The sequence below is a fragment of the Dipodomys merriami genome, unplaced genomic scaffold (assembly GCF_024711535.1).
Source record: "Dipodomys merriami isolate MVZ:Mamm:240054 unplaced genomic scaffold, mDipMer1.0.p SCAF_7, whole genome shotgun sequence".
Taxonomy (NCBI): Eukaryota; Metazoa; Chordata; class Mammalia; order Rodentia; family Heteromyidae; genus Dipodomys; species Dipodomys merriami.
Window position 1 is genome coordinate 55628747 of NW_027206290.1, and position 141442 is coordinate 55770188.

A 141442-nucleotide genomic window follows, 5' to 3' on the forward strand; every position below is an offset into this window, starting at 1 on the left:
TCCCAGGTTACAGGCAAGCGAGGCAGCCGGTTTTGTGAGCTGCGGACGCTGGGACACCCCTGGCCAGGCGCGCCCCGGAGCGCCCCGCAGCTGGCACACTTCTGACCACCCCTGGAGGGACGCACGCTCTGGGCGATGGGGCTGTGCGGATTGCTGGGGGCGCACTGCAGCGGGGCAGCGAGAGGGGCTGCGAGGCCCCCAACCCGAGTACAGGCCCCCTTAGAAATTTAGCTTTCTTTCTTTCTTTCTTTCTTTCTTTCTTTCTTTCTTTCTTTCTTTCTTTCTTTCTTTCTTTCTTTCTTTCTTTCTTTCTCTTTCTTTCTTTTTCTTTCTTCCTTCCTTTCTTCTTTTCTTCCTTTCTCTTTCCTTCCTTCTTTTTTTTGTTTTTTTTTTAAACCAACTTTCTCCCTCTTGGTCTCTCTCCTCCTTCCAGAATAAAGATAAAGGGAAAACAAACAAACAAAAAAAACAACAACAAAATAAAGGTTTCCATTCATCTCCCCGGTTGAGCTGATGAGAGCGCGTACCCACCTTCAATTATTGGCTTCCAGGAAAGAAAGGTGTTTCCCAGCCCCCAAATTTGAGGCTGGGGTGAATAGAGTCGGCGATAACGGGAAAGGGCGAGAAGCTGGGGGCTTGCTTTGAAGCTACGTTTGCGTAACCTACACCTGGCTTTTTTTTCCATTGTGTGTTTGCGGGGGGGGGGGGTGAAGGGACCCTTGGCGTGGAAGGTCTTGGAGTGGAAGCTGCTTGGGAAGAGCAAGCCTGTGTGGCACAAATCCGTGACAAGGTGTTAGGGAGACGCTGACTTCTCAAATGTATCAGTGTATTTATGCAGGGCTTTGTTGTAGATGGTGGACAATTTAAACACCGCATTTCCCCTTAACGGGTAAGCGTCTCCCTCCGCCTCCCACTTCCGACCACCGAGATTGCACGAAGCCCTGGAGACGATCCACAAAGTCCAGAAAGCGAGCCCCCCCCCAAAATGGGCTTTATCAGAGACAAATCCACTGGTGTGCATTGGGTGGGCTGGGGGGGGGTAGAGAGACACCTCGTGGGAGGCCCCAATTCACGGGAGGGGTCCCGGGAAAGCGGATCTGGATTTTTTTTTTTTTGAACTTTCAAAGAGTTCGTTTTGAGGTGCAGGTTTTGGGGAACGGAGGAGGCAGGGGTTTTGATTGTTTTTTTAAAGTTCTCCCCCCTCACTTTTTTTTTTTTTTTTGAAGAAGAGGAGTGGGGACGAATCAGACGTTAAATTCTTTTGCAAACATTCATGCCTAAGGAAGGGCTGGAACAAGCAACCCCGGCCGCCGGAACCGGTCGGACAGGTAGCGAGCTTGTTGACACCGTTATGTTGCAGGGCGCATGCTCGCTCCCAAGTTTCCTGGTGCCTTTTCTATTTCACCTTATGAAACTTTTTCCCCGGCGTGGTATCAACCGCGATTTAAGGCATAGGTGTCGCCGAGCCTGGAGGCTGGGAGTCGCCGAGAGTGCGGGGGAGAGGCCCGGGCCACACACCGCGGCCAGCGCGGGGCGGGAGGGGGTGCTAGTGGTGGTGGAGGAAAAGGGCACGGCGAGGCGGGAAGGTGGGCTCCGGACGCCGGGAGCCCGGGGACCCAGCCGCCACCGCCGCCCCTAGCGGAGAAGCAGCCTGAGCCGCGGGAGAGGGCAGGGCGGAGGGGACCCATCGTCCAGAGAGGGGGATCCTCATCATGCCCAAAGTCTTCTTGGTGAAGAGGAGGAGCCCCGGAGTCTCGGTCCGCAGTTGGGATGAGCTCCCGGATGAGGAAAGGGCAGACACCTACATCCCAGGTGAGAGCCGCGCGGGGGCCGGGCCTGGAAGCGGGGTGCTCTGGGTGGGGGAAGGGGTGGCCGGGTTCGCTCTGCCTTTGGGCCAGAGTTGGGCTCCTCTCCTTCTTTCTGTTGCGGACCTTGGGTGGAGGGGGGTGGTGGGGAGGGGGGGGGGGTCTTCCTGACGGAGGAAAGATGATGCAAATGAGCCTGAGAAACCTGGGCAACGCCGAGATCCCTTTCCCCCTAGTTAGAGCCTCTAATTGCCCGGCGGCGGGACCGTTGGCTGCTGCGCGGGCCGGGGGTGTCCCCAGGAAGGGGGTTGAAGGCCAGAAAGGGTTCACCCCAATCCCCCATCTTCCAGGGAGTGCAGAAAGGGTCCGCCATGCACCCACCCCTGCCCCTCGCCCCGCGGGCTGGGGGGGGGGGGCAGGTCAGATCCGCCGCCTCTGCTCCAGGGGCGCAGAAGGAAACTTGGCACTCGGGGGAGCCTCCACCGCGCGTGGCCCTCGGGCTCGTGGGCACCGGTGTTGGGGAAGTAGGGGGGTGGTGACGATCGGCTCCCTAGCCCCCCAGCTAGTTCTCGGGACCGATCTGGAGATTGACTCGCCTGCTCCTTCTCCACCGCCCCCCCCCGCCCCGGCCCTACGACGTTGCCCACTTGGCGAGGTGCCCAGGTCCGGGGCGGGGCGGCGGTGGCACCGCCCGCAGGTCAACACTGCCTCGGGCTCCCGGACCTGACACCGCTGGTGTGGGTGTCGGGGGTGCGACCTCTTCCCTTCTCCCTCCCCCTCTCCCCACAGTGGCCTTGGGCTGCCTGCTCCAGGACCCCCCCGAGGACTGCCGCAGCGACGGCGGCAGCAGCAGCGGCGGCGGCAGCAGCAGCGGCAGCTCCGCGGAGCCGGGGAGCGCCGAGAGCAGCTCGTCGCCGCGCGCGCCGGAGTGTGAAACCCCCGAACCCCACCACGCCGAGAGCCCAGATGGACCTCTGGCGGCGAAGCAGCGCCCGGTGGCCAGGTCAAAAATCAAGGTAGGGTGTCGACTCTGCCCTCGCCGCCGCCGTCACCTGCGCCACGCCCTGGCGTCGGGCTCCCCGGGGCTGGCGCCCCTCCCTGCCGCGCCCGCCCGCCCGCCCGCCCGCGCACCCGGCCACCCGCGCCCCGAGCCGGCGGGTCGTGGCGCTCCGGACCCTGCTCCTGTCCTTGCCCCTAGACCGCAGCCAGGGTTCTTGGGCGCGTCCTATCAACGGTGCCGCTGCTCCCCGAGGCGAACGCCTAGGTGTCCCCCGCTTGGCGCTGGGAACTGCCGAGGATCTAGCAGTTACTTCCCTTGTGCGTAAAATCGGATTCGTGGCCAAAGCAGTCCAGGTCTAGGGAGAGAAAGGACACCCTCCGGAATGCAGCCCTCTAGCGCCATGGGGGTCTTCCAGTGGGCATCTTGGCACACAGTGGGCCTCATGCGACTGCAGCTATTTCCAGTGCCAACACGGAGCGCCTGTTAGACGCGAGGCGTGTGTGTGTGTGGGGGGGCACTGACAATTCTTTAGTGAATGAAATTGATGGGTTACAATGGTTGGTTCACCTGCACATTTAGCACTCCTGACCCTGCTAGTTAGTGTCCAGGGTCGCGCCTCAGCTCTCCATCAAGAGTACTAAAATTGTAGGTAACACCTTATCTGGATGCCCATCTGTGCTTTCTTAGGTAGAACTTCCTTGATCACCTGCCCGGATTATCTGCTAAACAACCCCCCCCCCCCCCACCATTAAGAAATCTCGTTCCGTCGACTCCCGCAGTTAGAGGTAGCGCTGGCGTTTTATTAGGCACATAATCTCAGTTCCTAGCCTCTTAACTGAGTTAGAGCCACCTCGTATCAAGCGCTCCAGGCTACTAGGGAGCTCGGGAACATCCTATCACCTCGGCTGAGAAGGTGCTAGGGTAGGAGAATGTAGGCCTTGGCTTAACCTGGCGAAAGTCCCCGCCGTTACTTTCCGGAAGGGAGGCTATTCCTCCCTAAAGCACTTAGCTACCAGGGGGGGAGAGGAAGACGGTGGGGCGGGAAGGAGGGAAGGGCTTGGCTCCAGGGGCGGGCTGGGTTGTATTTGGTTATGAATTGAGATTTAAGACTGGAGCTGGATTCCGCTGGGGAGACTTCTTTAAAGGCTTTGCTAAATAGTGCTAAATTCAAAGCCAGGTGGCGCCAGGCAATTCTGGGCTAGGTGGAGTTAAGTGGGAGGGTACAGTTTGCCCCAGGCTGGTAGATGGCCCTTGGGAAAATTCTGGGGTAGTGTCCCACTTGCATATTTATCACCAGATTAGAAAGACAATTGTGATGTTGTTTGGGGAGCTGCAGAAGCCCGTTACTCCGTCTGGCTCCTCTTCCTCCCCCCAACCTCTCCCCTAGTCCACAACCCCCCCCCCCATCCCTCTAGAGAGAGATTGGAACAATCCCTTCACCAACAATTTGGGAGATCTCTTTCCTGTCCCAGGAAACAGCGAGCACCACTGGAACCTTGGATTAAAAGGAATAAATAAACCTGTGTGCTGGGGTGGGGGTGGGGAAGGGAGGGGATTTGGTACTGCTTGCTTTTGGACCGTTAGCAAGCAGCCTTCATTCCCTTCTTTCCCAGGAAGCTTTTATTTACTGACCCCATTCAGATTCCCATGTCCCCCAAATGGAGACATCTTAGTACCAATATTCTCCAAACCTTAGCTGTGGTGTTGGCGGGTTTTCAAACGGCCATTTTCAAATAATTAATCTTAGCACATGGCGTAACCCTGAACTTCTTTACAAGGCGTGTTGAACTCACAGATTTTCTCCAAGAAAAGTTAGTTGTTTTTGTTGGTTGGTTGGTTGGTTTTGATGCTAGTTCTTTTTTGGTGGTTAATTGAAGATAAGCATTTTCCTGATTTGTGTGTTCTAGATGGCTTTAAACCACTATCCTTGGATCTCAGCCTCCTGAGTAGGTAATATTACAGGCATGAGACATTGGTGCCCAGCAAGAATTAGTTTCTTAACATTATATTAGAAAAACCACCAACTCCGAGTTGTGAGCCTTCTAACTATCCTTCTAGCCTTATTCTTTGTTTTAATAACTCAAAGACTGGGCAGTGGGCTCTTAGGACCAGAGAGGAAAGACAGATTTGAGACGTGTGTGTCCTGCAGAGACAGAGAAACCATCTATGTACGGGGTGCCTACTGTGTGCAAGGCAGCAGCGTGATTAAAAAAAAAGAGCCTCCTATTCTGGTGTTTCTTCCAGAGTCCTCTAACCAGTAGTAGTTAAGCATCTAAACTCTGGGTTTCTCAGTTTGAGCTATGACCTTGAGCAAATCATTCACTCTCTGGGCCTCTTATCTGTAAAATGGAGATAATAATGGTTTTACTTTGTAGATAAGTAGAGGATAAATGAGTTGGGGGAATTTTTTTTTTTTTTTTTTTGGTCCAGTCGTGGGGCCTGAACTCTGGGCCTGGGCACTGTCCCTCAGCTCTCCAGCTCAAGGCTAGCACTCTACCACCTGAGCCACAGCACCAGTTCTGGCTTTTTTCTTTTTGCTTATGTGGTGCTGAGGAATCAAACCCAGGGCCTCATGCATGCAAGGTAAACACTTTACCACTGAGTCACCTTCCCAGCCCTGGAAATTTTTTTTTAATTGAAAAAATGAGTTAATGGGGGGCTGGGAAGGTGGCTCAGTGGTAGAGCACTTGCCTGAGGCCCTGGGTTAGATTACTCAGCACCACATAAGAAAAAAGCCGGAAGTGGCGCTGTGGCTCAAGTGGTAGAGTGCTAGTCTTGAGCTGAAGAGCTGAGGGACAGCGCCCAGGCCCAGAGTTCAGGCCCCACAACCGGACCTAAAAAAAAAAAAAGCACTCAAAGAAAAAATGAGTTAATGGTAGAACATGGTATGTGCCCCTTAACTAGATATTATTTAAGTTAATGAGGAGATGCAAATAATGCTAATACTATTATAGGAGAAAGAGTACCAAACTAGAATTTTTTTTTTTTTTTTTGCCAGACCTGGGGCTTGAACTCAGGGTCTGGGCACTGTCCCTGAGCTTCTTTTGCTCAAGGCTAGCACTCTACAACTTAAGCCACAGTGCCACTTCCGTCCTTTTCTGTTTATGTGGTACTGAGGAATCAAACTCAGGGCCTCATACATGGTAGACAAGCACTTTACGTCTGGGCTATACTCCCAGCATGCAGAAAATTTCTTGATATGAATTTGCAAGCTGTGGAAGTGGGGTGAGTATGGGCAGGCTTTTGAGTGGTGTGAGCTGAGTCCTACAGTTAGAGGAAGAATTGGAGCCAGAGGCTTTTTTTTTTAATTTTTGGTCAGTCATGGGGCTTGGACTCTGGGCCTGGGCACTGTCCCTCAGCTCTTCGGCTCAAAGCTAGCACTCTACCACTTGAGCCACAGCACCACTTCCAGTTTTCTGGAGATTTCTTGGAGATAAGAGTGTCATGACTTTTCTTGTCTGGGCTGGCTTTGAACCTGGATCCTCAGATCTCAGCCTCCTGAGTAGCTAGGATTACAGGCGTGAGCCACTGGTGCTCGGCAGGGCCAGAGTTGGAGGACAAGGTGACGTGGTCAAGGGGCCAAGCCGAGAAATGCAAGTGCTCTTACATAGGCAGAAGAACAGCTCTGGAAGGTTTTTGAGATGAAGACCATCTTACTGGTTATGATCATAGATAAGTTATCTCCTCAAAGCCTCAGTTCACTGACCTATAAAATGGGGCCATAATAGAATCAGTCTCAGGGGAGTAGTGTAGCTTAAGTAAGATAATGGATGCAAAATGTGCCTTCAGAGGTTGTCAGGCAGGAAGTCAGCTGACAGTTACTTACAGCGTTTTTGTAAAGTCCAACATTGTGCTGCCTACAGTAGGGACCTGGGATTGGCCCAGCTGATTGTGTTGATGTGGGGACTGGATCTGGAAAGAATCCCAGCCTAGCTGCCTTTTGATTGTGGGCCTGGGGGCAGGTTGTGAAATTCTCTTTACCTCATAGTTACCTATGAGATACCTACAAGGGTTCTATAATTTTCAAAACAGGTAGTGGTAGGGTGACAACCCCACACATACATCTCAGATACAGGTGGGTCCTGGGATATACCCATCACCTTTATCCTTCAAAGTCTTATCAAAACAAAGTTTGGAGTTAACCTGACTGATACCATTCATTCCTGAGTCAGTGTGGCCGGTAGGACCCTGGTACTAGTAGGGACTGCAAGTGAATATATCCTCTTTCCTCATCCTGTTCTGCCTTTCTTTGCTTCTCCCATGGTTTGTTCTCAGCCTTTATCCTTCAGTGAAGACAGATGTGTGGACTTTTCTCACCCAACAGCCCCCCTCCTTTTTTTTTTTTTTTTTTTCCTGGTACTGGGGCTTAAATTCAGGGCTTTATGCTATTGCTTAGATTTGTTTTTGTTTTTTGTCGGTCATGGGGCTTGGGTGCTATCCCTCAGCTCTTCAGCTCAAGGTAACCAATCTACCACCTGAGCCACAGCACCATTTCTGGTTTTCTAGTGGTTTATTGGAGTTAAGAGTCTCACGGACTTTCCTGCCAGGGCTGGCTTTGAACCATGATTCTCAGGTCTCAGCCTCCTGAGTAGCTAGAATTACAAGTGTAAATCTTTGGCACCCCTGGCTTCCCTATCACTTTTAACTATGGAGAATTTCAAAGGCAAGAGTAATATGCTGGATGTCTGTCACCCATAGCTAGGCCTGCCCACACCTTTTTCACCCTCTCCCTATGTGACTTTGAGACCCATCTTAGATAGACCTCATACTGCAGTTATGTATCTCATAACCACAGACCACTATACATCTGTGGTCCCAGAAGATTACAGTGCTTGTTGACTTCTTAAATCTATGATGTTTGCACAACTGCCTAATGGGGCATTTCTCAGAATGCATTTGTCATTAGGCAATGGCTAACTGTATGTCAATTACAAGTAGATCAGAATGTGCCTCTGAAGACTGTAAGATCCAGTCACACCTGTACAAACTACAGCTATTACGTTGTCCTTGTTAAATGTTTTGTGAATTCCTACTCCTTCCTCCTCTCCAGTTTGCTTAATTAAGTTTGCATATCAGTCTCTCTCTCTCTCTCTCTCTCTCTCTCTCTCTCTCTCTCTCTCTCTCTCTTTCTCTGTCTCTCTCTCTCTTTGGTGGAACTGAGGATCAGACTTTGGGTCTCCTTGCTACCCAAGCACTTTAGCTACCCCCCCCCAATAAAGTATCTGTCCTAAGTCTGAAAGAAACATTTATTTATTATTTTTGCCAGTCCTGGGCCTTGAACTTAGGGCCTGGGCATTGCCCCTGCTTAAGGCTAGCACTCTTAACTCTTGAGCCACAGCACCACTTCCGGCCTTTCCTGTTTATGTGGTACTGAGGACTCCAACTAAGGGCTTCATGCATGCTAGGCAAGCACTCTTCCACTAAGCCAAATTCCCAGCCTGCCACTTGGTATTTTTACTCTACCACTTGAGCCACACCATCACTTCTGGCTCTTTGCTGGTTAACTGGAACTAGCAACTTACAGACTCTTCTGCCCAAGCTAGCTTCAAACTTCATTCCTCAGATCTGAGCTTTCTGAGCAGTTAGTGAAAGGATCAATGAAAGGATCTGTCACATCCATGCCAGGGGACCAAGCAGAGGCAAGCAGGCAGAGGAGAAAGATTATTACAAGGTTTGTTAGAGGAGCCATATTTGCCCCGAGAGAGTGCATGGCGGCCTCCACTATCTAGGTAACAGCAGGGGCTGGGGTATAGGAAGTGAGGTGGATGGGAGTTCAGGTGGGTCTGGCTGGAGAGAGGGAGGGGCCAGCAGGTCTGGGTGGAGCTGAGGACATAATGCTTAACAGGATTGTGGGAGGGAGCCACCAGCATCTAAATGCCTTCCTCCTCCTCCTCCTCCTCCTCCTCCTCCTCCTCCTCCTCCTCCTCCTCCTCCTCCTCCTCCTCCTCCTCCTCCTCCTCCTCCTCCTCCTCCTCCTCCTCCTCCTCCTCCTCCTCTTTCTTCTCCTTCTTCTCCTCCTCTTCCTCCTTTTTTTTAATTTTTTATTTTTTATTTTGCCAGTCCTGGGGCTTGAATTCAGGGCCTGGGAATTGTCCCTGGGCTTCTTTTGCTCAAAACTAGCAATCTACCACTTGAGCCACAGAGCCACTTCAGGCTCTTTCTGTTTATGTGGTGCTAAGGAATTGAACCCAGGGCTTCATGTAAGTGAGGCAAGTACTCTACCACTCTACCACTAAGCCACCTTCCCAGCCTCTGCCTTTATTTTAGAAGTTTGACAGGTGATGGGGCTGGGAAGGTGGCTCAGTGGTAGAGCGCTTGCCTTGCATGCATGAGGCCCTGGGTTCGATTCCTCAGCACCACATAAGCAAAAAGAAAAAAGCCGGAAGTGGCACTGTGGCTCAAGTGGTAGAGCGCTAGCCTTGAGCTGAAGAGCTAAGGGACAGCGCCCAGGCCCAGAGTTCAGGCCCCACGACCAGACCCCCCCCAAAAAAAAAAAGAAGTTTGACAGGTGAACTTGGAAGTTGGTCACAGAGCAGCTGAGATCCTTGCTGGTCTAGATGCTCCTGACAGTTTCAGCTGCCTAGATACCATGATTCTTTTATTTTGGTTTGTCTTTGTGTTTACTGCAGAAGCCTGTGTTTCAGAGAACTTTGGGGGGAACTTTGCTTGTTTTTAAAAATGAAAGCTGAGATTCTACAGAGATCAAGACAGCAGAAAAATGCCAAGCCTGGGCCTTGAGGAGTTACACATCACTCTTCATCTTTCCTGCCCTGAACTAATTTCCCAACAGATGTCCTCTACCACCCTTGTGGTGGTTACACCATTTCATTAATAAGCCTTTAGCAAAGTGTTAATTTTGAACTAAGGGTGAGCCTATTAAACTTTTTCAGAAGGTACTATGGTATAAATACTGCCTCTGGCATGTCTGGAGCAGTACCTATAATTAAATGCATTAATAATTCCTGCATCAAAACACACGAACATTGGCACCACATGGAATAAAGCCTGCATGCTGTTACATCAGTGTGGATCAGATTTCACTGTTCAGGGAAATGGGCAGATGCTTGTTGCCAGAAGTTATGAATTTTCAGAGTTACAGGTGAAGAACGGGACCTAGTGACTCACATAAAAGGTTCATTCCCTTTTACTTCCATCAGAGAGAGAAAGGTCCAAAAAGCAAATCGAGAAACAATGAGGTCTTTGCTAATTACCTTGTATTTAGGATCACAGAATTTTGGAGCCGACTTGACTGTAATAGTATTTCTTGAGTGCCAGGTTTTCTTCTTTAACTCTTTAATTTATATCCAAGAAGCAAATATCATTATCTATATTTTGGAGGTGATGAAATTCAGGCTTAGAGATGGCAAATAACTTGTTGACATCCTCAGATCCTAAGTGGTAGAGCAGGATGTACTGAATTGAAGAAGATGGAAAATAGGTTTTGCTCCTAGTTCCTTATACTGCAGGAGAGATCATATAGCACTATTAAATATTTTTATATGAGGGAAAATTGTCACATGGGATATATGTTAAATACAATTTCATATCACACAAATCACCAGGATTAGGTTATTATTCAGTCTTCCCACAATCTATATGTGTGTGTGTGTGTGTGTGTGTGTGTGTGTGGTACTGGGTTTAAACTCAAGTTTTGTACTTGCTAGGCTGATACTCTATTACTTAAACCACAACTCTATCCCTTTTTGCTCTGGTTATTATTATTATTATTTTGTCAGTTGTGGGTCTTGAACTCTGGACCTGGGCACTATCCTTCAGCTCTTCAGCTCAAGGCAAGCACTCTACCCTTGAACCACAGCACCAATTCCAGTTTTCTGGTGGTTAATTGGAGATAAGAGTCTCATGAACGTTCCTGCCTGGACCTTGAACTGTGATACTCAGATCTCAACCTCCTGAGTAGCTAGGATTATAGGTGTGAACCACTGGTGCCCGGCTTCTGTTTTTTTTTTTTTTTTGGGTCCGGTCATGGGCCTGAACTCTGGGCCTGGGTGTGTCCCTGAGCTCTTCAGTTCAACGCTAGCACTCTACCACTTGAGCCACAGTGCCACTTCTGGCTTTTTTTTTTTTTTTTTCTGCTTGTGTGGTGCTGAGGAATCGAACCTAGTTAGTGCCTCATGCATTCAAGGCAAGCGCTCTACCACTGAGCCACCTTTCCAGCCCCTGGTTATTTTTTATCTTACTTTTTGCCTAGGCTTACCTAGACCATGATTCTCCTATTTGTATTTTCTACAGTAAATGTAAATTTACTGACATGGACATACCAACATGCCAAGCTAGCTTGTCTTCCCTCCCTCCTTTCCTCCCTTCCTCTCTGCCTGCCTGCCTGCCTGCCTTCCTGCCTGCCTTCCTTCCTTCCTTCCTTCCTTCCTTCCTTCCTTCCTTCCTTCTTCCTGTCGTAGGACTTGAACTCAGGTCCTAGATGCTATCCCTGAGCATTTTTTTTTTTTTTTGCTCAAGGCTAACACTCTACCACTTTGAGCCACAGTGCCACTTCTGATTTTCTGGTGGTTAACTAGAGATCTGAGTCTCACAATCTTTTCTTGCCTGGGCTGGCTTTGAACTGCAATCCTCAGATCTTAGTCTCCTGAGTAGCTGGATTACAGGTATGAGCTGCTAGCGGCCATCTCAAAGCTAGCCTTTTCTGTTGAGATGGACTTGCCTCCTGCTTATATGGGATGACAGGCGTGTGCTACTTTGCTATTGGTTGAGATGGTCTGGTGAACTTTTTGTCCATGCCAGCCTCAAACTGCAACCTTCCCTCTCTCCTCAGACCAAGTAGCTAGGATTATAGGTTTGAACTACCAGCACCTGGCTCCATGTTCATTTTATAACGAACATGACTAAGATACAACTTTGATCTGAGTTTTGGTTTAAGATGTGGTTTTGATCTATTATTGTTGAGCTGAGTAAAAAAAAAAAAAGTTATTGGTTAACTGGCTTGTAGAAGTTAAACATCATAAACCTAATAAAGATGTGTTATATGTGACCTGGAAAGGAAGAACAGGTCCTCTGGTTCGTAAGCCATCCTTATAGGAATCAGATGTGTATTTCCTGTGTCATGCAGGCTATACTGGGAAAGAAAGCCTAGAAATATTGCAGAAGTGGCCTCTCTTCTTTTTTTTTTTTTTTTTTTTTTGGTCCGGTCGTGGGGCCTGAACTCTGGGCCTGGGCGCTGTCCCTCAGTTCTTCAGCTCAAGGCTAGCGCTCTACCACTTGAGCCACAGCGCCACTTCTGGCTTTTTTTTTCTTTTTGCTTATGTGGTGCTGAGGAATCGAACCCAGGGCCTCAGGCATGCAAGGCAAGCACTCTACCACTGAGCTACCTTCCCAGCCCCTGGTCTCTCTTCTTCCTTCCCCGTTTCTTCTGTCTCCTGGGAGTCAACTCTGTTACTCTCACTGAGCCCACCCCAGGCCTACCTTCATTTCTCAAGTACAAGAGAGCATAGATCTGCTTAAAAGTCTGTACTGAGACCTTCTGATCAAGGCTAGCATCTTAACAACCCCTGGGGGGGGGGGAATGGGGACACTATAGTCTGATGGAAGAGGTGTGGTTTGTGTGTGAACAGTTACAGGTGGCTTTTTGTTGTTTTTTGTCAGTTGTAGGGTCTGAACTCTGGGCCCAGGCGCTGTCCCTCAGCTCTTCAGCTCCAGGCTAGCGCTCTACCACTTGAGCCATAGGCCACTTCTGGCTTTTTCTGCTTATGTGATGCTGAGGAATGGAACCCAGGGCCTCATGCACGCAAGGCAAGCACTCTACCACTGAGCCACCTTCCCAGCCCCTACAGGTGGCTTTATTTGGAGAAAACTTGGGCCTTAGGGGAAGCAATGGCCTGGGTAGGTGGATGGAGGAGGGTATTTGAGGCTAGGAGAGTGTGGAGCTTGGAAAGTATTGGCTTCTTATGCTAATGATATTTATTTGGAAAGTAAATTTTTAGCTTCCAGCCTTTTTTTTCCCTTTAGTTAATTGGAGATAAGAATCTCCCTTTGGGGCTGGGAACATGGCTTAATGGCTAACTAACATGCATGAAGCCCTGGCTGCTGGCTTTGAACCTCCATCCTCACATCACCTCAGCCTCCTAAATAGCAAGGCTTAGAGGCACAAACCACAGGCACCCGGCTAAGATGGGGTCTGGATAACTTGGGTTGGCCTCAAACTGTAGATCGTCCTTTTTTTTCCCCTCTTCAATAGGTGGAATTATAAGTGTGAGCCACTGTTTGGGAATTTGTTTTGTTTTGTTTGTTTAATGTTTTCGTTGTTTCTGTGTTCTGTGGTGGTAGGGATGGAGCCCGGAGCCTTGAGCATGCTAAACAAGCATTGTACCCCTGAACTACATCCCCAGCCACAGAAAGAATTTTGGCAGAGCAGTTGGTCTAGTCATTTTAGATCTTTGAAATAGTCTCACTATATAGCCTAGGATCTTCCTGCCTCAGGCTCCTAAATTCTGAGATTATAGGCATGTACCCCTACACCTGGTTCGGATCCATCTTCCAAAGAATCTGATTTGATATTTAAAATATTAGATTGCTGTGCACCCGTGGCTCACACCTGGAATCCTAGCTACTCAGGAGGCTGAGATCTGAGGAATCCTAGCTACTCAGGAGGCTGAGATCTGAGGATCGCGGTTCAAAGTCAGCCTGGGCAGGAACGTCTGTGAAATTCTTATCTCCAATTAACTACCAGAAAACTGGAAGTGGTGCTGTGGCTCAAGTGGTAGAGGGCTAGCTTTGAACTGAAGAGCTGAGAGAGAGTGCTCAGGGCCAGAGTTCAAGCCCCACGACTGACAAAAAAAGAAAGAAGGAAAGGAAGGAAGGAAGGAAGGAAGGAAGGAAGGAAGGAAGAGTCATATGGCTCTGTCTTCTTACACCTTGTGTGAGCAGCTAGAAATCAGAGCAGGCCATAAATAGTAGAAACACCTGCTCTGGTGTTTCCTAACCTTTTCCCAATGCCAATAGGGAGGGCCCAGAAGTCATAACCAGGGGGCTGGGAAGGTGGCTCAGTGGTAGAGCGCTTGCCTTGCATGCCTGAGGCCCTGGGTTCGATTCCTCAGCACCACATAAGCAAAAAGAAAAAAGCTGGAAGTGGCATCGTGGCTCAAGTGGTAGAGTGCTAGCCTTGAGCTGAAGAGCTGAGGGACAGTGCCCAGGACCAGAGTTCAGGCCCCACAACCAGACCCCCCCCCCCAAAACAAAACAAAAAACTGAAGTCATAACCAGGCCAAACCTAGAGACATAGGAAAGCGGTTCTCCAAGTCAATCTCCTGGAACCTCACTGTTCTTTTCTGCTCCCAGTTCACTACAGGCACTTGTGGGGACTCGGTGATTCACAGCTGTGAGCTGTGTGGCAAGAACTTCCGCTTACAGCGCATGCTCAACCGGCACCTCAAATGCCACAACCAGGTGAAGAGGCACTTGTGCACCTTCTGCGGCAAGGGCTTCAATGACACCTTTGACCTGAAGAGGCATGTCCGCACCCACACAGGTGAGCCCGAGCTGTGTGCTTTGCTCTTGGGATTGTGTTTCCTGGTCAAGAGCTCCTTGCTTCCTTTCCTCCTTGGTGGGGTTTCTTTCCTTGCTTGGAGCAAGATCACATTTCTGGAGGGTTAAAAAATAAAAAATAAATCACGGAACTGGGTACCTGGGGCCAGCTCATCTGCATCCATGTTCTTCTGGGCCAGCAAGCTACCTGTCATAGCCTGTGTTAGTCTCTTGAAAATAAGGATAAAGAGAAGAAGTTCCTCTTTCTTCTCCTTCTCCCCCTCCACTTTCTCTTCCTCCTCCTCTTTCTCCTCCTCTTCCTTCTTCTCTTTCTCTTCCTCCTCCTCTTTCTCCTCCTCCTCCTGCTCCTCCTCTTCCTCCTTCTCCTTTTCTTCTTCTTCCTCCTCCTCCTCCTCCTCCTCCTCCTCCTCCTCCTCCTCCTCCTCCTCCTCCTCCTCCTCCTCCTCCTCCTCCTCCTCCTCCTCCTTTGCCTTCTTCTTTCTTCTGCTATCCCTTACTACTTGAGCCACAGATCCACTTACCTCTTTTTGCTGGTTAATTGGAGTTAAGAGTCTCATGACTTTCCTGCCCAAGATCCTCAGATCTCAGTCTCCATAGTAGCTAAGATTATATAGACATGAACCATTAGCTCCCAGCTGATGAGAGGTTTCAAAGCTCAACTCAAATCACCAGCAAGCCGGCAACATTGGGAGAATTCTACCATAAAGCAGTACCCTAGGCCCAGCTGTCCAATGTGCTCTGCGGTACATTTTATGCTTCTTATGAAGTCAGCTTATTTCAGTACAAATAGGCTCAGAATATTCCTCACCTGACCCTCCTGCTGGAGCATGTTTCGTCCTTTGTGCCTTACTCAGTTTCCCAACTTTGTCCCCTGTCCCATTCTCCCACACCCCGTGTCCCCCTCCCTCTCACATCCTGAGATACAACCCAGGGCCTCAAGTATGAGGCACCCTTAGCCCGCCCCTTCCTTCCTTCCTTCCTTCCTTCCTTCCTTCCTTCCTTCCTTCCTTCCTTCCTTCCTTCCTTCCTTCCTTCCTTCCTTCCTTCTTTCCTCCCTCCCTCCCTCCCTTCCTTCCTCCCTCCCTCCCTCCCTCCCTCCCTTCCTTCCTCCCTCCCTCCCTTCCTTCCTTCTTTCCCTCCTTTCTTTTCTTTTCTTTTTTCTTTTTTTAATTTTGTTTTTGGTTGTGGGTTTGAACTCTGGGCCTGGGCACTGTTCCTCAGCTCTTCAGCTCAAGGCTAGCATTCTACCACTTGAACCACAGCACCACTTCCCATTTTCTGGTGGTTAATTGGAGATAAGGGTCTCACGGACTTTCCTGCCTGGGCTGGCTTTGAATTATGATCCTCAGATCTCAGCCTCCTGAGTAGCTAGGATTACAGGCGTGACCCATCGTCACCCAGCTCTTTCTTTTTTCTTTCTCCTTCCTTCCTTCCTTCCTTCCTTCCTTCCTTCCTTCCTTTCTTCCCTCCTTCCTTTCTTCCCTCCTTCCCTCCTTCCTTTCCTGGGGCTTGAACTCAGGGCCTGGGTACTGTTCCTAGCTGCTTTTGCTCAATACTAGCACTCTACCACTTGAGCCACAGCACCACTTCCAGCTTTTTCTATTTATGTTGTACTGAGGAATTGAATCCAGGGCTTCATGCATGCTAGGCAAGCACTGTGCCATTAAGCCACATTCCCAGTCTCAGCCTGTTTCTTTGTTTGTTTGTTTGTTTGTTTTGGTCGGTCATGGGGCTTGAACTCTGGGCCTGGGTGCTGTCTCTCAGCTCTTCAGCTCAAGGCAAGCGCTCTACCACTTGAGCTACAGCGCCACTTCCGGTTTTCTGGTGTTTATTGGAGATAGGAGTCTCACGGTCTTTCCTGCCAGGGCTGGCTTTGAACCGAGATCCTCAGATCTCAGCCTCCTGAGTAGCTAGGATTACAGGCGTGAGCCACCAGCGCCCGGCTTTCAGCCTGTTTCTTAACTTGCATGCAGTGTGGATTTCAACTCTCCCCCCAGAGTCTAGGGGATGTCCTTTGGCCTCACTCCCAGCCCTGCTGATGGGTCACAAGCCTCATTAGTCTTTTCTTAGGAACTTTTGGCCTCCAGGCATCCTTGAATGAGGCCCTGTGGCCCCATACCTGGGCTCCTGGGAGCCCTGGAGAATTCTAACGATGCTACTTCTCTATTAAAAACAAAAATCTCTCACTTTTGGGCAGAATGAAACCCACACTTCCCTACGTGAGGATTGTAGCTCAGTCCCCATTCTATTCCCACCCCCCATTCTATTCCCACCCGCTGAGTCTCATTTGAGCTCCCCTTGAGCTCCCTCTGTTCCATGTCATTTATTTATTTATTTATTTATTTATTTTTAATTTTAATTTTTTATTTTTTTGGGGTCCGGTCGTGGGGCCTGAACTCTGGGCCTGAGCGCTGTCCCTCAGCTCTTCAGCTCAAGGCTAGCGCTCTACCACTTGAGCCACAATGCCACTTCCGGCTTTTTATTTCTGCTTATGTGGTGCTGAGGAATCGAACCCAGGGCCTCATGCATGCAAGGCAAGCGCTCTACCACTGAGCCACCTTCCCAGCCCCTATTTTTTATTTTTTAATTTAATTTATTTATTTTTGTTGGTTGTGGGGCTTGAACTCTGGGCCTGGGCACTGTCCCTCAGCTCTTCAGCTCAAGGTGAGTGCTCTACCACTTGAGCCACAGCACCACTTCTGGTTTTCTAGTGCTTTATTGGAGATAAGAGTCTCATGGACTTTCCTGCCCGGGCTGGCTTTGAACTATGATCCTCAGATCTCAGCCTCCTGAGTAGCTATTCTATTTTATCTTTATTTTATTTTATTTTCCAGTACTAGGGCTTGAACTCTGGGCCTGGGCACTGTCTTTTGTTCAAGGCTAGCATTTCACTCTTTGAGCCACAGGGCCACTTCTGGCTTTTCCGTGTATGTGGTACTGAGGAATCGATCCCAGGGCTTTATGCATGGGATGCAAGCACTCTACTACCACTAAGCCATATTCCCAGCCCTCCCATGTCATTTAAATATAACTCCTGACCTACTCAGTCCCAATTAGGACTAGGCTGCCATTCACCTTCCTGCCAGCCTCAGAAGATTTACTGTGTGTGAGAGACCCTGATCCCTCATGACCTTTCAGAGTTTAGTTCCCCTCACATTTTGGTGGGATTGGGAAAATGCTTATTCCTCTTTCAAGGTAGGGTTCCCAACTCCTCACCTCCACACATTGACTTTTTTAGGTCCTCTGTACTCTGTTTTTTTTTGACAATCCTGGGGCTTGAACTCAGGGCTTGGCCACTGTCAGGGCTTCATGCATGCTAGGCAAGCACTCTAACACAAAACCACATTCTCAGCCCATTTTTTTTTCCCAGTTCTTATCATGCTTGGTTGTTCTTAGGGTACTGGGTGTGACTTGACTCCTGGGCTTGGGAAAAGTGTTCCTACTTTGGAAAGTGGGATAGGATGTTGAGGATCTCTCCCTATTCCTCTCTCACTCCCTCTCTCTTTCTTTCTCTTTATCTCTTCCTCTTTCCCTTTCTGTCTCCTCTCCTTCTCTTGCTGGTACTGGGGCTTCTTGGGCTTGCCCAGCTTGCTTCCTTGGCTGGTGTTTTATCACTTGAGCCATACTTCCAGTGGAGATGGAGTCTCAAGGACTTTGGTGGCTGATGCTGGCTTTAAACTTTGATCCTCCGTATTTCAACCTCCCTGAGTAGCTAGGATGCCAGGCATCAGCCACCAGTGAGTGCCTGGCTTCTTTTTTAAGTATTTTTCAAAAATGAACTTTTAGCTAGGTGCTGGTGGCTCACGCCTGTAATCCTAGCTACTCAGGAAGCTGAGATCTGAGGCTCATAGTTCAAAGCCAGCCCGTGCACGAATGTTCGTGAGACTTATCTCCAGAAAACCAGAAGTGACGCTGTGGCTCAAGAGATAGAGCACTAGCCTTGAGCTGAAGAGGTCAGGGACAGAGCCCAGGTTCACAGTTCGAGTGAATTTTTCATTGAAAGGTAACTTAGATCCAGACAGGGACACAAAGTCACAAGAGTCTAGATATGAATTTAATGATTTTATTTTATTTTATTTTGCCAGTTGTGGGGCCTGAACTCTGGGCCTGGGCGCCGTCCCTCAGCTCTTCAGCTCATGGCTAGTGCTCTACCACTTGAGCCACAGCACCACTTCTGGCTTTTTCTGCTTATATGGTGCTGAGGAATCGAACATAGGGCCTTGTGCATGCAAGGCAAGCACTATACCACTGAGCCACCTTCCCAGCCTCCTTCCCCCCTCCTTTTTTTTTTTTTTTTTTTTAAACAAAGTGGACACATCCACACAACTAGCACTCAGGACAAGAATTGGGATGGTAGCAGCTCAGAAGTCACTACCCCTTTCGCTCTAAGAAAAGCCACCATCATGACTTCTAACAGCATAAGTTATTGTCTGTTTTTTTTTTTTATCAAGCCTGAAATAAATGGAATATAAATAGTATTTACCCCTTGGGGTTTGGTTATAAACTTCTTCTTTTTTGTTTAAATCACTTGGAAAAAAAATTCAGTCAATCAGTAGAAGTTTGACCTCTGCAAAGCCAATGTGGCCATTATGGTGGAGAGAATGTTAAGGTGCTGATTAGGGTGTTGTAGGGGCAGTGGAGTGTGTTCTGTAGAGGGTTACAGAATGCTTGCAAGCTGAGCTTGTAGGCCACTGGCCCCAGGGACAGGAGGACAGCAGGGACCACTCAGTGAGTTGTTTGTCAGTAGCTGCCTGGAGAGTTCTCAGATCTTTACCTCTGTCTGAAAATACCCCTGGGGCCACGATCTGGGCCTTTAGAGCCTTGTTCATTAGATTGTGCGGTCAGCAAACCTTGGCCTCTAGGACAAAGTGTATTCTGGGCTCTTGATACCTTCAGCTGGAGTGAGTGCTGAGTTGATGGAGTTGCCATCAAGAACCCACATCTCCCCACTCTGTATATCACCTTTTTAACAATAAAAAAAAAAAAAATAAGTAACAGAAAAAAAAAATCCAAAACAAAAGCCGGGTGCTGGTGGCTCACACCTGTAATCCTAGCTACTCAAGAGGCTGAGATCTGAGGATCGCGGTTCAAAGCCAGCCCGGGCAGGAGAGACCGTGAGACTCATATCTCCAATAAACCACCAGAAAACCGGAAGTGGCACTGTAGCTCAAGTGGTAGAGCGCTCGCCTTGAGCTGAAGAGCTGAGGGACCGCGCCCAGGCCCAGAGTTCAAGTCCCACAACTGACAAAAAAAAAAAAAAAAAAAAATCCAAAACAAAAAACCCTCGTAATTAGCCAGACACTGGTGCCTGTGATACTAGCTACTCAGAAGCCATCAGCTTCTTATTTGCAATTAACCAGCAAAAATGCCAGAGGTATAGCTCAAGTGGTAGAGAAGCCAGCCTTGAGCATAAAAGCTAAGGAACAGCACCCAGGCCCTGAGTTCAAGCCTTAGTACTAGCACAAAACAACAACAACAAGAACTCACATCTAGACCAGGAATGATGTCTTGTGACTGTAATGTTAACTATGCAGGTCTTCTGTGAGCACATTACCTCCGGGCTCAGGGAGGTCTCAGCTGACAGAGGGAATGTGACTCAGACATCTGCCTGTCACCAGGGGAAACAGTAGAAGTGCCAGACTAGAAAAAAATGTGGCAGACACCAGTGGGTGTCCTGGAGATGGCCTTGCAGCTGGGCCTTGACAGATGAACACTATTTGCAGGCGGGTAGAAGGGGGACTGCACTGCAGACCAGGTCTGAGGCAGGCCCCGCACGCAGCTGGCCAGTTGATGGGGGAGGTGATCCCAGGAAGCAGGAATGGAATGAATTGGGTGGGGACAAGAGGTGGGAAAGAAGGCTAGGAGGAGCACGGTGACATGGAACAGGTCATCACTGTGGGTATCAGCTTGCTCCTGCTGGGGACCCTTCGGGGTAGTATGTAGAATATGCCCCAGGTTGCTTCAGGAGCAAACAAGTTGGGCTACTGACTCACAAACTTATATCTCCCTTTGTTTGGGGGTTCATCCTGGGACCTTGAACTCCTAGGCAGTCCTGCCCCTCCCCCTTTGTAGGTCTATTTTGTTTCCCAGGGAGCACCATCAGAGGGTGCTAGAACTTTCTGTGATGCCCAGTGGTAGGTGGAGGGGAGATGGCACAGTGTTAGCAGGGTTTGGCCAGGGAAGGGGGGGGTGCAGGGGGGGAGGGGATTTAACCAGTGAGACTCTGAGACCTCTCGGAGGGTGTCATAGCACCTGCAGATGGCAGCAGCCATCTGCCATCACTGTCCTGCATACCAGGCCCTCAGCTTTGATCCTGTCATCACAAACAACTCCCAGGACGCATGGCTATTATTCCTCCCATTTGACAGATGAGGAACACAGCTGAGGCAGGTTAGTCCTGAAGTTCAAGGTCTCTTATGTTCTACAGGGTTCCATTCTCTGCCTTCTTTACCATCTCGAGCCTCTGGCATTCTCTCTCTAAAGCAGAGGCCTCATCAGCTAGCCCCATGAGAAGTTTGTAGACTCCTGCTTGCTTCTGGAGGAAGATAAATAAGCAGAAATTCAGGTCTAGCCCAAACCACACACACCAGTATGGGTTTTAACAAATTACAGAAGAGCCTGTGAGTGGTGCCAGGATGTTTTCTGCTCATGAAATTAGCAAGCCCCCAGCCCCTGGTGTTGAGATGCTCAGGTCTTCCCTATCTCTTATTCCCCAAAGGTGGACTTTTTGTGTGTGTGTTTGCTAGTATGTTCCTAAGCTTTTTTGCTCAAGGCTGGTACTCTGCCACTTGAACTATACTTGCACTTACGGGGTTTTGTTTTTGTATTTTTTGTTTTTGTTTTGGTACTGGTCCTGGAGTTTAAACTCAGTGCCTGGGCACTGTCCCTGAGATTCTTTTCCTCAAAGCTAGTGCTCTACCACTTGTGTCACACCTCCCTCCACTTCTGGCTTTTTGTGATTTATTAGCGATAAGAGTCTCTGGGGCTTTTCCTGCCGAGGCTGGTTTTGAACCTCAATCCCTAGCTTTCAGCCTCCTGATTACAGGATTACAGGTGTGAACCACTAGCCCCTGACTCCATATAGTTTTTTTCTGGTTAATGGGAGATAGAATCCCAAGGAATTTCTTGCACTGGCTGGCTTTGAACTGCAATACTCATATATTAGTTCAAGGAAGATTAGAGTAATAAACCACTGGCACCTGACTAAACGTAACACTTGTAAGGAGTCTCTGGGGGTGGTACTGGTTTAAGCTGGTGAATAAAAATGCAGCCTGGATGTTGCTTCCCCTACTGCCTCAAACTTAGTGCCTGGTGCTTGCTAGGTAGGCACAGTACAACTGAGCTATGTCTCCAGCCCTGTTTTTCATGGGTTACTATTAGGATTGGGTCTCACCTTCCCAGCTGGGCACAGGCTTGACTCTCCATTCCCCTACTTGTTGGCTTCCCATTGCTGCTTGGATGACATGGACGTGCCATCATGTCCAGCTTCCCTCTGTGGAGATGGAGTCTTATGGACTTTTCTGCCCAGGCTGGACTATAGTTTAGGATGACAAGCATGAACTACTGCACCCTGCTATGGGTTGAGAGGGGGTCTTGAGAACTTTTTGCCCAGGCTAGCCTGGAACTGTGTTCCTCCTGTTCTCATCCACCTTTATACTTTTGTGAAGGGTCTCCCGTAGCTTATTGCACTGGGGGAGAAGCCAACATGGAGGCTTCTAAAAGTGGAAAACCCAGAGTTACACCAGTCAGGACAGCAGTTACTGGCTATGTGTAGCTACTGAGCACCAGAAAGGGGGCTGGCTAGAATTGAGGCACAGCTTAAGATAGTAGTGTTTAAAGACTTAATGACAAAAAAGGGAAAAAGCTGTGTGTGTAATCCTTATTTTTAATGTAGACATCACATGGAAAATGGAATGTGTTAGATATATTAAGTTAAAAGATATCATTAGGGGCTGGGAATGTGGCTTAGTGGTAGAGTGCTTGCCTAGCGTGCATCAAGTCCTGGGTTTGATGGCTCAAGTGGTAGAGTGCTAGCTTTGAGCAAAAGAAGCTCAGGGACAGTGCCCAGGCCCAGAGTTCAAGCCCCAGGACTGACAAAAAAAAAAAAATGTGTGTGTATATATATATATATATTTTTTGGGGGGGGGGTCCGGTTGTGGGGCCTGAACTCTGGACCTGGGCGCTGTCCCTCAGCTCTTCAGCTCAAGACTAGCACTCTACCACTTGAGCCACAGCGCCACTTCCGGCTCTTTTTCTTTTTGCTTATGTTGTGCTGAGGAATCGAACCTAGGGCATCAGGCATGCAAGGCAAGTGCTCTAACACTGAGCCACCTCCCCAGCCCGTGTGTATATATATATATATATATATATATATATATATATATATATATATATATATATATATATATAAAATTAGTTTTACCTATATCTTTCTATGGAATTTAGTGAGACTACTAGAAAAGTTTTTGCTTCTTTTTTTTTTTTTTTTTTTTTTTAAAGACTGTAGGCCAGGCTGGCTTTGAACTATTGATTGTCTTGTCCTTTTTTGCCAGTCCTGGGGCTTGAACTCTGGGCCTGGGTACTGTCCCTCAGCTTTTCTTTTTTTTGGGGGGGGGGTCTGGTCGTGGGGCCTGAACTCTGGGCCTGGGCACTGTCCCTCAGCTCTTCAGCTCAAGGCTAGTGCTCTACCACTTGAGCCACAGCGCCACTTCTGGCTTTTTTTCTCTTTGCTTATGTGGTGCTGAGGAATCGAACCCAGGGCCTCAGGCATGCAAGGTAAGTGCTCTACCACTGAGCCACCTTCCCAGCCCCTGTCCCTCAGCTTTTCAGCTCAAGGCAAGCACTCTCTACTTGCACCACAGTGCCACTTCTGGTTTTCTGGTGGTTTATTGGAGATAAGAGACTCACGGACTTTCCTGCCTGGGTTGGCTTTGAACCGTGATCCTCAGATCTCAGCCTCCTTAGTAACTAAAATTACAAGTATGAACTACTGCTGCCTGGTGATTGCCTTGTCTTACCCTCCCATGTACTAGGATTAGAGTGGTGTACCACTGCACTGGCTGGTACTAGGAAATTTTTTAAAAATTAAATTGTATGTCGCCAGGCGCCAGTGGCTCACACCTGTAATCCTAACTACTCAGGAGGCTGAGATCTGAGAATCCTGGTTCAAAGCCATCCCAGGCAGGAAACTCCGTGAGACTCTTATCTCCAATAAACCACCAGAAAACTGGAAGTGGTGCTGTAGTTTAAGTGGTAGAACGCTAGCCTTGAGCTAAAGACTGAGGAACAGCGCTCAGGTCCAGAGTTCAAGCCCCACAACCAGCCCCCCCCCCCCCAAAAAAATTATCATAACTTTTTTTCTTTTTGCCAGTGCTAGGGCTTGAACTCAGGGCCTGGGCTCTGTCCCTGAGCTTCTTTAGCTCAAGGCTAGTGCTCTACCCCTGGAACCACAGTGCCACATCTGACTTCTTCTGTTTATGTGTTACTGAGGAATCAAACCCAGGGCTTCATGCATGCTAGGCAAGCACTCTAGTACTAAGCCATATTCCCAGCCCTATCATAGCTTTTGGTGTGATTAGCAAGTTACATCATGGAAATCACTTGGGCTTATTTTCCTTGCTTTAATTGACTTTCTGGTGGAGACATAGTTGCAATAATGCTGGTGTTTCCATACAGGTTAGCAGGTAGCAACCAGGAAGAGTCTGGTTCTGAGCATGCCGTGCTAAGAGGCCGGAGGAAGAGGTCATCCCCGAAGCTCAGGACAGAGAGCAAACATTTGAGGTTCAGCCTCACTGATTCTAAAAGACCTCACCAAATTAAATGGGAATTCACTTTGGCCTTTGAGGAGAATGTTACAGTTTTCCTATTGGCGATCCTTAGTGTTGTATTTAGGCCAGAAACAAAGATAGAGATGCTTAACACAAATGCAGCAGACAGGCAGCATATGTTTGCTTGCAGCCCAAATAAGTCAGGCTACAACAGGACTCTCCATTGGAGAATGGTGGCAACAGTGTTGATGAGGTAGGCAAAGATGGGGTTGAAGAATCAGAGTTAACCCATCTCCCCCCACCCCTTCCCTATCCCCCACCTATATATTCTTCCTATGTGCTGGAATCCCCAGGGAACAGGGCATCTAAGGAAATACTTCAAATACAAAGAAAACTGCTTGAAAAAAAAGCCAAGGAAACCAGAGCCTGAAAAGGTCTTACATCAATATCCAAACAGATGAAAGAGGTTAGGACTCCTTTTGGGGATATGACTTTACCAGGCAGGAGAAGAGTAAACCAGAGGGGTGTGTGTGGGAGAGGTATGAATCTAATGATCTGATTGAAGAGATTGGAAGAGAAAATCTAACTAGTGCAGAAAAAGCTCTATAACATTTTTGTGACAATATTTGAGAAGCTTGGCATGCTTCTCAACAGGTGTAGTTCTTTAATCCTAGCAGGAGGATCGTGAGCTGTGAGTGCCAGGCCAGCCTGGCATACATACATAATGAAACAACAGGTCTCCTGTTGTTTTTCCCAGGCTGGGCATTGGTGGCTCAGGCCTGTAAACCGAGCTACTCAGGAAGCTGAGGTCTGAGTATCACAGTTCAAGGGCAGTCCTGGCAGGAAACTCTAACAGACTCTTATCTCCAATTACTAGCAAAAGGCTGAAAGTAGAGTTGTGATTCAAGTGATAGAGTACCAGCCATGAGCAAAAAACCTAAGGGAATACAGAAGGTTCAGCACCAATAGCATATGTATATGCACGTGTGCATGCACACGCATCCACACATGCACATTAACACATTCATTTAAATGGATGTTTTCAATCCAGATCATCCCTGGAATCAGTTTCTTATCCAAGGGTTTGTGGAGGGAGGCTCTTCAGAGGAGTCTGGAAAGAAGTGAGAAAAATGAGTTGGTATAGAGAAGGGGCTGGGCAGGAGTGTGGTCTCAGCTGCATTTCTGGGGGACTCTTATGAGTGACATTTGGAGAGCAGAGAGAGTTGGCCTGACTATAGGCCAGTGGGAGAACTTTCTAGGTTCATTTCAGTTAGGAATGACTGAGGATTGCATGTTCCCTGGGTATCTGGGTGGTCAGCTGCCAGTGCCCAGTCCTTGGAGATCAGGATAGACAGGACTATTAGCTGCCAACACACACAGTTGAGGATGACTGGTCCAGGAACAGGGTCTCAACATGCAGTACACACATTGCAGATGGAATTGCTCTGGTCCAGTGGAGTGGAAGAGATCGTGGAGACCAGAAATTATGCCTATTGGCCCACCTCAGAAACAAGAAAGGATATGAGCTTAAAAAAAAAATGTGTATACAACTCAAGCCTGTGAAAAGCATCAGAGGCCTGTTGGTTTGCTTTATATGGAATATTCTTTTGAATTTATTTAATTATTGGGGGTTGAACTAGCTTGGATTCTTCTAAAGAATTACTGTCCTGGGGCTGGGAAGGTGGCTCAAAGGTAGAGTACTTGCCTCTCACCACATAAACAGATAAGGCCGTAAGTGGTGCTGTGGCTCAAGTGGCATAGTGCTAGTATTGAGCTGAAGAGCTCAAGGACAGTGCCCAGGCCTAGAGTTTAAGCTCCACGAGAGCAAGAAGAAAGAAAGGGAGGGAAAGGAGGGAAGGGGTGAGGGAGGGAGGCAGGCTGTTGATACAAGTGATTTTCTTTTGGTAAATGGGAGATTTGCATTTCAGATCTTTGTGGCAAACATACACAGCAATCTTGGGCCACTGGAAGTATAGATCATTAAGAGTGCCCTGGGTGTTAGCTAAATTGAAATTTCCTTTTTCTCATTTGTAAAATGTGATAAAAGCCTTCAAATAGTAGAACAAGCTATGGAGAAAGTATAATCCATAATCAGGGTTGGAAAGGCCATACAGGTTGATGGGGAGTGGGGATCCAGGCTCAGTCTTGGGGGAGAGGAGAGGCTCAGGGAGATAATAGACTCACAACTAGAAGAAAGGAGTCCATGGAAGGCACCTGCCATTCCTGTGTAAGCCACTGAATTCCATGGGGCAGCTGAGGAGTTCAGATTGGAGGTCAGAGGTGAAGAGAAGAGGGGGCACTGGGCAAAACTGTAGTGTGGGCCCCGGCCACAGGACAGGACCCTTCTTGCCTTATCTGCCATCAGGGGCTACATTGAGAGGAATCAGAAGGCTAACAAATCCCATCTTGATTAAAGTAGAGGAAGAAGACAATGGGGTCTTTGTTTGAGGCCTAAAGAGAAGGTTTGACTGGATTGGGAAAAAAATGCAGATCTGGAGACTTGGAAGCTGGGTCAGGGCCCATGCAGGAAAAAGGATCAAGCCCTCCCTGCCCCCAGCACTATCTCCTGGAGTTGCTTTGTCCAGTGATGATGTTATCCTAGCTGGTTAGCTTTTTCTTTTTCTTTTAACTTGCTTTTTTTTTTTTTTTTGTCAGTCATGGGGCTTGAACTCTGGGCCTTGGTGCTATCCCTCAGCTCTTCAGCTCTAGGTGAGCGCTCTACCACTTGAGCCACAGCACCACTTCCAGTTTTCTGGTGATTTATTGGAGATAAGAATTTCTTGGGCTGGGTGCCGGTGGCTCACACCTGTAATCGTAGCTACTCAGGAGGCTGAGATCTGAGGATCCAGGTTCAAAGCCAGCCCGGGCAGAAAAGTCCATGAGACTATCTCCAATAAACCACTCCAAAACCGGAAGTGGCACTGTGGCTCAAGTGGTAGAGCGCTCATCTTAAGCTGAAGAGTGCAGGGACAGCACTCAAGACCAGAGTTCAAGCCCTATAACTGACAAAAACAAAAAACAAAAAAACAAAAAAAAACCCAACAATTTCTCGGACTTTCCTGACCCGGTTGGCTTTGAACCGTGATCCTCAGATCTCAGCTCCTGAGTAGCTAGGATGACAGGCCTGAACCACCAGCGCCCGCCTTTTTTTGTTTTGTTTTGTTTTTGCTTTTCTAAAAGTACTATATTTATATGGAGAGCAGTGAAAAAGAAAAAAATCCTTCAAAACCAATCTGCATCCACTCTGCTGAGCCCCCATTCCTTTTCAGAAAGGACACTTCCATTTCTGTTTTCTCAGCTCTTAATGGTTTCTTTATGTAATGCATATTTTATCATGGTCCTTGTTTTATGTCTGCATGGAAGACACACCTAATTCTTGGAGAATTGTTACAGCAGAAGTTTGTTTGTTTTTTTTCCTTTTGTACCCGTATCAGGGATTGAACTCAGGGCCTTTGACTCTTGGTTAACTTTTTCACTCACCACTTGAGCCATACTTACACTTCGAGACTTTTGCTGGTTAATTGGAGATGAGAGTCTTCCTGATTTGTCTTCTTCACCTGACTGTCAACCTAGATCCTTTGATCTCAATTATCTGAGTGGCTAGGATTACAGATGTGAGCCAGTGGCACCTGGCTAATAGCAGTTCTTAATACCAAATTTTGTCAAAATTTCCAGTATCACAAATTGCAACATGGAGGGAGATCTTTTTCCAGTTCCCCAGTGAATGATAATTTTATTTTCCTTTCTGTTGTCATTTTTAAAATTTTCGGGTGAGGGCTTGGAATGTGGCTTAGTGGTAGCATGCCTAAAGCCCTGGGTTTGATTCCTCAGTACCATATGCACTGAAAAGGCCAGAAGTAACACTGTGACTCAAGTGGTAGAGTGCTAGCCTTGAACAAAAAAAAAAATCTCAGAGACAGTGGCCAGGTCCTGAGTTCAAGCCCAGGACTGGCAAAAAGAAGAAAAAAAATTCAGGTGATGTTACTATGAATTTTCCTTTTTCTTTTGGTGCTTACCTGGTTTGAACTCAGGGTTCCAGATGCTCACTCACAGTTGTTGCTCTACTCCTTAAGCTATGCCTCCAATCTGTCATTTTACTGTTAATTGGAGGTAGAGTGTCTGCGAAGTTGACTTCAAACCAGAATTCTTCAGGTCTTAGTGTCCTGAATAGGTAGGATTATAGGTGTGACCCACATGTGCCCAGCTGAATTTTCTTTTCTTTTCCTTTCTTTTTTTGTTGTTGTTGGTTGTGAGGACTGAACTCTGGGCCTAGGCACTGTCCCTCAGCTCTTCAGCTCAAGGCTAGCACTCTACCATTGGAGCCACAACGCCACTTCCGGCTATTTCTGCTTATGTGGTGCTGAGGAATCAGACCCAGGGCCTCATGCATGCAAGGCAAGCACTCTACCACTGAGCCACCTTCCCAACCCCAAATACTAAATTCTTTTTTTTTTTTTTTTTTGTCGGTCGTGGGGCTTGAACTCTGGGCCTGGGCGCTGTCCCTCAGCTCTTCAGCTCAAGGCAAGCGCTCTACCACTTGAGCTACAGCACCACTTCCGGTTTTCTGGTGATTTACTGGAGATAGGAGTCTCACGGTCTTTCTTGCCCGGGCTGGCTTTGAACCGCGATCCTCAGATCTCAGCCTCCTGAGTAGCTAGGATTACAGGCGTGAGCCACCAGCGCCCGGCCCCAAATACTAAATTCTTATGAGTTCTCTGGCCAGTTTATCAGTGGGCATGTTTCTATTATGTTGAACTGCATTGTAAGTTAGGTCCTAATGAATATTTAGTATTTGTTGTGTTCTGTGCATTTGATGTATCAGTTAATTCTCAGAGCAGCCAAGTTGCAAACAAGGAAGCTGAGCTGGGGAGGGTTTCACTGGGCTGTCTGTGGGCTCAGTTAATGAGTGGCAGATGTGCGACGCCTGGCTTTTCAATGGCCTTGGACTTTGGTCCTGACATAGGTGTGTGAGGTTAATGATGTCTGGCTTACAGATGGTGCGTTTCAGTTTCCAAACCCTGACTTCGATAAGGACAAGAAGGGTCTTTGCTCAAGATCCCTAGAATAGGTGAGGGCTCCGTCCTTGAGGTCCTTGGCATTATTTCTTCTTTCCCCAAAGTTTCTGTTTGTCCACCTGCATCTCCCTGAGTGCCTAGAGGATGGCAGTACTCCAGGAGGGAGGGGCGTGTTCCTAGGTCCAGACAGGGATACCCTGAAGCTTTGGTGTGGCAGTGTTGGCCTGTACTAATGAGTTTACAGAGGCAAGGGGTGGGGGAGCACTGGGGCAGGGAGCAAGTATGAAAGGCAGAAATGCTAGAGCTTTCAAGGTGTATGTTTCTTTCCTTTGCTGTGTCTGTGTCACCTAGCCTCCAAAACAGATTGAACTCTCTTCCTCCCTAGAAAAGTCCACATAGCAGTCATCCCTACTCCCAGCCATCAGAGTGATGCAAGGCTCCTGAACCTCCCAGCCTTTACTGTCCTTGCCTCAAATGCTCTGCCTGAGGATAAAGAAAATCCTCAGAGCATGTGTTGAATAAAGAGGTGGAGGAGACCCAACGCTGTGTACTCTCAGCCTAGTGTGGTGCACTAGCCTTTCCCTTGAAATAGAACCCTGTATGACTAGACCTCCAGGACCCAGTCCTTTTTAGCGTTAGTTGCTTTTCAGATAGCATCTTGTGTTGTTGCCTCTTGCTAACCTCAGACTATTATCTTCCTATTTATGATCTCCTAGATAGTGGGTCTTGCTAATTTTTACCCCCAGTCTGGCCTAGTACCATGATCCTCCTGATCTCTTACTCCTCCAGTAGCTGGAATTGTAGGTATGAGACACTATGTCTTGCTAATAAACTGTTCTTGCTGGGCACTGTGGCACACATGTATAATTCTAGTGCTTGGGAGATTGAGACAGGAGAATCACAAGTTCAAGACCAGCACGAGCTACACAGTATTTGAAGCTGACCTGTACTACATGGAAAGACCTTATCTCACCAAAATAAATATCAACATCATCAAAAAACAAAAACAAAAAACCCAACCTACTCTCAAGACAACAAATTCACTACTTGGAAAGTTGTATCAATCCTTTCCAGGGGATGGAGCCCATAACATGACTACCCTCCACCAAGCCTAACCTCTAGAGTTTTCTACCACCTCAATACTGCCATCATGGGACCAGCTTCTAGCACAGGCACTACCATAGGCCCTGGGTTTTGCATCCTATATGCTCCCGGGTGGTATGGCCACTGTTAGCTCATGAGTCACACAAAGCACCAGGTGTAAGCAGTCTAGTGTGAGATGAGCTTGTGGACTGGAGTAGTGGTTGCTCCAAAGAAGGGATTTGGGTATAACCAACCACATCAGAAAATGCCATGGCACTGAAGCTACATGTAAGCACGAAGGTGGGAAAATCTCTAGGAATATTGTTAAGGGATGAAAGTCAGGATACTAAAATCATAATAAATCCTATGTTGCATGTAAGTAAAATAGAAAAATCTATGAATATGTAAAAAGGTAAGGCTAATATTCCTGTGTGTGTGTGTGTGTGTGGTTTGAGGGGATGGAACCCAGGGCCTCACTAATGCTAATATGCCTCCAACTTCTAATATGCCCATTTTAACTTATACTTAAGAATGCAGACTTTGTATGTAACTATGGCCTAGCATATAATATCTTGCTATATGCATTCCATCATGGGCTTTTGGGAGTATTAATTTCAATATTTACAACATTCCATATCTCAATTTTTGTTGTGCCCTGAGTATCTCACTCATTTCAGCCTGACCCCAACCCTAGGAGGGTCTGAAGAGAAAGGATAGGTTTGTAATCCCACTTTCCAAAGAGCTGTACTTCTCATAGAAAACAGTTCATACTGGAAGGGGCTTGCGATGGCAAATAATACAGATGGCTGCAATGGCAGCATAGCCTCCCACATACTCCAGACCTGCTTCAAAACCTTGTGTTTAGGCTGGGAAGGTGGCTCAGTGGTAGAGCGCTTGCCTTGCATGCCTGAGGCCCAGGGTTCGATTCCTCAGCACCACATAAGCAAAAAGAAAAAAGCCGGAAGTGGCGCTGTGGCTCAAGTGGGAGAGTGCTAACCTTGAGCTGAAGAGCTGAGGGACAGCGCCCAGGCCCAGAGTTCAGGCCCCACGACTGGACCCAAAAAATAAATAAATAAATAAATAAAATAAAATGCAGCTTCATGGCCCCAGATCTTTTGTCCCTAGGATCTGGTGCAAGCCCAGAAATCTGCTCAGAGAATTTGAGGAGTCCAGTAGGGACCTGCCCTTTTCTCTCATCTCCTTGGCTCTGGGATAGTTGTTTTTTTTTGGGGGGGGTGCTTCTTGATCAATGAACCCCCTAGTAGCATAGTTACCTCTTCAGGCTGCCATGCTTTATGACATGTCCCTCCTTTCAGCCTAAATCAGACTTGACTGGTTTTGTTGTTGGCAGTGCTGGAATGGATCCCAGGCCTTCTATATGCCAGGCAAGCTCTCTACTACTGAGCCACCCCACCACCCCACTCTAGTTGTTATTGTTGTTATTATTATTATTATCACTATTATTATTATTGCTGGTCCTGGACTTGAACTCTGGGTCTAGGCACTGTCCCTGCACCTTTGTGCTGAGACCTAGCACTCTACCATTTGAGCTACAGCTCTACTTTTGGCATTTTGTGGTTCATTTGAAGATAATGAGTCTCTTAAGACTTTTCTTGCCTGGGCTGACTTTGAACTGTGATCCTCAGATCTCAGCCTCCTGAGTAATTAGGATTACAGATATAAGCCACAGGTGCTTGGTCTTTTTTGATTTTTTTTTTGAGGGTGGGGACTTTTGCTCTTTGTGTGGCAATGTGTAGTAAGCTTGCTGTGTGAATATTGAGTCTCTGTGGTCAGTCTCCTGCCCTGCTTTGATTACTTCCCTCAGGTTGTTACATATCTTGGTGGTGGCAATCTTTAGTGGTTTTCTAGGTGGGAGTCTGTGGCTTGGCCAGAACCAACTGGTGATGTTTCTTGCAGGCATTCGCCCCTACAAATGTGATGTCTGCAACAAGGCCTTCACTCAGCGCTGCTCGCTGGAGTCCCACCTGAAGAAGATCCATGGGGTGCAGCAGCAGTATGCCTACAAGCAACGCCGAGACAAGCTCTATGTCTGTGAGGATTGTGGCTACACAGGCCCCACCCAGGAAGACCTGTACCTGCATGTGAACAGTGCCCATCCGGGCAGCACGTTTCTCAAAAAGACATCCAAAAAATTGGCGGCCCTGTTGCAGAGCAAGCTGCCATCCACACACCAGGAGAGAATCAATCTGAGCGAGGAGGAGGAAAGGAAGTGAGGACGTGTAGGGGATGAGAGATACCAGCCTCGCCACCTTTACCTGGATTTTGGTTGTGAGGGTGTTCCTCCCACCCAACCTTTATCCCACGGGCTGTTTTTTAATGACAAGTGTTCAGTTCCCCTGTGTCCTTTCTGGATGGAGCAGTAGGATCTCTTCGCAGGTCTTTAGTTATCCTGCCACATCTGGCCCTGAACTGCGTGTCGTGTTGAACTTGGTTGCGTCAACCAAGGTCTGTTTTCTACACTCCGTTTTGTGGTTGTTGTTGTTGTTGTTGTTTTGTTTTTAAACAGAATTTTCATACATGGACAGAGGGGTACTCTTGAAGAGACTATCATTTTATGGTGCCTTGAAATGCTACTCAAGCCAGGAAAATGAATATGTTGACAGAGTTTACAGAATTATTTTAATAAATGAAACATTCAAGTGAGTGAAACTTGCCTTTACAAACCCTGTTTAGGGTTTTTTGTGTGATTTTTGGACTCCAAGTAACTTGGGGGAAGTTTGAGTTGTATTGGTGAGGAAGCAAATCAATCTTTCTTCCTCCCTCCCTCCCTTCCTTTTTCTTTTTTGCCAGTCCTGGGGCTTGAACTCAGCTTCTTTTGCTCAAGGCTAGCACTCTACCACTTGAGCCACAGCGCCACTATGAACTATGAGCTATGAGTCCAGCCACAATATCTGCTTTGGGTTGGCATTAGGTCATTACAGTGCAGAATTGCCAATGCTGAGCTGGGCAGCTCACATTTAAAATCCCAGCTACTTAGAAGGCTGAGATCTTAGGCTTGAAGTTCAAAGTCAGCCCAGATAGAAAAGTCCATAAGACTCTTACCTCCAATTAACCAGTAAAAAAGGTAGGAGTAGGACTGGGAAGGTGGCTCAGTGGTAGAGTGCTTGCCTTGCATGCATGAGGCCCTGGGTTCAATTCCTCAGCACCACATAAACAGAAGAGGCCAGAAGTGGTGCTATGGCTCAAGTGGTAGAGTGCTAGCCTTGAGCTGAATAGCTGAGGGACAGCCCACAAGCCAGAGTTCAAGTCCCATGATCAACAAAAAAAAGCTAGAAGTTGGGGCTGGGAAGGTGGCTCAGTGGTAGAATGCTTGCCTTGCATGCCTGAGGCCCTGGGTTTGATTCCTCAGCACCACATAAGCAAAAAGAAAAAAAGCCGGAAGTGGTGCTGAGGCTCAAGTGGTAGAGCACTAGCCTTGAGCTGAAGAGCCTAGGGATAGTGCCTAGGCCCAGAGTTCAAGCGCCACGACCGGACCCCCCTACCCACACCCCCCAAAAAAAAGCTAGATGTGCCGGGCGCTGGTGGCTCACGCCTGTAATCCTAGCTACTCAGGAGGCTGAGATCTGAGGATCACGGTTCAAAGCCACAAAGTCTTACAAAGTCTGTGAGACTCTTATCTCCAATAAACCACTCCAAAACCAGAAGTGGCACTGTGGCTCAAGTGGTAGAGCGCTCACCTTGAGCTGAAGAGCTCAGGGACAGTGCCCAAGCCCAGAGTTCAAGCCCCATGACCGACAAAAAAAAGCTAGAAGTATGACTCAAGTGGTAGAGCACCAAGCTTGAGTGAAAAAGTGAGAATGTGAGGTTCTGAGTGTGGTCAAGCCTCAGTACCAGCACCAACAGACACACAGACACACACAGACACACACAGATGTTCATGTTAGTGCTTGAAAGAAGGGTCTATTGGGTGTTTATTTTTAGAAAAGGATTTATTTTGTGACTGTCTTAGCTTGTGTACAAGAAGTAAAGGAGGGGCTGGGAAGGTGGCTCAGTGGTAGAGTGCTTGCCTTGCATGCATGAGGCCCTGGGTTCGATTCCTCAGCACTACATAAGCAGAAAAAGCTGGAAGTGGTGCTGTGGCTCAAGTGGTAGAGCACTAGCCTTGAGCTGAAGAGCTGAGGGACAGTGCCCAGGCCCAGAGTTCAGGCACCATGACTGGCCAAAAAAAAAAAAAGAAGTAAAGGATGAGAAGGATTCTGGGAAAAGTTTTATTGAGGGAGAGTCTCAGGAAAAAAAAGGGGGGGGGGAGCTGAAGAAAGCAAAGCCTGCTAAAATCTAGGCATAGCAAGGTTCTGGGGTTACTGAGGAGTATAAAGTATAAAGGTTACCACAAAAACCTGATCATGACTGACACCTTAGTGTGTGTGTGTGTGTTGTGTGTGTGTGTGTGTGAGAGAGAGAGACACACACACACACAGAGACAGAGACAGAGAGAAAGAGAGAGGAAGAGGAAGAGAGAATGGCCAGTAGGAATTTTCAGTTATGCCTATGAGCCCTTTAGTAAGAACCCAATATTCAAGTAGCTAGCTCACTTGGAGGTCTCTGGGGCGAGGAAAGAAAAATTACAGGAGTGGACTTTTTGCCCCAGTCCTGGGGCTTGAACTCAGGGCCCGGGCACTGTCCCCGAGCTTATTTTGCTCAAGCCTAGCACTCTATCAGCTTTTTCTGTTTATGTGGTACTGAAGACTCAAACCCAGGGCTTTATGCATGCTAAGCAAGCACTCTACCGCTGAGCCACATTCCCAACCCAGGAATGGATTCTTAGAGGCAAATAAAAATAGAGGTCCACAGGCCCCACACAGGTTCTGTCTCCTCCTTGGAATATTGGTGTTTTGATAAAGGACCTGCTTTTGGAACTAAAGGAGTAAACTGGTTATTGCGAATTATGGGGTATCTTTAGAAGAAATTTTTCAAATGCTTATATAATAATGTATGCAGAGAAATGTCATCCCTCCACATTGGTCCATTATCTGCCAAGTTTCTCCTCTGCCAACGCAATTAGCCACTGTTATTAGCTTTTTGTGTAACTTTCCTGAGCTTCTTTGCCCATATATAAGCAAATATGAATAGGCGTATTCTTGCTTTCCACTGTCTTTCCTTTGATGTTTTAATTAGCAGACAGTATACTATGCACACTATTTGGTAACGGGAATTTTTCTTTTAATAATACACCCAGGGCTGAGGTTATAGCTTAAATGATAAAGCACTTGCCTAACACACAAAAGGCCCAATGTAGTCCTTTCCAGAATAGTGTTCTTCTTGACAGCTGTCTAGTGTTGTGTCATATGGATATACCATAATTTAGCTCACCAGTCTTCTATTGATAGACATTTATGTGGTTTCTAATGTCATGTTGCTATAGCTAACTACTACAATGAGTAACTATGTCATTTCACATACATACAATCATATCTGTGGGAGAAAGTCCCAGAAATGCAATTGTCAGTACTTAGAATGTCATATGATTATGGGTCACTTGTAATTTTCAGTTCCTTTTCTTGTGAATTGCATGAATGACTATATTTCTACTGAATTGTTAGTCTGTTTTATTCCTACACATTTTTAAAAAAATTTTCAGTGCTGGGGTTGGAACTCAGGGCCTTATACATTCTATGCAAGTGCTGTACTACTTCCCATTCCCTCTGTCTAACTTGGAGGAGTGGTGAATTAAAAAAAACAAAACAGGAAATATAGCATATATATATTTCTGGTACTGGGGCTTGAACTCAGGGCCTGGGCACTGGGCCTGAGCTTCTTTAGCTCAAGGCTAACACTCTTCCACTTGAGCCATAGTGCCACTTCCAGCTTTTTCTGTTTATGTGGTACTGAGGAATCAAACCCAGGGCTTTGTGCATGCTAGACAACACTCTACAAGTAAGCTACATTCCCAGCCCTGTGATATATATGGTTTTCTTCTTTTCTTTTCCTTTTTTTTTCTCTTCAGAGCTGAAGACCAAACACTGAATTCAAAGCCTTCCACCGAGCTAAATCCCTAACCCCCCCTTTCTTTCTTTCTTTCTTTCTTTCTTTCTTTCTTTCTTTCTTTCTTTCTTTCTTTCTTTCTTTCTCTCTCTCTTTCTCTCTCTCTCTTTCTCTCTCTTTCTTCCTTCCTTCCTTCCTTTCTTTCCTTCCTTCCTTCCTTCCTTTTCTTTCTTTCTTTCTTTCTTTCTTTCTTTCTTTCTTTCTTTCTTTCTTTCTTTCTTTCTTTCTTTCTTTCTTTCTTTCTTTCTTTCTTTTTCTTTCGTCGTGGGGCCTGAACTCTGGGCCTGGGCACTGTCCCTCAGCTCTTCAGCTCAAGGCTAGTGCTCTACCACTTGAACCACAGCACCATTTCTGGCTTTTTCTGCTTATGTGGTGCTGAGGAATCAAACCCAGGGCCTCATGCATGCAAGGCAAACACTCTTCCACCGAGCCACCTTCCCAGCCCCTTCCTTCCTTCCTTCCTTCCTTCCTTCCTTCCTTCCTTTCCTTCCTTCCTTCCTTCCTTCCTTCCTTCCTTCCTTCCTTTCTTTCTTTCTTTCTTTCTTTCTTTCTTTCTTTCTTTCTTTCTTTCTTTCTTTCTTTCTTTCTTTCTTTCTTTCTTTCTTTCCTTCTTCCTTCCTTCTTTCCTCTTTCTTTCTCCCTTTCTCCCTTTCTCTTTCTCTTTCTCTCTCTTTTTCTCTCTTTCTCTCTCTCTCTTTCTTTCTCCCTCCCTCCCTCACTTCCTTCCTTCCTTCCTTCCTTTCTTCCTTTCTTCCTTCCTTCCTTCCTTCCTTCCTTCCTTCCTTCCTTCCTTCCTTCCTTCCTTCCTTCCTTCCTTCCTTCCTTCCTTCCTTCCTTCCTTCCTTCCTTCCTGATTATGGGGCTTGAACTCAAGGCTAGCACTCTACCACTTAAGCCGCTGGGCCACTTCTGGTTTTCTGGTGACTAATTGGAGATAAGAGTCTCACAGACTTTCCTGCATGGGCTGGCTTTGAAACGAGATCCTCAGATCTCAGCCTCCTAAGTAGCTAGGATTACAGGCCTGAGCCACAGGTGCTTGACTCTTTCTTTCTTTTCTTTTTTTTTGTGATGGTACAGGGGCTTGAATTTAGGGCCTCTCAGTCTTGCTTAGCTTTTTCCAGTCAAGGCTGGTGCTTTACCACATGTCACACATCCGTTTCCAGCTTTTTACTAATTAATGGGCCATAAAAATCTCAGATTGATAAGATTTTTCTTGCCTGAGCTGGCTTTAAACTAAGATCCTCAGATCTCAGTCTCCTGAGTAGCTAGAATCACAGGCATGAGCTATTGGCACCTAGCATTGCTGGTTTTCTTAACATTGGTAAATAGAGCTCAATTACCCTTACAGAAAACTGCCAATTTGCAACCTGTCTTGTGCCAACATTGTATCACTATGCTTTTGGACTTTTGCCCATCTGATAAGGGAGAAATAGTTTTTCATTGTTATTTTGTTTCACATTTGTTTTACTACAAGTGATAGAAAGAGATTCAATGTTTTCTTTTCTTTTCTTTTTTCTTTTTTTAAATCAGCGGTGGGGCTTGAATTCTGGGCCAGGGCACTGTCCCTGAGCTCTTCAGCTCAAGACAAGCACTCTACTACTTGAGCCACAGCACCACTTCTGGTTTTCTGGTGGTTAATTGTATATTAGTCTCATGGATGTTCCTGTTGGAGCTGACTTTGAACTTCAATCCTCAGATTTCAGCCTCCTGATTAGCTAGGATTACAGGCATGAGGCACCAGTGCCTGGCTTCAATGTTTTGTCTTATGACTATGGGCTGTTTGTTTCTGTGAACTGCCTAAATATCTGCTTTCCCGTTGAGTTTTTGCCACTCTTCTCCATCATTTTTTTCTTTATCTTGAAGTTTTTGTTTGATTGCTTGCTTGAGTATAATAGAAATTTTAGCCTTTTGTGATTTAAGTAATTCGTTTTATTCCTAAACTGTAATTTGGCTCCTTTTTTATTCTTTTTTTTGCTGGTCATGGACCTGAACTCTGGGCCTAGGCGCTGTCTCTCAGCTCTTCAGCTCAAGGCGAGCGCTCTACCACTTGAGCCATAGCGCCACTTCCGGCTTTTTCTGTTTATGTGGTGCTGAGGAATCAAACCCAGGGCCTCATGCATGCTAGGCAAGCACTCTACCTCTAAGCCACATTCCCAGCCCAAGGCTTTCCACTCTCACAAAGCTTTTTTGCTCATGGCTGACACCCTAGCACTTTGAGCCACATCTCCACTTCCAGCTTTTTGCTTGTTATTTGAAGATAAGAGTTTCTCATATTTGTCCTCTCTGGCTAGCTCCCAACTATAATTCTCAGATCTCAGCCTCTTGAATAGCTAGGATTATAGGTACAAGCCAGTAACACCCCAACTGCTGGTTATTTTGATACAGGAATTTTGGAACTGTTCTGCCTGGGCTGGCCTCAAACTTTGATTCTACTGCTCTTGGCCAGGGTTACAGGTATGAGACACTGATGCCCAGGTAGATTTTGGGGTGGTTTGAATTAGTCCATCTTTTTCTTTTAGGAGTGCTAGAGATAGACTCATAGTTAGAAAGACCTTTTTCCCACTCCAAGGTTATATCCGAGTTCTGCCATGCTTTTTTTTTTTCTAGGACTTTAATGGCTTCATTTTTATCATGTATAAATCTTTGATCTGTTTGGACTATTTCCTGGTATATGGTGGGAGGTATGGCTCCAACTTTATCATTTTCCAGATGGCTGACAAGAGATATTTTTTAACAGGGAGCTGGTCCAAAACACACCAGAGAACACTTTCTTCAGGAAAAGGTCACCCGCCTCAGCAGAAGGTGTGCGAATTATAGTAAGGAGCAGTTTTCTTTAATTAGCAAAGATTCATTTGTTCAACAAATATTTCTCCAGTGCCCACAGTATGCTGGGTACTTTTCTAGATACGGAAGCCAGAAAAGGGGGGTGGGGAGGGAAGATGATAGTTTCTGAATTTAAGGAGGGCACATTGTCTTGGGGGAAGACAGACAATAAATAAACAAGAAAATAAATATATACCACAGTAGATACTGCAGAGAAAAAATACGGTGTTCCAGTTACTATGGCTGTGTATCTCACTAGGCCAAAACTACAGAGTCTGTCCATTGGTGGTTTGAACAGAGCCCAGCCCAGCATAGGGCTCCCAACTGAAGACTTGAAGGTTAGTACCCCAATCATCTGAAGGCTGGTCACTTGTGTATTCGATGGTCAAAGCTGCCTGTTAGTAGGAGGCTTTCATTCTATTCCTCATGGATGTCCCTTGTGGTCTCTCCTTAGGAGCTAGTTTGGGCTTTAATGACATGGTAAATTCTGAGTAGGAACCTAAGATTTAGATAGGAGGCTTCACACTTGCTAAGTAGCTGCTCTATCACGTGAGCCACACTACAGCCCTTCCCATTCTTCCTGCTTGGTGGTGGAAGCTCTTGCAAACTGCTTCCTACCCTGATGTGACACAGTTTGGAGGAGAGGACCTTCATGAGATCTGAGCAGATGCCAGCACCATGTCCCTAAATAAACCTCTTCTTCATTAGCAACCTATGTCAGATATATTTTTTACTGTGATAAAAACTGATGTATACACTTTGCTTTATTGATTCTCCCTTAACTCTGTAGCTTCTATACTGCCATGCCTGGGGACTCTTCCCCTCACTGGAATATGAGGGCATCATGGCTTCATGCTCCTGGTATCTTAGCAACACTTGACTCTCCCCTGCACCCCACACCTCCTCCATAACTCCACACACCTACTCCATATGACCTTGTGCTGAAGAGTCACTTGGATGTCTTATTAGTAACTTCCTAAGATTCAAACCTGAACTGATTCCCACCCTTTGCTAGCAAAGCTCACTCATAGTCACTCTTATCAGAAAACGTTGCCTTGGTGCTTCTAGTTGCTCAAAGCAAAACCTTTGGAGTCCTTCTGGATCACAGTGACTATATAATTCATTATACAAAGGCTGGGAATGTGGCTTAGTGGTAGAGTGTTTGCTTTGCATGCATGAAGCCCTGGGTTCCATTCTTCAGTACCATTTACACTGAAAAAGCTGGAAGTGGTGCTGGGGCTCAAGTGGTAGAGTGCTAGCCTTGAGCAAACGAAGCTCAGAGACATGCCCAGGCCCTGAGTTCAAGCCCCAGGACTGGGAACACACACACACACACACACACACACACACACACACACACACACACACACACACACACACACACACACACACACACACACACTCTTCATTACACAAACCAGAAATGCCACAGACAAATAAGGATATATGGTCTATTCATTAACTCACATCCAAACCATCAACAAACTTGGCTAGTTTTATATTTTTTTAAAAAACATGCCCAGGGCTGGGAAGGTAGCTCAGTCAGTGGTAGAGTGCTTGCCTTGAGCTGAGATAAGAGTCTCATGGACTTTCCTGACCAGGCTGGCTTTGAAGTGTGATCCTCAAATCTCAGCCTCCTGAGTAGCTAGGATTCCAAGTATGAGCCACCAGCGTTGGACTATGAGACTTATCTCCAATAAATTCCTCAGAAAAACCAAAGTGGCACTGTGGCTCAAATGGTAGAGTGCTAGTCTTGAGTTGAAGATTTGAGGCATAGTGCCCAGGCCCAGAGTTCAAGCCTCACAACTGACAAAAAAAAAAAAAAAGAAGAAAAGAGTATGCTATTTTTCTGCTCAAATCCTTTATAGTTCCTGCTCTACTTTGGGTGAGCATCTCCCAAAGGCCTATGTGTTAATTCTTGGTCCCTAAGATGGTGACATTGTAAGTACCATTGCCTTTTAAGAGCTGGCACTTCTGGGAGGACTTTAGGCCATGGTACTATTACCTCTTCTTTTTTATTTATCTTTTTTTTTTTTTTTTTGTGCTGCTCCTGGGACTTAAACTTGGGGCCTGGGTACTATCTGTGAGCTATTTTTGCCCAAGTTTAGCACTTCACCACTTGAGCCACAGCTCCACTTTTGGTGGTTAATTGGAGGCAAGAGTTTTATGGACTTTCCTGCTCTGGCTGGCTTCAAACTACAATCCTCAGATCTCAGCCTCCTGAGTAGTTAGAATTACAGGTGTGAGCCATAGGTACCAGCTTTACTTCGTTGTCTTAACCAGAGGACAGTGATCATCACTTGCTATTTAAAAAATGATATGGTACATTGCCCATGTAATTGTAACGCCTCTGTATGGTATTTTCACAATTTAAAAAAAAATGATGTGGGTGGCCTAGTGGTAGAGCACTTGCCTTGCATGCCTGAGGCCCTGGGTTCAATTCCTCAGCACCACATAAGCAAAAAGAAAAAAGCCGGAAGTGGCACCGTGGCTCAAGTGGTAGAGCGCTAGCCTTGAGCTGAAGAGCTGAGGGACAGCGCCCAGGCCCAGAGTTCAGGCCCCACGATCGGACCCCCCCCCCAAAAAAAAAAAAAAAAAGAAATACCATCCCTTTGCTGGGTGCTGGTGGCTCACGCCTGTAATCCTAGCTACTCAGGAGGCTGAGATCTGAAGATCATTGTTCAAAGTCAGCCCAAGAAGGAAAGTCTGTGAGACTGTTGGTGGTGGTGGTGGTGGTGGTGGTTTTGGGGCTTGAACTCTGAGCCTGGGTGCTGTCCCTGAGCGCTTTAGCTCAAGGCGAGTGCTCTACAGTGCCACTTCTGGTTTTCAGAGTGGTTTATTGTAAATAAGCGGGGGTGGGGGGGGGGAGAAAAAGGGCTGGGAAGGTGGCTCAGTGGTAGAGCGCTTGCCTTGCATGCCTGAGGCCCTGGGTTCGATTCCTCAGCACCACATAAGCAAAAAGAAAAAAGCCGGAAGTGGCACCGTGGCTCAAGTGGTAGAGCGCTAGCCTTAAGCTGAAGAGCTGAGGGACAGCGCCCACGCCCAGAGTTCAGGCCCCACAACCGGACCCCCCCCCCAAAAAAAAAAAAGAGTCGGGGGCAGGAGAGGAGCTGGGAATGTGGCTTAGTGGTAGAGCGCTTGCCTCGTATGCATGAGGCCCTGGGTTCAATTCCTCAGTACCACATAAACAGAAAGAGAAAAAAAAAGATCTGGAAGTGGCAAGTGGTAGAGCACTCACCTTGAGCTGAAGAGCTGAGGGATAGTGCCTGGGCCCAGAGTTCAAGCTCCACAACTGACACACAAAAGAAAAGCAAGCAAGCAAGCAAGCAAGCAAGCAAGCAAGAGAGAGCATCACCTATTTGTATTTTGAGTTTTCTGCCCTGCCCTTGATGACAGCTGCTGTTTTCCTTCTTGGCCTGGGCCCCTCCTCCATTAATCCAAGGTATTCCAGGCTACAACTGCTCCACAACTAGTTTATCAAGTGCACCAGAATTAGAGGTGAAAGAAGGGCTGTTCTATGACTTTTAGTCACTGTTTGGACTGCTTTCAAGTTCTTTTGTCTTTTTAATTTTTCCTGTATAATTGTTTCCTGGAAGGTGATTCTCAGCAAGCTGAGTGGAACTGTGTCTTGTTGCTGAATTAATTGAGCCATTTAGAATTGGTTAGGGTCCTTGCCTGCATTAAACTTTGTGTTAAACCACATTGGACTGACTGGTTAGTTCATTCACACAAATAATAGTGTGGACTTACAACTAAAATAGACAAAGATCCTTGCCTGTTTTTGTGTGTTGTTGTTGTTTGCCAGTCCTGGGGCTTGAACTCAGGGCCTGGGCACTGTCTCTGAGCTTCTTTTGCTCAAGGCTAGCACTCTACCACTTGAGCCCCAGCACCACTTCTAGCCTTTTTTGTTTATGTGGTACTGAGGAATGGAACCCAGGGCTTCATGCATGCTAGGCAAGCATTCCACCACTAAGCCACCTTCCCAGCCCAAATTTCATTCCTTTTTCTTTTCTTTCTTTCTTTCTTTCTTTTTCCAGTCTAGGGGCTTGAACTCAGGGCCTAGCCACTGTCCCAGAGCTTTTTCACTCAAGGCTAGCATTCTACCACTTTGAGCCACAGTGCCACTTCTTGCCTGTTTTGAGCTCACATTCTAGAGGAAGAAGGTAGACAACAATAAGTGGGTACAATACTGAATGTGCAGGTGGTGTTGTGTACTATAAAGAAACCTTCAAGCAGAGAAAGGCCATAGGCTATGGAGGTGGTCCTGAGAAACTTCCATGAGAAGATGAAAACAGATTCAAACTCTTCCCCACCCCTGGCCCAGAGTATAGCAGTATCAAAAGTCAGGGAATAATATGGATCCAGTGCTTCCTAACACACTAAGAATAATGCCTGCATTCCTTTACACTGCATGCAGGGTGGAGGTGGCTCAGCTCCTGGCTGCTGCCTGATCTCATCATCAGCCTCCATACCCTTTACTTACTTAACTCCCACTGCACTGGCCTCCCCTCACACACCCCAAGCACATTCCTGTCTCGGGGCTTTTGCATAATCCCTTACTGCCCCTTCATTTTATTCTGGTCTCTGCCCATGTAATCAGTAAGGCCTTCTGTGGGACTAACCCAGGGTTCTCCCCTTTGTGTGGTCTTTTCTTTTCTTTCTTTTTTTTAATTTATGATTTTTTTTATTGTGAAAATACTGTACAGAGGAGTTACAATTACATGGGCAAGATAATGAGTACATTTCTTATCAAGCATTGTTGCCTCCTCCTCTGTTTCCCCTTCCTGTGTGGTCTTTTCTCAATTGGAATCTAAGGTGACCCATGACTTGGTAAAACCAAGCAGGATAGGGCAGAAGCAGTGCTGTGCCACTTCTCCAACTAAGCCTTTAAGACTCTCTAGTAGCTTTTTTTTTTTTTTCAATGTTAATTTTGAGAACAAAATGTTAATTTTGAGAATAGCCATATAAGAAGTTGGCTACCAGGCTGGGAAGGTGGCTCAGTGATAGAGCGCTTGCCTTGCATGCATGAGGCCTTGGGTTCCATTCCTCAGCATCTCATAAGCGGAAAAAACTGGAAGTGGCACTGTGGCTCTAGTGGTAGAGCCCTCGCCTTGAGCTGAAGAGCTGAGGGACAGCACCCAGGCCCAGAGTTCAAGCCCCCTGCCCGACAAAAAAAAAAAAGTTGGCTACTTTACTAGAATGACACCTGAATAGGTCTTGTGGAGACAAAAAGGCCAAGTCCAATCATCCCAACACCATCTTTTTAAAATTATTATTTTATTTATTTTTGTCAGTCGTGGGTTTGAACTCTGGGCCTAAGCGCTGTCCCTCAGCTCTTCAGCTTAAGGCTAGCACTCTACCACCTGAGCTACAGTGCCACTGACTTTCCTGCCTGGGCTGGCTTTGAACTGCGATCCTCAGATCTCAGCCTCCTGAGTAGCTAGGATTATAGGCGTGAGCCACCGGTGCTTGGCTTTTTTTAAAATAAGAATATGAAAAGGTACATTTCTTTTCTTTTTTTTTTTTTTTTTGTCAGTTGTGGGGCTTGAACTCTGGGCCTAGGCGCTGTCCCTCGGCTCTTCAGCTCAAGGCAAGTGCTCTACCACTTGAGCTACAACGCTACTTCCGGTTTTCTGGTGGTTTATTAGAGATAGGAGTCTCAGGGTCTCTCCTGCCCGGGCTGGCTTTTAACCGCGATCCTCAGATCTCAGCCTCCTGAGTAGCTAGGATTACAGGCGTGAGCCACCAGCGCCCGGCTACATTTATTTTCTTGAAAAGAGAGAACAATGTCTTAAAATTAGTCTTAAAATCTGAGGTCACATGTTGCATGCAGCAAAAAATGGATTTTTTTGAACAAGGTAAGTTTATTAAGAGTGGTATATCTTGGCTGAACACTGTTTCATACCCATAATCCCAACTTCTCAGAAGCCTGAGATCTGAAGATCACAGTTCAAAGCCGGCATAAACAGGAAACTCCATGAGATTCCTATCCCCAATTAACCACCAAAAAGCTGAAAGTGGAGGTATAGCTCAAGTGGCAGAACACCAGCCTCAAGAGAAAAAGGTCACGGACAGTGCCCAGGCCCTGAGTTCAAGCCCCAGTACTAGCACACTAAAAACATACAAGAGTGGAATACTTTGGCTCTGATGTGACCTTTAGGGTCAGAATGTTCCCTAAGAGGAGAAGGGAGAAGGGAAAGCAGGCAGGCATCTACTCGGCTTCAAAGTAGTAAGAATATCCAACCGTCATTGTGAGGAAGTTGTCACTCTCCCTTTTTCTACCTAGACAGTTTCTTGGTCAAAGCACTCTTTAAATAAAGAATAAAATGTCATATAGTATACCTGTTTTTACATATTTTTGAGCAACCTCTATATTATTACTCAAATTAAAGAAAACTTGTCAACAGGGTATTAGTCTTTTCCACTTAGTTAATTAACTCCTTCTACTTTTGTACATCTGCTATGTGTTTCTACCTTCAATAAGTGCACAATGATCCATATAATCAGGTTCAGCAAGAGGCATGTCCATATGCAGGGCGGTGGGGGTCCTGAGACTGGGGCTTCATATAATGCGGGGACAATGCCTTCATGAAAAGAGACAGGGATACATTTTAGAGATATTAAATGTTTTTATCTCTCTGCCAACACCATTTTTAAACCATCCCTACTCTCACACATGTGTGAGCCATCTTGGTCTTTAAGCCCAGTTAAGAACCAGATGACTGCAGCCCAGAGCAAAAGAACCACCCAGCTGAGCTCAGCCGGTCCATGAAACTTTGACATACAATAAATACTGCTGTTTTCAGTCACCCATTTTTTTTGGGGGGGTCCGGTTGTGGGGCCTGAACTCTGGGCCTGGGCACTGTCCCTCAGCTCTTCAGCTCAAGGCTAGCGCTCTACCACTTGAGCCACAGCGCCACTTCCGGCTTTTTTCTTACGTGGTACTGAGGAATCAAACCCAGGGCCTCATGCATGCAAGGCAAGCACTCTACCACTGGGCCACCTTCCCAGCCCCTCAGTCACCCATTTTTTGAGGTGGCTTGTCATGTAGCAACAGATGACTATAGCCTTTCCTGCCCACTTCAGATCAATTACTCCCTATTTCCTTTCTCTGCTTTCTGTACAGTACTTACAAAGGTCCTGCTATCAAGTCATGTGGTGCAAGCTTGTAATCCCAGCTGTTATGGGAGGCACAGGCAGCAAGATCATGGCTAGCCTAGGGGTGGGGAATGAAAAACCCTCAGGAAAAACAAAAGCAAAAAGGGATTATGCTTTGGTTTAAGTGATAAAGTGCCTGCCTATCAAGTATGAGGCCCAAGTTCAAATCCGATTTCATAGTCCTGGAGCTCAGTAAATATGTGTTGGATGAATGAATATTTGAGTATCTAATCTTTTATAGCTAGCCTTTTGTGCAGATGACCATTTCTTTCTGAGTGTAAGATCTGCTCCTGGATGGCCAGCAGACTCCACCCTCCTCGCAGCAAAGTCTCCACCCAGTACCTGCGTTACCTAGGCAACTGGCACACCTGGAAGAGGTCACCTCTGCAGCAGTTGAGGTCACATCTGAATTTGATGTGGCCACACCTTTCTCCGCCCATACCCTAGATAAGGCCTAGCCCAGGCACTGAAGACCTCTTTTCTAGCTCTTTTCTCTCTCTTTCCCAGCTCTCTCTTTTCCAGCTCTTAGCTCTCTTTCCCAAGCCTTTCCCCACCGCGTGGAGGACCAAGATGGCCTGGTGCCAGCCGGAACGATGAATAAACCTACCCCTTACCTGAATACCACATGCGTGGTGTGGTTCTTACTCGGTTACCTCTTTTTAAAAACCTAACACTGAGGAAGAAACAGACTCCCAGCTCATAAGGACACATAGTGCATGGCTTGCAACTGACCTCAGGCATGAGAATCCAAACATTTTTGCTGAACTACTACATAGAAGACTAATGCCAATACTGGTTTCTAGGAAGGGGCCAAGCCAGCCCAGGTACGAGGAAGAGATGGATGGAGAACCTTGACCCAGGTTTTGGTTCTTAGTGCCCAGCACTGAGCACTGTCAACACAACAACTGCCCCCACGAGGAGCCTCCTAAGCTCCCTGTATCTCTCTACAAAGGGGCTGATTTGTGTCTCTACCACTGTCCACACAGTTGCTATTTCAGGTCTCTGCTGCGTTCTTTGGCCTGACATTTCCTCAGCAGATTCCAGGCCCAGTGTACCATTTTAGCTGACGTGGGTGAGCGTTTCGCAGGGACAGCAGATGGATGGAATGACAAATAGCAGTATGGCGGGACAGCTGAGAAGTACTTTTTCCTGTGTTGGAGCTGTTGGCTGTGCAAGAGCTCCGATGTAGTCTAGACACGCTGGGAAATCAGAGTGTGCTAACGCACAGCTGGCAGGCCAGCTTCCATTTCTTTTATTTATTTTCCTTTTTTCTTTTGGTTGGTCATGGGGCTTGAACTCAGGGTCTGGGCACTGTCCCTGAGCTCTTCTGTGCTCAACGTTAGTGTTCTACCACTTTGAGCCACAGTTCCACTTCTGGTTTTCTAGTGTTTAATTGGAGATGAGAGTCTCACAGACTTTCCTGCACAGGCTGGCTTTGGACTGAGATTCTCAGATCTCAGCCTCCTGAGCAGCTAGGATTATAGGCGTGAGCCATCAGTGCTTGCACAGGTTCTATAGCTTGCACCTGGTAGTGGGTCTTTGCCCCATGTCCCATGGGCCCCATATGTCCTGCTCTTCACAAGGCCAGAAAGTAATTACTTTTTCTGAAATATTTTATTTATTTATTTTAAGGAGGGCAGCCCTTAGATTCTGCTTTTGGAAAGAACTATTAGAATTAATAGCTCTTGTGTGTGTGCGCGTGTGCACTCATGCACGCGCACAATGCCAAGGATCAAACCTTGGTGTTTTCTAGGCGTGCATTTTATCGCAGAGCTATACTCACTGGCCTCTATTCTTGTTTTATTGTACCTCTATGGTACCTTATATTAATGGCAAGTGATAGCCATTTTCCACTGTAGTAGTGAGAAACAAGTTTCTTTTTCTTTTGTACAAGGTTCGTTTGACATCAATTTATTTTATTTATTTATTTATTTATTTTTGGTCCGGTCGTGGGGCCTGAACTCTGGGCCTGGGCACTGTCCCTCAGCTCTTCAGCTCAAGGCTAGCGCTCTACCACTTGAGCTATAGCGCCACTTCTGGCTTTTTTTCTTATGTGGTGCTGGGGAATCGAACTCAGGGCCTCATGCATGGAAGGCAAACGCTTTACCACTGAGCCATCTTCCCAGCTCCTGACATCAATTTATTTAAATTTAAAGTGAGCCTGTTAATGAAAAATATTATGTAAACAATAGTGTAAAAGGTCTTCAGATATGGCACAAACACATATCAAGCCCCCTTGTACAGCACATGATAAGCCAGGTATAGACTGCATTTATTAAGGTTCCTTTGCTAAAGCATATCATGTGGGCAAAAGTCGAGGTGTGAAGAAATAAATTCTACTTCCTACAATGCAAAAAGATATGGAATTAGAGAAAAGAAGAATTACAAGCTCTTCTTTCTTTTCTTCTTCCTTCCTTCCTTCTTTCCTTTCTTCCTTCCCCCCACCTCTCTCTTTGATGTGCCAGTCTTGGGGCTTGAACTCAGGGCCAGGGCACTGTCTCTGGACTTTTTTTTTTTTTGGGTTCGGTCGTGGAGCTTGAACTCTGGGCTTGGGCGCTGTCCTTCAGCTCTTCAGCTCAAGGCTAGCGCTCTACCACTTAAGCCACAGTGCCACTTCAGGCTTTTTTTCTTTTTGCTTATGTGGTGCTGAGGAATCGAACCCAGGGCCTTAGGCATGCAAGGCAAGCGCTCTACCACTGAGCCACCTTCCCAGTCCCGTCTCTGGACTTTTTTTTTTTTGTCAGTCATGGGTCTTGAACTCAAGCATGGGCACTATCATTGAGCTCTTTTTGCCTTTTTTTTTTTTTTTTTAATTTTTGCCAGTCTTGGGGACTGAACTCAGGGCCTAGGCACTGTCCCTGAGCTTCTTTTGCTCAAGGCTAGCACTCTTATCACTTGAGCCACAGCACCACTTCAGACTTTTTCTGTTTATGTGGTACTGAGGAGTCAAAGCCAGGGCTTCCTGCATGCTAGGCAAGCCACTCTACCACTGAGCCACATTCCCAGCCCTTTTTTCTTTGCTTCTTTTTACTCAAGGCTAGTGTTCTTCCACATTGAGCCACAGCACCACTTCCAGTTTTCTGGTGGTTAACTGGAAAAAAGGGTCTCACAGGGGACTTTCCAGCCCAGGTAGGCTTTTATTTGTGATCCTCAGATCTGCCTTTAGAGTATCTAGGATTACAGGCATAAGCCACCAGTGCCTAGCTCTTCCCCCCTCCCCCGCCCCCCCCAGGCTAGAGCACTCTACCACTTGATCCATAACTCTACTTCCAGATTTTCTGGTGGTTAATTGGAGATAAGAGTTTCCTGATGGACTTTCCCACTTGGGCTAGCTTTAAACTGTGATCTTCAAATTTCAGCCTCCTAAGTTGCTTTACAGGCATGAGCCACCAACACCCAGCTTGTAGCCATTTTTATTATTTACTATGTTCATGTGTATGTGCCAGGGATTGAATTCAGGGCCTTGTGCTTCTCCCTTAATTTTCTTGGCTCACAATGGACACTCTACTACTTGAGTCATTCCTCCAATCAGCATCTTTTTTTTTTTTTAAAGCTTTTTTTTGGGGGGGGGTCCGATCATGGGGCCTGAACTCTGGGCCTGGGCGCTGTCCCTCAACTCTTCAGCTCAAGGCTAGCACCTACTATTTGAGCCACAGCGCCACTTCCAGCTTTTTTCTTATGTGGTGCTGAGGAATCAAACCTCAGGAATGCAAGGCAAGGCTCTAACACTGAGCCACCTTCCCAGCCCTCCAATCAGCATCTTGCTGGTTAATTGGAGATGGAATCTTGTGGACTTTTCTGTGTGGACTTTGAACTGAGATAGTCTAGGTCTCCACCCTCTGAGTGGCAAGGATTACAGGCTTGAGCCACTGGTGGCTAGTTAATCTACTTTTTTTTTCTGGTCCTGGGGCTTGAACTCAGGGTCTGGGCATTGTCCCTGAGGCTCTTTGCGCTAAAGACTAGCACTCTTTCACTTGAGCCACAGTGCCACTTCTGGCTTTTCTTTCTTTCTTTTCTTTTCTTTTTTTTTTTTTTTTTTTGGGTCCGGTCGAGGGGCCTGAACTCTGGGCCTGGGCGCTGTCCCTCAGCTCAAGGCTAGCACTCTACCACTTGAGCCACAGTGCCACTTCTGGCTTTTATTCTTTTTTGCTTATGTGGTGCTGAGGAATCGAACCCAGGGCCTCAGGCATGCAAGGCAAGCGCTCTACCACTGAGCCAACTTCCCAGCCCTCTTTCTTTCTTCCTTTCTTTCTTTTTTGCCAGTCCTGGGGCTTGTGCTCAGGGCTTGGGCATTGTATCTGAGCTTCTTTTGTTCAAGGCTAGCACTCTACCACTTAAGCCACAGCGCCACTTATGGCCTTTTCTGTTTATATGTTACTGAGGAACCAAACCCAGGGCTTCATGTATGCTTCGCAAGCACTCTACCACTAAGCCACCTTCCCAGCCCACTTTTGCCTTTTTCTAAGTAGCTTGTTGGAGATAAGAGTCTCATGGACTTTTGTGCCTGGGCTGGCTTCAAACCATGATCATCAGATCTCAGCCTCTTGAGTAGCTAGGATTACAGATGTGAGCTAACAGCACCCGACTTTACTCAAGTGATCCACAGAATTTAGCAAAAGCTTCTGAGCCCCAGTTTCCACATTTGTTGGGTGAGGAAATGAATTACACAGTCTTTGTTTTAGGTGTCAGTTTAGTGGAATTAAGGAATTCCAAGGCAGCTGATAAAGCATTATTTCAGGGTGTCTGTGGAGGTGCTTCTGGAGGGAAAAAAAAACTTGGCATTTGAATCAGTAAACCAAGGAAGATCCCCTTCATCCAATATCCAATGTGTGTGTGCGTGTGCGTGTGTGTGTGTGTGTGCTGGGAGAGGAAAGACTGCAAACTTGGCTGAAGGATTGAGAAAAAAAAACCACCAGAAAAGGCAAAGCAAAAGCAAAATTGCTTTCTTTGATGGACCTAAGGCACCTTTCTGCTGCCTTTGGACATCAGAACTCTAGGTTCTCTGGCTCTGATCTCCAGGACTTGCCCCAATGTCTTTCAACCTGAGACTGAATGGAGCCAAACTACCAGGCCCCTGCAGCCTCTATAGGGCACAATGTGAGATTCTCAACCTCTATAATCATGTGAGCCAGCTCCCTAATAAATCTTCTCATATATCCATGTCTGTATGTCCTATTTGCTTCTGTCTCTCTAGAGAACCCTTCCTAATACCCACAGTCTAATTCGTAATCCCATGATTGTTCAGAATCATGTCCCTTCTCTTCCTCACAAGTCCTAGTTCCACTCCACTGGCAGGTCTAGTTCTATATATACCTTTTAAGTCACTTGGTTCACAAGTGAGCTCACAGCCTCTTAGCCAAATACAGCCTCTTAGCTGACAAATGCAAACTACTACGTCTCTAATGAACTATTTGACCCCCGGGTCTTTTTGCACAACCGAAAAGGTGAAGTAAAAGAAGGCAGAACACAAATAAGAATCACAGTGAGCCTGCTGCAGGTGGCTCAGGCCTGTAATCCTAGCTACTCAGAGGCCGAGATCTGAGAACTGTGGTTCAAAGCCAGCCTGAGCAAGAAAGTCCATGAGACTCTTATTTATTTCCAATTAGCCACCAGAAAACCGGAAATTGGCACTGTGGCTCAAAGTGGTAGAGCACTAACCTTGAGCTGAAGGGCTCAGAGACAGCACCCAAGCCCAGAGTTCAAGCCCTATGACTTACAAGGGAAAAAAAAGAACCAATATGAACTGGTTCATGTATATAATCCTAGCTACTCAGGAGGCTTAGGTCTGAGGTTCACAGTTTGAAGCCAGCCTGGACAGAAAAGTTCTATGAGACCCTTATCTCCAATTAACCATGAAAAACACCAGACAGAAGTGGAGTTGTGGCTCAAGTAGGAGAGCCAGCCTTGAACAAAAAAGCTCAGTAATAGTGCCAAGGCCCTGAGTTCAAGCCCCAGGACACATAAAAGCCCTCCCTCAAACATCAGCAATGAAAAAAACAATTCTTTCAAGGAAGAACAAATATTTCCTGGTGCTTATAGCATGTTCAGCATTGGCACACATCTTTTCATGTTAGTTTTCCAATAGTGAAGCTAGTACAATGAGGAAACAGGCAAGAAGAGGTTAAGTGACTTACAACACACTTCTGCTTCCTATTCTATGTCATCTTGTTTCCTTTGTAAGACTTTGGGCTAGACATAAGTAGGATGGAGTTCAGACCCAAGCACTGTCAGTTAAGATATGGCTGAACAAAGGGAGGAAGGAAGTTATTTTAGGCAAAGGCAGCAGTACAAACAAAAGCTTAGAAATGGGTATAAGGCTGGTAGTAGGACAGTCTAGATTGGAAGGAATGAATATTTCTAAGTACAGATGACCTTTAATTACTGTGTTTGGTCTTTCTTTTCTCTTTTTAATTTTTAGTATACTGTTAATTTAGTGAAATATTTAAAGGCATAAAGCAACATTGCTTTTTATACTCTTACCTTTCATGAACATGCTGCAGATCTGAGCAAGCAAGGCAAGCAAAAGCTTGAGGCTCTGAGTTCAAGTCCTAATATCAGCAAAACCAACCAATCAACCAGATCTTTTAAAATGTCTACCAGGGATTGGGAATGTGGCTTTGTGGTTCTTGCCTTGCCTGAATGCATGTATGAAGCCCTGGGTTCAAGTCCTCAGTACCAAATAAACAGAAAAGGGGCTGGGAAGGTGGTTCAGTGGTAGAGTGCTTGCCTTGCATGCATGAAGCCCTGGGTTCGATTCCTCAGCACCACATAAGCAAAAAGAAAAAAGCTGGAAGTGGTGCTGTGGCTCAAGTGGTAGAGTGCTAGCCTTGAGCTGAAGAGCTGAGGGACAGCGCCCAGGCCCAGAGTTCAGGCCCCACGACCGGACCCCCCCCCAAAAAAAACAAAAACAAAAAAAACAAACAGAAAAAAGCCAAAAGTGGAGCTGTGGCTCAAGTGGTAGAGTGCCAGCCTTGAGCAAAAGAAGCTCATGGACAGTGCCTAAGTCCTGAGTTTAAGCCCCAAGACTGGCAAAAAAAAAGTCTCTATCAGCTAGGTGCTGGTGGCTTATACCTGTAATCCTAGATAGTTGTGAGGTTAAGATATGAGGATCACAGTTCAAAGCCAGTCCAGGCGGGGAAGTTTGTGAGATTTTTAGCTCCAGTTAACCACCAGAAAGCCAGAAGTGGCCCTGTGGCTAAAAGTGGTAGAGTAGCCGGGCGCTGGTGGCTCACGCCTGTAATCCTAGCTACTCAGGAGGCTGAGATCTGAGGATCGCGGTTCAAAGCCAGCCCGGGCAGGAGAGACCGTGAGACTCCTATCTCCAATAAACCACCAGAAAACCGGAAGTGGCGCTGTAGCTCAAGTGGTAGAGCGCTCGCCTTGAGCTGAAGAGCTGAGGGACAGCGCCCAGGCCCAGAGTTCAAGCCCCACGGCCGACAAAAAAAAAAATAAATAAATAAAAAAAATAAAAGTGGTAGAGTACTAGCCTCCAGCAAAGAGCATAGGGACAATACCCAACACCCAGGCCTTGCATTAAAAAAAAAAAATCTCTGTATCAAAGGCCAATTTGGAAAGATGTTAATTGAATTCATATGCGCAGGCTCAGCTTAGTTCTTTGTGGCTAGCAGTGACATGCGCATTACCATCTCTCCAGTGGAGATTGAGTATTTTTCAAAGTAAGGCCACCCTAGTGAAGCTGCAGTCTCTTGCCAGTTTAGCAATTAGCCCCATTCCAAATTTATCTTACTCTTTTCTAAGCAGTGGCCTAGACAAATTGGCTAAAAGATTAGGCCTTAATGGGCTTACAGGACTTCCTTCATTTGAAAACTGAGAGCAAAAGACCAGGTCATCATGGTAGAAGTGGCCTAAAATGAGAAAATAAATCATGGAAAATTCTCATTTAGTTGGTTTTATGCAGACCAGAGGATGGCACACTTGGGAAGCTGAGGCAGTAGGATGACCAAGCTTGAAGTCTGTATATAGCAGGGCTTTGTCTAAAAAACAAACAACATACAATAAGGAAAACAAGCCATCAAACCAGAGTTGTTAACAACCAAAATGCCCAAATTACCTGTTCTTGGCTTTTTCCCCATAGGGGCAATGTATTACTTCCACCACTAGATGGCAATCCTGTTTTAAAGCATATTTCCTGCAAGCACTAATAGTGTTCCAAATAACAGATTGAACTGTTTCCAACAGTTTAGGGGAGGGTAGAGTGGAGAGAGTCTTATATTTTCTTGTGTTAATCAATATGTGGAAAACTCTGAAGTTTCAGACGGTTTTTATGGGAATGTAAGTTGTTATCATCATTTCAGAGAGGAATTTGGCAGCAATGTTCAAGGTGTGAACTACAGCAAGAGGAGGTCTTGTAGCTGGGCACAGGTGGCTCATGCCTGTAATACTTGTTACTCAGGAGGCTGAGACCTGAGGATCACAGTTCACAGTCAGCTGAGCAGAAGGTCTGCAAGACTCTTATCTCCAATTAAACACACACACACCCCTACAGGTAGAGCTGCAGCTAAAGTGTTGTGCTCTAGCCTTCAGCACGAAAGCTCAGGGATAGTGCCCAAGATCAGAGTTTAAGCCCCAGGACTAGGAAAAAAAAAAAAAAGCTGGGCGCTGGTGGCTCACGCCTGTAATTCTAGCTACTCAGGAGGCTGAGATCTGAGGATCACAGTTCAAAGCCAGCCCAGGCAGGAAAGACTGTGAGACTCCTTTCTCCAATAAACTACCAGAAAACTGGAAGTGGCGCTGTAGCTCAAGTGGTAGTCTGCAGAAATAAAAGGTTTTTGTGTGTGTGTGTGTGTTTGTTTTTTTGTCAGTTCTGGGGCTTGAATTTGGGGCCAAGGTGCTGTCCTTGAGCCTCTTTATACTCCAAGGTTAGAGCTTTACCATTGAGCCATTTTTGAAGGGTTAATTGGTGATGAGTCTCACATGCCTTTTCTGCCTGGGATGGCTTTTAACTGTGATCTTCAGATCTCAGCCTCCTGAGTGGTTAGGATTACAGGCGTGAGCCATTGTGCCAGACTTTAAAACACTGTTAGTCTATGGGCTTGATACTGAAGAATGAGGGAATGCTGCAAAAAATTAAAATCAATGCACTGCTAGCAGCCCTGAGTTCAGTCTCTAGTACCACAAACAAACAAACAAAAACCAGACCCCAATGTACTATGTCTAGACGTGCTCAATCTGAATATAACTCAAAAACAATGTTAAGGATTAGGGATGTAGCTCAGTCAGTGGTAGAGGACTAGTCTAGAATGTAAGAAGCCCTGGGTTTGCTTATCAGTATTGCAAGAGGAAAAACAGGGGCTGGGAAGGTAGCTCAGTGGTAGAGTGCTTGCCTTGCATACATGAGGCCCTGAGTTTGATTCCTTAGCACCACATAAACAGAAAAAGCCAGAACTGTGCTGTGGCTCAAGTGGTAGAGCTCTTGAGCTAAAGAGCTGTGGGACAGTGCCCAGGCCCAGAGTTCAGGCCCCATGACTGGCCAAAAAAAAAAAAAAGAGGAAAAACAAAAGTGGGTATAAAGTAACTAAAAACTAAAAATGTAGAAAGTAAAACTTACCAAATTCATGCTGGTATCTTCCTCCAGGGGAGGGGAAAATGGGTTAGAGAAACAAACACAAGGGCTTTAATCTATAATGTTCTATTGACTTTATATGTATCACCTTATTATCAATCTACTGCTTCAGCAGAAAAGAAAAAACTCAAACCGTAACCCAGATGTCATTTTATGACTGGATCTTCACAAAAACATTCTTCAAGCCTGCCAACTGTTACTGCCAAGGCAATATGCAAAGGTTTTGTTCAATCAGGGGCATCTAACCAAAGAGATTCTTTCAAGTTCCCTTTCCATTATATTTAGACCTGCAGAAGTACATCTCTGCTTAACTTTCAGGCTTCTGGGGCCAGAATGGTCAGTTCTCTTACTTAGGACTGACTGGAAGAATATTTTTCTTGGGCTAGGAATGTGGCTTAGTGGTAGAGTGTTTGCCTAGCATGCATGAAGCCCTGGGTTTGATTCCTCAGTACCACATAAACAGAAAAAGCCATAAGTGCTCGCCTTGAGCCAAAGAAGCTCAGGGACAATGCACAGGCTCTGAGTTCAAGCCTCAGGATTGGCAAAAATATGTATTTTTTTCTTTAAGTATTGGCTCAAAACAACTTCAGTATTTGTTTAAAAATAGAAGTTCTAACTATTCCCTTGCTTTACTTTTCTATTTGTCGAGGGAGAAAAGAGTAGGTTATAATCAAATGTTTAATTGTTCAGGTGGAAAGCTGCAGTGATTAAAACAAATTACCCCTCTCTGCTTTTAAAGCTGGTAGGCAAATTGGTTACCTAGAAACACTGACTTTCAACTAATAGTTCTGCCTGTATTTACTAAAGTCAACACATGTGAAACTGAGTGTTACATGTTATCGAGTTTTCCTAGGATTAGGATAGGTTCATAGAGGTTAATGTTCTTGGATTGTTATAGGCTAGTAGCTCCCAAAAGAGGCCACGTCTAAAGGGAGGAAATATTGTAGGTGTTTTTGTTTTTCCGTTTTTAAAGAAACTGAAAACTGGTCTAAAGTGCCAGCTTCAAAGCTTTTGTTGGATGCTAGTTAAATGTGTTGAGTAGAATTGCATCAGTTTGTTTTTGCAGTGCTGGGGATGGAGCTGAGCCTGTGCATGCCAGTTAGTGTTCTATTGGAGCTAAATCCTCCAGCCTGAATTGCATCAGAAAATGAAATGCAGTTAGCTTTGTCTCAAAACTGGAGACCCCAAGGCTACATCTTGTTTTGCTGTGAGACAGTCTAAGAGCAACAGAAAAACAAAAAACCCTTAGAAAACCTCTTCTTATTGCAAACCTTTTCATGTCACTTGATTTTAATATGCCACTTAGAGGAAAATGTGATACTCAAAAACTACTTTCATATACTATTTTTTTTTTTTTCCCGGTAGTGAGGCTTGAACTCTAGGCCTGGGTGCTGTCCCAGAGCTCTTCAGGTCAAGGCACATGCTCTACTACTTGAGCCACAGCACCACTTCCGGCTTTTTGGTGGTTAATTGGAGATAAGTCTCATGGACTTTATGCCCTGGCTGGCTTTAACTGTGATCCTCAGATCTTAGCCTCCTGAGTAGCTAGACAGGCATGAGCCACCAGTGCCTAGCTCATATACTAATTCTTGACAAACAGACCCATTTACAAATCCTGATTTGGCTTTCTACTTCTATGCCTTCAATTGGTGAGATCTAGGAGTATCAGAATAGTTAGAAGATGGTGGGCCCTGGCTGAGTGGTCCCAGGAAGCCTACCGGGGATGTGGCTTCATCGCTGTACTGACCACATCTTCCTGGTCAGACTCCTCTGAGCGTCTCTCTTATGAAATTTTCTGAAGATTAATGTCTGAGGTAAATGCTTATTATTCCAATAGAACAGGATTAAAGTGAGACTAACAGCCCTTTATAGCCCAGGCTGGTCTAGAACTTGTGATTCTCCTACCTCAACTTCCAGAATGCTAAGATGACAGGAATGGACAACTGGTGCCTGGCTAGTCTTACTCTAATTTTTTTGTTGTTGTTGTTGGTTGTGGGACTTGAACTCTGGGCCTGAGCGCTGTTGCTGCACTCTTCAGCTAAAGGCGAATGCTCTACTACTTGAGCCACAGCACTACTTCTGGTTTTCCTGGTAGTTAATTGGAGATAAGAGTCTCAGGGACTTTCCTGCCCTGGCTGGCTTGGAAAGGTGATCTTCAGATCTCAGTCTCCTGAGTAGTTAGGATTACAGGTGTGAGCCATGGGTACCTGGCCTTACTATATTTTTGACTTGAAAAATTATGGACTTTAGGGACATATGCTACTTGAAAAAATATACACACAAATGCAGAAACGTATTGAGCAGATGCAGAAGTCCCTCAACTCTCCTGTCCTCCACTAACACTTGTCAGTGACCATGGTTGAGAACTTGCTGAGGATGCTTCACTTGCACTTACATAGATCTCAATAATCTATGGGGCCAATAGCAAAATTTAAAAACAAGTTAGAGGGAGGTGACACTGCTCAAAAAGAGATGTACTCACTACCTGACTTACATAACTGTAACCACTCTGTGCACCATCTTTACAATAAAAATTTTTGGTTCGGGCTGGGAAGGTAGCTCAGTGGTAGAGTGCATGCCTTGCATGCATGAGGCCCTGGGTTCGATTCCTCAGCACCACATAAACAGAAAAAGCCGGAAGTGGTGCTGTGGCTCTAGTGGTAGAGCGCTAGCCTTGAGCTAAAGAGCTGAGGGATAGGGCCCAGACCCAGAGTGCAGGCTCCATGACCGGCAAAAAAAAAAAAAAAATAAATAAAAAATTGTTTCATGCCCATAATCCTATTTAGGAGGTTGAGATTGGGAGGATCAAGGTTCCAGGCCAGCTGGAGACTCCAGAGTATGTGTGTTTAGGTTGTGAAGCTTGATCAGGCTCAGGGCCTGGGGGCTGTCCCTGAGGGTTTTTGCTCAAGGCTGGTACTTTACCACTTCAGCTATAACACTGATCTCAACTTCCTGCGTAGCTAGGATTACAGGCCTGACCCACAGGCAAGTGAGGAGACTATCTTAAAGATAAAAAACGGGCAGGGTGGTGTGTGCTTGTTGTCTCAGCTACGGTAGGAAGGCTAAAATAGAAGGATAGAGATCCGTATGTCTGGGCTACAAGCAAGACCCTATGATAAAAGTAAACAGCACAAATGGACTTAGCAGCAGAGCATCTGCTTAAGAAGCATGGGCCTGAGTTCAAACCATAGTACTGCCAAAAGAAACAGAAACACAAAGTACAGAGACTGGGTAGTACAGCTCAGTAAAACCCAGCATGTGTGATGCTCTGGGTTTGAAACCCAGCACCATCAAAAATAAAATAACGAAGTTCAAAAAAGTTCCAGGATTATACTTGTAATCCTAGCTACTGAGGAGGCTGAGGTCTGAGGATCGCGGTTCAAAGCCAGCCAGGGCAGGAAAGTCCATGAGACTCTTATCACCAGAAAACTGGAAGTGGCACTGTGGCTCAAATGGTAGAGTGCTCCTCTTGAACTAAAGAGCTGAAGGATAGCACCCGGCCCAGAGTTCAAGACCCGTGACTGACCAAAACACAAAAGAAGAACAAAAACCAAAAAACATATATTTCAATAAGACCAAAGCCTCATTATTCATCTTTTCTTATAATAATGAAAAAGTGATGTATCAGTCTACCTTTTAAAAGTTAGCAACTATCATGCAAATGGATCTGGACTTACTTTGTGAAACAGAAGGCTCTTTCCCAGGGGGGTGTTTTTACTTGTTTCCCAAACCCAGGATAACTAAGAACTTTTATTACATATCAAACACAAGAAAAAAATAATTATTTTATTAGTGGTCCTTAGAGATGAAAAATTCCATGAGTGATAAACCTTTTCCATGTACGTATCTATTGACTAGCACCAGAAACAGCAACTGAACCCCCTGTGATGATTTTCACATTGGCCCTCACTACTTCTGGTAAGCAAAGGGTGGGATACTGCCAATGATGTTACTTCCAGAAAGCAATGTTTACTCCAGGCTAATCATATATGCATGTAGTTAGTGTTAAAACTAAATTTAGCTTACTAACTGCAACAATATGGAACCCCAAAATGCAAAACCTATTTTAGAAAATGGTGTTGGCAGTGTTGATCAGCTGATGAGTTTTCCCTTTATACACACTCCAGAGGTGCATAGCTCCTTCTCGGCCTGAGAGCCCTGGGAAAATGCTTGGCACAACAAGCCTCATTGCCTCCCAATCTCAATTCAAAGCCTGGGCATCCGGCCAAGAACATAATAGTCTTCAAGGAAGTAACTGCCAATCCTGCTTGCCCCCTTTTCAGGTAAGTAATAGTCAGAGGTAGCATGGCTACCTCTAGTATTACATGCACTGACTTTTGGCTCTTAAAATCTAGGCTTCTGTAGCTTTTCAACCTTTTCAGTGAAATTCAACGAATTAATACTTCTGCTGTGTCAATGTAGCTTTCAAATTCAGTAGCACCTCTATTTTCAGAACACAATGAACTGCAATCTATCTCTTGAAGCAGTGAGAAAGTACTAAATACTTCTAAGTAATGTCCTGCCTCCTAATCTGGTTTCTGAATAGTTTGGCTCATTTCCTTCTCTGCATATTCTTCTAGGCGAAGAAGCCACTTGATCCAGTACTGGGAACATAGCTCTGTATCCATGAAATGTGGATGGGCAGGGGATCCATCTTTGTAGGCCACCACAATTAAGCCACACTGAACCTAGAAAGAAACACAGGGCGATTCCAATATAGAAATAGTATATCTAGAGTGTAGGTTCATTTCTTTCATGCTCCAGAGCAAATAAGCTCAGGACTAAACAATCTACAATAATATCTCCAAATTCAATTTTTCAGGTTGGTTGATAAAAGACTATACTGGGACATATGAGAATACAAAGATGACAGATAAAACAATGAAGAATGTTCTGTGCTCATTAAGGAGCTATTAAAAAAAGCAGCACAGGAAGAGAGGACAAAAAAAGAAGAACAAGGAACAGAGTCAGCAGTTGGATAAAAATAGAGTAAAAACCATAAAGAGTTATATAGCTGTAAGTAAGTATTAAGTAAAGCAAACAGTCTTCTGACCTGAAAACTGTAGTTGGCATCATGATTTATGGCACCCATGTATGCCACAACTTGTAGTGGGTTGTCATACGTGTTTCGGATAAATGGCTTTGGCTTTTCTGATGTCTTCCAATCAATCACACACAGCTTGCCCCTAAAGAAAAACCAAAGGAAGTCTTTGTAGGTAACATTTCAAACTGAAAAACTCTACTAGGGTAATTCTCCTTTTTATGCATTGTTTAGTTCTAGTCACTCAATGACAGCTACTTCTATTTTCCACTTTCCAAATGGGCTTTACTTAGGATTAGTGCAGAAAGCCTTCATTGAGGAACAAGTGCTTTTCCAGTATGCATGAGGCTCAGACTTGTACCCATAGCAACACACACACACACACACACACACACACACACACACACACACACACACACACACACACACACACACACACACACACACACACACACACACACACACACACACACACACACGAAAAACAAAGGAAGAAAGGAAGAAAAAAGAAGGGAGAGAGGGAGAGGTGCGATGCTGTTTTCCTTCTGATCCCTTCCTCAGGTAGGTAATGAGCCAATGAGGGGTGTTATGATGGAAAATACTTTCCAAAGTATACCTTTAAAAATGTCAAATATGGGAATGTGGGGAGATAACTTTTCTGCAGTTCAAATTTCTAAATTTTCTGAAAATTAACTAGGATTTCTTGGGCACCCTTTAACAACTGTCATGAATTGAAATTACACCTATCATCATTTTGGTTGATTTTGATTTTTGTTTTATTTTGGTTGTCCTAGTGGCTTGAACTCAGGGTCTAGGCGCTGCCCATGAGCAATTTTGCCTACCAGGGCTGGCTTTGCATTACCATTCTAAGATCTCAGCTTCTTGAGTAGCTTGGATTACAGGCATAAGCCATCAGTGCCTGGCTTTGTCTTGGTTGATTTTTCTTTTCTTCTTCTTTTTTTTTTGTGGGTCGTGGGGCTTGAACTCTGGGCCTGGGCACTATCCTTCAGCTCTTCAGCTCAAGGCCAGTGCTTTACCACTTGAGCCACAGCACCACTTCTGGTTTTCTGAGCGGTTTACTGGAATTTCCTGTTTGGGCTGGCTTTGAACCACAATCCTCAGATCTCAGCTTCCTGAGTATCTAGGATTACAGAGCCACCAAAGCCCAGCTTTGGTTGATTTTCCTATCAACTATCAGAAGCTCACTATCAGCAGCAAAGTCTCCATCATGAAGGATTATACATTATGTCACTCAAAAAGTTCTTTTGCTGCAGGCACTGGTGGCTCATGTCTATAACATATTCATGAAGCTGAAATTTGAGAATTTTGGTTTGGCGCCAGCCTTGGCAGATAAATCCAGACTCCAGTTTCTAAATAACCACAGAGGTGGGTCAACTGGTAGAGCATCAGCTGTTAGTGGGAGTGAGAATCTAAGGCCCTGGTTCAAGCTGCAGTACCTATTAAAAAAAAAAAAAAAAAAAAAAACTACCACCACCACCACAACCAGAAAACCCTCTTCCTCAAAAATCAAAGGCTCAGCCGGGACTTGGCTCACGCCTGTAATCCTAGCTACTCAGGAGGCTGAGATCTGAGGATTGTGGTTCAAAGCCAGCCCGAGCAGGAAAGTCCGTGAAACTCTTATCTCCAATAAACCACTAGAAAACTGGAAGTGTGCAGTAGAGCTCTAGCCTTGAACTGAAGAGCCCTTGAACTGAAGAGCACAGGGACAGCGCCCAGGCCCAGAGTTCAAGCCTCACAACCGACCAAAAAAAAAAAAAAAAAAAAAAAAAGAGAAGATGCTCTTTCCTACTTCCTGCATTCCAGTAGGGTCTTATACTTGCCAACTGTAGACATCAAAGGGATTGGAGGGCAATATAGAGAAACCTAGAGGACAGTGTGCGGAGTTAAACAACCTAGGCACAGAAATATCAATACTTCATGATGTCTCTCTCTCTCTTTTTGTCATTGTGGGGCTTGAACTCTGGGCCTGGGTGCTGTCTCTCAGCTCTTCAGCTCAAGGGTAGTGCTCTACCACTTGAGCTGGTGGTTTATTGGAGATAGAGAGTCTCACAGACTTTCCTGTCCAGGCTGGCTTTGAACTGCAATCCTCAGATCTCAGCCTTCTTAGTAGCTAGGATTACAGGTGTGAGCCACTAGTGCTTGGCTATGATGTCTCTTATATTCAGAACATAAAGTGAAGCTGGGCGCTGGTGGCTCACGCCTGTAATCCTAGATACTCAGGAGGCTGAGATCTGAGGATCGCGGTTCAAAGCCGGCCCGGGCAGGAAAGACCGTGAGACTTCTATCTCCAATAAACCACCAGAAGAAAACCGCAAGTGGCACTGTAGCTCAAGTGGTAGAGCGCTCGCCTTGAGCTGAAGAGCTTAGGGACAGCACTCAGGCCCAGAGTTCAAGCCCCCCCCCCCCCAAAAAAAAAAAAAGAAAGTGAAAATAGAAGAGTAGAATAGTGGTTACCAGAGGCTGGAGACAAAGTGAGGGAAGGGAAGAGATACCTTTCAAAAGGCAGGAGGAATTTAAGTTTTAGTAATCTTAAATTACTAAGTTGTATGGTGACTATAGTTAGTAACAAGGTATTATAGATTTAAGTTACTAAGAGAATAAAAATTAACACTACAAAAAATGGTGAGGTGACAGATGTTAATATATAATATATATATAAACATATTAGCTGGGTGCTGGTGGTTCATGCTCATGCCTGTAATCCTAGCTACTCAGGAGGCTGAGATCTGAGGATTGTGGTTCAAAGCCAGTCCAGGCAGGAAAGACCATGAAACTCGTATTGCCTCCCCCTCTCCCCCCAAAAAAAACCCCACCAGAAAACCAGAAGTGGTAATGTGGCTCAAGAGCTAAAGAGCTTTTGATGTTAGGGAAATGAACCCTAAGATAGGTATTCAAATGTTTTTTTCTTTCATGCAATTGTTTCTAACACATTTATAAGATATTTCTTTGTTGTTTTGTATGTCCCTCCCCCACAGTACAACCCCTGCTTTCACTGTATATGATGTTGGTATAAATTGTGGAGGGGAAGGGAAAAAACAAATCGTTTAAATAGGGATACAGGTAGACCCATTGCAACTATGAGATGTACAAGTTGTTATGTCGAAAAAGAACTTAACAACTTTGGGGGGGGGGAGGATTGGGTAGGTGGCTGGGGAGGAGGATGGGAAGGGATGGGAAGGGGAAACAAAGGAGGAGGCTACAATACTTGATAAGAAATGTACTCATTATCTTGCCCATGAATTGTAACCCCTCTGTACAGTATTTTCACAATTAAAAAAAAAAAGAAGAAAAAAAGAGCTAAAGAGCTGAGGAGAGTGCTCAGACCCAGAGTTCAAAAACAAAAACAAAAAAACCCAAAATCCACAAAAAAGTATTATGCTCCATATATGTAACTATAATTACTATTTGTCAATCAGGAACTTAAAAAAGTATCTTGGAGAATAAGGCTACATTAAAATTGAAATAAGGCAATTATAAGTCATGGATAGATGGACTACATAGTTCCCTTGGCTAAAGGGCAGCCAAACAGGCTATTTTTCCAGATACAAGGTAGCTATGCTTCAAAACTGTAGGTATTTTCTTTTCTTTTTTTTTGGGTCCGGTCGTGGGACCTGAACTCTGGGCCTGGGCGCTGTCCCTCAGCTCTTCAGCTCAAGGCTAGCGCTCTACCACTTGAGCCACAGCACCACTTCCGGCTTTTTTCTTTTTGCTTATGTGGTGCTGAGGAATTGAACCCAGGGCCTCGAGCATGCAAGGCAAGCACTCTACCACTGAGCCACCTTCCCAGCCCCAAAACTGTAGGTATTTTCAAGTCTCTATACTAATGAGTACTGTCGATTTGTGTGTGATTGAATCTCTCTGTGTGTGTACACTCAAGTTTGAGGATGAATATGAGGCTAGAGATCAAACCCAGAGCCTTGTGTGTACTAAGCACATATCATCACTAAGATATAACCCTAGCCCTGGCAATCTTTTCTTTCTTTTTTTGGGGGAGGGTGTGTGTGTGTGGGGTCAGTCCTAGGGCTTGAACTTAGGGCCTGGGCACTGTGTCTGGGCTTCTTTTGCTCAAGGCTAGCACTCTACCACTTTGAGCTACAGCACTACTTCCAGCTTTTTCTGTTTATGTGGTATCCAGGAATCAAACACAGTGCTTCAAGGATGCTAGGCAAGCACTTTATCACTAAGCCACATTCCCAGCCCCCTCTACCCTTTTTTAGCTTAAATTTTAACTAGAGCTCCAAGGGTTACACAAAGTCTTTTTTCCTTATCCTGTTGTTATTGCTCACATGCTTTCTGTGGAACAGGGGTTATCTATCAGGCTAGAGTTACCCATGAAATCTGGAGTAACTGGGAAAAACAGTAACAGCAGAAATTTAAAATCTGCAGGAAGCTTTAGTAAGTTTAGAGTTCTTATCATATCAAACACTCCAAGAAAGCCAGGAAGAGAGTTGATTTTCAAGGCTAATGGACAATGGTATGATCTTTAAGAAAACAGGAAAAATAACCAACCAACAACCCGAGAAAAAGGGAATGAAAATGAAGAACTTGAACTGGCTTTTAATGCTGGTATCTTTCTTGAGGAAAGGGGAAGATAGGCCATGCTAAGTATGTTGAAAAGTATACTTTTTCTTCACCAGGAATTATGTGGCTTTCCCCCAGGCCTGTCCTTACCTTCACCAGATTCCCAATTATTTTACCTAGAGTATATAGGTTTCACTTTTTTTCCCCCTGGTCTTGGGGCTTGAACTCAGGGCCTGGGCTCTGTCCCTGAGCCTCTCTGTGCTCAAGACTAGTGCTCTACCACTTGAGCCATAGTTCCACTTCTGGCTTTTTCTGAGTAATTTTTGGATTTAAGAGTCTCACGGACTTTCCTGCCTGGCTGGCTTTGAACCATGATCATCAAATCTCAGCCTCCTGAGTCGCTAGTATTACAGGCATGAGGCACTAGCGCCCACGTACAGGTTTCACTTTCAAGAGGCAGTGCCTATACATAGTTCCTGTACATACGTTGAAACAGGGATTATGAAAAAAAGTGTCTGAACCAGGCACCATCTGTCCCAGCTGCCATTAATTCACAGCCATACTATGATGGAAACAAACTCATACTTACTGATACTCAGCCACACAGTCCAGCAGACCAACATACTTTAAGGTCTCATGTTGAACAGCACTTTCAAGAGCGAGTACGCCACTAATATCTTTCAAGATATGCCGGACACTTTCAATATAACCACATTGGAGATTTCCATCTCTCTCTTTTAAGTTCCCTTGGGGTGAAAGTATGCTTTCCAAGGCTTCATGGAACTGTTTCCCTTGTAAAAAGTTGTCTGAAAAGAAAGTCAAGGAAAAATAAAAAAAGAAGAAAAGCCAAACCTAATTCTAAAAACCAAATGCTCTAAAAAAGGAACAAAATTAAACTTAAGACAAATATTACCTTTAAGTATTAACTTTTTTTTTTTTTGCCAGTCCTGGAGCTTGAACTCAAGAGCCTGGGCACTCTTTCTGGGCTTCTTTTTGCTCTAGACTAGCACTCTACCACTTGAACCACAGTACTACTTCTGGCCTTTTCTGTTTAAGTGTACTAAGGAATGAACCCAGGGCTACATGTATGCTAGGCAAACTCTATACCACTCAAGTGGCAACTCTTCAGACACCAAATTTTAGTTTTGGTTGTTTTTTTTTTTTGTTGGTCATGGGGCTTGAACTCAGGGCCTGGGCACTGTCCCTGAGCTTTTTTGCTCAAAGCTAGCACTCTACCACTTTAAGCCATAATGCCACTTCCATTTTTTTTCCCCCTCACCTCCTCTATCACTAGGAATTGAATCCAGGGCCATTTGCATGCTAGGCAAGCTATATACCACTAAATTATATCCCTAGCACCTTTTTAGTTTGCATGTTTTGAGACTAGCTCTCACTTTGTAGCTATGCTGTCTTGAACTCTCCATCTTCCTATTTCAGGCTCCAGGGTTTTGAGATAGCAGGCATAAGCCACCATGCCTGGCAAATTTCAGCTTCTTCTGAAAACTTTGAAAAACTAAAGGGATTAGAATAGTTTTTAAGTGAAATGTTCAAAAATGAAGTATTTCTAATAACATTAGGCTAAAGCTAGAACTGAAGCCCTGGGGGTCTATTGGACCACATCTATAGCACTATTTTTTTTTTTTTTTGGTCGGTTGTGGGGCTTGAACTCTGGGCCTGGGCGCTGTCCCTCAGCTCTTCAACTCACAGCTAGTGCTCTACCACTTGAGCCACAGGATCACTTCTGGCCTTTTCTAATGTGGTGCTGAGGATCAAACCTCATGCATGCAAGGCAAGCATTCTACCACTGAGCCACCTTCCCAGCCCAGACTAAGGAGCTGTAATAAAAATCATTAAAAATTAAAATTAAGGGAACTATGCTTGTTTAGTACTTTTTAACAACCAAAACTTAATTATGAACATAAGGGAATCCTACAAACAGGATTAGTGACAGGAAAGGAATGAAAATCAAGGTACACACAAATTAAAAATAACTGAATTTGTACTGTTGTCCTTTTTTTTTTTCAGTGCTGGAATATACTGAAACAATTCCTACATCCTGGATTATTTTTTTCTTTATATACTTATAAATTAAGAAAAGAGAACACAAATAGATTTAATAAACACAAGAAATAATATATATTCACTTGACTGTTGAAGGAGAGAAAGCAGGAACCTTAGGCTAACTAGTGGCCCTCATGCACTAAAACACTATTTAATTTTAAAACTACCCAGCCAGGGGCTGGGAAGGCGGCTCAGTGGTAGAGCGCTTGCCTTGCATGCAGGAGGCCTGGGTTCGATTCCCCAGTACCACATAAGCAAAAAGAAAAAAAGCTGGAAGTGATGCTGTGGCTCAAGTGGTAGAGTGCTAGCCTTGAGCTTTAGAGCTCCCAGGCCCAGAATTTAGGCCCCACGACCGGACCCCCCCACCAAAAAAAAAATTAAATTAAAAAAAACTACCCAGCAAGATAAAAACCATTATTCATATTTTAATGAATGAGGCCCTTCTAACTTACTTGGTAATACTGATTTGCCCAAAAGCAAAAGGCTGGGTGGGTCAGCACCCTGGAAATGTCTTTTCTTTCCAATTGACCACACTGTAGAACAAGGGAGTCAAACTCAGAGCCCACCTTTTGCCACATATAGGAATAGAATAAGATATATTCATATTGGGAGAATGGGAGGTGGACAATTTTATTCAATGAGGCAATATCATGTTAAACCACCTTGTATTTGTTAAGTATTTCTCATAAAGACTTTGAAAGGTCAGTTCTACCACTAACAAAAAAATGGAACTGATTCTGAGAAAATACTTTGAGAGTTAAAAGGAACTCAGCCGGGCACCAGTAGCTTACGCCTGTAATCCTAGCTACTCACGAGGCTGAGGTCTGAGGATCATGGTTCAAAGCCAGCCTGGGCAGGAAAGTCCATGAGACTCTCATCTCCAATAAACCACCAGAAAACCGGAAGTGGCGCTACTGCTCAAGTTCAAGCACTGAGACCAACAACAATAAAAAAAAGGAACTCAATTCAGGACGTTAATTATTCTACTCCACATATACTTGGCTCAGTTGAGATTATTTGCATAAGAAAGGCACATAAGGACTTTAAGACTGGTAGGATTAAAACCTAGAGAAGAAATCTAGTGCTCACCCGAGTCTGAAATAGAGTACAAACATGTTAAAAACAGGAAGGGCTGGGTATGCAACTCAGAGGTTGAGTGCTTGCTTAGCATGCATGAAGCACTTGTTCCCATCCCCAAGACCACAAAAAAGGAAAGAAAAAAAAGGAAGAAAAAGGAAAACAAAAAGCCTTCTATCTACTGCTATACAAATAGAAAATTAATTCCTTGCTGCAGACCTACCTAAATCCTGGTTAGATTCTTCACATATATGTGACCATAAACATAGAAATCTAAATTTCAGGATCTTTTACAATCTAGGGCTCAAAACATTAAACATGTTTCAATTTACTAAAAGCAAATGATTTAAGAGCTGCTGCTGGCTTTGAACTGTGATCCTCAAATCTCAGCTTCCTGAGTAGCTAGGATTACAGGAATTAGTCACTGGTACCTTAATTTCTTAATATTATTAGTGACAACCATCTAACTGCTCTCTAAGCAGGCAACATAAAAATCTTAATGGCTGGGAAGGTGGCTCAATGGTAGAGTGCTTGCCTTGAGTGCATGAGGCCCTGGGTTTGATTCCTCAGCACCACATAATCAGAAAAAGCCAGAATTTGGTGTTGTGGCTCAAGTGGTAGAGTGCTAGCCTTGACCTGAAGAGCTGAGGGATAGCACCCAAGCCAAGTTCAAGCTACATGACCACCAACAAAAAAAACAAACCTTTAAATGACTTTCTTGCCAGTCCTGGGGCTTGAACCTAGGCCTGGACACTGTCCCTAGCTTCTTTTGCTCAAGGCTAGCACTCTACCACTTGAGCCACAGGTCCATGTCCAGCTCATTCTGTTTATGTGGTACTGAGGAATGGAACCCAGGGCTTCATGCATGCTAGGCAAACACTCTACCACTAAGCCACATTACCAGCTGTGCTTTTAATTTTTTTTCTTTTTTTTTATTGTGAAAATACTGTACAGAGGGATTATACTTACATGGGCAAGTGTGCTTTTAATTTTTTAATGAATGCTCTGTTTTGGTACTGTTTACAATAAGTCTATTTTTTTTGTTTTGTTATTTTTGAGACAGAGTTTCACTAAGTAAGGCAAATTTCAGATCCTCCTGTCTGAGTACAGAAATTATAGGCAAGCACCACCATTGTTCTTCAAATCTCATGCATAAAATTACTTGATCTCTGTACTTTAGTATCACCTATGAGGATAATCATATTTGTTTCAGAATATTTTCATGAGGATTAAGCAAGTTGATAAACATGAAGTGCTATTTAATGCTAATTAGTTGACAGTAGTTTCTCACTAGTTTACCTTTTAAAGCTTTACTCCTAGTAATGCTCTATGATTTAGAAAATAAGTATACAGCCGGGTGCTGGTGGCTCACGCCTGTAATCCTAGCTACTCAGGAGGCTGAGATCTGAGGATGGCAGTTCAAAGCCAGCCCGGGCAAGAAAGAACCCTGAGACTCCAATCTCCAATAAACCACCAGAAAACCGGAAGTGGCGCTGTAGCTCAAGTGGTAGAGTGCTTGCCTTGAGCTGAAGAGCTGAGGGACAACGCCCAGGCCCAGAGTTCAAGCCCCACGACCGACAAAAAAAAAAAAAAGAAAATAGGCATACATAACCAGAATTAAGAGAATTACTTGAAGTATATTCTGCAAATCCATCTTCTCCCAGTTCCAGAATCATCCGCTTTTTCCACCTCTCCAAAAAGAAAATCTGTTCTGATGTCATGGTTTGCTGAAGTACACGGGTCACACTTGGTATTGCCTTCCTTTGTAAAGGAATTTTCAAAGGAATTGAAGAATCACGCTTATTTGGCTTTTCACTTCTCTCTGTATTGAAGAGAGGAAACCAGTTTTGTGGAACTTTTGCCTCCTCTTTTGGTTTTGGAGGCTTATGTTTAGTCACAGGTCCATAGAGTAAAGCATCTTCCTCCAACAGTGATTCTGGGGTCTGGGCCAGGCCTCCAAATGACAAGACAGACTTGACTAATCGAGAATATTTTGCTTGGTCCACATCTTCATAAGGATTTTTTTTCTTCCTGACATATGAATAAGAGGAAGTAGAGAAATCCACAAAAGTGCCTTGTCTTACAGTAAAACTCTTTGAACTTCTGAGCTGCTTACAAATGGTCTGAAATGCCTTCATCATCATTTTTTTTTTCACTTTTCTCAAAAGTTTGCAAGATAGAGATCCTTTTAGATTTTGTATTCCTATTCAAAGAGAAAGGGGGTGTTAGGTAAATTGAAAGCTGCATGAGCATGGAATTGTAGATCAAAATTGTATTCAAAAGTATGAAGAAAAAGCCGAAAGTGGTGCTGTGGCTCAAGTGGTAGAGCGCTAGCCTTGAGCTGAAGAGCTGAGGGACAGCGCCCAGGACCAGAGTTCAGGCCCCATGACCGGACCCCCCCCCCAAAAAAAAAAAGTATGAAGGAATGTAGCACCTGCCTAGCAAGGCCTTGAGTTCACTCCAGTATGGCAAAAAAAAAAAAAAAAAAAAAAAGGGAATTTAGAAGGATATTCATTAATAGATAGCTTGGGGCAAGACTCTCCCAATCTAGTGTTTTTATTTTTGCCAGTCCAGGGGCTTGAACTAAGGGCCTGGGCACTTTACCTGGGCTTCTTTTTGTATTTTTTTGCCTGTCCTGGGGCATAAGCTCACAGCATGGACACTGTCCCTGAGCTTCTTTTGCTCAAGGCTATCACTCTACACTTGAGCCACAGGGCCACTCCAGGCCGTCTATGTGATACTGAAGAATCGAACCCAGGGCTTTGTGCATGTTAGGCAAGCACTGTACCTCTAACACATGAGCCACAGCGCCACTTCCGGTTTTCTGGTGGTTTATTGGAGATAAGATTCTCAGATCTTCGGGCTGGCTTTGAACTGTGATCCTCAGATCTCAGCCTCCTGAGATGCTAGGATTACAGGCGTGAGCCATCAGCGCCCGGCCTCTCTCAATCCTTAAATTGAAGAAATGTGATGCTCGAACACAGTAAAACTGAAGGAGCTCGTTTTGCAGATAGGCGTGCTCCCCTAGCCCCACCCCTCTAATCCAACACTCCTACACTGAGACAGTAGCAGGATCCTGAGTTCAAAACCAGCCCGGTCAGTGCGGTTGTGGGGTGCGCCCGCGCGCACCTCGGTTAGGGACATATCTCGCTTGGCCTCGCCCTTCTCCAGGGCGTGCACCGTTGGGACCGCGCTTTACAGACACGGAACTGGAGCCTGTGGAGGGTCTGTTACTTGAGGCAGGTCGGGGAGGATAAACGGTCAGCGAGATCCACCATGGTGATCCCCGAGGAGCGCACACCGCACTGCCAAGACGAGGACCTAACGACACGGACAGGACGGGGAAGGCACCTCGTGAGGGAGCTTGGATAAGGAAGAAACAGACACCTAGGCTACCGCAGCAGTTTGTACCTGAGATGCCACACCGTTTGGCCAAAAACCGCGGTCGCCAACAGCTTCTGGGGACCGGAACTTTGTCGTTCCCGCGCTTTCCCCACGAGCCAGGCCACGCCCCCAGACAACGCAGTCCCAGCATGCACGGCGACACTCGCGCCCCACCCTCTGAGCCCCTGGCTCACCAGCTCCGAGAAGCTTTTGGTGCGGAGTCTCTGCCTTCAGGCGGAAGCGCGGGCGTCTCCAAATCTCGTGTGCTTGTTCTCACGAGATCTTGCTACGTCACTGCTCGTCGCCATCTTGGGCTTGGGCTGAGCAAATAAATTTCCACCGCGCTGGCGAGCGCGCTCTTTTTTTCCGGGACGTTCCTCCGTGAGAGAGGCCCCGAGGCTCCTCGTCTCGGTGTCTCCGTCTCGGGTGTGCGGTCTTGTGCGGTCTTCGTGTGGTGCGGAGCGAGGGTAGGCTCCGGCTTGCTTCTTTGCCCGGCTCCAAGATGGACGGCAGCGGGGACGGGGGAGGCCGCTCTGGGGAAGCACGTGGCTTGCTGCTCGCCTGCTCCCGGGGCTGCTGGGATGGTGGCGGAGTCCCGCGGTCTCCAGGCTGCCGTCGGGCAGGGAGGCCAGCGGAGGCGGGGCCGGGGCCGGGGCCGCGGCCGCCCCTGAGAGGCACCCCGGCGGCGGAGGTGGCGGCGGCGGCGGCGGCCCAGCCTCTTCTTTCCTCGCACAGCCCAGGCCGCCCCAGCTCGAGGTCCGCGTCGCCATGGCCGCGGTTCCCGAGGTGCTGCAGCAGCAGGAGGAGGACCGCAGCAAGGTGAGGTCCTCCACTCCGATTCCGTAGTCCGGGGTGTTCTGCTCCCCGCTCCCTTTCCCGGGGGGGGGGCTCTTCGCTGCTTGCGGCCCTCCGCAGAGCAGGAAGGTCCTGAAAGGCCTGAGATGACCCCCCTTGGCTCTCCCACGCGTCTCCGGGCGTTCTCAGTGGATTCCCCGATTCCCTCCGAGAACAGGGCCAGACACGCGCGTCCGCAGTGGTCGAGCAAGACCCTCGGCCAGGCGTGGTGGACTAATCCCTGGAGACCCCATAGTGTGTATTTCAAGACTTAATACGGTGGCTCCGTGGTTGAGTGGAAGGTGAACGTTACAAGTCCTTTAACGTGCCAGCGGCACCGGCTTGGTTCCTCCAAAACCGGCGTCTCACCTCCTTTTGCTTGAACTACTGGGGAAATTCCATCCCGAATCTGTAGCGTGTCACTTGCAACTTCATAGAAGAAGCTACGTGCTTCCCAGCGTGATTTTGAGTTGGTGCTTAAATACTTACTGGACTTGTGTTTCAAAGGTCGCGCGTTTCTTGAGGTCCGGTCCAAAAAGATTATTAATGTAATAACGTTATTGCCAATTAAAGACTGACAAGTCTCCACGCTTTTATTGCTTCTTTAAATGTGAGTCCTATTTTGCATAACATACTGGGTTGAGCCACAATCGTGTGGGCAGAATCCACACCATTTTTAACGACAAAAACTTAAGTCTAAAAACATTACCAGGCGATCAAGAGAAACTTGGACCCTTTAGAACTGTCTTTGAATGGAGAAATGCTTTTTCTTCCAGTTAAATTCTTGCGTACTAAGCAACTGGATTCTTCCAACAAGGGTATCATTGTTACTACTTATTGAAATAGTGCCTTGTACCAGGGAGGTTCTTGATTGGGGTGTTGTATTTCTTTGGAAGCTCTTAATGGAGCACTCTATATAAAGTTTTCTTCTCCCTGCCAAATGTAGACAAACTGGGTAAGAATGTTGATTATTTGTGTGTCTGGCACCTTTGAGTAAAAATTTTGATCAGAATCAGCCATGCAAAAGACCTTTATCACTTTAGTTCTTTTTTTTTTTTTTTTGGTTGGTCGTAGGCGTGAACTCGGCCTGGGCGCTGTCCCCTTAGCTCTTCGGCTCAAGGCCAGCACACTTGAGCGACAACACCACTTCCGGCTTTTTCTGCTTATGTGGTGCTGAGGAATCGCACCCAGGGCCTCATGCATGCAAGGCAAAAGCACTCTACCGCTGAGCCTTAGTTCTTATCTTTAGTCACAACTGAGTCTTTAAGATGACTTACTACCCTGGTTCTTAAGCAAAATCTGAGGGTTTTGAAAAGTATGAAATGCCTCCTGACTTTAGTTGGTAAAGGGGCTTTGTCAATTTCCATAGTGCAAAAAGTGGGATTGCAGAAGAGATAAGTAAATTACTACTCTTGACATGTGACTTCATTTTATGCTGCCTCCTTTGATACTAGTACTGTGCTGTTAGAGGATCATGTCTAGATGCTTTTACAGTGAACAGAAGGGCGTTTGCGTTGTGACTAGTGTAAAACAGTAACAGGAGTCCCAAGTGTTGGGACACACTTGCACTGAAATACTTGATTTTTTTTTTGTTTTTTTTTGTTTTTTTTTTTGGGCCCGGTCGTGGGGCCTGAACTCTGGGCCTGGGCGCTGTCCCTCAGCTCTTCAGCTCAAGGCTAGCACTCTACCACTTGAGCCATAGCTCCATTTCCGGCTTTTTTCTTTTTGCTTATGTGGTGCTGAGGAATCGAACCCAGGGCCTCAGGCATGCAAGGCAAGCACTCTACCACTGAGCCACCTTCCCAGCCCGAAATACTTGATTTTTAATCAGTGTTTAAATATTGTTTTTCCTGTGGTGGGAAGCCAAACATGGTTTTATTCTTGCTAATCATGTGCTTTGCCCTATTATTGAGCTCTGGTCTCAGTTTTTAATTTTCTTTTAATATAATTGCATTTTGATTATTTTGAAAGGATTTCAACATTTTGATTATGTTGAAAGGATTTCAATGTGTCTAGCTTCTAGTTACCAAACGAACTCTTGTGGCCCCTACTTTATGGTAGCTTCGAAGAGTACTACTGTCCTCAGTTCATGTGGACTGGATGAAAGTTTTCAGATGTCTCAGATTTTTAGCTGGTGTGGTGGGGAAATGGAGATTTTTCAGACTTTGTCTTCAGTCATTTAGCAACTTGTAGATTTGTCATCATTCCATTTACTGAAAGTCATTGGTTTGGCATTGTATTTAGGTGTCTACTTTTAGGTTCAGTGTGTCTTGTAGGATCTTTTGGAACGAATTATTCCTATTTAACTTAGGGCAAATGAAGTGCAATAGCAGTGGCATTAGTGTTTTTAGTCCTCATTGCCTTCTGGGAGTTTGCCTAGGTTCTGAAGAGCTTTAGATTTCTCTGTGATTATGAATAGACTGAAGTAAGTTGAAAACAAAAAAAAATGAAAAGCTATTGTTAGTATGTTAACACATTTGTAATCTCCCTACTCAGGAGGATATCAGGTTTAAGGCCAGCCTGGACTACAGATGCTGTCTTGAAACAAAGTAGGTGCTTTTCTCTGGTACTTGCATGTGCAAGATAACTCTGCTTTGCCTGATGCCTTTTTTTTTTTTTGGTGGGTCCTGTGGCTTGAACTTTGGGCCTGGGCACTATCCCAGAGCTCTTCAGCTCAAAGCAAGCAGCTCTACCACGAGTCACAGCGCCACTTCTGGTGTTCTGATAGTTAATTGGAGCCAAGTCTCCAATTAACTGGGATCCTCAGCTCTCAGCCACCTGAGTAGCTAGGGTTACAGGTGTGAACCAACCGGTACCCTTTTTAACTGGAGAAACATCTTGCCAAAAAATAATTAACCAAGCTGGGGGCTGGTGGCTTATGCCTGTAATCTTGGCTACTCAAGAGGCTGAGATCTGAGGATCATGGTTCAAAGCCAGCCTGGGCAGAAAAGTCTGTGAGACTGATCTCCAGTAAACCACTAGAATACTGGAAGTGGCACTGTGGCTCAAGAGGTAGAGCACTTGCCTCAAGTTGAAGAGCCCAGGGACAGCGCCCAGGCAGAGTTCAAGCCCCACCACCGACAAAAAAAAAGTTAGCCATAACTTGTGTTAGGTGGATCCAGTTTTTGTAGAAGCTGCTACTAGTGTTAGTTTACTCCATTGACCGTTCTGTGTAGGGACAGTCTTGAACTTTGACCAGTACCATAGCAAAGCCACAATTACTTCTTTTTTTTTAACCTCTTTTTTTAAACTGAAGTTGGTTTTTTTTTTTGTACAGTCCAGGAAGTATTGTTTATCAGTGTTGTCCACACCTTAGTTCTGGACCAGTAACTTGCACACTGTGTCTTCAGTGTCCCAATTATGAACATAGTACTTGAACAAGTCATGATGTACCTACATGTTTATGGTTTCAGGACGAAATTGCGAAGAGTTGGATCCAAAATCAAATCCACCCTTTCTAAAATGATAGGATTTGGGGGGGAGTCAATCAAGTTGTACCAGGGTAGTCTTAGTGTGCCCATTTGTTGCAAGGTTCTTTTCAGATATGTGATTAGCGAATTCTTACGGCTATATATATAAAAGAGTCTCATGGAACTTCCTGCGCTGGCTGGCTTTGAACTTTAATCCTTAAGCTCAACCTCTTGAGTAGTATGAGCCACCAAAGCTCTGCTTGCCTTTTCTTTTTGATCTAGAAAGGAAGGTGGCTATACAGGCCTTTTTTTTCCTTAAAGTATCATTGATTAATCCTAATTTGACTACACTATAAGTTTACAGATTTTTCTTGGGTTGTGGGGCTTGAACTTGATGCCTGGGCACTGTTCCTGAGCTCTTTTGATCAATGCTTTTGCTCTGTCACTTTGGGCACAACACCACTTCCAGTTTTCTGGTGGTTAATTGGAGCTAAGTGGACTTTATTACCTGGGCTGCCTTTAAGCCATGATCCTCAGATCTCAGCCTCCTGATTAGCAAGGATTAAAGGCATGAACCACCAGTGCTAGGTTTTAATGTGGCAGTCTTAAATACTATTAAAAGTGTCTCTACTTTTTTCAGGCTATTTTTTAAAATTATTTTTAAGAAGTATTAGTGTATATAAGTACAGGAGTGTCATGATAGTCTGTACATACTAAATATACATGGTTTGGGTAGTAGATGAAGGGCTTTATCTTTGAATAAAAAATTGGTTAGAGTTTTCACTGTAAGCAGAATCACCCTGGTTCCTTGTTGGATTTCTATGACATAATATTTGTGAACTCATTTAAAAAATAGCCAATGAAGCCAGGTGCTGGAGTCTCACCCCTATAATCCTAGCTACTTAGGAGGCTGAGATCTGAGGATCAATATTCAAAGCCAGCCTAGAGCAGGAAACTCTGAAACTCTTATCTGCAATTAACCACCAGAAAAACAGGAAGGGATATTGTGGCTCAAGTGGTAAGAGTGCTTGCCTTGAGCTAAAGAACTCAGGGACAGTGCCCAGACCCAGAGTTAAAGCCCTACGGAACAACCCAGCCCCAAAAGTGAACGATTTGGTTTCTTAACTTGAAATTAGTTATTTAAGGTTGTAGATGAACATAATTGCTTTTGGTGCCATATTGAGAGATTTGGCTAGTTTGTGGGCTTGCAGCCTTGTGACATGATGATTCAGTTTATCCATTCGCTGAGTGTGCTGCATTGACCTTCTTACCAGGCTTTAGTTCCTGTTCTAGGAACTTAGGTCTATGTAGTTTCCAAATGCCTTGCAGCCTACAGTGTTCTATTGTGGGCTGCTTGTGTGTTGGGATTCTACTGGGAGGAATGGTTGGTGTCAGCAGGGATGGGTCCCATTGGGTCCTATCTCACCAAGATGAGTGGTGAAAATCTGATCACTGCCTGCAGCCCATCTTATTTTTAACCTTGTACCTAAGTGATTTAATTCTTTATTTGTGGGGTCTTCAGGGCCTTGGAGGTAAGATGGACTTGCCTGCCCAGGCTGGCTTGGAACTATGATCCTCAGATCCCAGACTCCTGAGTAGCTAGGATTACAGGCATGAACCACACCTTATTCATGGTTATTTATGTTAATTTGAAGTCTTCCATAAGTTCTTAGTTGTGTTTGTGAGGACAAAGTTGTGATTTCAGGCCTTAAAGAGAACTAGTGGGAGGGAATGGTGAGAGTGAGTTCTGTAATGGCAACTAGTATAGTATTTAAGAAGTGATTTCATTGTTGTCCATGAACCAGTGTCAAGATAGGAGAAAAACAGTTCAGAGTATCTTGAGACATTTTAGCCTTTTTAAACCAAGAGAAAGGCTATGGTATTAGTATCACAGAACATTTCCTTTTTGAGTTGAAACAAACGTTTCATAAGCACATATCCTGTGGATCTTATTTGCAAAAGTTAATACAATGTTTTTGGTACATCCTTTTCCCCTTGTGCTGGTCCTGTTGCTTAAACTCAGTGCCTAGGCTTTGCCAGTAAGGTTTTTTTTGTTGTTGTTCAAAGTTAGCACTCTACCATTGCAGCTGCACAGCTCTTTGGCGGATAATTGGAGAATTTCTGCCAGCCTAGCTTTGAATCTCGATTCTTAGATCTAAGCCTACTAGTGTTGGTAGGATTACCATGGGTGCCTGTCTGCTTTGCCATCTGCGTGTGTGTGTGTGTGTTTGTGTGTGTGTGTGTGTGTGTGTGTGTGTGTGTCTGTGTGTCTGTGTGTGTGTCTGTGTGTGTGTGTGTGTGTGTGTTTTAACCAGTCCTGGGGCTTGGATTCAGGGCCTGGCTACTGTCCCTGTGTTTCTTTTGCTCAAGGCTAGCACTCTTGAGCTACTTGAGCCACAGGGCCACCTCCAGCTTTTTCTGTTTATGTAATACTGAAGTCTGGAGCTCAGGGATTCATGCATGCTAGGCAAGCACTCTTACCACTAAGCCACAATTCCAACCCATCAGTAAACTTTTTGAAGAGAATGTTGCTGATACTAAGTCTAATGCCTGAATGACTTATAATTACCTGAAAGACTGGTGAGTAACACCTTGAGTTCTGTAGGATTGTTGTGCTGCAAATGTTTAGGATGCAGCTGGGAGATAGAGTATTTTTAGCCAGAAAGTGCATTGGTCCTGCCAAAAATACTCAGATTTCTTTAAGATAGTCTTGCTATGTAGCCTGTGCTACCCTGAAATTCTTTTTTTTTTTTTTTTGGGTCCAGTCGTGGGGCCTGAACTCTGGGCCTGGGTGCTGTCCCTCAGCTCTTCAGCTCAAGGCTAGCACTCTACCACTTGAGCCACAGCGCCACTTCTGGTTTTTTTCTTATGTGGTGCTGAGGAATTGAACCCAGGGCCTCGAGCATGCAAGGCAAGTGCTCTACCACTGAGCCTCCTTCCCAGCCCCTCCTGAAATTCTTTATCCTTCTGCCTTGCACTGCTGAGATTTGTTACACCCCATTCTTAGATTTTTTGAAAATAGTTAAAACATTGCTTCCAAATGCCACAATGCTTCTTCATCCCTTACCTTTCCTAGGAGGACATGGTAGGGAAGTACATTGGCAGCTGAGAGGATCTGAAATGGACATATAATAAAACTCTTCTTAGAGAAATCTGAGAGTCATCTATAATACTTAAATTTTTATTGCCGGCTGGGGACTGATGGTTCACGCCTGTAATCCTAACTACTCAGGAGACTGAGATCTGAGGATCCTGGTTCAAAGCCTGGGCAGGAAAGTCCAATTAACCCCAGAAAACAGGAAGTGGCACTGTGGCTCAAGTGTAGAGTGCTCGCCCTGAGCAAAAGAGCTAAGGGACAGCGCCCAGGCCCGCCCTTAGTTCCAGCCCCCCAGGCCTGGCCAAAAAAAAAAATCTGATTCTCCCAAATGACTAATGAAAAACAGGTAAAACTACATGCTGAAGGTCTGCTTTACCTGCCTTTTCTTGATATATAAATGACCATTCTGGGAAGTGGTGCTGTGGCTCAAGTGGTAGAGCGCCTTGAGCTGAAGAGATTAGGGACAGTGCCCAGGCTTAGAGTTCAAGTCCCATGACAGCCAAATAAATAAATAAATAAATAACCATTCTGGGTATTTTATAATGCTTATTCAAGGCTCAGTGGCCAGCAGGGCTGTGTATTTGCTAGAAGATTGCCATTATTGCCCTTAGGTCTGTTGGGTTATTTAAGCAAGTACTGTGGCATGGGACAGCAGGGAGTTTGTTTTGTTGACTAAGCATTAAAAAAAAGAATGCTGAACTTGTGCTTGATGTTTCCAGAATGAGGACACAAATGCTGACTTAGAAGATCCTAGAATTTTGCAGTTTTTCTTCCTTGTTAGTGTTACCTTTATCTGAATGGTTATATGCTACAGTGATAACCCATTTGGTGGTTGGTGGCAATGGAATTGGTGATTGAATTTCCAGGGTTTTTTTTTTTTTTTTTTTGGTCGGCCATGGGGCTTGAACTCTGGGCCTGGGCGCTGTCCCTTAGCTCTTCAGTTCAAGGCCAGCGCTCTACCACTTGAGCCACAGCACCACTTCTAGTTTTCTGGTTGTTACTTGGAGATAAGAGTCTCACAGACTCTCCTGCCCTGCCCAGATTGGCTTTGAACCGTGATCCTCAGCTCAGCTTCCTGAGTAGCTAGGAGGCCCCATTTCCAGTTTTGGAGTGATTAAATGGAGGTAAGTTTCACAGGGATTTTTCTGCCAGCTGGGTCAGATCTCAGCCTCTCCTGAGTGTAGCTAGGATTAAGGTGGGGGGAACTCCTGGTGCCTGGCTTTTCATGTTTTTTTGGGGGGGGGTCCGGTCCTGGGGCCTGAACTCTGGGCCTGGGCACTGTCCCATAGCTCTTCAGCTCAAGGCTAGCGCTCTACCACTTGAGCCACAGCATCACTTCCAGCTTTTTTCTTTTTTCTTTTGTGGTGCTGAGGAATCGAACCCAGGGCCTCATGCATGCAAGGCAAGCACTCTACCACTGAGCTGCCAACTTCCCAGCCCCATCATAAGTTTTTTTTTTTTAAAGACCCAAAATAGGTAATGCTAAGTGTTACTTGCTTATTCAGTGCTTAGGAGTATCAATTTCAGAGCTGGGAATGTGACTTAAGGTAGAGTGCTTGCCTAGCATGATGAAGCCTGGATTTGACTCCTCAGTACCACATAAACAGAAAAGGCCCAAAGTGGTAGAATGCTACCCTTGAGCAGAGGAAGTTCAGAGACTGTGTCCATCCAGGCCCTGAGTTCAAGCCCCAGGACTGGCCAAAAAAAAATTCCAAGTGGTTGGGATTTTGTGTTTAAAAACTGTATGAAATGGTATGTCTACATAAAAATGACTTCTGGGGAAGGTTTCTTGTTATATTGGGAAGTTATGAGTTATCACTAAAACCTAGAATAGGTGGCATGGGCATTTTTCTTTAGTCAGCAATGGAACACTTTAGATTTATTTGTTAGGATTTTTTTTTTTCCGCTTATGTGGTGCTGAGGAATCGAACCCAGGGCCTCATGCGTGCAAGACAAGTGTTCTACCACTGAACCACCTTACCAGCCCCTTGTTAGGATTTTTTTTTAATTTTTATTTATTTTTTATTGTTAGGATTTTTGAAGGCAGTATTTACCCAACAGTAATTTATCCGAAGGAAGTAAGCTTTGTTTTTGACAGAAATTGATCAAAACTGGAGTGATTATAATGTCTTGTGGACGGTGATATTTCATGCCAATTATCAAGAGTACATTTTGAAGAAACAGTACTTGGGTCCAGAAGTTGACCAGATTATGCTGTGATCTTCATTAATAGTTGCTGTTGAAATGAAGTTCTGTCCACAGCTCTTTGAGATAGTCTCAATGGCATAGCTCAGTATCACCTCCACAACCTGATGGTCTTCCTGCATCAGCATTTCAAATGGTGGAATTACAGGTTTGTTCCACTGTTCATGGCTTACTTACAGAACTTGAGTCTTCTAGGAGGAAAGCCATAACTGTGGCAATGTAGGATTTTTTTTCTACAATTTGACTTTTCTTTCCTTAGTCACATGTTTGTTTTTGATGATTAGAGATGAGTCTCCTGCGCTGGCTTCAAAGATCCACGGATGGATCTCAGCCTCCTAAGTAGCTAGACTTATAGATGTGAGGCACTAGCAACCAGCTTTGTATTTAGGCTATAGCTGATTGGACCAGATGTTTTACTTACTTAGAAACTAAAGTGTATTCTTGATATTGTATATTTTTATCCACTTAGCTCTAGCTTTCCTCCTCGCCTTCTGTTTTACATAATCTAGAGAGTTGTGGTGATTTTTCTTTACTATTTTGGTAATAGAGCAAAAGGAATGGGGAAATAAGAATTGTTACTATTCTCCCTACTCTTTTAATCATTAGTACCCAGTTCTTTTGCTCTAACTAGTTATTTTGGAGATGGATTCTTACAGACTTCTGTCTGGACTGGCCTCAAACTGATCTTCCAGGTTCCAGCTTCCTCACCCTTCCCATCAGATTTCTTAGTTGTTTGCTACAAATCTCTGGATATAAGTTGGTCCACTTCTTTCTTTCTTTTTTTTTTTTTTTTTTCCGGTCGTGGGGTCTGAACTCTGGGCCTGGGCTCTGCCCCTCAACTCTTCAGCTCAAGGCTAGCACTCTACCACTTGAGTCACAGCGCCACTTCCGGCTTTTTTCCTTTTGCTTATGTGGTGCTGAGGAATCGAACCCAGGGCCTCAGGCATGCAAGGCAAGCGCTCTACTGCTGAGCCACCTTCCCAGCCCCTGGTCCACTTATTTCTATACTCAGGTCCTATATTGTGTGACTCTTTGCCATCATGGGTTTTTCCAGAGTCATCTTTCAGATCTTTGGTGTAATTGATGGATTTTGGATGTTCTTTGAATATTGCCATTTATGTAAGAAGCTAGTAATCCACTGTGTGCACTGGAGTATATAGTTAAATATGTTTCTCATGTGTGTCCATGTTACAATCATACAATTGGTCTATTCAGGTTGCAAGAATACTCTCATCACATGGATTAAACAGCAAGTTTCCTAAATCTGAAGATCATTTTTGTGTGTATGTATACATATACATATATATATATATATATATATATATAGAGAGAGAGAGAGAGAGAGAGAGAGAGAGAGAGAGAGACTTTAACTCTTCCCAAACTTTTTAGGGTTGAAGTCAGTTTGAGACTAATAATACAATAATGTGTTTCAGCTGAGATCTGTGTCTGTAGACCTGAACATTGATCCCTCACTTCAGATCGACATACCTGATGCACTCAGTGAGCGAGATAAGGTCAAATTTACAGTGCACACTAAGGTAAGCTTACTAGGCAAAGTACAGCCTGAAGTGTCTTGTCTACATAGTACAAATTTTCAGCCTGTTTTTAAATTTGAATCAAGGGGGCACTGCTAATAACATTCTAATTCTGAAGTAAATTCTCTTGGTACTTTAGCCTGATCTGTAATACTTGAGTTTTTTAGGGGTGAGCATGAAAACAGGCTGCATAGTTTCTGCTTGTTGACCTGTTCAAAGTAAATGAAATTAATTCACTGGAATGAAAGTGAAGCTGAGTAAACAGTAGGTTAGACTTCTTTAAAACAGCAACTGTACTTTTAAATTGGGAGTAACTGGTAACTTCATATTTTTACTAGTAGATTTTTATGTTTATGGTCAGGAAGAGAATGGTGAAAAAAGTTATTTACAGACCATGTTGTGTCTTAGCTATAGTTTTTATAGTGGTGATAGGATCATGTGTTACAGCTTTGTTTATTTGTATCTTAATGTGATGTTGTATTATGCAGAATTTTCCCATGGTACAGCCCCAGGAAACCCAAGACACTTAATCAGGTAATGTTACCACTTCTTTCTTTACAGACCACACTGCCCGTGTTTCAGAGCCCAGAGTTTTCTGTTACAAGGCAACATGAAGACTTTGTGTGGTTACACGACACACTTATTGAAACAACGGACTATGCTGGACTTATTGTGAGTGCATTTTAAAAAAATAAGTAATTAACCTATTTCCATCTACCTTGCTATTTCTATTATGTATGTTTAAGGGTACTTAACCTATTTTTTATAACTGGTTGTACAAAGTAATTCTAGAGTCATTAATTCTTTTAGACTGTTAATACATGGAGAATAATGCTGGAGTTATGAGATTAAGCATATAAAATAAGCTTTAAGGGTAAACAGTTTAAGTATTAAAGTCTTAACCAACTTAGGCTTTATTTTTCTATGGTATCTTCAGGCATCATTAGAATTGATATATAAGAGAACATTGCCAATACAACAGTAATGAAGGAGACCAGGTATCAGCACTGAAGATGAGTTATCTTAGCTGATTTAAAGTGAGAATTAAGTACGTATTACCTGCCAAGAATCTTTCTGTTTTTGTGTTGGTACTGGGGTTTGAGCCCTCAGTGTTTCTGGCTCTCACTTTGTATTTTTGCTCAAGGCTGGCTTTCTACCACTTGAGGCACTTGTTCATTTCCAGCTTCTTGATGGCTATAATTGGAGGAATCTTTTTTTTTTCTTTTGGTTGATCATGGGGCTTGGGTGCTATCCCTGGACTCTTCAGTTCAAGGCCAGTGCTCTACTGCTTGAGCCACAGCGCCACTTTGGTTTTGAGTGATTTTTTTGGGGGGGGAGGAGATAGGAGTCTCATGCCAATGCTGGCTTTGAATGGTGATCCTCTGGCGCCCAGCTAATTGGAGGAATTTTGATGCTTAGATCTCAGCTTCTTGAGTAAGTAGGATTATTGATGTAAGCTACCAGCACCAAGCTTAGGACATACTTCAGTAATCAACCAAAATTAGTACTTGCAGTGTGATAGTCCTGGGGATTTAACTTGGAGCCTTGGTACTCTCCCACAGTGTTTTTTTTTGGGGGGGGCAGTCATGGGGACTGAACTCTGGGCCTGGGTGCTGTCCCTCAGCTCTTCAGCTCAAGGCTAGTGCTCTACCACTTGAGCCACAATGCCACTTCTGGCTTTTTCTGCTTATGTGGTGCTGAGGAATCTAACCCAGGGACTCATGCATGCAAGGCAAGCACTCTACCACTGAACCACCTTCCCAGCCCTGTCCCAGTTTATGCTCAGGGCTAGTGCTCTCCCACTTGAGCCATACCTCCACTTCTAGCTTTTTTTTTTTTTTTTTGCCGGTCATGGGGCCTGAACTCTGGGCCTGGGCGCTATCTCAGCTCTTCAGCTCAAGGCTAGCACTATACCACTGGAACCATAGCGCCTCTTTCAGCTTTTCTGCTTATGTGGTGCCGAGGAATCGAACCCAGGGCCTCATGCATGTGAGGCAAGCACTCTACCACTGAGCTACCTTCCCAGCCCCTCACTTCTAGCTTTTTGGTGTTAATTGGCAATAAGTCTTACAGGCTTTCCTGCCCTAACTTGCTTTTAAACCTTGATTCTCCTGAGGATTACTGGTGTGAGCCACTGACACTAGCTGTATTAGTATATAGTACTTTTTGTGTGTGTGGTACTGGGCTTAAAATGGCATTGTGTGTACAAAACCAGGCAAGTGCTTTTACCACTGAGATATGTCCCCTATCAAAAAGTGAGAAGCTAAAGGATTATCCATTGGGACTCAAATTATTTTGATGACCGTTAAGTGATCAGAGAGAAAATGGTTTCAGTGAAATTACAGTTGACTTAGCTACTTGACTGTGGTGGCCATCTGTGATAGCAAAAGCTGTGTGTGGAACCGGTTAGCATTTACAACTGGGGAAAGGTGTTCACAAGTTACTGCACTGCATCTGCTGCAGATTCCTCCAGCTCCTACAAAACCAGACTTTGATGGCCCTCGAGAGAAAATGCAGAAACTGGGAGAGGGGGAAGGGTCTATGACCAAAGAAGAATTTGCTAAGATGAAACAAGAACTAGAAGCGTAAGTAGATTTTCTTTGGCCTTTTTTGTGTGAAAATTAGAAAATGTGTTCTGTGAATATGAATGGGAAAAATCTAACAACTTCTCTAAAAAAAAGTTACAGCAAGCTGGGTGGCTCACACCTGTAATCCTAGCTCTCAGGAGGCTGAGATCTGAGGATTGCGGTTCAAAACCAGCCTGGGCAGGAAAGCCGTGAGACTCTTATTCCAATAAACCTTGGACTCTGGGCCTGGGTGCTGTCCCTCAGTGCTTCAGCTCAAGGCAACTACTCTACCATAGCACCACTTCTGGTGGTTTATTGGAGTCTCAAGGATGTTCCTGCCCCTGTGGATCCTCAGATCTTGCTCAGCCTCCTTAGTAGCTAGGATTACAGGCGTGAATCACTTACACCCAGCTTCCTGGTGGATTCTTAGCTTAAAAAGGACCTCTTTCCATTCTTTCCATTATCAATCTGTTGGAATTAAGGTGTCTATTTTAGCAGTGGTATTTCCAAGAGGAAGTATTCATACTAAGTGTCTTGGCACATATTGCCTGTCTGGACTAGCTTACCAGTAAACAACCAAGCAGGTAGTTTAATTTTCAGGTTCTTATAATTAGGAAGCTTAATGACCTTTATGCCTACATTGTGTACATTTAGATAAATCTACTGTATAACTCTTGTTAATTCCCAAACCTTATTATGCACCATCTGTGTGTATACATTACTACTAGAAGCAAATGTGCTGAGCCGGGTACCGGTGGCTCACGCCTGTAATCCTAGCTACTCAGGAGGCTGAGATCTGAGGATCATAGTTCAAAGCCAGCCTGGGCAGGAAACTCTTGTGAAATTCTTATCTCCAATAAACCATCAGAATGGGGCTGGGAAGGTGGCTCAGTGGTAGAGCGCTTGCCTTGCATGCATGAGGCCCTGGGTTCGATTCCTCAGCACCACATAAGAAAAAAGAAAAAAGCCGGAAGTGGCACTGTGGCTCAAGTGGTAGAGTGATAGCCTTGAGCTGAAGAGCTGAGGGACAGTGCCCAGGCCCAGAGTTCAGACCCCACGTCTGGCAAAAAAAAACAAAAAAACAAGAAAAACAATAAGCCATCAGAAAACCGGAAGTGGTGCTGTATCTCAAGGGATAGAGCGCTAGCCTTGAGCTGAAGAGCTGAGAAACAGCGCTCAGGCACAGAGTTCAAGCCCCATGACCAACAACAACAAACAAATGTTCTGTATCCACTAGATAACTACCACAATTGGCATGTAGGTCTAAGTTCTGGCTTGAGGCAGCTGATGGTAATACATTATTGATTCCTTCATTGATTCATTCCACAGATTCCAAAATGGTAGCTGTCTTATTTAAGAGATTCCAAGTTAAACCTAAATATTATTTTGGCCCAATTACAGTATTTAACTTAGTGACATCAGTTAACCAGGAGTTTAGTGGTATTGGTCAGATAGTTGAATAATGCTAGCTGAATTTTGTATATTCTTGTCTTTTCAGTGAGTATCTAGCTGTCTTTAAGAAGACTGTGTCCTCCCATGAAGTCTTTCTTCAGCGACTTTCATCTCATCCTGTTCTTAGTAAAGATAGAAACTTCCATGTGTTTCTGGAATATGATCAAGATGTAAGGCAATTTTATTTCCTTCCCATGGTCCAGCTGAAATGCATTACTTACTATCAAAAATACTTTATTCCTTTTGGAGAAAAAATATCCTTAGCAACAGTATAGAAACAATTATCCTTAGAAAAAATATCCTTACTAACAATATATATAGAAGAGTGAGGGAAGGGGTAACATTGTCCAAAAAGAGAAGTACTCATTACCTGACTTGTAACTGTGACTCCTGTATATCACCTTTATAAAAACAACTGAAAAAAAAAGGAATGTAAAAACAATGGAAATTTTTTTTTAAAATTTTTATTTTTTGTGAACATACTGTATCAATGGAAAAAATTTTAAATGCTGCTTTGTGCATATATCTATTATAAAAATGTCATTCTTCCAAAGACAAGTATTTTCCCATTAAGTTTGGTAACCTTAGAATCTTTTTATTTCTTCCTGGATACCTTTCTTTTTGAAATACTACTCTTTTTTTTTTCATGTTAGATATTTTTATTATCTATAAGTAGTTCTACAAAGGAGTTTCTATTCAACAAATCAGTTTACTTCTTTGAGCCACAGCTCCACTTTGGGATTTTGAGTGGTTAATTGGAGATAACTTTTAACTGTGGTCCTCAAGTCTGGGCCTCCTGTGTAGCTAGGGTTGCAGGTATGAGTCACTGGTGCTGAGCATTTTTATTTTTTTGAGATGTGTTCTGTTATGTAGCAATTGGCTGTATTGCCTGGGTTGGCCTTAAAACATTTCATGATCTTCCTGTCTCAATCTTCTAAGAGCTGATATTAAAAACAAGACTTCTTGTTTTTCTTTTTTTTTGGGGGGGGGTCCAGTTTTGGGCCTGAACTCTGGGCCTGGGCACTGTCCCTCAGCTCTTCAGCTCAAGGCTAGCACTCTACCACTTGAGCCACAGCGCCACTTCCGGCTTTTTTCTTTTTTGCTTATGTGGTGCTGAGGAATCAAACTCAGGGCCTCATGCATGCAAGGCAAGCGTTCTACCACTGAGCCACCTTCCCAGCCCCTTACATTACTTCTTAATATTTGTAAGACAAATCCTAACCCAGAAAGTTTTTCAAAAAACAATGTATTGAAAAAAAACTGGTCCTCTTAAAGATTGAAAAGCCTCTAAGCCTTGTTGTCTACATAGTTATTTAGGGTATTTCTTAGGTTAAGATGTTTTAAATTCTGTAGTGTGTGCCTATACTAGTAAGAAGCATTAATTGGAATTAATTAGAACTGAAGATCCTAGAACACTTACAATAAGCCCTTTTTTTGGTTTGGAATCTCATTTTCTAGCTAAGCGTCAGACGGAAAAATACCAAAGAGATGTTTGGTGGCTTTTTTAAAAGTGTTGTAAAAAGTGCTGATGAAGTCCTTTTCTCTGGAGTTAAGGTAAGGAGTTGGCACTGAGAAAACTAATTTTGTAGGAATAAATGTCTTATTTCTTGGAAAGTGATATTTATAAGATAACATATACTTGGGTTGTTTGAAATTGGCTGTTTTCATATATTTTTACTTCTTCAAAATACCTAGTTCTCTTTAGAGAGGTAATAATGAGTCTTTCCATGCTTAAGTATTTCAACTTTTTACCTATCCCATAGGGTAGAAGTTACTCAGTTATCTGAGGGAAAAAGTATGTTCTCCAAAGTGGTAACTGAACCACATAGCTGACAGGTAGATGAGCACATGATATGTACATATGACAGACCTTACCTGCCATGATTAAGAAACCAAACTTGTCTCACTGCATTAATAGATACAGCTTGTTTTCTTTTCAGGGCTTTCCTCTTTCTTTTAAGTTGTCATTATTAACATTTACTATCTGATGTTTTACTTCTTCAAGATTTGAATAGGAAGCCTAGAACATAGGTGCTGAGTAGTGGGGGATCACTGTTAAACCAAGGAACTTTAGACACAAAGTGTATCCATGCATATGTGATGTTTATCCCTGACCAGTGACTGCCTGCCAGATGTCTCATTCTATAGTCATTTTTGTGCTAGCTCTGGGGTTTGAACTGAACCTTGGGTGATGCCCCTTATGCTTTTGGGCTCAAGTCCAGCACTTTACCACTTGAGCCACAGTGCTACTTCTGGCCTTTTCTGTTTGTGGTGCTAAGGAGTCAAACCCAGGGCTTCCTGCATGCTAAGCAAGCACTCTACCACGAAGCCATATTCCCAGACCCAACATATTTTTTTAAAACTAATAACCCAGCAATATACATATAGATCAAGTTGTCAAGGAAGCAGTGTCCCATTGTACAGAACCACTACTAGTAGAGTAGAGGTCTCAGAAGGCATTACCAGAGCTTGTTGTCTATTGGCTAGCCAGTTGCTCTTCAACATAATTGTGCTACTGGCACACGGTCTTGGGGTATCAAATAAGAAAAAGTATAAATTTACCTTTTTTTCGTCTTGAATTAGAACTTTACCTTTGAGCTTTAACCTGTGCAGGTTAGTTTTTGTGTATGTTAGTCCTGAGGCTTGAACTCTGATGTTTGGTCTCTGCTTGGGCTGTGCCTCGTCTCTATGCTTGTGTTACAAAGCTGGTGCTCTCTCATTTGAACCACAGCTCCACCTTTGTTTTTTGGCAGGGGGGGTTTAGTTATTTGTAGGTAAGTCTCACAGGCTGACTTTGAACTGTAATCCTCAGATCTTAGCATCTTGAGTAGGTAGTGTTATGTGTATCCACCACTAATGCCTGTAGGGGGGGCGAGAAAGCAGTATCTGGACTGTTTGAACACAGACTAGCCTTGAACTTACAATCTTCAACTTCCCAAGTATTCTACCCAAAATATTTTGCAATATGAAATACTCATATTCTTAAGAATGTCTGCCTGTTTCTTTTTTCCTTATTTTTAGGAGGTAGATGACTTCTTTGAGCAAGAAAAGAATTTCCTCATTAACTATTACAACAGGATCAAGGATTCCTGTGCTAAAGCAGACAAAATGACCAGATCTCATAAAAGTAAATACCTTTTCCCACTGGCCACTTAGAAGACCTTTGCTAACATATCTACTTTCTTGTGCTAAAAGGGCTGTGCTTGTTTCTCTAGATGTTGCTGATGACTATATCCACACTGCTGCCTGTTTGCATAGCCTGGCCTTAGAAGAGCCCACTGTCATCAAAAAGTAAGACTTTGTTAGAATAACATTTCCCCAACCTTATAATGAATGGATAAGGACTGAACAGTATAGTTAAAAGTAGCTCTTGACTACTCTCTATGGCTTGGGTTCTACACTGAAGCACAAGCTCCACAGATACCTCCTAGTATCCAATCTTACCCTCTGTACATAAGGTACTTCTGACAGTTGTAAGGAAGTGAAATATAGCAGCTTTTAAGGAATACATTTCTGTTATATTGAGGAAAATTTGTCTGTGACAATTGGCTATTGCCATATTCTCTGGTAATGATCTGTCTGTCCTTTGTTTTTAAATGGCAGAGTCTTGCCTTGGTGCCCAAACAGGCTTCAAACCACCACATACTGATCTCTAAGTGTTTATCATGAGTTCTCCATCTTGTACACTTCCTGTATTTTTCTTTTTTCTTTTCTTTTTTTTTTTTTTTTTTGTCGGTCGTGGGCTTGAACTCTTACCACTTGAGCTACAGCGCCACTTCCGGTTTTCTGGTGGTTTATTGGAGATAGGAGTTTCACGGTCTCTCCTGCCCGGGCTGGCTTTGAACCGCGATCCTCAGATCTCAGCCTCCTGAGTAGCTAGGATTACAGGCGTGAGCCACCAGCGCCCGGCTACTTCTGTATTTTTCCAAATACTACCTCTGCACATCGGCATACTACCTCTGCACATCGGCATACTTCCTCTGACTTGAGGTTGAAAGGCTGGTTTATAGCAACCAAGATGGCAATATTTATTGATAGGTAACACCCATGGTGATCCTTATAACCTTGTTAATAAGAATCATCCTGGACTTAAGCATGATGCTAATGAGTGGGGCAATGTAAATGTGCTCTACTATTTAAGAGAATTGTAATTAACATTTGTTTGGTAATTAATCCTAAAGTTCCATTCATATCTTAAGTTCATCCCTGATATCAAGTTTAAGATCTTTAACCTACAACATTGTTTTCAGGTACCTGTTGAAAGTTGCTGAACTATTTGAAAAACTTAGGGTAAGAATTTTTGTTCTTCATAAGTTATCATTGTAGATTTCTTGAGCGAATGGACTGTGACTTTTATTTATTTTTTAATAGAAAATAGAGGGTCGAGTCTCATCAGATGAAGATTTAAAGCTGACAGAGCTACTCCGATACTACATGCTCAACATAGAGGCCGCAAAGGTAAGAAGAGGGAGGGAATTGTTTAACTAACACATCAGTGCTAGACCATGGTACCATGAGCAGAATTTAATGCTAGAGATTTCCTTTTTTGAAATAAAAAAAAGTGGGGGGGGGGTGGGGTAGGGAAGAAGGTAGACATTGACCAGATCTCCTTGTATTATGCCCCTTTTTTGTATGCATCATTGTAATTAAGGCTTAAGAGGTAAATATAATAATGTTTGGGATTGTTTTATTCTTTCCTCATTTACATTTTGACCTGAGGAGGCTTTTGTCCTGTTGTCTTAATCTTAGACATTTTATTTTATTTTATTTATTTCTTTTTTTTTGGCCAGTTGTGGGACCTGATCTCAGCCTGGGCACTGTCCCTCAGCAATTCAACTAGCACCCTATCACTTGAGCCACAGTACCACTTCCAGCTTTTTCTGCTTATGTGGTGCTGAGGAATCGAACCCAGGGCCTCATGCATGCAAGGCAAACACTCTACCACTGAGCCACCATCCCAGCCCTCTTAGACATTTTAAACATTCTTTAGATTTTATTTTCTGACTTAAAAGCTCATTAAAAAATTTTCACGGAGGGGGCTGGGACGGTGGCTCAGTGGTAGAGTGCTTTCCTTGCATGCATGATGCCCTGGGTTCAATTCCTCAGCACCACATAAGCAGTAAAAGCTGGAAGTGGTGCTGTGGCTCAAGTGGTAGAGTGCTGGCCTTGAGCTGAAGAATAGAGGGACAAGCCCCATGACCGACCCAAAAAAAAAATTCACAAAATATTTCATACAAAAAGCATTACAAAAGTAGATTATGCTTTACTGAGCTTTGACAATTATTTTGTTTCATGCAGTTTTTAAAAAATTGCATTACCTATTTTATATTGCGCACATAATTGCCACTTTTAGATATTTGTGGTAATTTGTGCTTTGTCATAAGATTGCAAACATGAGATTGGATCCCAGGGAAGATTTTCAGACGTGGATTGTGCTGGACAGGATCATGTTATTTCACATTCTTAAGTAATTTTCAGTTATTGAATTAACTAGAAAAATACCCATGTTTTTACTCTTGCTTAGTTTTAACATCTGGTCCATAGGCAAAATTTCAGTAGATGGTCGAGATCCATGTACAAATAGCGTGCTAATCTACCTTAACTTTTTTATGGGGGGGTGGGGGAGTGTAGAGCGCTAAACCCAGAGCTTTGTGTATACCAGAGATTTTTTTTGTTGTATTGTTAATTTTCTTCTCAGGATCTCTTATACAGGCGCACCAAAGCCCTCATTGACTATGAAAACTCAAATAAAGCTTTGGACAAGGCCCGATTAAAAAGCAAAGATGTCAAGTTGGCTGAGGCACATCAGCAGGAATGCTGCCAGAAATTTGAACAACTTTCTGAATCTGCAAAAGAAGGTAGAATATTTTTCTGCACTTTTATTTTGAAATTATTTATAGAGAACACAAGTAGTGAGAATTACCAACCAATATCTAGAGCTGGGAATGTATGTCAGTTGTAGAATATTTAGTCTTGTTATCTAACCCTGTGTTTTGTGTTCAACACTTTGTTCCCACCCATCTACTTTATTTATTTATTTATTTTTTGGGTCCGGTCGTGGGGCCTGAACTCTGGGCCTGGGCGCTGTCCCTCAGCTCTTAAGCTCAAGGCTAGTGCTCTACAACTTGAGCCACAGCGCCACTTCCGGCTTTTTTCTTTTTGCTTATGTGGTACTGAGGAATCGAACCCAGGGCTTCGAGCATGCAAGGCAAGTGCTCTACCACTGAGCCACCTTCCCAGCCCCCATCTACTTTATTATTTGCTTACTTATATGTATCCTTGTGTGTGCTCATAAATACATATCTGAGTTCTTGGACAGAGGAAATTAGATTATATACATGACTTTTTTCTATGCCCGTTTTAGAGCTTGAATTCATGACTTGGGTGTGGTCACTGAGCTTTTAAAAATTTTCTACTACTTAAGCCATAGCTCCAGTCTGGATTTTTTGGATAGTTAAGAGTCTTGCAGGCTTTTGTGCCTCAGGTGGTTTGAAACTACAATCCTCAGATTTCAGCCTCCAGAATACCTCATATTACACGTGTGAGTCACTGGCACCCAGCAATACTGGCTTTATTTTTTGTGTTTGTGCAGCTTCTGGGGCTTGAACTCAAGCTCAAGCTTGCTCAAGACTTGTGCTCTACCACTTACTTGAGCCACATTTTCACTTTGGCTTTTTGGTGGATGCTTAATTGGAGTTAAAAGTATCATGGATGTTTTTACTCTAGTTGACCATTTCTTCAAGGAGTCTCCCCTCCCCCCACCCTTTTTTTTAAATGAGATAGGGTCTTGCTTTGTATCTTAGGCTGTCTTGTAGACATTGTAGACATACCACTATCCCTTACTTGTTCCTGTATTTGTGGTGGGTTTTTGTTTTTTGGTGCTATGTAGTGCTGGCTATCAAACCCAGTGTGTATACATGTTGGGCAAATACTTTACTATTGCACTGCAACTTTGTCCCTAGATAGGTAAACTTTTGGACATTATGTTCTCTTAGGATACAGGCATCCATTTCATCCATACTGATTTTAATTCCTTTGGATATGTTCCTAGAGGTCGAATTTTTTAGTTTTGAAGAATTTCCATTTTCCTTGTATTGATTTTCATGTCTTCAATGCAAATGCCTAATTTTCTCTACCAGTCATGCTACTTTTTTTTTGCTTTGATAAAACATTCTTACAGATGAGGAATAGCTTCTTGAAGTTTTAGTTTGTATTTCCACCAAGATTATTGGTTGCTGGGCCTTTTTCATGAGATTGTTGGCATTATATGATGTCTTACAGAGTTCACTGTTCTGAGGACATTGGTAATGTTATGGCTTATATCCCATTCCACTTTTTCACTGCACATTAGTACCTTTGGATAAAACTTGGTCCATTTAAGAAGCACATAGCTGTAACCATACCACATCTAATGTGTCTCAGTGGTGACTCAAGAAAGTTCTGGAGATAATTTCTAAGGATATTTGGAAGATGCAGTGCATTTGAAGGTCAACTTGATTTTTTTTAATCTTTTTTTTTTTTCTCACCATAGAACTAATAAATTTCAAGCGGAAGAGAGTAGCAGCATTTAGAAAGAACCTAATTGAAATGTCTGAACTGGAAATAAAGCACGCCAGAGTAAGTGTTAACTGAGCCAACAACTCTAGTGAACTTTTTTTTTGTGGCAGGGATGGAGGTTTAATATCCTAATTTGTTGTCCTAGTGTTAGGTAGATGGGATTTTCTTTTAGCTTTTTGGTGTTGATCTGTAATGCTATTTAGTGTATGGGAGTGGTCAGTGGGAGTTTCTTCTGCAAACCAAAATATATTACCTTGCAATACAGAGCATTCTTGTTCCCCTGCCCTCCCCATCCTCTACTGTGGTTTGCATTCAGGTCTGTATACTCGGCTGTACTCTGCCACTTAAGCCGCACTTTCAGCCCTGCTTTTAGTACCTAGGATTAGGAGCAAGAGTCTAGTTTCTCCTTGCCTGTTTACAGGCCATTCTTCTAAAGAGTCTGCTTTAGTAACTTGTGAATTTTTCAGAGGAAAATCACATATTTTGAGGCATGCCTAAGATCAAAGCAAAAGCTTGTCTCAATTACCAGAAGTTATTTAGTATCTTGGGTGTTCATGGTGTGTGCCTCTGTGTGTATGTATGTAGACATGTGCATATGTATGCATGTACCAGTGTCAGAGGTAGACTCAGAGTTTGATGTTTTTGCTTGGCTTTGGGGGGAACTCACTTTGAACCTCTATCTTCAAATCTGGTTATTCAGCAGCTTGCAAACGTTTTTGTTTTAAAATACAGTAATCTTATTTGGTCTGGGTATATGTAAGTATGGGTTTCTAAAAGGAATATTAGGTGCTTATGCTTGTTGGGTCGAGGTTAGAGTTCAGCAATTATAAGGACTTGGGATTGAGCTTCACCACAAAAAAAAATATTTGATCCGTTTTCTCCATTCTTAATTAGTCCAACTTGTCAATCTGTAACCATTTGAAAATACCGTTTTTAAAATATAATTCATAGCCATGAAGTACTTGGCATTTTAAGTTTACTGTATGTCTTTATTTTGTGATGAGCATTTAAAAAGTCTTGATTTAATTTGAAATCTTGCCCATAACTTGACTACCAGCAGATCTTTTATAGGCTGAGCAAGACCTTGCAGAAGTGAGTGGTATGATTGTATGATTGCACTGGACTCCCAGTGCCCACTCCCAGGCAGCATTCGCAGGCCCTCCCCTCAGAGGAACTCTCTGGCTAAACTGGGAAAGGATAGGTAGTTAAAATTTTAGGGAGTTAGTGAAGGGATGTCCCCCACCCTACTTTTGATTTCATGTTTCATGAGAAAAGCTGTGTCAGAGTGTGTGTTTCATTCTTGAGTATATTTAGAGTCTAGAGCAGGTTACTTTACCTTGACTTTGATATTTGGTTTATTTGTTGATTTTCTTTCCCCCCAGAACAATGTCTCCCTCCTGCAGAGCTGCATTGACTTATTCAAGAACAACTGATCTGCCTTGCTCTTAAGGAAGGAAACAAATGTGAAAGCCAGCATCACTTGCACTTAAATCATTACCACAGAAGATAAATAGCCTTGACTTTAGTTTAAAATTGTGAATAAATAATATTGATTTCTAAAAATCTTAACACTTAACCATGTTGGTTTAAACAAATTTTCATTGCATGCTACTTGGATTGAATATAACTAATCTTTCCTCTTGCATTTGATACCTCAAAGTAGGCAGAATCTGAATACTGGATTCTCCTGCTGTCATCCTCAGTTGTTGATTGTCAGGTGTAGGAGACATGTGCCTTCTGAAAACAAGTAGAAGCAATCATGTGGCCCATGTCTGTCTCACCAGTCTTGCCCTTACAGACATTCCAATTCTTCATTTGGCATTTGCTCCCTGTTACATCATGGTTCTTTACTTAGATGTTACTCGAACAAGGGCAAGTTCCTGTTTGTCTTCATGCACCCTTTAAAGCTCCATTTTTGTAGTTGGGTCATAAACATTTAATGGTGGGGAGTATATAGGGCTTTGCACATTAACATAATATGGCCTGCACAAGAAAGATGAGCTTCCTCTGGTGGGTAGCATGCATGTTTGGGCTTTTCCTTTTTTGTTTCGTTTGTTTTGGTTTTTTTTTTTTTTTTTTTTTTTTTACAAAGCATATAATAAAATAATAAATCCTGATACTGTATGGAGTTTTTGGGTGTTTTTGTTTTTGGTAGAAAACAAGGCCAGAATGTGTGTCCCAAGAATTGCAACTGAGCAGAGATCATTGGCCTTGGTGAGAGAGCTAAAGAAAAGCTATGGTGCACAGACTTAATCTGTGGTGGTGACAGCCAACAATCTTGATTTGTTCTGCCCTACAGGAGTGTGTCCCTGTAGGCCTTGCCCATCCTGTTGGTTGTACATTGAAGATTGTTTGATGTAGTGGCTGTGATGAAATAAATACCTGTGCCATCAGCTTTCTTGCCTGTAGGTGGCAGGTGAAGACCAGGGCAGCCACCTGCCCAGGCCTTAGGGGGGGTACTAATGAGTAGCTTAGAAAACCTAGCAGGCCTGTTAAGTTGCCCAGATCACCATCTTGTGGCTAAGTACCAGTTGCAGCAGGGATGGAAGTGCCCTTCTTACCTACGAGCTCTAGTATTTCTAGGCAGTGGCTTTATCCTTTGGGCTTAAAATTACTGGTCACACAAGACAACCTCCCTTTCTAAGGCCCTTCTGGGAATTTTCCTGGCCTGGTGTCAAAACAGTTTAGGGCCACGTGATGTACCTGGGAGGAAAGCAGGCAACAAACACCACAGCAGTGTTTGATGCTTGGATGGACTTCCTAAAGTGATTCACTGGAGGTTTAGTGGATGTTCTTGCTTAGTGGTTTTTTGTTGTTGTTGTTTTTTGTTCAGTCATGGGGCTTGAACTCTGGTCCTGGGTGTTGTCCCTGAGCTCTTCAGCTCAAGACTAGAGCTTACCACTTAAGCCATAGCGCCACTTCAGGTTTTCTGTGGTTTATTGTAGATAAGACTTTCTTGCCCAGGTTGCCTTTGATCCTCAGATCTCAGCTACTGAAGTAGCTAGTATTGTAGACATGATCCACTGGTGCCCAGCGGTGATACTTTTTTTGGGGGGGGGGGGCTGGTCCTGGGGCTTGAACTCAGGCCCTGGGTTCTCTGTCCCTGAGATGCTTTTGCTCAAAGCCAGCACTCTGCCACTTGAGCCACAGCACCACTTCAGCTTTTTCTGTTTGTGTGGTGCTGAGGAATTGAACCCAGGGTCTCATACATGCAAGGCGCAAGTACTCTCCCACTGAGCCCACATTCCCAGAGCCCCATTGATACATATTTTTATTGCCTCCAAACAAAATGGAAAGTATAAGCTCCTATTTTTGTCATGTCTTATAAGTAAATTGTTTTTTTTTTTTTTTTGGGTCCAGTCGTGGGCCTGAGCTCTGGGCCTGGGCACTGTCCCTCAGCTCTTCAGCTCAAGGCTAGCGCTCTACCACTTGAGCCATAGCACCATTTCCGGCTTTTTTTCCCTGCTTATGTGGTGCTGAGGAATCGAACCCAGGGCCTCATACATGCAAGGCAAGCGCTTTACTACTGAGCCACCTTCCCAGCCATTGCATAAGTAAATTATATAAATTTCAAGTTTTCTTTTTGGAATAGGGAAAGTTTTTTTTTTTTTTTTCTGGTGGTGGTGGTGGTGGTGGTGGTGTGTATGTGTGTGTTTGCTGGTGATTGCATCCAGGGAGGTGTCCTTGTTAGGCAAACAGTACCACAGAGCTGTCCCCCTAGCCCCTGGAGTAGCCTCCATGGAGACAACTAGTACAGTTAAGCAGAGTAGGTAGCAAGCTGTTAGAGAAGCTTCTGTACATGTGTTTTTTCCACCAGGAAAGCAGAATTCCTTACAAGAGTATTATCTGACTTTTTCCATCTGGCCTATCAGTCTCTTTGCCACCCTTTAGCAATCCCCAACTTACCCACTGAAAAAGCTTAGCTAGGTGGCAGTTGTGAATGATTTAGGCGACTGTTTTAGAAGGACTTTGAAAGGCTTTTTGTACATGCTTTGTCAAACTCCTTGGAAGCTTATTAAGCTTCTGAGGGCCCTGTAATCAGCAAAAGAGCTATGATGGAAGTTCACAACCATGGGTATTTCCCATGGCTACCTTTCAACTCTTGCCCATGTACATTTTTGTGGCAATGAGGTTGCTGGTGGAGTGGGCAGAATCAATTTGCAGAGTTTGGGATATGGGATTTATATCAGGTTTTGTAGAAGATGGTTGGCTACTTTTGTCTCAGGAACTGTTCATTAAAAGCTACGCCCCTTCCCTTCCCCCAGCCTATTTTATGTTTCTCATGGGAATGATCTTGTTATTCATAATATATGCCAATGCATTGCTTTCCCCCTTCCCACTCGATTGTCACTTTGCATATTCATTCTTGTCATTTTGGTGGGGATCTTGTGTTAGCTTATCCCCTCCCACATTGTATAAATAAGAGGGAGTTTGTGCTTCTAGTAATTATCCTAATTGAGGCATGTCCCAAGCAGCAAGAACAGATGGTGCTGATAGGGTGGGGTGTCAACCTGTGGATCAGTTATTCCCCATCCAGGCAGGCTCCATGCCTATGGTAATTCCTGGTGCCATTCATGTAAGTCCCTGCTCCCCCTTGTCTCACCCAGTTCTGGTCAGCAAGGTTTTGATACTTGGCAAGAAGGTAGGAACTAAACCAGAGCTAACTTTCAAGAGCCCAGCTGGCTCCAGCTACAGCTTGCAGGACCTCTGCTCCTTGAAATTGTATCATGATCCCATCTTCAAGTTGTGTTGGGAGGCAAGTAGCTGGTTAGAAAACCTGGAGCCAGGAATACATGGAATGAATCCTAAAGGAACAGAAAAAAAGGCACAGAGGCCATGTGGGAAGCCCACTCTTTACTCAGGCAAAACTAATCTTGGCTTGCCCAGCAAATGCCTAAGAAGACAGGAAATCCCAAGTCTAAGACTGGAAGACTGGAAACACTTGGCTGTGCTTCCAAAAGGCCTTGTGCTATGTTTTTCTAAAGTCTGGTTTGTGTCTGCAGTACTTAATGACTCTTTGCACAGTTTGTTAAAATACTTGTCACATTGGGAGAGAGCAGGAGGAATATAATCCCAGAGGCTGGAATTGTGGCAGTTCCTTCAACAAGTACTTGGCTGGGCCTTGATTTCAGCCTAGCTCAGGGTTGGGAAAGTTTATTTAGGTCCCTGACCCCATCATCTCTTCCCTTACATCTTATTTATACACAGTAGTCAAAGGAATCATAGGAATGTAAGTCAGATTATGATCTTACTGTCTCTGCCAAGACCTTCCCTTAACACATTTGACTCAAATCCCCCAAGTCTGCAATAAAGCCCCAATTTGATGCCTTTCCTGCTTTTCTAAGATTATACTTTCCAAAGTCATCCCCAGCACCATTTCCAATTTCATGTGCTTTTCTGTAATGTGATCTTGTTGGTTCCCCAGCAAGAGGAATCTAATTCACTTGAATCTAGTGTATAAAACCATCTATCTAATTCTAGATCAAAGCAATATGTAGGCATGAGGGACTTGGAAACTTCAGCCCTTTGGGCTGGGAAGGTGGCTCAGTGGTAGAGTGCTTGCCTTATATGCATGAGTCCCTGGGTTCAATTCTTCAGCACCACATAAGCAAAAAGAAAAAAGCCAGAAGTGGAGCTGTGGCTCAAATGGTAGAGTGCTATCCTTGAGCTGAGGAGCTTGTAGCACCCAGGCCCAGAGTTCAAGCTCCCCCCCTCCCAAAAAAAACCCCACACAAAAAGCTTAGGCCTTTACCCATGCTAAGCATACACTACTACTGAATGACATCTACATCTTAAACCCAGCTCTAGGGATTCTTTTTTTTTGGGGGGGGGGGGTGGTCCGGTCCTGGGTCTGAACTCTGGGCCTGGGCGCTGTCCCTCTTCACTTTACCACTTGAGCCACAGCACCACTTCTGGCTCTTTTCTTTTTGCTTATGTGGTGCTGAGAAATCGAACCCAGGGCCTCATGCATGCAAGGCAAGCGCTCTACCACTGAGCCACCTTCCCAGCCCCCATCTAGGGTTTTGTGCCAGTACAAAGGCTTGAACTCAAGGCCTTGCACTCTTGATCAGCTTTTTTGTTCATGGCTGGCTATACCTTCAGTCCAGATTCTTCCCTCCCTCCCCCCAACCCCCACTGGTTAGTTGGAGACAAGAGTCTTTGTAGGCTGTTCTACCTGGTCTAGCTTTGAACTTCATTCCTCAGATCTCAGGTTTTTGCGAAGATGGCTCTACAGGCTCTGGTGACTCGTGCCAGCAATTCTTCCTACTAGTTTTAATGGCTGTGCTCCTCTGGGCACTTCTAGTAGCTGAGCTCATTCATCTGTAAGAGGTTAACTGCTAGGTCTGCTGGTACTGCCTTAGAGGATGGCTGGTCTCTTCTCTTCTCCAAGTGAGCAGTCACCCTTCAGTAGGCTAGCCCAGGCTCTTGCCAGGACAACAAGATCTTCAGGTATGCTCCAAAAGAAGTATGTTATCCTTTCTCTTACATTTGAAGGAGTATCCCACACATCTATCCCAGGGGACCACACAGAGGCAGGTATGCACATGAGAAAGATTATTATAAGGTTTATTAGAGGAGCCATATTTCTCCTAAGAGGGAGCACATGGCCTCTGTCCCCATCCAGGTAGCAGGAGGGTCTGGGGGATAGGAAGTGAGTGAGGCAGATGAGCTTTCAGGTGGGTCTGGGTGGAGAAAGGGAGGGGCCAGCTGTATGGAGGGAACTCCCAGGAATGGGGGGGGGGGGGCGCCCAGGTCTGGATGGAGCTGAGGACCAAAGTTGAGCATAATACAACAGTCAGTTAGTAAACCTGATAAGGGCATTCTAGGATCAAGGGGAGAAAAATAAACCCTATTTGGATGGGAGGGGCTGGGAAGCCATAACCACTTCTACAAAGTGCTGGTCCTGGGGCTTGAACTCAGGGTTTGGGCACTATCCCAGAATAATTTTGCTCAAGGCTAGAGCTCAACCACTTGAGCCACAGATGTACCTTCAGCTTTTGGTGCTTAGTTTTAGCTAAGAGTTTCATGGACTTCCCTGCCCAGGCTGGCTTGGAATGGTGTTTCTCAGATCACAGCCTCTTGAGTAGCTAGGATTACAGGTGTGAGCCACTTTTTAGGAAGAAATCAGTGCTCAGAGTTAAAGGCACAAGATACTTACCTAAAGCCACAGAACTGCTAAGATTTAAACCTGAGTTAGCCAAGTGCTGGTTACATGCCTGCAATGCTAGCTATTCTGGAGGCTGAGATCTGAGGGTTCCAGTTCAAAGCTGGCCTGGGCAGAAAAAAATTTAAGACTTTGTCTTTAGTTAATCAGCAAGAAAGCTAGTCTGGTCAGGATGTTGGTGGCTCATCCCCATAATCCTAGCTACTCAGAAGGCTGAGAGCTGAGGATTGAGGTTCAAAGCTAGCCTGGGAAGGAAAATCCTTGAGTCTATTATCTCCAGTTAACCACTAAAGAGCTACCGTTCAAGTGGTAGAATGCCAGCCCTGAGTGAAAAAGCTAAGGGACAATGTCAAGGCCTTGAACATAAGCCTAGTACCAACATATGCACATGTGCGTGCATGCACACACACACATACCCCCCCCCCCCAATGGACTGGACTGGAGGCATGGCTTATAAAATAGTAGAGCACCAACTCTTAAGAAAAAAGCCAAGTGACAGTGCAAGGCCCCAAGTTCAAGCCCCAGTGCCAGCAAAAACAAGCAAAACTCCCAAACCTATGTCTGTTTAACTTCATGCTTTGTGCCTTCTTCAAAAGGTGGCTGTTTTTTCTTCAATATAATGTACAATTTCTTTTTTCTTTTTCTGTTTTTCCTGCCCTACTTTTGAGACAGTTTTGCTGCATTCCCCAGTTTGGCCTGTAACTACTGGGCTCAAATGATTCTCCTGCTTCAGCCTCCCAAGTAACTGGGACTTTAGTTGAACGCCACCATGCTCAGCATAATCAATCTTTCTCTTTATGTGTGTCTCTCTCTGTCTCTCTCTTTCCTTCTTCCTTCCGTCTTCCTCACTTCCTTTTTCTTTCTTTTTTTCTCTCTCTTTCCTAAAATTATGTTAATAATAGGTAAAAGAGAAACACAGAAAAACAAGTGGCAGAGCTTGTGGTAATTATGCCCAAATATATCTTTCTATCCTCAAACTGCACACAGCATGAGCCCACATCTCCCAGCTTATACATCCACACTTGTATGCATACACATACATGCATGTACACTCATATACACCATTCACACATAGGCAAATACTTTTTCAGGTTATGTCTCTTCCTTTCTTCTTTCCTTTTCTTTCCTTTGTTGTTCCAGTGACAGAAAGCTAATAACAGTCTTCAACACAAGAGACAGATGGCAGATAATGGGGATCCATCTGGAGGATTGAGTGGACCACACACAGGTAGTGATAGGTGTTGGCGGCTCGGCAGGCATGGAGGAAGGGTCTGGAATCCATGATGGAGCTCTGGTAAGGATATGAAGAAGGGAGTGTACACAACTAGGGATGCACTGAGGAGAGGAGGATGGGGTCTTGGATGACTGCTGAGATCATGAGAGCCACCAGCAAACCCTTTCAGAGCTATGGGTGAACAATGAAGCAGAACTAGGTAGAGGGAGAGAGAGAGAGACTGACAGACGAGAGAGGGGATTTGGCTGGATTTTGAAAAACTTTCTTCCTTGCCTATTCAGCTGTTCTCCTGTTTGGGGGAGGGCCTTTCTGGTTCTCCCCATGAAGAATCTCTCCTCTTCCATCCTTGACCATCTGGTGGTACTGACCCCCCACCCTCTGCACTCAGGTATGGTCAGAATATTTAGTAGCCACCGAGAGGCATGTGACCATTCCAGCTAAGTAACGGCAGCCCTGGGGACTTCGCTGGGCCTGTGAGTTCAGGATATCTTCATTTCCTTCCTTCCTTCCTTCCTTCCTTCCTTCCTTCCTTCCTTCCTTCCTTCCTTCCTTCCTTCCTTCCTTCCTTCCTTCCGTCTTTCTGTCTTTTTTTTTGTTTTTTGTTTTTTGTTTTTTTGTTTTTTTTTGTTTTTGATTGGTTGTGGGGCTTGAACTCTGGGCCTGGGCGCTGTCCCTCAGCTCTTCAGCTCAAGGTGAGTGCTCTACCACTTGAGCCACAGTGCCACCCACTTGAGCCAGAGTGCCATTTCTGGTTTTCTGGTGGTTTATTGGAGATAAGAGTTTCATGGACTCTCCTGCCTAGGCTGGCTTTGAACTATGATCCACAGATCTCAGCCTCTGAGTGGCTATGATTACTGGTGTGAGCCACCAGCACCTCGCTGTGTTCTTTTTCTGTCAGAGCTACAGGAGGGAATGGCGTTAGTGTGGCACTGTAGGGGGCAGTAGAGGGCAAGGCAGGACTGAGATGACAGACAAGATTCCTTGATGGAGTCCTTCAAGCATTTGTGTGCCAGGCACTGTGTTGGTGTGGGACAGAGTTGGTTGTTGTCACACTCCAGAGTGGCCTGTGCTGGAGAGCGGAAGCCAGAGGTTATAGGGTTCAGGGAAGGGAGTCAGAAGTGAGTGGAGCTCCCACAGTTCAGAGGGGTGGTCTAGACACCTTGGATAGGGGGAGAAGGTACCTCTAGCCCAATGGATGGGAGCAGATGAGCCTGCTTCCATTTGCCAAAACTGTATTAGGTCAGACAGAAGCTAGCTAGCCACTCATCCCCTTACTGCCTGTACTTCTTGGGTGACTCCAGGAAGTTTCATCCCTTCTCTAGACCCAGTCTTCTTCATTTGGTAAATGGGCCTAATAGCCTCCAACTTGAACAGGTATCACAATTACCAGAGAAAGTGGATAAACTGGATATTCCAAGGCTGTCTCTTTGAGCCTCTTTTGAGGGTTCAGACAGGTACCTCTTAACCCAGTACCCCAGGGGCTTCGGATGAGAGCTGAACCTGTATTTCTGGAAGCTCCATCCCCAAATGCCAACAGGTCCTTAGGATTGGGGGACCTATCAAGTGCCCAACTGATGAGGCAGAACAGGTAATTTCCTGGGTCTGACGAGACATTCCCCCCAAATTCTGGGCCGCTCTTCTCTGCCACACCCCTGCCCAATAGAAGCAGCTGGGCCTCTGGAGGCCTGATTCTAGGCCCTAGGGTTTTATAGTGCCATCCAAAAGGCACTGAGGGCCTCTATACTGGAGGCCTTCACAGGGGAGGGCAGCTGGGTCCAACATTATCTTGGCTCTCCTGGGAGACCCTTTCCCAGACAAACTCTTTTGGGGCGGTCACCAGGCCCCGCTGCTGCTTCTTAGCTTTGTCAATACTTATTTCTTACCTGGCCTCAAACAGCCTGTATTTACGTAGAGGGAAGGAACAGAGGTGGTGTCCCGGCTACTGGAAGTGCAATGAACTCCTACAAGCCTACCTCTGTCCTTGGCCCTTGCTGGAGCCTGAAGTCTCGTGAGAGCTTTCTCATGTCATTCTTTTTTTTTTTCTTTCATATTTTATGTTTTATTAAGACTCTTATTTTTAGCATATATTAGTTAAAAAGACAGATTTCACCCTGACATTTCCATGTATGTTTACAATGTATTCAAATCAGTCATCTCCCTTTCCCCCATTTCCTAAAACAATTTCAACAGGGTTTATTCTATTTTCATCTACTTGGATCATATTCATCCTTTCATCCTCCTTGTTAGGCAAGCTCCCTCTTGCTACTACTCAAGTGACCTCTCCTCAACAGAGATATTTCTCTTTATCCCTTAACTCCCTATTGAATGAATAGACTTCATTGAAGAATGAATTCTGTTTTGTTTTGTGTTTTTTTTGCCAGTTCCGGGACTTGAACTCTGAAACTGGGCACTATCCCTGGGCTCCTTTTCTATGATTAATTGGCGGTAAAAGTCATAGACTTTCCTGCCCAGGCTGGCTTCAAACTACTATCCTCAGATCACAGCCTACTGAGTAGGTAGGATTACAGGTACTGTCCCTGAGCTCTTCAGCTCAAGGCTTGTTCTCTACCACTTGAGCCACAGTGCCATTTCTGGCCTTTTCTGTTTATGTGGTGCTGAGGAATCAAACCCAGGGCCTCATACATGAGAGGGAAGCACTCTACCACTAAGCCACCTTCCCAGCCCCTAGCTTGGGTTCTTTTTGTGTATATTTGCATGCTAGTACCAGGGCTTGAATTTAGGGCTTTGTACTATCACTCAGCTTTTTTTTTTTTTTTTTTGCTCACAGCTGGTACTTTACCACTTAAGTCATGTCTCTAGTCCAGCTTTTTTACTGGTTAAAATAGTCTGCTTGTGTTTACTCTGTGTGTGTGTGCGCAAGCCAGTACAAGGGCTTTACCTTGGGGCCTGGGTGCTGTCTCTAAGCTTTTTTTTACTCAGTGCTGGTGCTTTACCACTTGAGCCAAAACTCTGCTTTGGACATTTGGTGGTTAATTGGAGATGAGAGCCTCACAGACTTTTTTTTTTTTTTGCCCAGCTGGCTTCAAACTGCAATCCTCAGATCTCAGCCTCCTGAGTAGCTAGTATTATATGCATGAGCTAGCTGCCAGTGCCAACTACCCCAACTGACTGGATCATCTCTGTTAGCATTTAAACAGGCTGACTTTCCACCTTTAAAATAAACCCCTTGACAGTTCACATTATTGACATGATATTCTTGCCAAAAATGTCTAACCTGATTCTAGTCATGAGGAAACAATCAGGCAAATCCTGAATGTGGGACATACTATGTGACAACTGGCCCAAACTCAGCAAGTCACAGAAAAAAAAAAAAAAAAAAAAACCCAGCAAAACTGTTACTGATAGAAGGAGACTATGGAGACAAAACAATGAAAAGGCAATTTGTGACTTTTGATCGGACCATAAAAAGAAAAAGAAAGTTACAATGGTATTTTCAGGCAGTTGTAGAAGTGGGAATATGGTCAGTTGGTTAGTCAGTTTTCATTCTGTGCTGAATTTTACAGATGGGACATGGCATTGAAGTCATGTGGGAGAATTGCTTTGTTTTTAAGAAAAACATGCTAAAGTACTTAGTGGGAGCCTGCAGCTTTATTTCCAATGATTCCCCCCAAAATGGATACATATGGGTGTGTATGTAAGGAACCAGTGTGTCAAAGTGTTAACCAAGGATGTCTTACAGCAAAGGAGGAAGAGTGGAGGTGTACATTATATTTCAAATTTTCTGCAGGTTTAGGAATTTTTTCAAAATAAAATCTCTCAGCAAAGATGAACAAAAATTTTCCCTTGGCGACATATGCCTATAGTCACATCCAGTCTGGTGGCTGCTCTCTGACAAAATTCTGGGAAGTCATTGGTGCCAATTCAATGCTTTCAATACTTTGCAGGCTTCAGACTGTTCTTGCCAAGATTACTACCAATGGCAACACCAATGGCAGTGACTGACTGACTGATCCTTCCTTCCTTCCTTCCTTCCTTCCTTCCTTCCTTCCTTCCTTCCTTCCTTCCTTCCTTCCTTCCTTCCTTCCTTCCTTCTTTCCTTCCTTCCTTCCTTCCTTCCTTCTTTCCTTCCATTTTTTCTTTTCCTCTCATGCTCCTCTTCCCTCTCCACTTCCTCCCTCAATCCTTACCTCCCTTTCCCCCCACCCCCTTTTGTGTGTGTGTGTGTGTGTGTGTGTGTGTGTGTGTGTGTGTGTGTGTGTGTGTGTGTGTGTGTGTGTGTGTGTGTGTGTGTGTGTGTGTGTGTGTGTGTGTGTGTGTGTGTGTGTGTGTGTGTGCATGCCAGTCCTGGGGCTTGAACTCAGGGCCTGGGCACTGTCCCTGAGCTTCTTTTGCTCAAGGCTAGCACTCCACCACTTGAGCCACAGTGCCACTTCTGGCTTTTTCTGAGTAGTTTATTGAAGATAAAGAGTTTCACAAACCTTCCTGCCTGGCTTGGAATCACAATCCTCAGATCTCAGCCTCCTGAGTAGCTAGGATTACAGGTGTGAGCCACCTGTGCCTGGCTCCTTTCCTTCTTTTATACAATGTTCCATGTTTAGCTGAGCATAACCCCTTACTTGTGATCCTACTGTCTATCTCCTGAGTAATGAGATTATAGATATGCACCTCTAGAAACACTTGTCTCAGCCTCCAGACAAGTTTTGGTTTTCCTTCCACCTTTGGGTCTCTTTTCACTTTTTTTTTTTTGGGTCCGGTTGTGGGGCCTGAACTCTGGGCCTGGGCGCTGTCCCTCAGCTCTTCAGCTCAAGGCTAGCACTCTACCACTTGAGCCACAGCGCCACTTCCAGCTTTTTTCTTTTTGCTTATGTGGTGCTGAGGAATTGAACCCAGGGCCTCATGCATGCAAGGCAAGCACTGTACCACTGAGCTACCTTCCCAGACCTCTTTTCACTTTTTCACTCTTCTTTGTTGCTTACATTTTCTCTACCCAACCTCCAAATTATATTTTCTGTAGTGCTGTGATTCTTCTCTCTTTAAATCCAGTATAGATTGGAGGACTGATGTTCTAATTATGCTCAACATATACTTTACTACTTGGAGCTTTCTCATATTTGACTACCTTAACTCATGTTTTCATTAATTGAGCAAAGAGATTTTTTTTTTTTGATATTGTGAAGTGTGTATTTACCTATGTAGCCCAAATTTGCCATGGGCTGTTGATCCTCCTGCATCAACCCCTCACGTTCTAGAACTACAGGGGCTGGGAAGGTGGTTCAGTGGTAGAGTGCTTGCCTTGCATGCATGAGGCCCTGGGTTCGATTCCTCAGCACCACATAAACAGAAAAGGCCAGAAGTGGCACTGTGGCTCAAGTGGTAGAATGCTAGCCTTGCGCTGAAGAGCCCAGGGACAGAGCCCAGGCCTAGAGTTCAAGCCCCACAACCAAAAAAAAAAAAGAAAAAAAAAACCCCACAACAAGAAAAAAACTAGGATTACAGCTGGGAAGCTCTATTCTTGGGTAGTTAAGCAAATGTCAATTGAGAACTATGATGTATTCTTTCCAGATAAATAAAACACCAAAAATCCAGTTCAGTATGACTGTACCATCAGAGTATATTGTAGTTGGGAAAGATTGTCAGCAAACAAATAAAGACTTTGTTGCTGAGGATTGCTGCAAAGAGAATGAATGAGAATAGGAAATATGTTAGAGACTGCTTGGTAGGGAAGGGGGAGACACTGTATTTTGGGATCTGAAAAGGCCTGGAAGAGGAAACATTTCGTCTACGTTTAGGGTGAGAGGAAGGAGCCAGCAGGAGAAGACTTACAAAGTGTCAACTCCAGGCAGAGCAGAGGCCTAGTTGAGATGCCTGAGGGGGAAGAGCCATGGGCATTCAGGAACTACCCAGTGTCCAGATCTGGTTTTAATGTCTTCTAGAATGAGGGCTTGTTTCCTCCTATCCCTTTTGATTTGTAGCTTTCAATTCCAAGATCTGTTCATCAACTCTACCTGAAAACCCTTCCATTAAGCATTAACCTTGAGTTTCTATTCTGGAATATCCAAACCAGAGGAGCTCCTTCCCTGGGCTGGAAAGCATGTGGATTCTTTTATGAGCAGTAAGTCAGGACTTTGAAGACAAGGTGCAGGCCTTAGTCAGAGGCTCCTTAGTCTCCCTTCCCCTCCCTGCAAGCAAAGTCCAGATAATAATCTTGACTTTTCCTGGCCAGATGGTCAGTGGCTCTTGGACTTTACCCAGTCCACTCCAAGTCTCTGCAGCTGCCTTTGTTTTCCTGGAGACTGAGGGAATGCTGGCTGAGGGGCCTTGGGATTGTCAGCTGTTAGCTATGCCCCTCCCAGCAAAGTTTCATAACTTTCCTTGGCAGGAATTGCAGCAAGGATAGCAAACACCCCCTGGCCCCTCAGGACTGAACCCCTCAGGGCTGAAACTTCTTAGGCTTTGCTAATGAGGCCAAATCCAGCTTTTCCTGAACAAAGGGGTATGGCTTCTTAAATAGATTAGAAACACGTGGAGCACTTGCAGTTTTTTGAGTGGACAATGATTTCCTATCTTTCTAAAACTTAAAAAAAAACCCAATAAAAAACAAAAATAGAAAAGTATCAGAAAAAAGTCTTCCCAAGCCAGATGAGGGAGCACATACCTGAAATCCCACCACTGCTGGGATTAAGGCAGAAGGATTGTGAGTTTGAGGCCAGCCTGAGCTACAGAGTGAGATCCTAGAGTGCAGCTGGATGGTAGAGAGGCTTGCGTAGCACACCATTAGAACCATTTTATTGTGCATCCTTGCTTGGGGAAGCACTCAGAGCCTCAGCATTGTTAGACAGATAACATAAGCTGAATACATTTGCAATTGCCAAGCTCAACAGATGCAAGAAGCTTTGGCTGAGCTTCTTTTAATTGACCAAGAGCAGAAGCTTCTGAGAAGTGAATAGTTCCATAAATCCTATTGGGGAGAAGCTTCTACTTCCTGGAGTGAGAGAAACCAAGAATAAAACTATGATAGACTCCCTACTGGAGGACTTTCGTGACCACGAAGACAGAATGACTGCTAACTGTAAGGTATATTAAATAGGTAGGTTTCATTAGGTAGCTGATGAGGAGAACACCATGCACTATTCAGGCAGGAAAAGTTTATTTACCAACTGATGCCCCCGCCATGCAGGTGGAGAGGCATGGCTGAAAAGGAAAGGGGGGGGGTGCCACCTCTGGGCCAGGACTTATCTAGGCCAGGGACAGGAAAAGGTGTGGCCAGGTGGGGGAAAAGTGCGGCCACTTTGGATCTGGATGTGACCTCAGGGTTTGGGACCCTCCTAAGGTCAGATGAAAGGCATGTGACCAGAGATGGCCCAGGATGTGACCTAGCAGGAGGGGAAGGTGACTGCTTCCAGGTCTGCCAGTTACCTAGGTAACAGATACTGGGTGGAAACTTAGCCAAGAGGGATGGAGGTGTCCCTGTTCAGACTTTACACTAACACCTCATAAACATCACCACTAACTCTTTACCTCCTGTTGGCTTTTCTAAAAATCCATCTGGAAACTTATTTGTTTCTCCCAGTACCTTTCTTACATTTTAAGCATCACTTCGGTGACTCAGACCAATGGATGTACTGAATAAGATGTATCATCTACCATTACCCCCAGAAAGTTGTCTTCCTGGCAATCCCAAGGCAAGCACTAACTGGCTTCCTGTCACTATAAGTCAGAGAGGCTTGTTTAAATGTTTTCTACAAATGGAATCACAGTTAGCACTTTTGTAACTAGCTTTTTTCTTTCTCTGAGTAGCTTTGAGACTCATGCCTCTTGTTATGTTTATTGGTAATTTCAACCTTTTGAAGGAAATCCTGCCATGCTAGGAATCTCTAAATTCAGTTTTATGGAAATAAAAAGATCCCATCACTAGAGTTTGAGAATGTACATTTCTAGCACATTCCCAGGCAAGAAAGGTGCTACTGCACCAAGGGACATCCTTTGACAGGCATTGTGCTGGATTCTGACTCAGTGTAGGCTGACCAGGCCTAGGCTGCTTATTAGGCAGAACCAACCCCACCCCCATGATTCTGACACACCGGGGAATCTGGGAACTCCTGGTACCTAAAGTGGGGAACATTATGATTACAACATGTCTCCAATGAAGATGTTTTAAATGAAGAACCTTCCTAACCAGCTTCTCTTTGCATCTTGCCTTTTGTATGTGCCAGTCCTGGGGCTTGGCCTGGACTCTGTCTCTAAGCTGCTTCTGCTCAAGGCTAGCACTCTGACACTTGAGCCACAGCACCACTTCTGGACTTTTCTGTTTATATGGGATCGAACCCAGGGCTTCATGCATGCTAGGCAAGCACTCTACCACTAAGCCACCTTCCTAGCCCTGCATCTTGACTTTTGTTACAGTCCTACCCTAAGTACCTGGTGTCCTTAAAAGGACAGGTCCTCTCTGTTGGGGTCTGAGCAGTACAGCCTGCTGGAGGGCTGGGCACAGGTGATGTGGCTGCTAGCCTCAGATCACATCAGAGTCTTAAGAAGACTAGAGTGTTTCATTGAGAGCTCTTGGCAGGGCCTTGGCTTATGATTAAAAAGGGATTAATCACTTTTGGTGCTTCTGAGAAGTAAGCCTTGAAGCTACTGTTCAGGAATTTGACTCTGAGGCTATTAGGAAATTGCATTAAATTCCTAAATGACTACGTTACTACAGTATACCAAGTTATTTATTTTTCTCCAGTCTTGGGCCTTGAATTCAGGGCCTGGGTGCTGTCCCTGAGCCTTTCTGTGCTCAAGGCTAGCACTCAGACATTTGAGCCACAGTGCCATTTCCACTTTTTCTGTTTATGTGGTACTGAAGAATCAAACCTGGGGTTTGTGCATGTTAAGGAAGCACTCTAACACTAAGCCACATTCTAAGGCCGGTTTTTACTCTTTTTATAAGTCCTAATTTGCATATGGTATAATGTATACATTTGAAGTAGGCAACTCAATGAAATTTTTATCTATGAGAACACAAGCTGGTGCCAGTGGCTCACGCCTGTAATCCTAGCTACTAAGGAGGCTGAGATCTGAGGATCACTGTTCACAGCCAGCCTGGGCAGGAAAAGTCTGTGAGACTTTTATCTCCAATTAACCAGCAGAAAACTGGAAATGGTGTTGTGGCTCAAGTGGTAGAGTTCTTGCCTTGAGCTGAAGAGCTGAGGGACAGCACCCAGGCCCAGAATTCAAGCCCCACAACCGACCAAAAGAAAGAAAAAAAGAAAAACCACAGAGATCCTACTTTACTTAGTGTAGAAAACATTTTCTTACAGTGAATTCTTTCAGTCCTTGCCTAGTCAATCCCTATCTCCCCTGATCATTATCAGGTGCCCTTTTTTTTTTTTTTCATACATAGGTTTTTTGTTTCCTCTTCCTTCCTTCCTTCCTCCCTCCCTCCCTTCCTCCCTCCCTCCCTCCCTCCTTCCCTCCCTCCCTCCCTCCCTCCCTCCTTCCTTCCTTCCTTCCTTCCTTCCTTCCTTCCTTCCTTCCTTCCTTCCTTCCTTCCTTCCTTCCTTCCTTCCTTCCTTCCTTCCTTCTTTTTGTGTGTGTGTCAGTTGTGGGGCTAGAACTCTGGGCCTGGGCACTGTCCCTCAGCTCTTCAGCTCAAGGCTAGTGCTCTACCACTTGAGCCACAACACCACTTCCCGTTTTCTGAGTGGTTTATTGGAGATTAGAGTCTCATGGACTTTCATGCCCTGGCTGGCTTTGAACTGCGATCCTCAGATCTTAGCCTCCTGAGTAGCTAGGATTACAGGTGTATGCCACCAGCACCCGGCTTTTTTTTTTTTTTTTTTTTTTGCCAGTCCTAGGGCTTGAACTCAGTGCCTGGGCACTATGTCTGAGCTTCTTTTTTTTTTTTTTTTTTTTTTTTTTGTCTGTCGTAGGGCTTGAACTCTGGACCTGGGTGCTGTCCCCCAGCTCTTCAGCTCAAGGCGAATGCTCTACCGATTGAGTCACAGTGCCACTTCTGGTTTTCTAGTGGTTTATTGGAGATGAGAGTCTCACAGACTTTACTGCCCGGGTTGGCTTTGAACTGCGATCCTCAGATCTCAGCCTCCTGAGTGGCTAGGATTACAGGCATGAGCCACCAGTAACCGGCATGTCTCTGAGCTTCTTTTGCTTAAGGCTAGGATTCTACCATTTGAGCCACAGTGCCACTTCTAGCTTTTTCTGCTTATGTGGTACTGTGAAATAGAACCCAGGGCATCATGCAAGCTAGTCAAGCACTCTACCACTAACCCACACTCACAGCCCTGAAAACAACTTTTTAAGCTTTTAAAAAAAAAAAAACTTTTTAAGCTTTTTACAATTTTTTTAATTTTTAATTTTTTGTTGGTTGTGGGGCTTGAACTCTGGGCCTGGGCGCTGTCCCTCAGCTCCTCAGCTCAAGGTGAGTGCTCTGCCACTTGAGCCACAGCACCACTTCCAGTTTTCTGAGTGGTTTATTGGAGATAAGAGTCTCAGGGACTTTCCTGCTTGAATTGGCTTTGAACAGTGATCCTCAGATATCAGCCTCCTGAGTCGCTAGGATTACAGGCATGAGCCACCGACGCCTGGCCATAAGCTTTTTTAAAAAAATATTTTTTTTTTTTTTTTTTTTTTTGTCGGTCGTGGGGCTTGAACTCTGGGCCTGGGCGCTGCCCCTCAGCTCTTCAGCTCAAGGCGAGCACTCTACCACTTGAGCTACAGTGCCACTTCCGGTTTTCTGGTGGTTTATTGGAGATAGGAGTCTCATGGTCTTTCTTGCCCGGGCTGGCTTTGAACCGCGATCCTCAGATCTCAGCCTCCTGAGTAGCTAGGATTACAGGCGTGAGCCACCAGCGCCCGGCTAAAAAAATATTTTTTATTGGGATTAAGTGATTACATACTTAAGTAAGGTCACAAATACATTTTAACCTTCGCAAGGCAAATTGTCATTATCATGGACTTTCTAAGCTTTTTTATGTCAGAGAGAACATGAGTTTTTGTCTCTCTGTGCCTGTCTTATCTCATGTGACATAATGTTCCCCAGAGTTTTGCCTGTTGTTGAAGCCATGGAATACTGTCATACAGACCATGCTCTTTTGTGTCTTATTTATTACTTTTCCCTTCCTCCCTACTTTTCCTTTGTTCCTTCCTCTCTTTTTTCTTCCTTTTGCCTCCCTTTTTCCTTCTCTTTCTCTTTCTCCTCCTCTTTCAGTGAGCTATACCTCTTACTTTCTTTTGTTTCACAGTATATTTTTGAGATCCGTCCATATTTCACGTAAGAGCGATTTATTGATTTTCTTTGTGGTACTGTACACTGCAATATATTTAGCCATTCCTCTCTGGGTGCCATTTGGCTTGTACTTCGTTTGTGGCTATTATTAATTTAGCTTGATATATGTATTGCACATGTATTTTGGCACTCATAAGTCCTCATTCTTTTTGAGCCTATACACAGGAGTGGAACTGCCTGGTCATGTGATAAGTGTGTGCTTAACTTTAGAAGAAACTGTAAAAACAGCTCTCTAACATGCTTGTACCAATTCTCCCTCCCACCTGGCAGTGTCTGAGTCAGCTTGCTGGACATCTGGACCAATCCTTGATGTTTCCAGAGGTTTAATTGGAATTACTCTAGTGAGATTGTGGTCACAACTTCCATACAATTACCTGTCTTCTCATTTGTTTAATCACTAAGTCAGGCAAAATGGTGTCTGTCAAGACAGCACAATGGTATCTGTCTAAGTGGTTAGCCATAAAACTCTAGCACCATACTCATCTGAAGAGCAAGGCAACTAAGTTTTGCCATTTATATCTACCTTACAGTATTTCAAGACATCCAACTTAACATTTTCTCTATAAGAATTCATTCCTCTCTCAGCACTGCTGTGAAGTTTGAACACAAGATGAAGGGTGGGCTTTTTGATTGTTGGAGACAAAGTGCATCCATCTGACTGATCTCAGTCTTTGCTGATCAGGAGGAATCCCTTCCTTATTCTGCATCTTGGGTTTTACATTTTCTGTAGTATGTGGGAGTCAGTGATGATCTTCCCTGTAAGGATTTTTAAAAAAATCTGTATCTTGGTGCTTTTTCCACAGAAGGCTAGCATTATAGTTTTATTTTAAATTTATTTTATTAATTTTCTTTTCTTGCTGGGCACCAGTGGCTCACACCTGTAATCCTAGCTACTCAGAAGGCTGAGATCTGAGGACTGCAGTTCAAAGCTAGCCCAGGAAGGAAATTCCATGAGAGTCTTATCTCCAATTAACCACCAGAAAACTGGAAATGGTTCAAGTGGTAGAGTGCTCGCCTTGAGCAGAATAGCTCAGGGACAGTGCCCAGGCCCAGAGTTCAAGTTCCATGACTGACAAAAAAAAAAAAAAAAAGTGTGTGTGTGTGTGTGTGTGTGTGTGTGTGTGTGTGTGTGTGTATTCTTCTTTTTTCCTTCCTTTCTTTCCTTCTTTCTTCTTCGTCTTTTTTTTTTTTTTTTGATCATGGGTCTTTAACTGAGCTTCTGCTCTGTCCCTAAGCTCTTCAGCTCAAGGCAAGTACTCTACCACTTGGGCCACAGCACCACTTGTGGTTTTCTGGTGGTTAATTGGTCATGGAATTTCCTTCCAGGGCTAGCTTTGAACTGCAATTCTTACATCTCAGCTTCCTGAGTATCTAGGATTACAGGCGTGAACCACCAGTGCCCAACCCCTCCCTTCCTCCTTTCTTCCCTCCCTATTCCTTCCCTCCCTTCTCCCTCCCTGTCTTCCTTCCTGCCTTCCTGCCTTCCTACTTTCCTACTTTCCTACCTTCCTACCTTCCTACCTTCCTACCTTCCTTCCTTCCTTCCTTTTTTTTTTTTTTTTTGGTATCAGTTGTGGGGTTTTAATACGGAGCCGGAGCCTGGGTACTGTCCCTGAGCTCTTTTGCTCAAGTCTGGTACTCTACCACTTTGAGCAACAACTCCATTTCTGGATTTTGAATGGTTAATTGGAGATAAAAGTCTCATGGACTTTACTGCCCTGGCTGACTTCTAATTGTGATTCTCTGATCTCAGCCTCCTGAGTATCTACAATTACAAACATGAGCCACTGGTGCCTGGCTTATTAATAATCTTTAAGTAACTGTTCAAATGGTTTCGATTCAACATGTCAGTTTATGAGTATGCTGCATAATGTCACCCCTTCCATCATTCTCCCCTGCATTATAGTTTTAATTTACATTTAATTGGGACCATTGATATTAGTCTTTTCATAAACTTCCTGGCATGGAATATCCATTAGTATGGATTTTTTGTTCAATTCACTTGCTAATTTCCTCTTCTCCTTCTCCTTCTCCTGAACTATAGGCCTGGGCACTATCCCTGAGCTGTTCAGCTCAAGGCTAGTGCTCTACCACTTGAGCCATAGTGCCACTTCCAGCTTTGTCTGTGTATGTGATACTGAAGAATCAAACTAGGGCCTCATGCATGCGAGGCAAGCACTCTACCACTGAGCCACCTTCCCAGCCCCTTGCTAATTTTTTTCTATGGAGTATCTATGCTAGTACTGGGTCTTGAACTCATGACCTAGGCACTGCCCAGTAGCATTTTTGCTCAAGGCTGGCATTCTACCATTTGAGCCATAGCTCCACTTCCAGCTTTTTGGTAGTTGCTTGTGTTAGCTTTGAACTTTGATCCTCAGTGCTCAGCCTCCTCAGTAGGTAGGATTACAGAACTGCCACTGAGACCTTTTAATAAAAAGGAAAAAATGTTTTGTAAAATAGCCTCTTTCACTAAGAGTTAAGAAGGAGCTCAGACATGGGCAGAGGAGGATATGGGAAGTGTCTCCATGAATTTTATTGGTCTGTGTTTCTAGAATCTAATACAAGGCCAGGCACAAGAGAGAAACTCAGTAAAAATCCATCAAGTAGGGTGACTATCATTGGAGGAGGTGAGGGGGTTGTTGTGGACTTTGCAATGATACTCTATTGTTGTTGTTGTTCGTGGTGGTGGTGGTGGTTGTGGGCCTTGATCTCAGGGCCTGGGCGCTGTTTTTGAACTTTTACACTCAAGACTATTGCTCTACCATTTTGAGTCACAGTGCCATATCTGGTTTTCTGGTGGCTAATTATAGATAAGAGTCTCGCACTTTCCTGCCCAGGGTGGCTTCAAACCATGATCCTCAGATTTCAGCCTCTTGAATAACTAAGATTACAGGCATGAGCCACCAGCGACCAGCAGGAATGATATTTTGGATGTTACTCTTCATACCCTGAAGCCTGAACCAGACCTTCCTAGTTCCAAACAGGTATTCTGTAAGCAGCCCTAAGCCACCAGCTCACAGACACAGCCCAGACTTTATCTTGCTGGCCAGCCTGCTTCAGTCCCATAGAACATGTCCCCAGTATCTGGGGGTCCTCCTAAGCCCACTAGGGATTCACCATTGCCTTTCTCTATAAAGTAAAGATGGGTGCACAGGTGTTTCAGCAACTAAATCCCCAGATTGTCAGAAGAGCCTCTCAGAGACCACAGTCTGCCTTCCCAGCCCAATCCTCTGCTAAGCATAGATCTACCATAAGATGAATTCCAGATCAAGGACCAACCTTGGTTGGTTAACTTTGTGTTATCCACCCACCTTCTGGAGCTGAGGACCAATCTTAGGCTCCTTGCACTTGCCAGACAAGTGTTCTTCCTACTGAACTAAATCCCCAACCCACCTGTGTTCCTTTGTGTGCAGAGCTCAGAGAAGCAGTCTCAGATCAGCCATCTCCACTGCTCCTTAGCTACCAAGAGCCTGGTAAGTATTTGAGAATCGAGTGGATCAATGAATAATTTAGGATCTGATCCATCTCCCGATCAAGCAAGCCATCTTTCATTCCTGCCACCTTTGGCTAAAGGAAGACAAAATAAGACAAACCAGGAATATCTTCTGATGCTTACCAGAGACTCAAAAGTCTTGATGTCTCTTTGTTCCTGATTATTCCATAAAACTTAACCATCCCTTGGTTACTGAACAATTTCACATCAGCTAGATTGTTTAAAACAGTAAATGCCACTGCTATACTGTCTTTGCAACATAAGCAATACATCCAGTTAAAAAAAAAGCAAGAAAATGTTCAGTGGTGGAGTTCTGGGATCCTCAGGATGAATCATATATTCATGCATGTAGCTAATGGTCATGTCTCCTAAATGTCATACATTGTAATAGGCCAGAAGGATAAGATACTGAGATTTTAGTCTGGTGTTTTAAATGTGTTTAGATTTTTTTTTTTTTTCCCAGTTGTGGGGCTTGAACTCTGGGCCTCAGAGCTATCCCTCAGCTCTTCAGCTCCAGGTGAGCTGAGCACTCTACCACTTGAGCCATAGCACCACTTCCAGTTTTCTGAGTGGTTTATTGGAGATAAGAGTCTCACAGAGTTTCTTGCCCTGGCTGGCTTTGAACTGCGATCCTCAAATCTCAGCCTTCTGAGTAGGTAGGATTACAGGCATGTGTCAATGGCGCCAGCTTTTAGATGTGTTTTTCTGACCCACCCTCCTCCTCCTCCTCCTCCTCCTCCACCACCATCACCACCTCCTTTTCCTCCTCCTTCTCCCCCTCCTTCTTTTTTGTTGGTCATGGAGGTTGAACTCTGGGCCTGGGCGCTGTCCCTCAGCTCTTCAGCTCAAGGCTAGTGTCCTACCACTTGAACCACAATGCCACTTCTGGGTTTTTTCTGCTTATGTGGTGCTGAGGAATCGAACCCAGGGTGTCATGCATGTGAGGCAAGCGCTCTACCACTGAGCCAACTTCCCAGCCCTCCTCCTACTTCTTTATGCCTCATCTTTCCCGGCAGAGTTTCTCTCACCCTCGAGGATCTCCTGGACCTCACAGATGGCTGTTGAAACCCTTCCTGTGTCTGGCTGGTTCCAGTGTCCGATTGGGCTAGGTTGTAATTCCATGAGCTGCCAATAGGTGTCTCCCTCTAACACTTGGGAATTTTTATGTCTCATTACAAAGGACAGTTGTGTGGATTCAAAGCTTTGAAAAGTTAATTGGACAGTAAAATGTAAGTACATGTTTTCAGAACACCATTGACCAGTAGAATTTTTTGCAGTGGTGGGGGTCTTCTGTACTCTACAATAATTGTAGCCATCAGCTACATGTGATTGTCAAGCTATAGAAACATGTCTAGTGCAATGAAGGAACCACATTTAAAATTTTACTTATATTTAAATTAGAGCAGCCACAGGTGCCTAGTGATCACTGTATCAGGCAGCCAAACTTCGGGATAATTTTCATTTCTGTCATGTTGGCAAAGGATAAGCAGGAGGGAAAATTTAAGAACAGAGAAGCCATCAGAATAATCCTCACCAGTATCAGGGTATTTTAATGTAGGCCAGTGGAGGTTTGAGAGTTCTGGCCTTGCCACTGACTAGCTGCTGTGATATTAATTGAGTTTATAACTCCGAGTTTCAATTTCTTCATCTTTACATTGGGAGTAATAAAGCCAACCTCAAAAGACTATTGTAAGCCAAGTATGATGGGCACACCTGTGATCACAGCACTCAAGAGACTGAGGCAAGAGGATTTCAAGTTTGAAACAACCTTGTGCTACATAGCAAAGCCCTTTTTCAGAAAAACAAAGCAAGAAGAAACATGCACAAAGGCCAAGGAAGGCCCAGGAAGCTAGGGACACAGACAATATAGCTCCAGGACAATGAGGAAATAAAAGCAAACTAAAAAATTTAAAAATATATAAGATAAAACAGGGGCTGGGAAGGTGGCTCAGTGGTAGAGTGCTTGCCTTGTATGCATAAAGCCCTGGGTTCCATTCCTCAACATCACATAAAACAGAAAAAGCCAGAAGTTGCGCTGTGGCTCAAGTGGTGGAGCACTTGCCTTGACTAAAGAGCTGAGGGACAGCACCCAGGCCCAGAGTTCAGCCTCAAGAATGACAAAAAAACAAAGAAAAGATAAGACAAAGCAAGCTAATTAGAAGGCTGAGATCTGAGGATCACGATTAAAAGCCAACCTGGGCAGGAAAATCCATAAGACTCTAAGAAACTACTAAAAAAGCTAGAGCCTTAGCCTTAAGCAAAAGAAGCTTAGGGGCAGTGCTCAGGCCCTGAGTTCATACTTCAGGACTGGCAAACAAAACAAAACAAAATCTCCAAAGCAAAATCTCCAGAGCAAAACAGAAAGGCTATTGTGAGGAATGAAGTACCACTCAGCTGATCATCCTGCTAAGTGTCTCTGCAGGGTAAGGACAAGTGTGGGTCCAAAGTCAAGACCCTGAAGCAAATAGATTCATCAGGAGTTAGCCTTGGAGTCATCTGTAGTAAACCAAGGGTTAAATTCAAAGAGACTCACAGCAAACATATAAGAGACCAAAGGATTGTTTTCTCATTCACCCAGGGGTGAACATTTTGCTACATTTGCCTTATTGTTTTCTTTCTCTTTGTGTGTGTGTGTGTGTGTGTGTGTGTGTGTATGTGTGTGTGTGTGTTTTCTATAACACAAATGAGAGTAAATTGCAGACATGATGCCCTTTACCCCCAGAATATAATCTTTAAAAGTAAAGAATATTCTACCACATAACTGTAGGGCAACTATGCAGGTCTGGAAAGTGACATGACTCAATGTAATTATCCAATCTACAGACTTATCCAGGTTAGATGTCACCAATTGTCCCAGGAACGTCCTTTGTGACAAAATAATAACCATGATCACGTGCTGTATCAGGTGTTCTGTGTCTACTCTCCTCCAATCAGAATAGGTCCTCCGACTTTGTCTTACATGACATTGACATTTCTGAAGACTGAAGGCAGTTAATTTTTGAAATGGCCTGATGCTTCTTCATGATTAGACTCAGTTGGTAAAGTACTCGCAGGAACCTAGGAAAATGATGTCACGTTCTTCTAGGTGCCTCTTAGCAGGGTCAGGAGGACAGTTTCTGGGTTTGGGAGAACAAATTCTGATGATAAATATGCCCTGTGAGGGCTGGGAATGTGGCTCATGGTAGAGTGCTTGCCTAGCATGCATGAAGCCCTGGGTTTGATTCTTCAGTACCACATAAACAGAAAAAAGCAGGAAGTGGTGTTATAGCTCAAGTGGTAGAGTACTAGCCTTGAGCTAAAAACTCAGTGCTCAGGCACTGAGTTCAATCTCAAGACTGGCAAAAAAAAAAAAGTAAGTTGTGTGTGTGTGTGTGTGTGTGTGTGTGTGTGTGTGTGTGTGTGTGTGTGTGTGTGTGTGTGTGTGTGTGTGTGTGTGTGTGTGTGTGTGTGTGTGTGTGAGTGTGAATCCTGTGGGGGAAAAAATCAAAAGGCATCTAAGGAAATTTTGAGCAACTCTGATTAGCTCAAAACTTCAAGGGACAAAAGTAAATGATGGAAGGTCGAGGACTTAAAACAGAGAGGGAGTAAGAATGAATAAGTTGCAGAGCTGATGCCAGAATGAGTTGGACCATGAAAAATTCTGATGTCAACCAAAGCAACCTTTCCACTGCTTACTTAAAGATTTTTTTCTTCTTCTTGACACTAAGAAATAGAATGTGCCCATTGTGGAAAATACAGAAGGCACAAAGCATAAAATGGCATCTCCCCAAGTCCTGCTGCAACTTTCCATAGTCCCTGTCCACATTTTCGGGCAGATTCCCTCTCAGGCTCCAAAAAGATTTTGCAAACTGCTCTTGGAACAGGAAATTCAAGGAGGAAAAGCCACATCTCCACTCCAAGAGGTGATGTCATGCTGGTGGAGGCCAGCGAGCAAGGGCAGCCTGTGTGTCTCCTTCCCTTAGCCTAGACTGTACACTGTGAGGGAGGGCACAAGTCCCGGGCGGGTTCAGGGAACCTCAAGAGAGCCCAGAGCCACAGGTGTGGGCTTTCACTGATGTTTAAAATGGTAAAGGGGAGGAGATGTGTGTGTGGTGACATGGAGTCCCAATTACCTGTTGCAACGGTGGAGGCCTGAGGGGTGAATAGTACAGGGTGGGCCTGGGAATAGCTCTGGGTATTACGGGGGTGGGGTGAGGGGAGAGAAAATGAGCTCACCTCATAAGAAAACAGTGAACCACCTAAGCTGTCCTTGTCTCTGTGCAGCGCTGGGGACAGCAAGTGGGGACATTCTTGGTAGCTCTTAAGGGTGGGCTCTGGGGTGCACTGTGAGGCCCATCTATGGTATGGAGTCCAGTTCACCATAAGCCTGGGTATCTGAAGGCTGGGAGGCAAGGAAGCTGAGAAGGACCCTCTTGGAAAGGGGTGTGAGCAGGAGAGGGAAATGGAGGCTCCTCCCTGGAGGCCTATAGAAGATGCTTCCAGCATGCTTAACTGTGTGCCTGCACCGAGCCGTGTCATCCAAAGTAGGCTTCGTGACCCCTGTCAAAGTGGAAATTGTGCATCTCTGTTGTACAGATAAGGAAACAGAGGCCAGAAGATAAATAATAATAATGTGGTTAATGCCCCTCTCCTATCCTCAGTCATCTGACATGACCTGTGGACCTGTATATGCTGAAGGCTTCCTGCCTCTTCCTGCTGGCCAAAGTGACTGTCACCCACTGAAGAATGATAGGTGAGGGTTGAATACACTAAGTCATATACTCTTCAATAGCATCTATTTTCTTTTTAATTGTGGTGAGAAAACAGCATCAAGGGCTACAGTGGTTCAGTGGCACCGTGCTTGCCTAGCATGTATGAGCCCTGGATTCCTTCCCCCTGCCCAGTACCTAAAAAACAAACAAATAGAAGCCATATAATATTGCATTTATAATCTCAATCATATGTAAGTGTACACAGTGCAGTGGTTAACTATAGGCAACTTATTGTGTAGTGGGCTTTAGAACTTTCCATCTTCTAAAACCAAAATTCTGTAGCTAAAAAACAATGCCCTCCTGCTCTACCCACTTAGGTCCTGACAACCACATTCTGCTTTCTGTGTCTATATGTTTGATTTTTCTAGATTCTTGGTATAAATGGCATCATGTTGTATGTGTCCTTCTGTGACTGGCTTATTTCACTTAGTATAGTGTCCTTAAGGCTCTTCTATGTTGTGAAATGTATCATGGCCCTCTCTCTCCTTTTTTTCTTTTTCCTTTTTGTCGGTCGTGGGGCTTGATTTCTGGGCCTGGGCACTGTCCCTCAGCTTTTCAGCTCAAGGCTAGCTGTAGAACTACCATTTGAGCCACAGTGCCACTTGAAGATAAGAGTCTCACAGACTTTCCTGCCGAGGTTGGTTTTGAACTACTATCCTCAGATCTCAGCCTCCTGAGTAGCTAGGCATGAGCCACCGGCACCTGCCCCCCTCCCTCCTTTTTTTTTTGGTGACAACTGAGATTGGTCTCAGACTTGTGATCTTTCTGCTTCAACCACATCCAGCTGTTTCCTTCCTTCCTTCCTTCCCTTCCTTCTTTCCTTCCTTCCTTCCTTCCCTCCCTTCTTCCCTCCCTCCTTCCTTCCCTTCCTTCCTTCCCTCCCTTCTTCCCTCCCTCCTTCCTTCCCTTCCTTCCTTCCCTCCCTCCTTCCCTCCCTCCTTCCTTCCTTCCTTCCTTCTTTCCTTCCTTCCTTCCTTCCTTCCCTTCCCTTCCTCCCCTTCTTGTACTGAAGATTGAATTCATGGCTTTGCACTTGCTAGGCAGAGGTACTCTACCACTTAAAACATGCCTCCAGCTCATTTAGCTTTGGCCACTTATTATTTATTTATTTTTGATTTGCTTTTTTTAGATGAGGTCCAGCCTGGACCACAGTCCTCCTATTTATGCTCTTTCACTCTGTCTATAGTGATAATAGGCAACTAGGTACCACCATCCCTGGCTTTTTCGGTTGAAATGTGATCTCAATTACATTTACTTGGGTTAACCTGGAACCTCTAGTCTATCAGTGCCCCACTCGTATGTGCTTCTGTTTCTCTGAGGCCCCTCCATTACGGTTTCTCTTAGTGTCTGCAGCAGCCAAAGCCTGGCATGCGCTTCAGGTTATTCAGTTCCTAAGTGGAGCTGTTGAATGCCTATTGATGGGTAATGAACTACTCATAAACTTGGGGCTTCAAGCAAGAATCATCACCAGGTCAGGAGTAGTTCATTCTACTTTCTGAATGAGGATGGTAATAATTTTTGGCATCAAATGCACAGTTGACATAATGGAGGAGGGAAGAAGGAAACAATACCTAAGTGAACATGAAAGTTATCCTGTTGTGTCTGAACTTTGGGATGAAGCCAAGATAAAACTGATGCTTAAAGAGAAATCTCATGTAAGACATAGGTCAGTTGAAGGGTTATGTCTGGGAAGTTTGTATGGAAAAGAGCTCAGGATTTCAGCGTGGTGCAGATTTTGTTTTGTTCTGTTTGTGTGCGTTTGTATGTATGTGTGTTGGGGCAGGGTCATGCTATCTAGCTAAGGCTGGACTTGAATTCACACCCTTCCTCAGAATCCCCCTGTTCCTGCCTTCCTATGCACCATTATACCCAGGTGTAGTGAAAATTGTTGTAAGAACAGATTTGGGGCACTTTGTAGGAGAGTGGTGTCCAGGTCCTAGGGTCTGGAGGCTGGCTAACCTACCTTTTTCTTTCTTTCTTTCTTTCCTTCCTTCCTTCCTTTCTTTCTTTCTTCCTTCCTTCCTTTTTTTTTTTTTGTTGGACATAGGGCTTAAACTCTGAGCCCGGACACTGTCCCTTAGCATTTCAGCTCAAGGCTAGCACTCTACCACTTGAGCCACAGCACCACTTCCTGTTTTCTGGTGGTTAATTGGAGATAAGAGTCTCATGAACTTTCCTGGGCTGTCTTTGAACTGCGATCCTTAGATCTCAACCTCCTGAGTAGCTGTGTGAGTTATCAGTGTCCGGCTTTGTTTCATTTTTAATACCTCCTCCTTTATTAAATTTGAGTGGCAAATAAAACAATATAAAATAAAGAAAATGAATATCGGGGGGCTGGGAAGGTGGCTCAGTGGTAGAGCGCTTGCCTTGCATGCCTGAGGCCCTGAGTTCGATTCCTCTGTACCATATAAGCAAAAAGAAAAAAGCCAGAAGTGGTGCTGTGGCTTAAGTGGTAGAGCGCTAGCCTTGAGCTGAAGAGCTGAGGGACAGCGCCCAGGCCCAGAGTTCAGGCCCCACGACTGGACCCCCCCCAAAAAAAAAAAAAGAAAATGAATATTGGAATAGTAAGAGACCAGGAAAGCAAGTGTGCTGGCTTAGCTATCTGTGTAACCTCTTCATGTCCTTTCTTCTACTCTACTCTGTGACCCAGGAGGCTGACTTCTTCAGTCTTTTTTTTTTTGGGGGGGGGGCTCCGGTCGTGGGGCCTGAACTCTGGGCCTGGGCGCTGTCCCTCAGCTCTTCAAGCTCAAGGCTAGTGCTCTACCACTTGAGTCACAGCGCCACTTCTGGGTTTTTTCTTTTTTGCTTATGTGGTGCTGAGGAATCGAACCCAGGGCCTCAGGCATGCAAGGCAAGCGCTCTACCACTGAGCCAACTTCCCAGCCCACCTCTTCAGTCATTATCACAGAATATTAACTATAGAATTCTATGAAGCATCATGTAGCAGACCACCTCATAAACCTTCCTGTGGGCTGAGAACCTAGGCCTGGCTTGGAGAGTTGGCTCTCATGAGTTTGATGGCCAGATGCAGCTGTGCCTGTTACCCTTTGAAGGTTCCACTGGAGTGGGAGGATGCCTTCTAAGGAGACCCCTTGCATGGACTGGAGGTTAGGCTGGCAGGAAGCCTTGGTTCTCTGCCCTTGGACCTTTCCACGTAGCAATCTGAGCATCCTTACTGTATAGCTGCTGACTTGCCAGAGTATTGGGTCATTCATGAGAGCCAGATGGCATCTACCATGTCTTCTGTGACCTGGTCACATTCTACCTTTTCCATAGTGGGTGACACAGGGGAGCCCTGGGAAGGGACTGCCCAGGACAGGGCTGCCAGGAGATGGGATGCATCTTGAAGGCTGGCTACAGAACACAGCAGGAGGGGATGCCATGTGGACACAAAGAAATCACAACTGTAATCCTGGCTGAGTTCTGAGGATCACAGTTCAAAGTCAGCCTGAGCAAGAAAATCTATGAGAGTCTATTTCTAACTAACCACTAAAAACCCATAAGTGCAGCTATGGCTCAAGTAGTAGAGTGCTAGCCTACCAGTAAGCCCCAGTAAGAAAGAAGAGAAGAAAGAGGAAAAGTAGACAGGAACTGGCAGGTGTGATGAAATCTGCCCCAATCAGGCCAGCCAAGTTCCCACCCCAGGTCTGGGATGGAGAGTTCCCACTTCTGTCCTGCCACTGGGGTTTCTGCCTGTGCTGGCTGGGAGGGAAGGGACCTTTTCCTTTGATCCTTGCCGGGATCCTGTTACATTCTCCCTCACAGAGCAAGGCTTTGGGGCCAGGGTGATGCATTGTGAAGACAAGAACCCTGGGGGCCTCCCAAGGAGACAATGGTCTCTATTGAAGAAATATGACATAAAAGGAACCAGCAAGTCCACAGCTACCAGTCAGGGGACAATAAGCATTTCAGGAGCGCATGGGAGGTGTGATGCGGAGGTGACAGCACACACACTGTGCCCCGCATGGCCAGCCCACTCTGTTGCCTTAGACATGGTTCCAAGTTGGAAATTTTGCTGGGATTTATCTGAAAAGGTCAGTTGTTCAGCCAGGCACCAGTGGCTCATGCCTGTAATCCTGACTACTCAGGCTGAGATCTAAGGATTGTGATTTGAAGCCAGTCCAGGCAGGGGAGTCCATGAAACCCTTATTTCTAATTAACCATCAAAAAACCAGAAGTGGAGCTGTGGTTCAAGTGGTAGAGCACCCAGACTTAGGGCAGGGTAGGGGGAAGCTCAGAGACAGCACCTAGACCCTGAGTTCAAGCCCAGGAATGGCACAAAAAAAAAAAAAAAAAAACAACCAAAACAAAACATTGTAGCCAGGCACTGGTGGCTTAAGCCTGTATTCCTGGCTATTCAAGAAGCTAAGTCTGAGGTTCCTGGTTCAAAGCCAGCCCGGGCAGGAAGTCTATGAGACTTATCTCCAATTAACCACCAGAAAACCAGAAGTGGAGCTGTGGCAGAAAGTGGTAGAGCACTAGTCTTGAGAAAAAAGCTCAGGAACAGTGTCCAGGCCAACAGTTTAAGCCCCCATGGCAGACAAAACAAACTAACAAACAGTGTCAACTTGAGGGGATGGGTGGGGTTTGGAGAGATGGAAGGATGGACATTGGTCAAGATGCATAAATTGATGCATAAATTCATAAATTGGTAAGTTAAATTGAAACTCCTTAGACAATAAAAAATAATTAAATCAATCAAACAAACAACCCCCCTCCCCCAGTGTCATCTGACCTTGGTACAGTTACTAGGCTCAGTTGAGGGTAGCACTTTGTGGATTCATGGTCCAAGTTTATAAAAGTGCTGGCTTTGGCTGGCAAGGTGGCTTAGTTCCTCAGCACCACATAAACAGAAAAAGCCAGAAATGGTGCTGTGGCTCAAGTGGTCAAGTGCTAGCCTTGAGCCCAGAGAGGCTCAGGGACAAAGCCCAGGCCCTGAGTTCAAGCCACAGGACCAGCAAAAAAAAAAAAAAAGTGCTGGCCCATGTGTTAGTGGGAATAGGAGGCAGGGGATAGGTTAGGAATTAAAGCTTATGGATGGACATTACATGGTTCTGTTTCTAGGACTTGATCTTTCAGATCTCAGGTCCAACAGAGTGCTGCTGGGTGACATTGCTTTCCTGGGAGGAGGGAGCACTGTGTGTGGACCTAGCTTTTTGTCTACTAGCCAAGAGTTTGGGAGCAGGCTTGGGCCTTGGGTTTAAATAGAACTCCCAGCTGGACCTGGGTTCTGGCTGAATTGGTGTCATATGTGAAATTCTTTTTTTTTTTTTTTCCATTTTTAAATAAATTTTTTATTGTGAAAATACTGTACAGAGGAGTTACAGTTACATGAGCAAGGTAATGAGCCCATTTCTTTTTTTTAATTTTTATTTTAATTTGTATTTTTTGTGAACACACTGTCCAGAGGGGTTACAATTACATGGGCAGGTTAATGCGTACACTTCTTATCAAGCATTGCAGCCTCCTCCTTTGTTTAATGAGTACATTTCTTATCCAGCATTGTTGCCTCCTTCATATGTGAAATTCTTATCAGTGAAGTTACAATTCTTCAGAGGGATCCTAAGGCAAGATGCTATGAGCAGAAACATTCCCTTATAAAAATTCTTGCAAAAGTCCAGGCCTCTCAGGACAGAAGGCACAAGTGGGTAGATCTGGGGTCCTGCTGGAAGCACCAAGAAGGAATTTCTGGGAAATGATCCCACTGATCTGGGGCTTAAAGGCCACCTGAATACTTTCCAGAGCAGTTTGGAAGCACAGGTTGGTATTTGGATGTGAGTTTTTGCTACTTCGTGTGCTATGACTTGCAAGTTCATTTGCATCTTTGTGGATTGGGTAGTTGGCGTTTTGTGGCCTTCCCACCTTCATTTCCTTTTCCAGCCCTCCCATGTCCTTTTGTGGAGCTGGCTGCCTTTCCCTTCTTGCATGTAATCAAGAAGGTAACTGGAGGGGACATTGGCAGGAAATACACCAGCATGTTTTCTCCATTTACCTGAGTATTTGGGGGTCCTGACAGCTCTAAGTGGAGCTCCCATAAGCAAAATCATATTTTAATTGCAGGAGAAAGTTTGTTTATCAAAGAGAAATAGATGATATATTTGTAAATTCTAAAAATTCCTATAGTTGTAGAGATGGTTACTCCCTGGTTTCTGGTCACTGAGTTGGTTGTTTCTAATTGGCCTGTGGACTCATAGCCTTTGTGCTAGGGTCTTCTTATTGTTTCTCCTCCCTGCCCTACCCTCTGCCTTGCCTGTCCCCCTCTACTCTGCTCTGTGTCCTGGGATGATGTCTCCTTAAGCCTGCACAATGGCTCTCATGATGTCCAAGGCCAATTGAGTCTATTCAGTAGACAATATTTGGGGAAGGGGACAGGAGGACAGAGGCTGGACATTTCTATTCCATAGACCTTTCCTCTCTGTGTCTCTATGGGTTGGGCCTACCTCTTGCTGAAAGAACCAACTTCTATCTAGGGCCCTGTTGCCCTTTCTGGGCTCTAATAACTGTTTCCTCACTTTCAGGAGTGTTCTTCTGATGTTACTGGCCATTGGATTCCCCACTACTGTGTTTGAATCTCCTAAGCCCTTACTACTCCTTTGCCCTTTACCTGTACCCTCTGCATCCCCAGGGATCCTGCCAGATGTGGTATCAAAATTTTATTTGGCACAATATGTTTGAAAGCTCTATGTGTGTTCAGTCGACTTACTATTGTTTGAACTTAAAAACCCAGAACTGGCCTTTGGAACAGGGAAGATGAGCAAAATGAGCTTTGTGACTTTCATCAGTGCAAGAGTCAACTGAGTTTTAAGTCTCACTGCTAGCCCAAATTGAAGATAGTTTCATCCCTGAGGGAGATATCCTGGAGAGCTGAGAGTAAGCTGAGAAAGAGAGAGGGGGAGAGGGAAAGAGAGAAGAGGAAAGAAGAAGAGAGAGAGGAAGAAGAAGGGAAGGGAGTTCAGAGGATGCTGTGTTTGCTGTTTTTCTCACCACTGAACTTCAAATGAAAGCAAGATCAAGGTTGGGAGAGGAGAAAAGAAGTCAGGACATATGTCTATGAGTTCCCTGCTTCCTAAGGGACACTAGAGATGGCCCTAGGGAAGTGACTTGTGCTCCAAGTTCCAGGGTAATTACTAAGGAATCATTCTAGGCTAAAGGACAAGCCAACACAGTAAGTACTGACAGAGCAGCCAGTGGAATGCATGCTAAGTGGCTGCTCAACCCTATATTGTCATTCTATTGTGTGGGATCGTCAGCAGCAGAGAAGGCTTCTGATGATTAGGTGCTGATTAGGTGCTGTGGTCTGAGTGTGTCCCCAAGTTCCCATCTTTGAAACTTAATCCCAATGCAACTGTTGGGAGGTGATTAGGTCATAAGAGCTCTGCCTGCCCTCATGGATGGATTAATATTGCTATTGTGGGAGTAGATTTGTTATCTCAAGAGTGACTTTTTGGGGCTGGGAAGGTGGCTCAGTGGTAGAGTGCTTGGCTTGCATGTATGAGGCCCTGGGTGCGATTCCTCAGCACCACATAAGCAGAAAAGGCCGGAAGTGGCGCTGTGGCTCAAGTGGTAGAGCACTAGCCTTGAGCTGAAGAGCTGAGGGACAGCACCCAGGCCCAGAGTTCAGGCCCCACAACCAACCAAAAAAAAAAAAAAAAAAAGAGTGACTTGTTATATAAAATTGAGTTCAGCTTCTCTCTTGCATTTTTGCCTAATGCTGTGGGATACAGCAGACAAAGGATTTTGTTAGAGCACCAGTCTCTTGGATTTGCAAATCATGGTTACATTAAATGTCTGTTACAAATGATCAGTCTCAGGCTCTCTGTTACAGCAGCAGCAAACAGGCTGAGACATGCGTGAACAAAAGCTGATTGTAGTTGCACTATGCAAATGTGAGCCTGTTTTTGTGGAAAGGGGAAACTGATATATTTATTTAATGTACATCAACTTGTGAGCTGAGCAGAGTCATATTCAGCCATAGAAGAGATGCAGCTTAGAGAGGTCAGGGGAGAAAAGCAGACACGTGGGACAAAAACAAACAACCACCTGAAAACCTGCATTCTTGTCAAAACCCTTCCACAGATCTCTTCTCCTTGAGCTAGTCTGGAGGGGGTTGGGCCATGGGCCACACTGAGAACATTGAAATGTTTAATCTGCTATAAGCATTCCCATTTCCCAGAGGCTGAGAGGAGCTAGGCAATGAGGAAGGAAATGGTGTGGCTGGGTCCTCATGGTGACTTGCTGAGAGTCAGGCCCTACCTCTGTCAGTCAGGAGAAGAAAAACATGAAAGGCTTGTCTGGGAGGGCATTTCGGCTTGCTGGGAAGAGGGACTGCTTGCAGGGGCCACTGCACTCAGAAGCAAGGGACATGGGAGAGGGGGAGTCTTCACTTCCCTCCACCCCCATCTCCTTCTATTGGCTGTATCCAACTCAGGAGGCTGAGATCAGAGGATCACAGTTTGAAACCAGCCTTGGCAGGAAAGTCTATGTGACTCTTATCTCCAATTAAGCACCAAAAAAAAGCTGGAAGTGGAGCTGTGGCTCAAGTGGTAGAGTGCTAGCCTTTGAGCAAAAAAGCTAATGGACAGTATGTCCAGGATTGGTACATGTGTGCACATGTGTGTGCGTGCACGCACACACACGCAGAGACACATACACATACTGCCATCACCTCTAGGCTCTTTGGAGCCCAGGCTGAGCAGCCACAAAGGCCTTTGCCTGGTGGAGCTGTGGCCTGCGGCTCTGGAGATGGTTGCTGCTCTTCTCAGGGATTATCCACCAAGACTCAGGGGAGTTCAGATAGGACCCAGAGCTGGAGAATGGTACATACAGCTGCTCCAGGCCATGAAGGAGAAACAGATTTTGGCTGAGACCTATCTACTGAATACCTACTGTGGACACAGAGGCACCTACCCTGCAGAAGCTCAGGGCCCAACAGGGGAGTCAGAATTACTGAGTGAGTCAGCACCCAGGACCTGGAAGTGCTGATGCACAGTTGTAAAGTGTCGCAAGGCTGTGGGCACTACCATAACGCTTGTCGAAGGAACATTCCTTACACTGGACAGGATGGAGGAGATGGGAGAATGTGGGTTTGAAGGACCAAGAAGGACTTTCAGAAGCTTGGGATAAGGAGGCTTCTATTCAGCTGGGTCCCAGTCTCTCCAGAGAGCCCAAAGGGACTGGAGCTGTAGGCAGCCAGGAGAGTGAGATGAAGGAGAAAGGGTTTGAAGATGAAGGATCAGAGTGAGAAGCTAGATTACTTAGCTATTTTTCCCCTGAAAATGGTAGGAGCCACTGCAGTTCTTGGAATGTGCCCCTGGAGAGTCAGTGAAGGTAGAATGCAGATGTAGAGGCTGGTGTGGGGGACTCTAATTAGGAGAGAGGAAGGCGGAGCCCTTCAGTAGCAGGACTGAACCTTGAAAGGCTGAGGATGCTTTAGGGAGCCTGGGAGCTGTGTGCACACTGCAATAGAGCCTGGGAGTAGCTACTGCTTGCTGACACACTGGAGTCCTGCAAGATGGGCCTTTAGCTGGGCATTTCCTTGTCTCCTTGGCTGCCCCCACCAGCCTGGCAGCCTCCTGGGAGACTCTGATGACTTGATCCCAGTGCCTGGTGGAGGAAGGGAGGTGGTGGGCCCACCAGGCTGGGCTACACAGACCAGCCTTTGTGCCCTGTGGCCTACGGGAGGTGTAGGCTGTCTGCAAGCTCAGCGTCTGCCGGGGGCCGGAACATAGGCACCCTTTGTGGTGCTCAGGAGCCAGGAGGTGTGGGGGTGGGGAGGGTGGCAGGAGGCCCAGGGACAGGTTTCTGTGGAGTAGCCAGGGGGTGACATGTTGGGTTGATGTCCCTCAACAAAGACAAGAGGGGAGATACAGGCTGGAGGATGGGAAATCCGGGGAGAAGATGCCCTTGGGTGGCCAAAAGACTCCATGCAGTTGGTAGATGCCACCAGCAGATCTACCTCCAGCCTGAGCTGGAAGCCTCTTGTCTTGGTCTTCTTGCTACCTAAAGCTGCCCAGCATGGAGGACCCTTGGAGTCTCTTTCTGAGCCATGAACATTGCAGGAGACAGAGTTTCAAATCCACAACATGAATGGTGATGTTGGCTCTGGTCAGTTGAACTAGGCTTTGTGGGTCCATTTCTCACTCAGATCCTGTTTTGCCAAAGTCCTAACCAATTCCTTCTTGAATGATTTTTTTGTGTGATTTGTGCAGGTGATCTTGCCGGGTCTGGCAGACTCGTGATCTGAAGGAATACCACAATGTTCTATGCTCAGAGCTCAGAAAGGCCCACATTTGACTTCAGACTCCTCTGTTGTCATCATCTTGAAAACCTTAATATGTGTGTGTGTGTACACACGTGTGTGCGCACGGACACGCGTATGCACTCATGCACACCAGTCCTGGGGCTTGAACTCAGGGCCTATATGCTGTCCTGAGTGTTTTTGCTCCACTTCTGGCTGTCTGGTGATTAATTAGAGATGAGTCACAGATTTTCCTGTCCGAGACTGGCTTTGAATTGAGATCCTCATATATCAGCCTCCTGAGTAGCTACAATTACAAGTGTGAGCCACCAGTGCCTGACTTCTTGGTGTGTGTTTTTTTGTTTGGGGTTGGTCACGGGGCTTGAACTCTGGGGCTGGGTGCTATCCCTTCAGCTCAAGGCTAGCACTCTACCACTTGAGCCACAGCGCTACTTCCGGTTTTCTGAGTGGTTTATTGGAGATAAGAGTCTCAAGAACTGTTCCTGCTGGGCTGGCTTTGAACCGAGATCTTCAGGTCTCAGCCTCCTGAGTAGCTAGGATTACAAGCGTGAGTCACCAGCTTCTTAGTGTTTTTGTTGTTGTTGCTGTTTTAATAGGCGCCTCTATTTTCATTTCTCACTGGGCTCAAAAAACAAAGCCTGGCAGAATTCAGCTTGTGTCTCCATTCTGGGAGTAAGTTCCTGTCCTCAGGTCTGTGCAGCGCAGCCTCCAGCAGCAAACAGACAGTTGACAGTGTCCTTACACTTCAAGTCTCCTCACACTTCACACACACTGAGGATTTAGAAACGCCACCATACTACTATTTCTTTTTTTTTTTTTTTTTTGGGTCCGGTTGTGGGGCCTGAACTCTGGGCCTGGGCGCTGTCCCTCAGCTCTTCAGCTCAAGGCTAGCGCTCTACCACTTGAGCCACAGCACCACTTCCGGCTTTTTTCTTTTTGCTTATATGGTGCTGAGGAATCGAACCCAGGGCCTCAGGCTTGCAAGGCAAGAGCTCTACCACTGAGCCACCTTCCCAGCCCCCATACTACTATTTCTTAAAATAATCACTTTGTGAAAGTTGTGTTTATTGTAAAGCTAATACAGAAAGCAAAAAGAGGAAAGTGAAGAAAAATAATACAAATTCCTTCATGGACAAGGCACCATTATTAGCATTTTGGTGAACACTTTTATGATGTTATATGGGAATGTTTATATTTATATATCCATACCCTTCCATGTATACATATATAGATTTCCTTAATATAATTTTATAATTATATATAAGTATCATACTATATATAGAATATATATCCAGAATGAAAAACATCCTTATATTCTTTAAATTTTTTTTATTGTTGTTATAAAGGCGATGTACAGAGGGGTTACAGTTACCCCTTCCCTTGTTCTCTCGCAGTTTTTTTTCTCTCATCCCCTCCCACAAGTTGTATAATTCATTTTAATATAGTGTTTAGTGAGTACTGCTGCATTTCTTCACCCTTTGCCCTTCCATTTCTGTGTCCCCTCTTACCTTCCCAAAGAGAGATAAATGAACAAACAAGACAAAATACAATAAAAACAGCAACAAAGGAAAAAAAAAACTCTTGTTTCCATTTCCTGGAGTCACCCTTACATTCTTAAAATGTTTTCCCTCCAGGCTGATATGGTGAAGCATACCTGTAATCTCAGCTACTATACAGGATTGAGATTAAAGAAAAGTTCAAAAAAGTTAGATCTCATCTCAACAATCTGGTCATGCCTGTAATTTCAACTATGAGAATGTTGGGTCTGGGATCTGTAATATGAGATCTTATTTAAATAACTAAAAAAAAAAAGGATGGGGGTATGGCTCAAGCCTGCCTGTTAAAGCCCTGAATTTAAACTCCAATATCATAAAAAAAAGTCAGACATATAGAAAAGTTGAATTGCATTATGAACATATGTATCCCATTCCTGGAAAAGATTTTACTATGTTAACTATATTGTGTAGTTCTCCATCACTCCAGCCACTAATCCCATCTTTCAAGGGGGGCTGCAAACTTCACTGCAAGCCCTTGTAACACTGCAGCACCTATACCATCACATAGCATTCATGTGATTTTCTTTTTCTTTTTCTTTTTTTGGGTCCGGTCCGTGGGCCTGGGCGCTGTTCCTCAGCTCTTCAGCTCAAGGCTAGTGCTCTACCACTTGAGCCACAGCGCCACTTCCGGCTTTTTTTCTTTTTTCTTATGTGGTGCTGAGGAATCGAACCTAGGGCCTCAGGCATGCAAGGCAAGCGCTCTACCACTGAGCCACCTTCCCAGCCCCTCCAGGTGATTTTCTAGCTTGCTTCTTGCACACAGTGCGGTGTTCAGATCTTAAGTGTCCCAAAATGCCAGCTGTGTAAATCAAGCCCAGACCCAACACAGCCATTACCACCACCCACAAATTTCCTCAAGCTCCTTCCCAGTCAGTGTACCTCCACCACATCCCCACAGATAAGCACTCTTCTGGTTTATTTCTTCACAGGTGAATTTTGACTGTTCTAGAAGTTCATAGAAAAAAATGACTCAAGGCTGGGCGCCAGTGGCCCACGCCTATAATCCTAGCTACTCAGGAGGCTGAGACCTGAGGATCTCAGTTCAAAGCCAGCCTGGGCAGGAAAGTCTGTGAGACTCTTATCACCAATTAACCACTAGAAAACCGGAAGTGGCGCTGTGGCCAAGCGGAAGAGCACTTGCCTTGAGCTGAAGAGCGCAGGGACAGTGCCCAGGCCCAGAGTTCAACTGACAAAAAAAAAAAGACTCATCCTGGAGGCGTTCTTTCTTCTGAGCTGCCTCTGTCAGTCTGAATAACTGTTTCAAAATCCACCAAGGTGTGGAAATCAGTAATTTGTTCCCTGTTCATGCTCAGCGTGTGTGAACCCACATGGTTGATTTGGCCCCCCTACTCTATACCATCAACACACCCTTCTGTACTATTTCCCTTGTGACTTGATTTGCCTAAGCATCCACTGGAAGTGAGCAGGAGGCTGAGATAGTCTCTATGCCTCCAGGCAGAGATCTGACCCAAAAGTTCCCATTGGAAACTTGTTTGGAGCCCTCCAGCAGCTGCTGCTCCTGTTTACCTGAGGCTGCAGGATGTCATTAAGGACAAGCACAGTTTCTGGTTCCCCTTCCTCCTCTCCCATTCTCCTTTAGTCTACTAAGTCTGGCTTTGCTTTCCACTTCCCATCAGCTCAGTGTTCCCTGCAATATCCACCCTGGTCAGCTGTCCCTCCTTCAAGAAACTTGCTCTGCTGTTGCCTTCAAGGGGGGTGGGAGGAAGGGAAGGAGGAGGGTATCTCTTTTTCTGTCTGCCTGGAGGCTTTGAACTCAATTTCTTTGACTTCCCACCTCCTATAAGTGACCCTCCAATACTGAGGGTCTTCAAGGCCTGGTTCTGAACTATTATTTCTGCTCTCTGAATCTGTAATTACTCTTTAAATTGCTGCATCCAGAGCAAAGGTTTTACATATCGTAACTTCCACTTTGGGCTCCAATAAGAAGCTCACGTTTATTTTAGATGGAGTCTTGCTACATTGCTAAAGTTGGCCTTGAACCCTGGGGATCCAGCCAACCTATGACTCTAATTTTACAACAGTTGCATCTAAAGGCTCCAAAAAGTCAGGTGCTATGCAATACATTCCAAATTAAAAGATAATTTTTTTGAGATGCTGAAGATCAAACCCAGAGTCATGAGCATTCTAGGCAAGCATTTCAGCATTGAGCTACATCCCCAGCCCTGTTTATTTTTATTTTTAAATACTTTATTCTCTCTATGTAGCCCAGCATGGTTATCATTTCACAATCTCTCCACCTCTGCCTCTAGAGTGCTGGTATCATAGGACTGTGCTGTAATATTCAGGCAAATCTTAAGCAATAACAACAACAAAACATTTTATTGAGGTATTCTTTACAATCTTTGTGTGTTTAATGGATACAACTTACTGTGTTTGGAAATATGTGTATGCCTGTGAAACCAATAATGTTATACACATCAATATTTCCTCCTGCTTTGCTGTTGTCCTCTTCTTTCCTCTTTTTTCCTCCTCCTTCTCCTCCTCCTCCTTCTACTTCTCCTTCTTCCTTTTGTGGTAGGGGCAGTTAGCATAAGTGATAGCAAAATGTGAAGTATGAAGTATAGTATTTTTAATCACATAAACCCTGTGTGGTATGGTAGGATTCCAGAATTCACTCATCCTGCATAACTGAATCTTACTATTCATTTCCCTCCTCCATCAGTCCCTACAAATGTCCATTGTTTCTGCTTTTCTGAGTTCAACCTGAAGTACTAGGGTTTGAACTCTGGCCTCATGCTTGCTAGACAGGTACTAAGCCACGCCTCCAGCCCAACAACTGTTTTAGATTCCAAGTATGTGGGAGTTCCTGTGGGTTTGTCTTTCTTATTTCACTTAGCATTATATATTTCAGCTTTTTCCATGTTGTTGCAAATGGCAAGGTTTTCTTCATTTTAAAGGCTGAATAATGTCCCATTGTGTAGACCACAATTTCTTGATCATTTATCCGTCCATGATTAGTGGAGTGAGGTGTATAACATGGACATTTTGTCAGCAAAACGCGAACACTGGTTGAGGCTACCCTAAGACTTACTTGAATATAAGGACTGGAGTACCTGAAGGTGAAGTGGTAAACAAGATGGCTGCTAAGTGAGCAGCAGGGCCACGAGGAGCTCAGCAATATGGATACACATGGAGATGATAGACAGGGGGGTGGTTCATGTACTGCAAGGGAGGGAGGGAGGAAGAGAAGGAGGGAGGGAGGGAGGAGAGAGGAAGGGAGAGATTGAAGATATTTTTTACCCTTTTCAGAGTGATGCACAATTTATGAGTTGTTTATATCTGAAATTTTCCATGTCATATTTTCAGACCATGGTTGACAGAGGTTAACTGAAACCAAAGCCTTGGATAAGAGGGTCAACCACGTACCACTTTCTTCTAGTAAAAATGATTTGTGCTTTGCCTGTCACTCAGATGGAACCGGAAGTCATGTGTTTTCATTTGGTCCTCCTGCCTCCATCTGCCCTTATTCCTGTGAAGGATCTCCTGAGTGGGGGCTGAGTGACCAGGAGAGTGCTGGCCCTGCTGGCCCCCTGTTGCCCTATGCAGCATTGAAGCCCCATCCTCTAAGAACCTCTGAGGTATCTCTGTGCAGGGCTGTGGGTCTCTATTCTCTCAGCCAAGCGGATAGGATGCATGTGTTTCTGTCCTGCTTGCTGTCAAGGTCGAGTCTAAGGATGGAGGGACTAGTGTTTGTGAGAATCCTACCTGAAGACCTGGCTTGTGTAGTGTCCCTTGGTCCTCCATGGACAGTACAGAGATCAGCCCTTCTCTTCCTCAACAGGCTGCTTTTACATCACTGCACATTAAGCCCCACATCGTACAGAGGCCTGTTTCAGGACGGTTCTGGAAATTCTAAGGACAAAATCTGGCCTTGCAGCTGTGGAGAGCCATGTGGGGATGTGTACACTGCTGTCTGCTCCTCTCGCCCACGCAGGATGAAGTCCAGACATTGCGCCAGGCCCCGGGCAAGCCAACCTTATTTATCTGCCTGCCGGCTCCTCCTCTCTCTTCTTTGTCTTCCCTGCCAACTCCTGCCAAGTTTGGAAGCAGAAAGGGCTGGGAATGCATCCCTTCCCTTCTGTGAAGTCTCCTCCTGGAGAGCAGAAGCCCCCTGCTCAAGGCCTCAGCTTCTTCATCAGCTATATAGGCTTGGGGATTCTGCCAGCTCCCCTTGAGAGCTAAGGGGGCCACCAAGTCCCAAAGCTAGCAAGAAGGGCGCTTTTTGTAACCAGGTTTCCTAGCTGCCCCACTCTGTAGAGCTGATTTGTGCTGTCTAGGCTCTTCCCCATTGCCTTCTGCCTGTTGCCAGGTGACATTTCTCTTCATGACTCCTTCTGCCACTGAATATCTTGATCGGCAGGAGGCTGGGGCCCCCACAGCACCTATATACAAATAGTGCTCTCTCTCTCTCTCTCTCTCTCTCTCTCTCTCTCTCTCTCTATATATATATATATATATATATATATATGTATACATATATACATATATATGTATATATAATTTTATTTATTTATTTTTCTGGTTGTGGGGCTTGAACTCCGAGCCTAGACGCTGTCCCTCAGCTCTTCAGCTCAAGGCTAGCGCTCTACCACTTGAGCCATAGCACCACTTCCGGCTTTTTCTGCTTTTGTGGTGCTGAGGAATCAAACCCAGGGCCTCATGCATGCAAGGCAAGCACTCTACCACTGAGCCACCTTCCGAGCCCCATATACCTAATTTCTAAAAAATTACCAGAACCTGGTGCCTGTGGCTGATGTAATCCTAGCTACTCAGGAAGCTGAGATCTGAAGATCCCAATTTGAAGCCAGCTTGGGCAGGAAAGTCCTTGAGAATCTTACCTCTACTTAACTACCTAAAAGCCAGAAGTGGAGGGATGGGTCAAGTGGTAGAGTGCCAATTTTGAGTGAGAAAAACCTAAAGATCAGTGTCCACCCTCTGAGTTTAAGCCTCAGTACCTACACACACACATGTACACACATACTCACATACACACACAGATGCAAAATTGGACTGCCTTTGAGGTATATAGAAGAGACAGAATAGGCCCTCTAGCCTCCTGCTCCTTTGTCCCTATTCTAAAACAACATCTTAGTCCCTGTTCCTGGAAACACACTCTTTCTTTGCCAACCATGAATCTCCTTGGGAAGTAAATCTTCAATTCTGAATTGGTCTTTTATCCTAATGTGGACCAGCCTAGCCCTTTACCTATCTTTAGCCCTTTCCTGACCTATGTTATTTCATCCTTGTAGCAATCTAGGTGATGGGTACTGGTAATATTAACTGAGAGAGGGTCAGAGGCATTAAGTCAGTTGCCCAAAGTCTCAAAATTGGGAGCAGTGCATGAGAGATTTGAATCCAAATCTTCTCAATACTTCTAGACTCTAAAGGGCTCTTTAGAGGCTTCTGAGGGGTTTAAAGGGATAAGGCCTAAGGAACTTGAGGAGTGGGTTGGGGGAAGGAAAAGGGGGAGAGGGGCACACAAGAAAAGAAAGAAAGTAAAAGGAAGGCAGGCAGGAAAGGAGGGAGGAAAGTAGGAGGGAGGGAAGAAGGGAGGGAAGAAGGGAGGGGTGGGGCTTGCAGGGGGCTTGTGGCCTCTGAGGGCCAGGGGAAAGGAGGGAGAACCTGTTGAGCAGGTGGAGGAGGGGAGAGCAGCCCAGAGTAGGAGTTATGGTGAAGATAAGCTGGCTGGGGAGGAGAAGACCAGGTCGGGAGGCGGGACTGGGCTGGCTACATCAATGCCCTGCAGACCGCAGAGCCGCTAGCCTCACGTCGACAGCGAATGAGAAGCAAACAGGAGTGGGATGGCAGAGGGAAGGCAGCTTCTGCAATGACAAAGTGGCATCCTTCTCCAGCTTCGTGGCTCCCTGGTCCCAGCGTGTTGACTAGGGCTCGATGGCGGGGCTACCTCTGCTTTTAGTCTAAGCGGACTTGCCAGCCCAACAGGGTATATTTTTAAAATATAAAGATAAGAGTTAAATGCTTGTCGCATTGGCATCCACCACCCCAAGAGAGTGTCCCAGCAGGGGTGTCCCTTTCCTTTCTGACACCTGTGTGTACTGGCCACCTGCTGGCTACCTGGGGTGACCTGCTTATCTGCCACAGCCACCCTTCCAGGTGCAGTCAAAGCAGAAGGGCTGCTTAGAGTCATCTCTGAGTGGGTCCCTCAAGGGCCAGGCAGAGGTGACAGTTGTAACGCCAGCGCTTCACAGCTTGAGTGTGTACCTAGTAGATGCACAGTGAACATTCAAGCTATGTAAGCAGCTTCTGGAACCAGCTCTGCACTGAACTTTGGCCCCCGTGACCTGCTACTTAACTAGCTCAGGGGGCTAGGAATGTGGCTTAGTGGTAGAGTGCTTGTCTAGCATGCATGAAGCCCTGGGTTCAATTCCTCAGTACCACATACACAGAAAAAGCCAGAAGTGATGCCGTGGCTCAAGTGGTAGAGTGCTATCCTTGAGCAAAAAGAAGCTCAGAGACAGTGCCTAGGCCTTGAGTTCAGGCCCCAGATCTGGCAACAGTATGTACTTCTGCCAACAAGATGTACCAGGTTCCTGCTTCCTCAGTGCCCTGCTCATAAGCCCTTCACCAGGACACCCTCCCTGACTGAAAATCTGAAAATCCCCAGCTCAACTCTAGTTCCTCCCACCTGTCCATGATTCCAGTCTGGCAGGGATAAGGTCTCCAGAGCCCAGCTACACTGTCTTGTTCACTTGGTTATCTCCTATACTATAGGTAAAAACAAAAACAAAAACAAAAACCAGTGGAAGGCTTTTAAACAGGCAGGAAAAAAGTGATGGCCACTGAATATCCAGTCTCAGGCTCTCTGTCTTCTGTGGTTTTCTATAACTCTGTAAGTCAGAAGAAGAGTAAACGTGCAAATGATTTGTGTTTATCACCATGCCAATTAACTGTGTCCAGTGAGCTCCAATGATTACTCTGCATCACACTATAAGTCCATATCTTGGTGGCTGTTGAGATTCTCCTTTCACCCAATTAGAATATCGTAATGTGCTTCCTCATTAGTTAATGAGCTGAGTGTAAAAACTTCATATTTTTGATGAGCATTTACCCTTTATTTATATTCTTTGATGAGCATTTATGTCTCCCCAAACTTACTCATTAGAATAATTTAACTCCTGAATTAAAAAAAAAGAAAAGAAAATACAGGTTTGGTATGATATGCTATATCACTGTTAAGGG

General features: G+C 45.0%; 3 protein-coding genes and 1 non-coding gene across 6 annotated transcripts; 3 read left to right on the forward strand and 1 right to left on the reverse strand.

The window, feature by feature from the left end:
• Positions 1–1561: 1561 nt before the first annotated feature.
• Positions 1562–32843, forward strand: Ovol2 (ovo like zinc finger 2). The gene is made up of 4 exons (XM_070006694.1): positions 1562–1812; positions 2595–2821; positions 14113–14302; positions 32102–32843. Exons 1-4 carry the CDS (start codon positions 1713–1715, stop codon positions 32416–32418), a joined length of 834 nt encoding a protein of 277 aa, XP_069862795.1. The 5' UTR covers positions 1562–1712; the 3' UTR covers positions 32419–32843.
• Positions 32844–59523: 26680 nt separating this feature from the next.
• On the reverse strand, positions 59524–72195 carry Mgme1 (mitochondrial genome maintenance exonuclease 1). 2 transcript variants are annotated; one of them, XM_070006696.1, is made up of 5 exons: positions 72051–72195; positions 70103–70675; positions 65924–66140; positions 60805–60937; positions 59524–60439 (listed from the first exon to the last, which is right to left on the reverse strand). In XM_070006696.1, exons 2-5 carry the CDS (start codon positions 70614–70616, stop codon positions 60278–60280), a joined length of 1026 nt encoding a protein of 341 aa, XP_069862797.1. In that variant the 5' UTR covers positions 70617–70675; positions 72051–72195; the 3' UTR covers positions 59524–60277. The 2 variants fall into 2 exon arrangements, with proteins under 2 accessions (XP_069862797.1, XP_069862796.1); XM_070006695.1 differs by lacking the exon at positions 72051–72195 and adding an exon at positions 71884–72009.
• Positions 72196–72239: 44 nt separating this feature from the next.
• On the forward strand, positions 72240–96637 carry Snx5 (sorting nexin 5). 2 transcript variants are annotated; one of them, XM_070006698.1, is made up of 14 exons: positions 72240–72323; positions 72592–72675; positions 82836–82940; positions 83499–83609; positions 85401–85522; positions 87003–87126; positions 88415–88510; positions 89978–90083; positions 90172–90247; positions 91207–91246; positions 91328–91414; positions 92655–92814; positions 94488–94573; positions 95896–96637. In XM_070006698.1, the coding sequence occupies exons 2-14, from the start codon at positions 72625–72627 to the stop codon at positions 95944–95946; spliced, it is 1215 nt and encodes a 404-aa protein (XP_069862799.1). In that variant the 5' UTR covers positions 72240–72323; positions 72592–72624; the 3' UTR covers positions 95947–96637. The 2 variants fall into 2 exon arrangements, with proteins under 2 accessions (XP_069862799.1, XP_069862798.1); XM_070006697.1 differs by lacking the exons at positions 72240–72323; positions 72592–72675 and adding an exon at positions 80301–80321.
• On the forward strand, positions 77316–77553 carry LOC138817396 (small nucleolar RNA SNORD17). Its single transcript, XR_011368849.1, has one exon. It is a non-coding gene; the product is annotated as a small nucleolar RNA SNORD17 (small nucleolar RNA).
• Positions 96638–141442: the final 44805 nt, after the last annotated feature.

What these genes read in the sequence shown, in the direction of transcription:
- Snx5 (XM_070006698.1), top strand. Translation starts at nt 72,625, where the DNA reads ATGGCCGCGGTTCCCGAGGTGCTGCAGCAGCAGGAGGAGGACCGCAGC. An exon ending in TCCTTTTCTCTGGAGTTAAG is followed by an intron (nt 88,511 to 89,977) that starts GTAAGGAGTTGG and finishes CCTTATTTTTAG; the next exon opens with GAGGTAGATGACTTCTTTGA. An exon ending in AATGACCAGATCTCATAAAA is followed by an intron (nt 90,084 to 90,171) that starts GTAAATACCTTT and finishes TTGTTTCTCTAG; the next exon opens with ATGTTGCTGATGACTATATC.
- Mgme1 (XM_070006695.1), bottom strand. Translation starts at nt 72,007, where the DNA reads ATGCTGGGACTGCGTTGTCTGGGGGCGTGGCCTGGCTCGTGGGGAAAG. An exon ending in ATTTGCAGAATATACTTCAA is followed by an intron (nt 66,141 to 70,102) that starts GTAATTCTCTTA and finishes CTTTCTTTTCAG; the next exon opens with ACAACTTTTTACAAGGGAAA. An exon ending in ATGCCAACTACAGTTTTCAG is followed by an intron (nt 60,440 to 60,804) that starts GTCAGAAGACTG and finishes GTTTCTTTCTAG; the next exon opens with GTTCAGTGTGGCTTAATTGT.
- Ovol2 (XM_070006694.1), top strand. Translation starts at nt 1,713, where the DNA reads ATGCCCAAAGTCTTCTTGGTGAAGAGGAGGAGCCCCGGAGTCTCGGTC. An exon ending in TGGCCAGGTCAAAAATCAAG is followed by an intron (nt 2,822 to 14,112) that starts GTAGGGTGTCGA and finishes TTCTGCTCCCAG; the next exon opens with TTCACTACAGGCACTTGTGG. An exon ending in GCATGTCCGCACCCACACAG is followed by an intron (nt 14,303 to 32,101) that starts GTGAGCCCGAGC and finishes TGTTTCTTGCAG; the next exon opens with GCATTCGCCCCTACAAATGT.